The sequence below is a fragment of the Oreochromis niloticus genome, linkage group LG4 (genome assembly GCF_001858045.2).
Source record: "Oreochromis niloticus isolate F11D_XX linkage group LG4, O_niloticus_UMD_NMBU, whole genome shotgun sequence".
In the NCBI taxonomy this organism is placed as follows: domain Eukaryota; kingdom Metazoa; phylum Chordata; class Actinopteri; order Cichliformes; family Cichlidae; genus Oreochromis; species Oreochromis niloticus.
The window spans coordinates 32,246,077-32,383,192 of NC_031969.2; the positions used below are offsets into that span (position 1 = coordinate 32,246,077).

The 137,116-nt window shown below is 42.1% G+C and overlaps 8 protein-coding genes, 1 long non-coding RNA gene and 1 other non-coding gene across 18 annotated transcripts; 7 read left to right on the forward strand and 3 right to left on the reverse strand.

The window, feature by feature from the left end:
• The first annotated feature begins 1,766 nt into the window (after positions 1 to 1,766).
• LOC100702436 (pentraxin fusion protein) lies at positions 1,767 to 6,283 on the forward strand. Of its 3 annotated transcripts, XM_019357609.2 has the most exons (6): positions 1,770 to 1,899; positions 2,134 to 2,722; positions 4,102 to 4,186; positions 4,301 to 4,367; positions 4,880 to 5,087; positions 5,296 to 6,283. In XM_019357609.2, the coding sequence occupies exons 4-6, from the start codon at positions 4,316 to 4,318 to the stop codon at positions 5,699 to 5,701; spliced, it is 666 nt and encodes a 221-aa protein (XP_019213154.1). In that variant the 5' UTR covers positions 1,770 to 1,899; positions 2,134 to 2,722; positions 4,102 to 4,186; positions 4,301 to 4,315; the 3' UTR covers positions 5,702 to 6,283. The 3 variants fall into 3 exon arrangements, with proteins under 3 accessions (XP_013125272.1, XP_013125273.1, XP_019213154.1); XM_013269818.3 differs by having other exon boundaries at positions 1,767 to 2,608; XM_013269819.3 differs by having other exon boundaries at positions 1,767 to 2,245.
• A 3,671-nt stretch (positions 6,284 to 9,954) lies between these two features.
• LOC100702166 (pentraxin fusion protein-like) lies at positions 9,955 to 12,116 on the forward strand. Of its 2 annotated transcripts, none has more exons than XM_019357608.2 (4): positions 9,955 to 9,982; positions 10,087 to 10,162; positions 10,495 to 10,702; positions 11,633 to 12,116. In XM_019357608.2, the coding sequence occupies exons 2-4, from the start codon at positions 10,120 to 10,122 to the stop codon at positions 12,087 to 12,089; spliced, it is 708 nt and encodes a 235-aa protein (XP_019213153.1). In that variant the 5' UTR covers positions 9,955 to 9,982; positions 10,087 to 10,119; the 3' UTR covers positions 12,090 to 12,116. The 2 variants fall into 2 exon arrangements, with proteins under 2 accessions (XP_019213153.1, XP_003442532.1); XM_003442484.5 differs by having other exon boundaries at positions 10,105 to 10,162; positions 11,633 to 12,113.
• Positions 12,117 to 13,164: 1,048 nt separating this feature from the next.
• Positions 13,165 to 13,236, reverse strand: trnat-cgu (transfer RNA threonine (anticodon CGU)). Its single transcript has one exon. It is a non-coding gene; the product is annotated as a tRNA-Thr (tRNA).
• A 388-nt stretch (positions 13,237 to 13,624) lies between these two features.
• On the forward strand, positions 13,625 to 24,330 carry LOC106098019 (uncharacterized). The gene is made up of 2 exons (XR_001224116.3): positions 13,625 to 13,797; positions 21,452 to 24,330. It is a non-coding gene; the product is annotated as an uncharacterized LOC106098019 (long non-coding RNA).
• Positions 24,331 to 26,741: 2,411 nt separating this feature from the next.
• On the forward strand, positions 26,742 to 43,961 carry LOC100701898 (polycomb protein suz12-B). The gene is made up of 16 exons (XM_003442483.5): positions 26,742 to 27,484; positions 28,276 to 28,322; positions 28,423 to 28,487; positions 33,283 to 33,351; positions 33,677 to 33,726; positions 33,813 to 33,898; positions 33,991 to 34,237; positions 35,084 to 35,186; positions 35,320 to 35,425; positions 35,514 to 35,688; positions 35,898 to 35,986; positions 36,936 to 37,079; positions 37,423 to 37,580; positions 37,678 to 37,876; positions 38,933 to 39,012; positions 39,131 to 43,961. The coding sequence occupies exons 1-16, from the start codon at positions 27,322 to 27,324 to the stop codon at positions 39,549 to 39,551; spliced, it is 2,202 nt and encodes a 733-aa protein (XP_003442531.3). The 5' UTR covers positions 26,742 to 27,321; the 3' UTR covers positions 39,552 to 43,961.
• Positions 43,962 to 44,538: 577 nt separating this feature from the next.
• Positions 44,539 to 63,336, reverse strand: crlf3 (cytokine receptor-like factor 3). Of its 2 annotated transcripts, none has more exons than XM_005469084.4 (9): positions 63,189 to 63,336; positions 54,845 to 54,973; positions 51,203 to 51,410; positions 50,982 to 51,069; positions 50,711 to 50,888; positions 49,770 to 49,998; positions 48,670 to 48,808; positions 48,436 to 48,548; positions 44,539 to 47,159 (listed from the first exon to the last, which is right to left on the reverse strand). In XM_005469084.4, exons 2-9 carry the CDS (start codon positions 54,959 to 54,961, stop codon positions 46,894 to 46,896), a joined length of 1,338 nt encoding a protein of 445 aa, XP_005469141.1. In that variant the 5' UTR covers positions 54,962 to 54,973; positions 63,189 to 63,336; the 3' UTR covers positions 44,539 to 46,893. The 2 variants fall into 2 exon arrangements, with proteins under 2 accessions (XP_005469141.1, XP_019213152.1); XM_019357607.2 differs by having other exon boundaries at positions 54,845 to 54,970; positions 63,189 to 63,315.
• A 1,252-nt stretch (positions 63,337 to 64,588) lies between these two features.
• mpv17l (MPV17 mitochondrial membrane protein like) lies at positions 64,589 to 72,433 on the forward strand. The gene is made up of 5 exons (XM_019357606.2): positions 64,589 to 65,441; positions 65,877 to 65,947; positions 67,157 to 67,186; positions 67,425 to 67,685; positions 71,179 to 72,433. Exons 1-4 carry the CDS (start codon positions 65,135 to 65,137, stop codon positions 67,638 to 67,640), a joined length of 624 nt encoding a protein of 207 aa, XP_019213151.1. The 5' UTR covers positions 64,589 to 65,134; the 3' UTR covers positions 67,641 to 67,685; positions 71,179 to 72,433.
• Positions 72,434 to 75,379: 2,946 nt separating this feature from the next.
• LOC100701353 (nuclear distribution protein nudE homolog 1) lies at positions 75,380 to 89,309 on the forward strand. Its single transcript, XM_019357605.2, has 9 exons — positions 75,380 to 75,606; positions 76,264 to 76,387; positions 78,693 to 78,846; positions 81,561 to 81,709; positions 82,882 to 83,018; positions 83,107 to 83,382; positions 84,515 to 84,600; positions 84,938 to 85,083; positions 85,683 to 89,309. The coding sequence occupies exons 2-9, from the start codon at positions 76,302 to 76,304 to the stop codon at positions 85,729 to 85,731; spliced, it is 1,083 nt and encodes a 360-aa protein (XP_019213150.1). The 5' UTR covers positions 75,380 to 75,606; positions 76,264 to 76,301; the 3' UTR covers positions 85,732 to 89,309.
• Positions 88,360 to 119,620, reverse strand: LOC100701079 (myosin-11). Of its 5 annotated transcripts, none has more exons than XM_013269822.3 (44): positions 119,523 to 119,620; positions 116,917 to 117,223; positions 116,352 to 116,522; positions 114,674 to 114,830; positions 112,157 to 112,184; positions 110,894 to 110,993; positions 110,687 to 110,713; positions 110,322 to 110,348; positions 110,095 to 110,187; positions 109,940 to 110,003; positions 109,760 to 109,858; positions 108,499 to 108,642; positions 108,080 to 108,175; positions 107,869 to 107,987; positions 107,634 to 107,786; positions 106,320 to 106,493; positions 105,503 to 105,676; positions 105,039 to 105,153; positions 104,771 to 104,964; positions 104,560 to 104,681; positions 103,071 to 103,140; positions 102,803 to 102,963; positions 102,206 to 102,314; positions 101,929 to 102,060; positions 101,639 to 101,845; positions 101,083 to 101,220; positions 100,867 to 100,990; positions 100,290 to 100,461; positions 99,637 to 99,849; positions 99,015 to 99,159; positions 98,650 to 98,856; positions 97,646 to 97,750; positions 97,417 to 97,569; positions 97,052 to 97,300; positions 96,635 to 96,847; positions 96,333 to 96,545; positions 95,698 to 95,859; positions 95,350 to 95,478; positions 94,906 to 94,994; positions 94,367 to 94,490; positions 94,015 to 94,223; positions 93,814 to 93,922; positions 93,557 to 93,729; positions 88,360 to 91,826 (listed from the first exon to the last, which is right to left on the reverse strand). In XM_013269822.3, exons 2-44 carry the CDS (start codon positions 117,073 to 117,075, stop codon positions 91,598 to 91,600), a joined length of 6,051 nt encoding a protein of 2,016 aa, XP_013125276.1. In that variant the 5' UTR covers positions 117,076 to 117,223; positions 119,523 to 119,620; the 3' UTR covers positions 88,360 to 91,597. The 5 variants fall into 5 exon arrangements, with proteins under 5 accessions (XP_013125276.1, XP_019213148.1, XP_013125275.1 ...); XM_019357603.2 differs by having other exon boundaries at positions 110,322 to 110,345; positions 116,917 to 117,226; XM_013269821.3 differs by having other exon boundaries at positions 116,917 to 117,226.
• A 4,088-nt stretch (positions 119,621 to 123,708) lies between these two features.
• On the forward strand, positions 123,709 to 124,362 carry hoatz (HOATZ cilia and flagella associated protein). The gene is given in 2 exon segments (XM_003442479.5): positions 123,709 to 124,059; positions 124,062 to 124,362. Coding segments are annotated over 2 exon segments (465 nt in total). The 5' UTR covers positions 123,709 to 123,815; the 3' UTR covers positions 124,283 to 124,362.
• The last annotated feature ends 12,754 nt before the right edge of the window (positions 124,363 to 137,116 follow it).

A 137,116-nucleotide genomic window follows, 5' to 3' on the forward strand; every position in this document is an offset into this window, starting at 1 on the left:
TTACTTCTCTAAAAAAGTAACTCAGTTACTTCAAGTTACTTGTTACTTTCAAAGTAACTAGTTACTAGGGAAAGTAACTTTGGTTTTACTCAGAATTCTCTTGTTAATGTGTTGCTTCCGTAACTGGATACCCAGCCACACTGCCAGTCTTCTAGCTTGCTTACTTGCCACAAGTGCACTGTGCCACCTACCAATAGAAAGGAAAAAATAATGTGCACATTTCCACGAGAGAAATCCCACGCCTGGACCGTCGTTGACCGCCGCCATGATTCTAGCCTGCTTTTTACATCCAACACAAAAACTGCAGTCGTGGTGCTTTTGATTGTACTCAGAACTTGGAAATTCTGCCTTCTGAATAGGAAGATGTAGGTAACACCAGACTGCAGATGAGCTGCATCCAGGGCTGGACTGGGACAAAACAATCGTCCCGGGCATTTTGACTAGAGACCGGCCCACCATTATAGGAAAAATCATAAAGCCTTTGAATGAAAATAAACACTGTTGTGACAGTGATGTACACTGTTCTGATGGTATATATGTATCAATCTATCAATCGTTTGTTGTAAGACTCAGATAATTATTTTTTTAAAAGCGAGACATTTTAAATGAGAATAATAAAGAAAACTATTTCCTTGTGCCCCCCTTTCCCTGTTAATGCCCTACCTGGCCCCCTGGCAACACTTTGCTAGACCCGCCCCTGCACAGTTACCAGCTGTCAGCTACTTAGAAAAGGATCCTGGTGTTATTTGTCTCTCAGAAACAGTTCATAACTTCAACTCATTCATGTCACCTAAAAGGTAAACCTGTTTCTCCATCACCTGTTCAGCTCTGATGATTCAGTAAGGACATCTCCTGGTTTCATCTGCATGTTTCCCTCTCACCAGATAACCAAACCGATATCATGACCAGCAGCTTTACAGCTGTGGCTCCAGCAAACATCAGCTGATACTAGAAATTAATATTAAATAAATTCTAACAACAGCTGATCAAGCTTAAACGTGCTGCTGTTGTTTAACGCGACCTCCGCTGGTTTCCTCTTTCTGGCGCAAAGTGGGCGATAAACAAACAAGAGAGAAAAGCCGATCAGCTGATCATTGATCAGTTTCGTGATTGAAGTAGAAACAGGAGAGAATGAGAGAAGAAGAGGCAGCTGTGCAGCGTAAACACAGCATAACTCCAGCTTTGTGTCTTTTTCATTGTAGCTGAAGTCCGGGACAAACTGTGTTCCTTTTCACCTCAGTACGAAACGCGTAATATTTTCTCTGAATACCAGACGATTCTGTTTTTTACGGGACGGTTGGCAACTCTAATAATTAACCGTATGAACAAAATAAAGTTCAACATCAGTAACATAGCACCCACCCAGCTGTATAGAAACTCCGTCATGCTAGCTAGCACGCAGTACGAAAATGTCAGCATACCGAAAATAAACTCCACCTAAACTTGGTTTATATCTGACTCAGATAGACTGCAGGTCATAACTTCTTACCTGAAGTTCAGTTCACCTGACACGCGGACCGGCGGCCGCTTCGGGTCTCTCCTCTTGCCTCCCTTTTCCTTCATCCACCTGCTGGCTTCCACCACTTGCTAATGTTATTGAATCTGTGGAAGCTCCGCGATATCCACCACACGAAGTAACGAGTAACGAGCCTATCTAAATCCCAGTAACGAGTAACGCGTTCCTGGTTTTGGCATAATAACTAGTTACCGTGCTCGTTACCACAATAATAACGTAGTTACTGTAACGCGTTACTTAATAACGCGTTAGTCCCAACACTGTTCAGAAGTGTCAACACTTTGCCAAGGGCTGGAAGAAACTGTCACCCTCAGGTGAGAGGAAATTGCTGAGGATGTTTACGAACAAGACAGAACCCATCAAAGCTCAAGACCTTTCCCCAGGTTCATTCTGAAGTCAAGCTTTATGAATTGATTTATGGACAACAATGGAGTCTCTGATTACCTGCTCCGTTTATTTGGATAAGTAAACCTGAGATATTTTCTGTTTGAAGAATAAATGATGATGCAAAAGAATGCATCTGACAGGTTTATTTTAACAACATTCGATGAATTAAGCACTTTATTCACTCAGTGTTGGGAATGTCTAGTTTTCCTGTGTTTATTTAATCCACGCAGATACAGCAGAGGATGGAGCCTCTTTGCTCTTCGGTTCTGACTGTTTGCATGTGGCGGGAGCTGTAGCCATGGTTACTGGAAAGGGTGGAGACTGAGCTACACCAGGCTTAAAGTTAGTCACAATGAGAATCACCTCGTTGTGATGTTAGTTGAGCTCTGCCAGGCAATTCAGCTAACAAGCTAGTGCTAGCCTAACACTAGCTAACATATAGCTTGTGGAAAGGCTCTCTACTTCCTGTTAGCCCAATAACACAAACACTACTCGTTAACTAAAACCAGGCAACTGTTGGAACAGCTCGCACCGGAAAACTCTTCTTCAATGACGTACTCCTTCAAGGAATGCCTGAGAACTGAACTGCTGCTGGTGGCACCCACGCACAGCAAAAAGTGGTTAAAAAATCAGTGACAGAATCCTTCTAGGTTCTTTTTTGTATGAAGAGCACAACATACAAGATAGAAAAAGATATCACATGAAGTAAGCAAACAAGAAACCTATAGACAAAACAGAGCTGCATAAAAACCTACATTCTTGCATTGTAATTCCTCTTACTACGGTTTCAAGTTAACCAGATTTATCAGACTCTTCCAGGTCAGTGTATAGTTTTTACTAATACTTTTGGTTTTGTGCCACAACTTGACATATTTGTTCAAAACAGCATAACGTTGAATGAAAATGGCATTTTCTTCATTTTTGTGATGAAGAATTGGTTAAAATCTGTTACATGTTTTATTTGTGTTGTATTGTGAAATTATTTATTTTGAAATTTCACACTTATCTTTCTTGCACATATTAATTCTGATTTAATCGATGTTTGTCTTGGATTATAAATCCATCATCTTAGTTAGATTAATGTTGTAACTGTTATTTGCAAATATTTGCAAATGCCTTTACCTATGGGTGTAATGGCATCCTGTCTGATTTAAGATGACCGATGACCTGAAGCAACGTCATTAGTTGTGTTTTGCGATGTGAAGTTTTTTTTATTAGTGTGCTCAAATATGAAGATTTATGGCACAATTTTTCTTTTCATATTAGCCAGTACTGTTTAAAGTATTTGGTATATTTAAGGTATACTTTCACAGTATCATCAATATATGTGTCCAAATTTTGGACAGTCATTTTTTTAGGAAAATTGATCCGAAAATGTTCTCAAAAATGCTGATTTGAGATAAAATGAAATAACTGTAAAAAACCCAAGACCCTATATATATTATAATATAATACAATGGAACTAAACGCCAATCATTTCGGTGAAATAATCTAAAAATATATCTGGCAAAATTCAAATCAGCAGCAGCGTCTCTTTCACAGAAACAATGGTCTGGTTACTTCTCTAAAATAGACACCTTTCAACCAGACCATTGTTTCTGTCAAAGAGACGGCGCTGCTCATTTGAAAAAGTCAAATGAGAAACTATTTACAGAAACGATTTACATGAGAAACATTTGAATTGGAAAAAAAAACACAACAGAAACAATCCAAACAGCAGCGGTGTCTTTTCTTCAGAAAACATAGAAAACAAACATTGTTTCACTACAACAGATGGCTTTCAAACATTTTTGAGGTGCGCTGATAAAAATAAGTCTCTCAGGTCTTAAGGTTATAAATCATCTTAATTTACACAAAATGCCTTTCTGTCATTTGAAATAAATGCTTAAGAAATGAAACACCCATATGTAAAGGTATGATGCAAATAACAGTTACCACATTAATCTAAGATGTTATGTAAAATCATTCATAATCCAAGAGAAACACTGATCAAATCAAAATGTAATATGTACAAGAAAGAAAAGCAAAGTCATCAGTGAACTCATGATGTGATGCTAAAAATCTTTTAAAAAAATCACAATAAATAATCCACAGAAGTGTTTGTATTTGTTAAGGCTTTGTGTAATTTTAGCATCTTCTTCTTCTACCAAAACCAATGAAAACCATCCATCAATGACAGCCTGTTATTTGCATCGCAGGACTCTGAAATGGGGAGGATTTTTGGTACTCAGGTTATAAAACCGCCCAGCTGACTGTCTGCAGTAGGACCTTTGGAGCATCACAGTACGTATACAGCTTCATTTTACTTTGTAACTTTACATAACTTAAAAAAAAATTCCCACTGATATTCTGTGTATAAAATAAAATCATGTAACATCTGAGTCTCATTTTCTGCAGGTTTGTGGAGACAAAATGAGACCTCTGATTGGCCTTTTCCTCATCGCCGTCTCCATGGCATTGGCTGGTAACTGTTTCTCTGTTCTTTTGTCCATCTCTGTGCAAGTTTTTAATTATGTCATTATTTACTTTTTATTGTTTATCTCATTTTCTATTTTTCTTTTTATGGTTTTCTTGTCTTGATTAAATCCTTTTATCTGTCATTCATCCTCTCAGTGGCTCAGATGTCAATACTTTTCATTTTTAAAGACTCATTAAATTTGTGTGATGTCAGTTAAAACACAGAACTAACAAGAACAAACATATTTTTGTACATAAACAGTGGACATAAAGAGGTGCCTCTGAGCTCTCGTGGGAATGTTAAAGACATGTAGTTTATGGCAGCCGAGTGTTTTGAACCTTTCAAAGGTTACAGGCCAAACCAACTTTATTTATAAAGTGCTCTAAGAACAGCAAGTTCTGACCAAAGTGCATAACATTATGGAGACAATAAAAATATGAATTAGTTAATACAATTTAATTACAATTAATTAGTTTACAATTTCATCAACACAAAAGAAAACTCTGTTTGCCTCTCAGGGAGTGTTCCCATTAAGACCCTGGTATTCTCCACTGCAACGAGCACCAGTTATGTTGAGATGATCCCTCAGAAGCCGCTGAACCTGACTGCGTTCACTCTGTGCATGCGGGTGGCCACGGAGCTCAGCGGCCAGCGAGAGATCATCCTCTTTGCATACCGGACTGGAAGCTACGATGAGCTGAATGTGTGGCGTGAACTGGATGGAAGGTAGGACATCTTAAAGTCAGCATCATCTACACTGTGAGCTTTACAAAAACAACATCACCCAAATCTGATCTTATTGGTCACCAATTATTATTGGTCCTGGTGTAAAATTGTTTTGACTCAAATGTAGTAAAATTATGATTTTTCATGAAACTGCCTGTGTGCTAAGACGTTTATGACTAAAGGACATATGGATGTTGTGTGTGTGCAGACTGTCCTTTTACCTGGCTGGAGGTGGTGTTTTATTTAAAGTCCCTGAGCTCGGAGCCCTGATTACCCACCTGTGTGTCACCTGGGATTCCACTTCAGGTTTAGCTGCCCTCTTCCTGGATGGAAAGAGGAGCTTATCCAAAATCTACAGGAAGGGTCACACTGTCAGCCCAGGAGGCAGGGTTATCCTGGGACAAGATCCAGATTCTTTCCTGGGTTCTTTTGATGAGCAGCAGAGTTTTGTTGGTGAGATCTCTGATGTGAACATGTGGGATGTTGTTCTGGCAGATAACGCGATCCAAGGCATGTTTGCAGGGAAGAGAGTAGCAAGAGGAAATGTTTTTGACTGGGAAAGCACAGAGCTGAGAACTAACGGGGACGTAGAGGTCGCCATTCGTGAGCTGTAGTTATAATGCTCACCCACAGAAAAACCCCCATTCTGCTGTATGAAATAATGGTTATTAATCAAACTGTGTATCAATATCACTAATGTTACTTTAAGTTTTTAAAACATATGTGCTGACATCACCTGTTTTTAATTATATATTAAATACTCAACACAGATGCATATTGTTCTAGGTTATTCTTATCACTTACTTGTACTTACTTTTAATCACACTGTCATAGTCCCATTGTTATATTATCAGAGTTTTTACAGCTTTTCTGTCAGTTATTTCCATGCAGTGAGTTTTATGAGTTTCCTTCCCCAGTCTCAGTCTAACGTTGCTGCATGTAGGTACGTGTCTAACCGCTGCATTTGTTATTTGTCTTCATTTTTACTACCCCTCCTGTCGCCTGTGTCTAGTTACCCTAATCACCCTTGTATGTATAAATTTGTGCCATCTTCCCCTCACACTTTCTGTTTTAACGTCTGTGATGATATCTTGTATGTTTTCTCTCCATGCACTTGTGGATTTGGTTTCATAAAACCTTTTACGTTTTCCTTTGTAGACTTGTGCCATCAGCTTATTAAAGATTGTCTTATTAAACCCTGCTGCCTCCTGTGTCTGCATTTCGATCCTCAGCTTTACACTCCATACAGTTTAAATAATATGCAGCTTGTGACATCAGCATATTTTATCATCAAGGGCTTAAAAAATTAACCAGACAACACAGTGTCACTGATAACACTGACTTCTTGGTCTTCAGGCTCATAAGTTGGTTCTGGTTCTTAAATGGTGTTTTTCTATAGTACTGGAGAACTCAAAGCACTCAGTGGCACACAGATGGTATAAAGGTGGTACGGCAGAAGAGTTTAGCTAATGTTTTGTACTACAGAACTGAAAAGAAGTATTTAGACTGTTTAGTTAATTAAAAGTTGTAATTGTACTGTAATTGTAATCGTATAAACATTACATTTGACAATGACTGAAACCAGCAGCACTGGCCAACAATGGGTTGTGAGGTAATTTTTTTCATTAATATGCAAATTGTCATGACCACTGATCAACAAACACTGATTAAAGATTTGATCGTTGGTCATTCCCCAGCTTTTTATAAGGTTGGGGAAACCTGCAGTCAGGTGAGACTGACGAAGTCACGTTTCTCCCACTGAAAACGCTCCGTCCAGAAAACACAGGGCTTAAATACACAGGCCGTAACGAGGGAGTGAGAAACAGGAGGGAAACACAGCTGGGACTAATTACACACAACGACGTGGGACAGACTGTCAAAGTAAAACAGGAAGCATAACACAGAAATGTAGAGTTGACACTGAGACAGAGACATGAACCATGGGACATGAAAAAGGAACCATAGGCCTGAACACCGGGAAGGCATAGAGACAGAAAACTACGTCTAAACATACATCACATGGAGAACAGAGTTCGAGCTTTACCAAGAACACAGAGGAGGCTCAGAAACCTAAAAACCAGGAACTATAAATGTAATACAAACAGAAAACCTTAATTCACAGAATAAAACTTGAACCAAAAACACAAACACTGGGTGACCCAGGACCGTGACATTTTTCATTATAAAGCTGAACCCCTCGATATAGTTTTTATTTTAGTGACAGAGCTCAAATATTTTCTTGCAGTTTGAAGTAAAATTTATATGATGTGATGAAATGGACTTACAGAAACATTTTAAGACAAGTATATCAAGTTGAACTATAGTAATGCTCTAGCAATATTATGACATTATTAAACAATGTAAAGTTAATATTACGTGTAGCTCTTTCAGTGTTTATAGTTATTAAATTATGTATTTATATGTAATAATATTATAATTCAATAACATTTCTGGATATTTTCTTTTTTATGGGTGGGATATTGTGTTATTACATGATAATAGTACTTTTCAGCAATTTTAAACCTGATTAATTTTATTGCAGCAGTGTTTGAATATATAATTATGTAATTTTGTTTTCACACATACCTTCTATTTAACATGAAAAAAACTTTAACTTACCACCTTGTAAAAGTACATCAGTTTTCACTATTGTAATTATGGGAAATTGCTGTATTTTTTATGTGATGGTAAATTTTACTGTATTTTTCTGGCACTACAACAGCTGGAATATAACAGGTTTTCTTGTTTTTTAAACATTTTTACAGAGTACCTTTGCAATGTTAATAACAGTAAATGAGACGCCTTCTGGAACAATGTCCTTTGGATAGAAAGTGGAGATGTTTGGCCATAATGCACAGCTAAACCCTCCTGGAACTGAAAGAGTGTGTACTTTCTTTTTCATTTTACACTATCATAAAGACCATAGCCTATGCATGTTTGTATGTTTCCCATCACCTCCTAGAAAAGTGTACCAATCTTGATTAAACTATGCAGAAACATTGCCTAGAGCACTGTGAGTGCCGACTTGTATACAGTGTATACAAACATCTTGTACAAATCCCACAATGGTATACATTTTTACTGTGTACTATGACAGTCTACTTGGTGCTTGATTGAATTGTCAAATGTAAAAATGTCTCAGTCAGAGTCAGAGACACTTTATTTATCTTAATTGCCCCTTGGGGATAAATAAAGTGTCTCTGACTCTGACTGAGACATTTTTACATTTGACAATTCAATCAAGCACCAAGTAGACTGTCATAGTTCAGAATTCTAAGGAGCTTGGAAAGAAAAGCGTCTGGACTTTTTTTAGGTTTCTTGAAGATGTTTCATCCGAGAAGCTTCTTCAGTTCTAAGAGTAATTGGTGGAGAGTTCCAGATTTTAAGCCCTATGGGAGTGTCCCCCAAGAGGGTCATGGACCTCATATTGATCCTCTACCTAATCACATGAGCTAAGGTGTGAAAATGAGTGTTGGTCACAATCAGAAAAAGTTTGAGTTGAACCCATTGTGAAACTCCCCCTATCATGGGATGTACTGAGATCAAATGGCCCAGGATGTGAGTGGGCGTTAAGGCGTCTGGGCAGGATCTCAAAACTGGATTATAGATGCCAGACAGTTGGTGTCGTAAGCCCCGCCCTCTGTTCAAAGATGGCCAGGTGCCATGTGTTTATGAAGTGACTCTTTGGTTTCTCCAGTGTAGAGGTCTGAGCATTCCTTGCTTCACTGCACAGCATACAGTACGTAGTTTAGTTTGTGTTTGGGAGTTTTGACTTTGGGTTTCTCTGATAAACATGAATTGATCAGAGAAACTCAGGATAGTCTTCTCAAAGCACGACATCCCAGCTTTTATTTAGAAACACAAGAATACAAACACTGATGATCAGGAGCAACAATCCCAAAACTAGTAAACTCAGAGAAACGTGGAACAAGGAAACACACAACCATGAGGGAAAACACCATAAACAAAAAAGTGTGGAGTTTTTACATAAATCCGAAGTTGAAACCAAAAGGACTTCGAGAACTCACAAAACACAGAATGAACCTAAAGATTTTTAGAACAAAAACCCAGAACTAAAGCCATGAAATATAACCAAAGAAACTTGAAAATAAGAAACTAAATACCAACAGTACAAAACCACCATTCAAACATAATCAAAAATTCTAAACTAGAGAAAACCTAAAAATCAGAAAAACTCGAAGCCCTCGATCCAGGGACCAAGGAATTATAAAGGTGTGTCAAAATGTATGGTACATTTTGACACACCTTTGCTATAATCATTATATGTGCTATGGTACATATAATGATTGTAGCATTGTATGCATATTTGTTTGTTCCATATCTCCCGCATGTAGACCGAGGGGTTTATTAGTATATAGTAATATAATTCATGGAACCAAATTTTAATCACGCTGCATCAAATGAGCATCAGTGTCTCATTTACAGGAAGAATTCAAATAAGAAACATTTGAATTGCAAAAAAATACAACAGAAACAATTCAAATGAGCAGCAGTTTCTCTTCTACAGAAACTATTGTCTGCTTTTCTCTTTGATAGAAATCTTTCAGCTGGACAATGATCAGAAGCTCATGCTCATTTGTAAAATTCAAATAACCATCAGTGTGTTGTGAACAAAGAATTCAAATCAGAATTTTAAAAAAAATATTTCCTTTGAAATAAATGGCTAATAAATAAAAGGCCCACAGGTAAAGGCATAGAACTTTGCGTAATTTTAGCAGCTTCTTCTACCAGGACCAATAAACACCAAAGCTTGAAATCAGTAAGGAAGTTTAGAGAGCTGCAGAGATGTTATTTGCATAGCAGGAATCTGAAATGGGCAGAGTTTTTTAAACCGCTCAGTCGTCTGTCTGCAGGAGGATCTTTGTAGCAGCTCAGTATGTATACAGCTTCCTTTTATTTTGTAACTTCATATGACTTTTTAATAATCAATGCTGTGTAAAAATTTAAGATTGTATTAACACATGAAAATATCTTGAAGGAGTCTGATTTCCTGCAGGTTTGTGGAGATAAAATGAGACTTCCGGTCATCCTTTTCCTCATCACAGCATTGGCCGGTAACTGTATATCTCTCCATGTTGTCCTCTTGTGCACATTTTGAGTTATTTCATTATTTATTTTCTGGTTTTCCGTGTTAACATAAAATACATTTATCTGGTATTCAGGCTTTCAGTGGGAGAAAACACAGTGTTTAAACACTGATTTCAGTAACCTTCACTTTAAGAATTCGTAACATTTGTGTGACACCTCTGTTTTTTCCCTGCCTGTCAACTTAGTTATACTATACTAATTATTTTTATACATAAAAACACAGTTTTGCCACAAAGTTGTTTTTTTTAACCATTTCAAAGTTTTAATAATGTTTTTTATTAATTTTTCTGCCTCTCAGGGAGTGTTCCCATCAAGACCTTGGTTTTCCCCACTGAGTCATGCACCAGTTATGTTGAGATGATCCCTCAGAAGCCGATGAACCTGACTGCGTTCACTCTGTGCATGCGGGTGGCCACGGAGCTCAGCGGCCAGCGAGAGATCATCCTCTTTGCATACCGGACTGGAAACTATGATGAGCTGAACGTGTGGCGTGAACTGGATGGAAGGTAGGACATCTTAAAGTCAGCATCACCTACACTGTGAGCTTTACAAAAAAAATAAATAAAACCAAATCTGAAAAAAGTTCCCACCCATATATTTCATGTACACTAACTTTATTCTGTTAATGGAGGCATGCTGGCATAGACTCCAGGCCTCCATGACCCTGATAATGTTCAGAGTAAGAGAATGGATTGGTTTCAACAGAATGTGTCAAAATGAAAATTACAGATGGATTTCTCCTGTACTTACAAATCTATGAGGGAAAAACAGCCCAAAATATGTGGTTTATTAAATATACTGAAGTCATTGTGGAGCACAGTCGGCTGATTCTGTGGGGGTTAGGTGGTTTTTACGGTGGCCCTGAGAGGCCAAACGGACTGCAACTTAAGAAAACACCAACAATAAGAAAAGTGCTGCAAAAGCACACAAAACACAACGGAAATAGGAAAAACAAAAACAGAAATAGGAATAAACAGATTTCCAAAAGCACAGGGGAAGTGTTTCTGAGAAGATAATAACCAGACGGACCAGTTGCAGGAACCAAAATATGCTAAGAATTGCGCTGGGAGACACTTAAAAGAAGTGGAGGATCTGTCGGTTTTATGAGGAAAGAAAATATGAGAGGTAAGTGTGTTAGCCTAACTGTTAGAATAAAGATCCGTCATCAGTATTATATGAATCATGAGCTTAAAACACACTTACCTCGCATGTTTTGGTTCCTGCAACTGGTCCAGAAACACTTCCCCTGTGCTTTTGGAAATCTGTTTTTTCCTATTTCCATTGTGTTCTGTGTGCTTTTGCAGCATTTTTCTTATTGCTGGTGTTTTGTTAAGTTGCAGTCTGTTTTGCCTCTCAGGGCCACCGTAGGGTTTTACATTAAGCTGCCTGCGTGCAGACTTATAATGCTTTAACATGCATATTGTTTGTGTGTGCAGGCTGTCCTTTTACATGGCTGGAAATCCTGTTTTATTTAAAGTCCCTGAGCTCAGAGCCCTGCAGACCCACCTGTGTGTCACCTGGGATTCCACTTCAGGTTTAGCTGCCCTCTTCTTGGATGGAAAGAGGAGCTTATCCAAAATCTACAGGAAGGGTCACACTGTCAGCCCAGGAGGCAGGGTTATCCTGGGACAAGATCCAGATATTTATCTGGGAGATTTTGATAAACATCAGAATTTTGTTGGTGAGATCTGTGATGTGAATATCTGGGACGTTGTTCTCCCAGATAGTGTGATACAAGGCATGTTTGCAGGGCAGAGAGAACCAAGAGGAAATGTTTTTGACTGGGAAAGCACAGAGCTGAGAATTAACGGGGACGTAGAGGTCGCCATTCGTGAGCTGTACACTCCTGTATGGGCTCAAAATGTGGTCATAAATATTGAAGCTGACGTGTGAGGACTCACAGTGTTTATGATGCTTTTCACACACGCTGGACCACAGTAGCGTTCACGCTTTGTTTTTTTCCTTGTGAATAGCATGGCCTTAAATGACTCTGTAGTTATTTATTTTTTACATGTATTGACACTTGTTACTTATGTTTTAATTAAAGTTTCTGTTGATTGATTTACTGATTGATATGTTTCCCTGATGGCCAATTAACATCAATCAGAGGACTCATTTTCATTTTACGTTGTGGGACAAACAGGGCCCAATTTGAACTTAAGTGGCCAGAACAGTGAAACTACATAATGAATGGGTAAAATTACAAAAAAGTGCAGTTGTTTCATTGCCCAAACTGTGTAATGTGTAATCATAAAATATTAATATATTAAATATATTAAAAGATCACAAAATGCTTTGTTTCACAAAAGGATGACAGAGTATGAAACAGAAACAGACAAAAGTTATGCGCTCCTTCACATTTTCCAAACCTGTCCTGTGGGCGGGAGTCTTTGCCAGTCCTGCAGGCTGTATGTTGGACATCCCACCCAGTAAGAACATACAATCCTTACCAAGCCAGTATTCATAGTGAATTCATATATTATATATAATTGCTTACATGCATATTTCCAGGAATTTTTTAACAGTAGGATAGGCAAAAAAGAAGAACGGGAAGTAGTCTTTTAAGTAAAAGTCTTTTACTCAAAGGTCCATGGATGAGTGTCCTCTGTTGGGTCGCGATCAAGTTAGACGTTAAAAAATATCGTATTGCTTTGCGTTGAATTGTTTTCATACAGTTTGAGTCATTGTCACTTTTTGGCTGAATCCGAGCAGAGTACATGTAAACCCTCTGTAATCTACTGTTCATATTGCTCCCTCTTGTGGTCTTCTGAAGCTTTATAAAACATGAAAAGTTGTGTCCACTTTCGAGCTGTGTTTATAGTTTATTTCTTTATAATTTCATTTTCGTGGGGGTTTTTTTTTTTTTTTTTTTTTGGTCTGATTTTCTTTTGTAATACTGTTCGACAACTTCAAGAATAGTATTTTGTTTCCACCCCCAAAAAACGCAGTCTATAATTCCCAGTTTAACAGGCACGGACGGGGTTCGAACCCGCGATCTTCGGTTTACGAGACCGACGCCTTACCACTTGGCCACCGCGCCTGGTAATATAAAATTCGCAGTGTCTGTCAATTTGAAGGTACGGCGTGAACGATGTGTGACGTAAATGCTGAGATTTCATTTGACTGTTTCGCCGACGGAGAAGAATCACGATTCCGAACTCCGTCCAAAATCTGTTTAATTTTGGCTTTGTCATCAACACACAAATGCACGTCATATTAAAAAGGCCAAGGACGGAAATTCTTTAAAACTGAGATAAAATATCCTGACAACATCATGTATGAAGCCGAATGTCCCAGTCGAAAGCATTCCTGATAAAGACATGTCTCAGGTTATGATTTATAGGCTACATTTTTGGGTCTGTGCGAAGTAAGAAAATTCTTTATGTTTCTGAATGGAGTTTGGCTTTCTTCACGACCTCACACACGCGATGGAAGGGTGTCTTCCCGGAAAACGCACCCGGAAGCAGATGAAGTGGCTCACGGCAGATGGGATTTCACACTTTCCTTTTTAACCGCTAACTGTAGAGTCAGCATGATGATGTGAAAGTCTCCTGTACATGTATGGGACGGAGGAAGGACTGTGTGATCCTCGAGTAATGCTGTGAGTAATGGCGCCTCTTTAAAAGAATCAAAGCTAGCTTTAGCTTGGTGGTAAAGCGATAGCTTGGTAGCTAGCAGGGGAGATGTTTGTGTGCAAGGTGCATTATTTTCAGTCTGCTGCATGTGCGCTCGTTGTGAGATTTTACTGACAGGGCCATTATCACCTCTTTGTAGCATTATTTATGTTTTGCATTATACATCAACGATTTATGGGTTCGGGGGGGGGGAGGGCATGGAACAACCTGGAAAAGTCATTGGATTACATGATTAATGTTTTGAAAAGAATATTAAAACCAGAAAATTTACTTTGTATTAGAGTTAGTTATCTAAATAAAATGGACAGAGGGAAATTTATATTTGTTAGATCACCAGACCCCAAATCTGTGTTTAAGGCACTATCCAATGAGCACTGACGCTTCAAATCAGCAAAATTCACTAAATTGACTTACTCTTTTATTCAGTGTGAGGTGAGACCTGTGACCGAGCCTAGAAAGTGTTTACAGAGTTTTCCCATAGACTTAGGCTACGTCCACACGTACCCGGGTATTTTTGAAAACGCAGATTTTTCTATGCGTTTGCACCTATCGTCCACACGTAAACGGCGTTTTCGGTCACTGAAAACGGAGATTTTTAAAAACGCCTGCCAGGGTGGATATTTTCGAAAACTCCGTTTTTGCATTTACGTGTGGACAAGAAAAACGGAGAAAACGCAGCGTCAAAGGTGTGCGCCTCTTTTGACGTCACACTGTGCGCCACGTTTTGTTTCGGTGAAATGAATTTCTACAATATTGTTACTGTTAATTGTACTCTCTACAGTGTTTAAATGCTTACATATACACACACAGTTACTGTCCCTCCACACATACCACTCGCTTCTGCTTCTATGCCCCATCTTTGTTTACTATTTCCTACCGAGGCTTCTAGACTTCTGATTGGCCAACATTTCTACACGGTTAGGAATATATCGCCACCTGTTGCTTTGGCATGTTCCTAGCAGCGTTTTCCTTCATTTCTGCGTTTACGTGTGGACGGGATTATTTTTTAAAACGAAAACGGAAAATCTCCGTTTTCAAAAATAACCGTGTACGTGTGGACGTAGCCTTACAAAGGACTGGGACTCTTTGTGCAACCAAAGGTGTCGCCCCCTGGTGTCGTTTAAAAAGAAGGTTTAACAGGTTTAATGCACTTCCACTGGCTTCACTTTTCAGACCTGGAAGCTACAACCATCTCCTACTCTGTCTGTGATGTAATATCTGACCTGAGCTCCAGGAGCACTGACTCACTGAATGTTTTAAATAATCATGTAAACCTGCTTCTAGACCGTGTGTAAAACATCAGAGCCTCTTTTCTTAGTATTTAGGGAATTATTGTGGCTCTAGCCAAATTCCTGTTGGTCATTTCACTCAGTTTTTAAAAAAAAAACTTTCTAAGGTAAGTTTTTTTTCATCAACAGCCTGGGACTTCTTTGGGTGCTGTGTCATGAATAAAAGCCTTTACTGCAGAGGTATTGTAAGCAGTAATGATAGAGGACATGGTTTTGTTTTCACCTGGAGAGTCTGTCTCTCTGTCTTATGGCAAATTATGGGGCTGCAGGAGGTTTTCAGACCTTTGGCATGAATTGCTAAATGTCGGTTTGACTGTTGACAGATTTGGTCAACACAACTGTGCGATTGGCAGTAGCCTTTATTTTGCAGGTGTGTAGTTGAACACACCTGTCGAAGTCAGTCAAAGGCGGGTGTGGTACTTAGGTAATCATGTAACAATAGTGGCTCATAGGTCAGAATGTCAGCATGTTAATGGTTGTCATGGTTGGTGTGTAGGGGCAGATCTAAGGGGTGGCATGGGGTGGTGTGTGCCACCCTAAAATAATCTCTTGCCTCAAGTTTTGCATATGAAGATGTTGCTTATTAAAATAAGATAGCATTAACACTTTGAGCATGGCTACAGTTAACATTGAATATAATTTCTAAAACAGAATATATTAGATAGTGTTATTCCCCCTCCAATATTAAAAAAATGGTTGTGCCCATAGCTTGGACCAGCTTTATTTCTTGTTGTCAGTAACAAACGATGATTGTGCCAGAGCACATTTTGAATCAACATCACTATGGCGTCATTTTTGTGCCACTATTCTGAGCGCACGTAAAAAAAATTTTAAAAAGTACAAGTGTTGCAATTTGAGGAGAATTTTATTTTGAGTGAAGAAAAGCTAAACAATCATATCTTTTTGTATAAGGACTGCATTGCTTCAGCCAAATCTGCATACTATTCTGGTTTAATCAGTTCTAGTGAAAGTAACTCCAGGTCTCTCTTTTCATTGTTTAGTAAAATTACAAGACCTCTGGACTCATTCCCCTCTCATATGGACTCTGCTGACTTTTGGAACTCTCTTATATCTTTTTTCACTCATAAAATCACTGATATCCACCAACAACTTAACACTGTAGGAACTTCTAACTGTGAAGTAGACTTTCTGTTTTCCTTACTGTGTTCCTCCCAGTCATTTTCAAGTTTTACTCTTCCCTCCATAGCTGATGTATCAAATCTTATTCAAAAATCAAAATCATCCACCTGTCAGCTCGACCCTCTTCCCACTGTGTTAGTTAAAGGTTGTCTTCCCTCATTGGCTTCTCTCATAACTAGTATTATCCACTCTTCCCTTAACACTGGAATTATTCCTCCATCCCTGAAAACTGCTTCTGTCACTCTAATTCTCAAAAAGCCTGGTGCAGATCCTAATAATTTTGATAAAATCTGCCCTATATCAAACCTCCCCTTTATTTCGAAAATCCTTGAGAAAGTTGTTGCCTCCCAGCTTCACTCACACCTCAATGACTATAATCTCTATGAACAATTTTAGTCTGGTTTTCGCCCCAGTTATAGTACAGAAACTGCTTTGTTAAGGATTACTAATGACCTTCTGATGGCAGCTGATTCTGGTCTTTTAACCATTCTCATCCTTCTGGATCTTGAAATAATGACGAGACCGGCTACAGGAAGGAGGTGGAACACTTAGAGGACTGCTGCAGGAAAAACAATCTCTGCTTAAATGAGAAAAAGACGAAGGAGATGATTGTGGACTTCAGGAGGGGAAGACACACACACACACACACACCCCTGCACGTCGGAGGACCTGCAGTCGAAGTTGTACCCAGCTACAAGTACCTGGGTATGTGTCTAGATAGCAACCTCACCTGGAAAAACAACACTTGCAGCCTGATCAGGAAGGCTCACCAGAGACTGTACTTCCTGAGGAGGTTGAGAGCTCAGTCCTCATCTCCTTTTACAGATGTGCTAGGGCTGCTCAATTAATCAAATTTTAATGTAAATTACGATCTGGGCTTTCAACGATCATCAAAAATGACTGAGCCAATTATTAGCACCTCCCTCGTGCTTTACTCTCGCGCTGCTCCGTGTGGCAAATCGAGCGCACCTCTCTGCGTTTCGAACACGCGTCACAACAATTAAGAGGACCCCAGGGAAGCTAAGCAGAAGTTATTTGGAGAGGAGAGGATAATGGCTGCTGAAGAAAGAATGCCGTTGGTTGAAAGGAGAGATAAAACGACTTCAGTGGTGTGGAAACATTACGGGTTCGCGCAGTCAGACGTGGATCAAGTAGACATAGTGTGTAAACTCAGCTACGGTGTCGTAGCTGCACCACAGAGCAACACTACAAATTTATTCAATCATTTGAAGACCGCTCACAAAGTGACATACGTTTGATGCAATTGTGTATTGTGTGGCTACACAGCTTGCCTTGATGTTTGGTTATTTGTATGCATAAATATTATGCAGTATTTTGAAGTTCACTAAGCATAGATGTTTACATTTTTCATTTATTTTTTATATTGCAAACATTTGCACTGTTATCAGTATTTGCACACTATTTTATATTATTTTTTGACAATCTTTAAAGCCATTATTCAATACATTGTTATTGTTAAATTAATATTGTCAAATAATCGAGATCTCAATTTCAGTGAAAATAATCATGATTATCATTTTTGCCATAATCGAGCAGCCCTAAGATGTGCGGTGGAGAGTGTTCTGTGCTCTGGCATCAATGTGTGGCACAGAAACTGCACTGTGGCAGAGAGGAAAGCTCTACAGAGGGTGGTGAAGGCTGCTCAGAGAGTGGTCGGAGGCAACTGTCACACACACATACACCTCCAGATGCAGGAAGAGGGCCACCTGTATCATGAAGGACTCCACTCACCCAGCTCTTTATCCCGCTCCCCTCAGGAGGCTGAGGAGCATTAAATGCAAAACAACCAGACTGAGAAACAGCTTCATTCCAGAAGCTGTGAGACTCCTCAATACATAAATGGACAGGAACTGCTATTGTAGCACCTTAATCACCACTGACACTGTCACTTTATCAATGCTGGCATCATGCCCTTTGCTGCTAAAAGTATTTATTTATACCCGTATTTATACCTGCACTCTATACCCATACTCCATACTGGTACTCAGGTTGTCGCACTTTACTTATTGCATTATTTATCGTATTTATTTTATTGCTTGTTATTCTGATTGTTTTTTTAAAAAAAACAAAAAAAAACCCCAACTATTATTAATTACTTTTAAAAAAAAAAAATTCTGTATCTTTATTATCTGTATTATTTTGTTTCTTTTCGCTCCGGGACCGTGTGTACATAATTTCGTTCCACCTCATGTTAACATGTGATGCGAATGACAATAAAGAGCCTTGAATCCTTGAATCCTTAGTGCGGCATTTGACACAATTTCTCATAATGTCCTCCTGAGCAGATTAGCATCCACTGGCATTAGTCATACCCCCCTTGCCTGGTTCACCTCATATCTCTCAGACCGCACTCAGTTTATCCAATTTAAATCACACTCTTCAAGTCTCTATCCTGTTTCTGCTGGTGTGCCCCAGGGTTCAGTATTAGGGCCTCTTTTATTGATTATCTACATGCTCCCTCTTGGACAAATATTCCGAAAATATAATATCAATTTTCATTGTTATTTCATTGTTGTTTCATTGCTGATGACACCCAGCTCTACATTTCCTCCAAACCTAATTCATCCCTTCCACCTCCCTCCCTCTCGAACTGTCTTATGGAGATCAGATCTTGGTTCTCCTCCAAGTTCTCAAACTTAACAGTAATAAAACAGAAGTTTTACTCGTTGGCACAGCCTCTACCATAACCAAATCTCACAGTTTCTCCATTAATATTGAAAATTCCCCATCCTTCCTTCCCCCCAGGTAAAGAGTTTGGGTGTCATACTTGACAGTACTCTCTCATTTCAGTCTCACATTAAATACATAACCCGGTCTGCATACTTTCACTTACGTAACATTAGCCGACTTCGTCCCTTCCTTACTCCCCATGCTGCTGTCATCCTTGTCCAGTCTTATTACTTGCCGGATTGATTATTAAAACTCCCTCTTATTTGGTCTCCTCAATAAGTCCCTCCATAAACTTCAACTTCTTCAGAATTCTGCAGCTCGGGTCATAACTCGTACTCCCTTAAGAGACCATATCACCCCAATTCTTTAACAGCTTCACTGGTTGCCCATAGAAACCAGGATAAACTTTAAAATCTTAGTTCTCATGTTTAAGTGCATCCATAACCTTGCCCCTCCTTATCTCTGTGATCTGCTTCATATCACCACAGTTTCCTGCTCTCTCAGATCTTCATCTGCCAATCATCTTGTTGTTCCTTCTGCTTGCCTTATCACTATGGGGCACAGAGCTTTCAGTCACTCTGCTCCTCGGCTCTGAAACTCACTTCCTTCAACCTTAAGAAATATAGATTCCCTTCCCTTATTTAAGTCACAATTCAAAACCTACTTGTTTAAACTGGCTTACTCGCTTTAATACAGATTTTACTGGCTGTCATCTTGTTGACTTGCTGTCAGCAATGAATTTTGTTCACTCAAATTTAGCTTTTCTTCGCTCCAAATTAATTTCTCCTAAAAATGCAACACTTGTACTGGCAAATTTTTTTTACGTGCGCTCAGAATAGTGGCACAAAAATAATGGCATATATCACAGGCACGTCAGATCTGATGAGTGATGATACACCTGCTGTCAGGCCTGCAGGGTTTAGGCCGGCGGTGTTGTCCTCTCGTCTCTGCCTAAGTTTTTAAAATTTACAATTTATATTTGCATTTCAAGTTATGGAAATCATTCAAGAAACATGTTTGTGGTTGTTACAGTAAAAACTATAACTTTTTCCTGCTCTATTTTTATGTTTTTGTGTGATTTCAGATCAGTTGTGTTAATGAAAAAAATAACTGTAAATTCAGACATTTCATGTGAGATTGTGCTGAAAATAATGATACCAAACAAGGCAAACAAACCAACGTTATACCCTGGAGCCCAGAGGCTTAACCCAATAAATAATGAAAAGTTAGGTTTAAATTTCATTATATTTCATTTTATATTTGTTGGGCTACATACTTAATCATAGCATAAATCTTTACATTACATTCTAATCAAAATGTTTAATCATCTGGGCTAAAGAAAATAATTAAGTTATAGACTATAGTTATATGTAACATACTGCATTTGATGATTATTATCTTATATAATGCATATTACTGAATATAACACCTGTTAGTGTGTACAAAAAACCCCAAACCAAAACAAAACAAAACCAATAAAAAACCCACCCCATTTGATTTCCATGCCACCCTAAGAAACTTAGCTCCGCCCCTGGTGGTGTGATCCCATGACAGAAGAGTTCGTTGACAGCCTGTTCTGATGTTCAGCTGAAACTGGTTTCATAATGGATTCACTCCAGGGGGCGCGATTTGTGTCAAAACCATATATTCCATCGCATCAGGTGAAAGAGCACAAAAATGCCTCAGATATACGATATGACGTATAATTTTTGCATGTAGAGGGAAAAGTGTTGCAATAAAGCGATTGAAATGTAGTTTTTCAAAATCAGAATAAAGGATGATTTGGACACAGTGTAACTACAGGAGGAAGCTTTGTCATAAAACGGTGCCTTCAGAAGATCTCAGAACGCAGGTTCAGTCATCAGAAGTCCAAAGTTTTGTGACCTGTTTAAACGTTAATCAACGTTTTTACAATAGAGACCTTTGAGACCATTTTTATTTGAATGCCGTTCTTTGACCCTTTTTTTATGAATTGCATAAAAAACATGAGACCAGTCACTACTGGGAATCATGGCCTGTTATTCCCAGTCAAGCTGCATGTTTTGATATAATTTCGTAGAGGTTCTCAAAGCTTCAGAATGAGTCATGCATCAAAATTCAGCATCGAAGAAGTCGTGTGCTTCAGTGCTTTGCATTGACCCACTTACATTTAAATCATCAAGTTAAAACTGTCTGAAACATGAATCTGTATTATTATCATTATTATTATTATTATTATCATTATTATCTAATATTTATTTAATGCAGAAATGTTTTATAATGTTAAATCTTATTATAATCTTATTATTTTATTTCTCCATGAGTCCATATTGATAACATAGTGTGCATTGTGTTTCAGCAGTGCTACATCCATCTTTTATACCATCAATGATATAAAACCAGGGCTTCGTGTACTAATATGTGTGATATTCTGATCAGAACAAACTGATATGGTGTTTTTGTTTTTTAAAAGTATTTCATCTTGTATCTGAATTATTTATGTGTCGTTCCCATGTTCCAGTCTTTAACAGAGTCTGATCTACAGCTGAGCCTCCGTCCTCCTGCTTAGCCATGCCGTTGGTGGTGGATGCTGTGTGGGCGCTGTGGAGCATCGCAGCCGGCGTCTACGACTACTTCCACACCAGTGCCATGGAGGAGAGGATCCACACACTGGAGAATGTCCTCTCCATCCACCAGTTTGTGATTGCAGGCCTGTCAGCAGGCCTCATTCTGCTCATGACCTACATACTGTTGAGAAAACACTAAAACCGTCCTCACCTGAAGGACAAGCACCCACTAGAGGTTCTTTGCCTGAAGGATGACATGTTTGGTGACAGTCAAGATGTCCCAGATGAAGTCGGGAGGACTGATGGGCTTCTAAGTCTGACCAACAAAGCTCCACCAGGACATGCTTTCTGAAACCTGGTGCACTTTGGGTAGTGGCTGCTTAGTTGGTTTGTCTGTTTGCTGCTTTGTTTAAATGTTAAATTGTCCTGCTAAAAGAAACATAACAGCTTCTCAAGGCGAATTTGCACTCTGTTTTCCTAAACATGAAGGACTTCGCTGTTTAGGAAAAACGCCTGAGATGGCGTCATGACCTCAAACACCTCCTCAGAGCGTAATGAAGGAGTTAAAATGAAGTTATTGTCGGTTTTATGATTGATTTTCTGAAAAGGGAAGAAGCCCAGAATGACTGTGATCACTGCTACATTTTTAACACCGTTGTTGAAAAATCACACCATAATTAACTCGATCGGTTCTTCTTTTGTGCTTCCAAATGAATCATGTTATTTGTTAAGACAAATAATCTGAGATGCATCCAAACTGCCTGTTAATCTTTACATCTTCTAGCTCCATCTTCATGACTTATAAATGGTGGCAATGTCTGAATGAGACACATGATGTTGCGGACTAATTAGGGGGTCCTTCTCATACCTGATTTGTCTGATTTCTCAGCCTGATCCGAGCCAGAATTACACGTGTGAGACCTCAGGTGCACCATGCAGTTTAGGAGATGGTGTCAGTGGTTTGTTCAGTGTCTCATGTCAGAATACTTTTTTGTAGATAATTTGACTGTTACAGGGAGTCTATGGTCAAAATCAGCCGCGGAAGGCACACAGGAAGAGAAGGAAACTAAGTCTTTTGCTATATAGTCACCAGTGAAGGGATTACCCATCGCTAATAATGTTGTGACAGTAAAGTGGACTTATTCTGCTTATGCAAAGTTACTCTAATTGAATAGCTTTGCATGATTCACAGCTCAACATACGCTCTGATCCAACCCTGAAGTTCATCTTCTGTCTGAAATGAGATGTTTTAGCCCCTCCCCTTTTAACCCAACTTTCTTTTCAGTCTCAGTCACACAAACCGGCCACCAACCACCTGGCAACCTCCAGACGTTGGGGAAAAATGTATATTTCCTGAATTCATTGGGTTACCTCAGGTTGATGGCTGTTGTCAGTTGAAATCAGTTGCAAAGAAACCCTGTCGAGATTGGTCACTAGCTGCAGACGAGGAAGACTAAAAGCACAACTTTTAGTTTGGAGGCAACGGCCTCTGTTACTGGTTTCTGTTTCATTATTTCACTAACCAAAGTAAATGTGGACAGAGGAACAGTAACGTCAGCCTGGGTTTTGACTTTCATTGACTTTATGCCATTTTTAATTTTTAAATTGATTCAGTGGGACAGAAATGCCAAAAATATGATGTCTGGGTCTGCTAAGCTTGATGGGAATGTGGTTGTACTAGAATCTACCCCATCTCTGAGACTGGTTCCAACATGCACAGTCACTTCACGGTATTTGCTGTAAAAGATTATAATCGGAGATTTTAAAAAATGCTCGTGGCAACTGTGGTTTGTAATTACCCTGATTCCACTAACACACCTGGACTTAGAGGATAAACTCAAAAAACGCTTCAGACGCTGGGAAATGAATTCATCCTGTATGTGGTTTATTTATTTTTCACACCAAAGGGAAATGATTGGTGTAGGATGGAGGTTAAAGTGTGTATTTAATGTGGAAAAGGGAGATTGTGTGTTTAATCTGTTTGTTTACATTTTTACTAATGTGTTCTAGTCTGTCTGTGTGTGTGTGTGTGTGTGTGTGTGTGTGTGTGTGTGTGTGTGTGTGTGTGATGATTTAACCGATTATTGGTGGCTCGCTCACTGCTGTACCTGCTCACACTCTGGGCTTCATTGTCAGTGTACTGTATACACTACTGTGTGTTCTACCCAGCCGAACCTCTGCCGCGTCTGCTATTAAAAGGGAATATGTTTGAATACTGATCAGAATTTAAGTCCAGACTTTGTTGTGTTTTATTCATAATTTGTGTTTTCTGATTGACGTTTTTTGTCTCTCTTCCTCTTTTCTTTTGTCCTCTCACCTCCCTGCTCCTTCAGCCTGGCTCTGTAAGAGTTCTTTTCCTGTTGAAAGGGAGCTCTTCCTCCCTGCCATTGCCAATTGTTTTGAGATAGGGGATCATCTCATGGTTGGGATTCTTTTTCTAATATTGTAAAGGATTTTTCCTGCTTTGGTAGTATGGGGTATTAGCCCTGTTGTCACGTGTTCTTCCGTCCTTGTACAACCACAGTGGAAGCACAGTTCACATTTCCAGCGATAAGTCAAATTAGGCCAGTGCGACTGGAACTTTTATGGAAAAACATTTGTAGGCAAAGTCAAGGAGATGATGTTGGAGATCGCATCTTTGCTTTTTTGTGGATGGCGTGGTCAACAAACGCTCCCTATACTGCCAAAGGTATTCACTCACGCATCCAAATGATTGAATTCAGGTGTTCCAATCACTTCCATGACCACAGGTGTATGAGATGAAGCACCTACGCATGCAGACTGTTTCTACAAACATTTGTGAAATAATGGGTCAGTCTCAGGAGCTCGTGAACCGTAGTAGGATGCCACCTGTGCAGGAACTCCAATCATGAAATTGTAAGTAGGTCACCTACTTTCTGTAGTCAGTTGCTACAGACCTCCAAACTTGATGTGGCCTTCAGATTAGCTCCATAAACAGTGTGTATAGTGCTTCATGGAATGGGTTTCCATTTATGAGCAGCTGCATCCAAGCCTTACATCACCAAGCGCAAAGTGTCAGATGCAGTGGTGCAAAGCACCCCGCCACTAGACTCTCGAACAGTGGAGTGTGAATCACACTTCTCCATCTAGCAATCTGATGGACGAGTCTGAGCTTGGTGGTTGCCAGGACAACAGTACATGTGTGACTGCATTGTACAAAGTGTAAAGTTTGGCGGAGGGGGGATTATGGTGGGGTTGTTTTCAGGAGCTGAGCTCGGCTCCTTAGTTCCAGTGAAAGGAACTCTTAATGCTTCAACATACCAAGACATTTTGGACAATTTCATGCTCCCAACTTTGTGGGAACAGTTTGGAGATGGCCGCTTTCTGTTCCAACATTACTGCGCACCAGTGCACAAAGCAAGATCCATAAAGACATGAATGAGTGAGTTTGGTGTGGAAGAACTTGACTGGCCTGCACAGACTCCTGACCTCAACCCAATGGAAGACCATTGGGATGAATTGGAGCAGAGACTGTAAGCCAGGCCTTCTTCTCCAACATCAGTGTCTGACTTCACAAATGTGCTTCTGGAAAAATGGTCACAAATTCTCAGATACACTCCTAAACACTGTGGGAAGCCTTGCCAGAAGGGTTGAAGCTGTTATAGCTGCACACTGCAACTGGTCTGTTGTGGTGAAGAAAGGGCAAATTTGTTGTTTCATGGGTTGATCTATGGCCTCAAGCTGTGGCTAGTGACCTAAAGAATAAGATCAACAACTTGGTGTCTTCCCCAAAGAGGAGAAGGCTCAGAGGGAGGTCTGGGGATCTTCTCTGCTTGGACTGGTGTCCCTCCAACCTGGATGAGGGGTAGAAGATGGGAGGATGGATTTTGTAGAGTCTGTACTTACATTATAAAGCTCCTGAGACGACTGCTCATCTGAGTTTTTATCATAGAAGTAAAAATAAAGTTAATTAAATTGATGATCCAGAGTTGTTGGGGTTTTTTTTCTAATTTTAATTTTCTTATGGGAAGCACAGAAGCAGTAATCTAATATATCTCTAAGAGGATCCAAAATCTTATAATTACCTTATAGAACATCATGACACAGAAAACACATTTGGAAAAATACAGCAGCATTTAATTTATAATATTGTGCAAGTAAAAATAAAAAAATGTATAAGCACAAGAGCTGCACTGAATTCCATGTCATGTCTTCTAAGTACTGAGTGTTCACAAGCTATTTTAGGCCTCATTACATTTTTGGGTCAGTGGTTCAGTCGTCTGCAGGCAATACAGCACTGCTTGCAAATGAAATGTTTGCCGTAAAAAGTCTCTCCAAACCGTACTCATAGCCCTCATCAATCAAAAAAAATTGTTTTTTTAATTAACCTTTAGTAAAGCAAACTTTTTTTCATTCAGGATAATATTCCAACATTTCTACATGTGGATATTGATGGGTGCTGATTCAAAGGGAAGCGATAATTATGCAGAGAATATTTTTCAATTTTCTACATTTATGTAATTTAGAATTTTTAAAACAAAAAAGTAAATCTCTTAAAAATAACAACGATACCATATATATTTAAAAACATGAATAGAGTTTTTAATCTATTTTGTCTGTGGTCAAATGTGATGATTTATTGGCTATAGATGCCAAAAACTAGATGACAATAATAATAATGATAATAATAATAATTAATAATAATTATTATTAATTATTAATAATAATAATTATTATTATTAATTATATATTATTATTAATATAATAGTATTATTATTAATTATTATTATTATTAATAATAATAATAATAATAATAATAATAATAATAATAATAATAATAATTATTATTATTATTATTATTATTATTTATTTTCACAGTTAGTGACTTGCGTTAATAATGTATGCATATTCAGACTTTCTGTCTCGCTACCCAACGCAACGGGCGGCAAAACGTGCCTTCTTCGGCTCTTCCACCAATCAGTCTCGCTGACGAGCGCGACGATTGGGCAGAGGTATTTAGAAGGTGGACTCTTTCAACACGAAGACGCAACGTATATCTGTGAAGTCGCTGAATTGAGGCCAGATAAAGGAAGTTTGCCTTCCAAATAAAAGCAGAACAATTGCGCGAGGTTTATTTAAAAAAAATTCTACTTCGTATAGTAAGATTTTCTATTTAAATCTATTTCTGATTGCAATTTTGGCACAATTACCGCGTGTAAACGGGTAAAAGATGCATTTGCCAATGTCATATATAAAGTAAAACTTTATTTAGGAAATTCAAACCGGATGTGTGAGTGCTGCTTTGCTGTGTTCCGGGGTCTATATCCCAACTTGGAAACAGGCGCTCGGCAAGAGCTACTGTGAATTTGGTGTTGTTGTGGCACCAAATCCTCCGAAAGACTATCGTTTATGTGATTTATGAGATGTCGCGTGACAGAAACGCGCGTGGTCGTCGTCGGTAAAGTCAGAGCGCTGGACAATGCTACCCGGTTAGTGCGAGGTGGTTGCTAGCTGGCTAAGGAAGTTAGCCAGTTAGCTAGCAATCCGCCTGCCGGAGGCTGTTCTCTTGTTTCGCGCATTTCAAGTCTGTTAACCGCCCTCAGCAACTGTTTAACCTGTTCCTCATCGAGAGCGTTAAGCCGGAGTTTCGCCAATCACAGATATAAAAGAGGAGAAACTTTACAAATCGTTGTGTAAAATGGGGAGTAGGCGGTGTTTCTCCTGAGCGGCTGATTTTCTGCCACTGCTGCTCTTTTGTTTTCACAAAGGAAGAGGAGCCGCATTTCTTTATCATTTTACACCACCTCGCATTTGGTGGTGGGAGAGTTTCTTTGATCTTTGTCTTCTTTTTTTCACTGTTGTAATGGCTCCTCACAAGCAGAGCCATCCGGTGGGTTTGGGGTCTGGAGGTAAACCCAATGGGTTGTACCACCACCAGCCGTCCTCCGCCTCGATGGCTGCAGCCAAGAAGCCCAACATGCAACTTATTCAAGCCGACCACGAGTTGTTCCTGCAGGCCTTCGAGAGTAAGTTACTGCTGTCATCGGGTTGCACGTAAAAAGTGTTAATTTAAGCTTATGGAAGCTTTCCCCCGGCCATGTGCATCCAGAGGTAGCAGGAGGAAGAGATCATTTTGCAACAGAAGAGATGACTTAATGCCGTACTTTTATTATTGTCTACAAACCGGTACTGTACACAGTAATTCTAATCAAGGCCTGTGTCCACCTACTCTTAACTGCATGTCCTGGAGGGTCATCACACTGACTGTTACATCCTGAGACTTGTGTCAGGGAGACCCAGACAAACCTAGTAATTAATATAGTCTCTTTGCTGTTGCTTTTTAACTTTCTCTTTCTGCAGGATTGTTATTAACTTATTTATAATTCATAGTTTTAAGTTGTCATAATTCAGTAAATGTCAAAAACTAAGCAGTGCCTTCAGATGTCTTTTTAACTTTGAACAGTCAGAGTAGCTGTGAAGTGGAAAAAATTCCTATTCTTGAAGGTTCAAGTGGCAAATGTTTGGGACTTTACTTGAAATGAAACTAAGTGACGATGCACTGATACTGATATTTAAAATGGATCCATAGCATGTGTTTTGAAAATGGTCTTATTTCCCCTTTTATGTCACAGCAAGTAAGAATGTTTTAAAGGTTTTTAGCTCCTAGTCACACCATATTTGGGTATTCAGTCAACTCAGAACTGATGTGGCAGATAAACTGAGGTAGTCGAAACAAAAATATCACTGGGTATGTTGGTGCAGTTCTGCTGAATAGTACATGAATTAATGTTCTGACATTTGGACTGTTTATTTGCAGAACCAACCCAAATCTACAGGTTTCTCCGCACAAGAAACTTGATTGCTGTAAGTTTTTAACTTGGTTAAACTTACCATTTCAGATAAGCTCTACATTTCATAAATTAACAATGTGTATTTAAAAAAACATTGTTTTTCTGCATTTCAGCCCATCTTTTTGCACAGGACACTCACTTACATGTCCCACAGAAACTCAAGGAATAACGTCAAAAGGTAAAAACTCAGACTGTTAACACGCTTTTTTACAATTTTTAGCTACAATTTTTGTTTTCCTTTAATGCACCTCAATATGATTCAAGTGTAGATCTTGTGTTTCTTCAGCTAAAATTGTACTTTCTTGTCACTTTCTCGGGTTTTCAAGTTTATTGAAAAAGTTTGACTCTTAGAAAGAAGGTCAGTTGTTATCATGAGTGAGAGCTAACTGACACGTGGAGGCCGCCTCGATCGGTTAAAGCTGAGATAGAAGGTTTTTTCAGTTGAGCTGCTTTGCATACAGACTCTGCAGGGGAAGAAAAAAAAAAAGATCCCGCTGATACACATGAGGCTGTCTGTGGTTCAGACGACACACCGAAGGATTGTATTGGATTACAAAGGGCATGTCACAACTTCTGTTATGTTGCAGGACATGCATTTTATTTTGCAGGCCTCAATAAGTGTTTAAAAATGGTGCAAGTGACAGCTGCAGCTGAGCTGCCTCTAAACATTTCTCTGGTTTAGTTTGTGGTACTTTATTTAGCTTTTTGTTAGAGGGCAGATAATAGTTATGGATTTGGTGTTAAAGAAAGGAGTATAGAGTTAAAGTTATTCAGCATTTAACCGAGTCATCTATTAACATGTGACAGGTAATAATGTTGTATAAAGCACTGTGAGTGCTCAGGTAGAGTAGAAAAGCAAAACCAATCCATTTACTATAATGTAATACTTTAAAAGTTATATCAAGTTAAGTCACGATTCAGCTGTTATTGTTGAATGTTTTGGGTTTTTTTTGTTTAATATGTTTGAGGTTTTAACAGTTAAATTGGGTTAAAAAAAGATGCTGTCGCTAGTTACTTGTGTTTTAAGCTCTACTATGAGGTTAAACAGATTGTTTTCTGCTGGTTTTTGGATTTTTGCTTCTTCTCTCTGTGTAATTTTCTCTTGTTGCTGTGGACTTGTTGGCCGTTAGAGTGTGTGTGTGTGTGTGTGTGTGTGTGTGTGTGTGTGTGTGTGTGTGTTCTTGATTTGAATGGGAGGTTTTGAACCAGGTGTCTTCTGCTGCTGCTGCTTAGCTCAGTTTCACTTTGCACTGCAGTGGTGCATGCTTCAGTCACATGAAACGCAGCTTGTGATTTGAAATGAAGAGACTCAGGAGCGGGGGCCACGCCACACTATTGACTGTTTTATTTAAAGCATTAATAACCAGAAGATAAGGAAGCAGGACACCAGCAGGGTTGTTAAATGATTGGTTTATCAGAAACTGAAGTTGATGTAACTCCTTCTACACAGAGGTGATCTTTGGGTCTGCGCCCAGCTGAGTTTGCAGTCTCTCTCTCTCCCTGCAGCAATAAAATGTTTGAGCAGGACACAGTTTCTCTTGTATGGCTTCTTGGAAAAGAAGGGGGTACACAGCCTGCCTTAAATGTGCAGGTCTCGGGTATTTTGGCTCATTTTGTGTGTTTAACCCTAAAGCTACCAGGCTGTTGTAGCTACTAAAACAATCGGGTGTAGTATCTGATACTGTAATTTTTAAGATGAGCATTAATGGAGCCATTTAAATATAAGTTTACTGTTTCCTTCATCTATGACAGCCATTCTGTCATTTCCTCAGGTCATTAATGATGTTTTGAGTCATTATCATAATAAGGATGTACAAAATTGTACACGTTCCTGTTTAGGTTATATTTATATTACTGTTACATATTTCCATGATTATAGAGAAAAATAAGATTCAAAGACTTACTAACAAACTAATCACATCTCTGCAAAGAGTCAGTATTTATAGTTTTGAGCCTGCTTCTTCATGACTTCTAAAATCGTTGGTAGCATGCTCAAGATCAGCATCTGGGGCAAATCTTATTATTGGTGATCCATTCTTGCCTCCAGAGCTCCAAGTTGATCACAGGTTTGTAACGGAGTATTGCTAAAAACTCAAACAATCACCAGCTTCTTCCAGCAATCCAGGAGGAGTTTGGTAACAAGCTGCGCATCAAATTAACATTTCAACAGATCTTAATCTAATCGAAAATCTATGGGAAGACTTTAAAAGTGATTGGACAAGCAGAAGCCCACAGTCTGATAAACTTGGAGCTCTGATAAGGCACGAATGAATCACCATCAATCAGGAAAGAAAGCACAAAGTTTCAGGGTTTATGTCCTGTATACAGTTAAGATGCCAAATAATGTTATAATTACCAGCAAGTTGGCATCAAATGAAAGCCTATAAAGTTTCAGAAAACATTTAGTGCACAGGTTTCTGGTGACCTTGCCTCACTAATGCATCAGTCACTGAAAAGTTATAAAGTAAATTTAAAAATCCATAGCAAGCCATATCAATATAAATGACTGGGCTCGTAAATTAAGTTGCTTGATCACTTGAAATTTCTTGTAAGCAGGAGCATTTCCATTAAAATAATAGCTTGAATGTTACAGTCCTGTAGCAGCAGTGTGGTGCTGGATGTTTGGCGGCGTATAGATGTTAATGGTTTTTGTAGTTCCCACTGCAGCGGTCATTAAAATGAATAAAGTGAGACTGCTTGGGCCTGAAGACAGCCTACAGATGTGAAGTTTGCCTAACAGCTGTTTTCAGTTACTTTGGCTCATTAGAGTACAGCTCAGGTTAAAGCTAGACAGGACTTTATTTATGTTAGCTCTCCAGAGTACATGCACTCCAAAACCCAAACGGTCTGCAGCCATTATGAGCTGGGGGACGTGCTTCTCTATTTAACTTTATTTAAGAACACATCAGGACTTGAATAAAATACTTTTAAGCAGCCACACAAACCAAAACATCAGAAATGTCGTATTCCTTCAGCTGATATTAAATGTCATACCTAATGCCTCTTATTGTGCTTTCACACCATTTAAGAGTTTTGTCAGCCACGTTGTTTAAAGTGCCTTTTCCCTCACTTCACTTACTCGAGTCTAAAAGCTCAAAGACAAAAAGTTTATTTCAGCTTTTAAAGATCACTGATGGCCTTTACCTTTCTTCTTCTTCTTTTTTTTTAAAGGGCACCTACTCGGCTCATTTTTTTCATTCTTGGACTGTTAGAACAGCTTTGCATGATTCACAGTTCAAAATAATCCTCCTTTATGTTACACTGAAGCTTGGTGCAGCTCCTCAGTGAATCTTCTGTCTAAAATAAGCTTCTTTTTTTTTTAGCTTGTTATTGACACCACACTATCTTTAAACCAAAAAAGCTCGCTTCTCACTTCCAACAGTTTTTTAAAATATATACATAAGGTATTAACAAGAAAACGGTTCAGAGTTTTAAATGAAGCATATTTCCGTTTGACAGTTGTTATTTAACAAAGGAAATACAATTATTCAACTAAGTTTCACCTCTTATTTTTTCCTCTGGCTGTCCGTGACCCGTCAGTGTGGGCTGCAGCACAGTTTTAGAACAACTCCTTTTTGTTTATGTCACAAAACGCTGGTTCGTATAAACAGAAATTTAATGGCAGAAACCTCAACAATCAGATGATCTCCTGTGAGCAACACTTGGAGAAGGTGGTGAGAAAGAACTCCATTTTGACAAGAACGAGACTCTGCCTCGCGTTCTACTTTTAGAAACTCCAGGAAACACATATAAGCCTGCACAGAGGTAAGTGCTGGTACTGTGTGGCCTTTGAGATAGGGCTGGGCGATATGAGGAAAACATAAAATCACAATATCTTTTTTGGCTATATCGCGATACACGATATAGATCATGATATATTTAAATAAACTCCAAAAACTGTTACTTTCGACCATATAGTCCCAATTTTTATTACTACTTTGAATACAAAACATCTGAATGAATTGAAACATTTTATTTTAACCATCAGAGGTTTTTCTCTAATGATGACACTGTCACAGTAAACCTGGTTGTGTGGTCAACACCAGACCTTTAACAAACAGAAGATCATAGCAACAAAAAAAAGTACATCAAGCAAGAATTCATGAGACAAAATAAAACAACGGAGTTTAAAAAGGTGCTCGTTTGTGCTTGTAACATGTACAAATTGTAAAATTAAAAAATATGATGACCTCAGATGACAAAAACAGAAGTCTAGACAGTGACTATAAAAACAACTGACCTAAAACAGTTACTGGTATCAAAGCTCATTTATTTAAAGTTGATGTTGACATGCGGTGTTTAAAACGGTCTGACTTTTGCATTGGATGACTTTTCAGCTGGTGGAATAAATTTGTGGTACTTCTACTTTTTGCAGCATGTTTTGCAAATTACCAGATTTTGTTTGACGGCATCCTTGTGAAATCCAAACAACAGCGAGTTTCATTCCCTCTCGTCTGAAACTTCTGCTGTCGCCATATTTTTTTCCCCATCTGGTAGTATATAAGCGCATGCTCAGCGCAGTGTGCTTGACAGAAAGTCACAGTGAATTACATCCGGACAGATTAATATTGTTTGGTAATTTATACTCGATGGTTACGATAAAGCCATTTTAACCATCATATGCGGAAAAACACATCACGTGTATTCGATATATCGCCCACCCCTACTTTGAGATGTGATCATTCAGGACTCTGAGTGCGAGGAGGAGGATTTTAAATGACAGAAGCTAATATTGGAGAGGTGTGATCTGTCTTTGTCATTAGCCCTTATAAGAAAAACAAGTCATTCAATCTGCCTGCAGCTGTGTAACCCCGGGTGTAGTGTGCCATAATCCAGATTACGTCCTTGTTCCAAGGACAAGAACCTGACCTTCCTCCAGAAACAAGACGTTTGCCACTGAGTTTCTGCATGTTTGGACTTTCAGTCGTCTGGTTGTACGATTGCTAATTGCTGCCATTTGTCTCCATGTACAGGAAAAATTACAAGGTTGACAATCTTCTGTTTAAAGTGGAAAAGATGAGAGGGGAGCAGGAGACTCACAGGTAACCGCTCAGTCCTGCGGGACTCTCTGCTTTCCATTCCAAGCTTCTAGAAAACATTTAGCTCACTTTTTGTTTATCAAGTGACAAAATATCAGTAAAAAGTTCACCAGCTACATGTGGAGCGATCCCGCCGAGGTGCATAGTCACTCCACACCTAAGAGCCCATTTTTAGTAGGTAAACAGTGCTGTAGCAAAAAGAGAGATTCTAAAGTTTGACATTTTTATGTTGCCTTCTCTGGCACTAGGACTCCCCCTTTTATAGCTGCAAACTTGACAATGTTTGGTTTTAAAAATATCTCAGTACTTTTTTTCCCCCCTCCTACAGCTTGGCCTCCAATCTTCAGCTCACCTTTACTGGCTTCTTCCATAAAGCTGGTACGTTTTATATCTGCACTTTGAGGTCAGTGGAAACGATAAAACTGTGTGACTAACAGGAAATCTTTTGTCTTGTTTGTTTGCAGGAAAACTCTCTCAGGACAGCGAGAACGAGCAGAACTCGGTGTCTCTGGAGGTGCTCCTGGTCAAAGTCTGCCACAAGAAGAGGAAGGTGTGTGTCATGAATTTCCTCTGCTGGTTTTCTACAGCGCGCAGGTGTAAATGAAACGCACATTAAGTTTCCTTTTCTTGCTTCCTGTGTAGGACGTGAGCTGTCCGGTGAAGCAGGTCCCCACAGGAAAGAAGCAGGTCCCTCTGAACCCAGACACGAGTGCCGGGGTCCAGGCCAAGCTGAGCTCCTACCCCTCCCTGCTGGTTCCCAGCAGCGAGTTTGAACCCAGCAACTCTCACATGGTCAAATCTTATTCGCTGCTCTTCAGAGTGTCACGACCCGGGCATCCACGAACACAGATCAACGGGCTGGCCAACGGCGAGATTCACCACAGCAGAGGTGGGCAGAGTGGGTTATTTGGTGGGTCTCATCTCTGCAGCTTTGCAAAAGCTTGACGGCCCAAGAAAAATCAAGAAAATTAGACTAGCAAAAAGCCATCTTGCTTTGTTTGTCATCCAATCGTGATCAAGTGCCTGGAGCAGAAAGGTTTTTCATCCCCTGTAATGAAAAAGAAAACATGAACTAAACTATTGGAGCAAATCACAATTTAGGCCATAAACTGTGTTAGTGAAAGGAAGCAGGATTTTACTTTGGTTTTAAACGCTGATGAAGTTAAAGCACCCCTAACATGAGTCGGTAACAGTTTTGCCAGTACTGGTGGGAAACTGTCACAGGAAGTTGTTAACCAGTTATCAGTGTCAGTAGGGCTTAAATCATCAGGGGACAGGGAAATGCGTCATTGTATGTTTTGGTAACACACATTGAGCCAACTTTGGACGGATCCAATCACAATAGCAGCGAGTAGAATTACGAGTCAAGTTTAAACCAACTTCTTAGATGTCAAAGAGTCCTCCATTTGGTTAACAATGTTAGATTTCTTATTGATCTGCAGTGGAAATGATCAGACGTTAGGCGATGAGACTGTATGTCAAGTCTTGATGTAGTTCAGTGATGTTTTGAGTTCGTTTATAGCGGGTCCTTAATTCACTCAGTTTTTAGTTGACCCAGTTTAACCTGCAGAAGATTATAATGGCTGCTCTTTGCACATTTTGCTTGTCTATATTTCTTCAGCTGTTTGAACTTAAAAATTAAACACAAAGTCACCCTCGTAGCTCCACATCCCTGCAGAAAAACGAGGGACAGTTTGGCGGAGCAGAGGTTCATGCCACCATGTGTCTTTTTCAGACTTTTCAGAAGAAGCCGTGAACAGGAAAAGGAGGAGCTCCGCTCTCAGGGAGGAGGGAGAAACCACATTTGTAGCTCAGATGACAGTCTTTGATAAAAACAGGTGAAAGACACACACACATACAGACATGCACACACACACACACAGTAGCACCTTTTGACACAGGAAAGAAAAGGTGTCGTTGCAGCGTTTGTGCAGCAACAGTGAGAAGACGTTGTCGTGTACTTGCGTGCAGGCGTCTGCAGTTATTGGACGGCGAGTACGAGGTGTCCATGCAAGAGATGGAGGAGTGTCCCGTCGGTAAGAAGAGGGCGACCTGGGAGACCATCCTAGATGGAAAGGTGTGTGTTTGTGTGCGTGAACCAAGTAACCCTCAGTTCACACAGCTGAGCTGTTTAGTGAAACCTCGTGTTTACTCTGTTTTTGCAGCGTTTGCCTCCGTTTGAGAGCTTCTCTCAGGGTCCAACGCTGCAGTTCACGCTGCGCTGGACCAGCGACTCCGCCGATCATTCCACCGCACCCGTGGCCAAACCGCTCGCCACCCGCAACTCCGAAACCAACCAGGACACCCGACCCAGCACCCTGAGAGCCACACACACACCAAGTGAGTGTAGCACTAATCATGTGTGCTGTGTTTCAGCACACGTGTCAGTCTCCAGAGTTTTATGTTGATTATATCCAGGATGATCTAATATTTAGATCAAATTATGACGTGCTAGTAACCTACATATGTCTGGCCCTTTTCCCAGTGTGGCCCTCAGTAAACTGACGTATAACATCAGCAGTGAAAGTGTTGCTGTTTTTCTTCTGCAGCTGTGAAAGAGTCGGTAAATACAGATGTGCAAACCAGAAGAGAACAAGTCTTATCTGAGCCTCGACAGAAACTACGAATCTTCTACCAGGTCAGTCCGTACCTGCTAACACTCCTGTTTCTCCCAGGTGTGTCCTGCCAGGTTCTCCCACAGGCTTCAGTCATTTCTGTGACCCTTAAATGTCATTTTTTACACACATCTGGAATTTTTCTATGATGGATGGATACTTTATTGATCCCACAAAGGATCGTGGTGCCTGTTGTTGCAGCAGCAGGTGGTGAGGGCTTTATACTGTGACAGTGCAAAAACGTACACATGTGATGTGTCAGCCTCAGTCAAAGGGTTTGCACAGCTGCTGTCTGTGCTGATGGATGAGACACACCTGATGGAGATCTGCTGTCTGTAGTTTCTTCACTGCTTCCCCCTGTGAAGAATCCAGTGAAAGAGAGACTGTCTGTTAGAGATGGTTGGAAAATGTTGGACACTCACAGATTCAAGCGTGAGTGATCTGTATGAACACAGGTGATAATTTACAAAACAAATTTTCAGCCCGTAGTAAAGTAATCGTGAAAAGGCAAATTGTTCGTGTTCGTTGACACAAATCGTAACATTTTTTTCTTTTAAATTTTGTCCAGCACGACTTTCTAATGCACGTCAACGGGAAGTATATTTTATGTCTGGGGCATGTATATCCTACCAGCTAATGTCAGTCTACACCTGACCACAGATACGGTAAAAGATGTGGTATTTTAGTGTTGTTGCATTAGCATTAGAATTGTAATCCCTTTTCTTGGGTGTTGGGAATCCCTGTGGTGAGTTTAGGTGAGATAAAATGACCCAAAAACCACCGATGAGGTGTGACAGTGAAACAAAGGAGTGCCGAGACCAAAGTGTCAGACACAGTAGGATTTATGAAGGCTGCTGCATGTCAATTCAGACCTCTGGAGAAGTAGCAACAGGATGTGAATTCCTTGTCAAAGATCAGCAAGTCTGTCGCTTCTCAGCAGCTGAGATCACACTCTGTTTCTTTCTTTCCTAGTTTCAATACAACAACAACACACGGCAGCAGACCGAGGCCAGGGATGACCTCCACTGTCCGTGGTGCACGCTGAACTGCAGGAAGCTGTACAGTCTCCTCAAACACCTCAAACTGTCCCACTCCCGCTTCATCTTCAACTACGTGGTGAGTCAGATGTACACCAGCTGTTTTCTGTTCATAAAAAGGAAATGCTCTCATGTTTTGCGGTGCCAGTTTGACTCGAGGTCTTTATGTGTCAAACAGTCGACACGCTGTTGGAGTCAACACGTGCATCGAGGAGCGTTTCATTTTTAAGTGCTATTACAATCTGATGAGGGTGCTCCACAAAGCTAAGAACAAATAAAATCAAAGATGCCAATCCTTTAAAAACATCGTACAATGTAAAACAGGGGGTATCATCAGTATTTATTATTTCAATTCAGCACTTAGATCTTTAACATACTGTTGAGCGTGTCCTTTAAATATGCGTCTCTCTGATCTTTGGCAGCCCCATCCCAAAGGAGCAAAGATCGAGGTCTCTATCAACGAGTGTTACGATGGGTCGTATGCAGGAAATCCTCAGGACATACACAGCCAGCCGGGCTTCGCCTTCAGCAGGAACGGCCCCGTGAAGAGAACCGCTGTCACCCACTTTCTGGTCTGCAGGTACCCCTCCGACCTTTCCTCTCACTTTATATTTATTTACATGCTGCCGAGGGTGACGGGAACTCCTGATCATCCTCTTCCTGTCCTCTCCTCTCAGACCCAAGAGGACAAAGCCGAGCCTGTCTGAGTTTCTGGAGTCTGAGGATGGCGATCGGGAGGCGCAGAGGACGTACATCAGTGGCCACAATCGCCTGTACTTCCACAGTGACAGCTGCCTGCCGCTGAGGCCCCAGGAGATGGAAGTGGACAGCGAGGACGAGAGGGACCCCGACTGGCTCAAAGAGAAGACTGTAAAGGTGAGCTCGAGCCAGATGAACAAACACAGGAATGCTCCTGAGGAGGAGGAAGAAGCCGGGTATAAGAACAGTAGAAAGCTTCATTGGATTGGTATTCGATATCAACACAGTTTGAGTTGGATTGGTGTGTCCCTGCAGATACTAGCTCTCAGTCTGGGATTGGAAATTTAATAGTTATGAAAGAAAAAATCCAGGATAACCTTTGTTATATATTGAAACATTTGCTTTCTCCTGCTTCTAAAAGGGGAACATTTGGACAGTAAAATATTTCGGGTTGTTGTTCAGACGAAACAGCCAGTTTTTGTTAAAGATGTCACCTTGGACTCGACTGTTTTCTCTGATCGTTCTCCGGCGTTAAAAACCTCTGAAGGATTCAAACCATTCAGCAGACGCTCAGGCTTCTCTCCTCCTGTGAACGGCTTTTGCTTCTCGTGACTGTGTTAACTATGCTAACTTTTCCAGATTGGTGTGAGGGTAACAGAAGTCAGCGTGGACGTTTCTGCCACTGGCCTGTTGATGTCAACATTAAAGCTCCCCATGACTTAACAACCTGTGACTTAAAGCAGGTTTTATAATGAACGATGAAAAAGATTTCAACACACACACACCGTTTACAGATGGTTGTTGTGTTCTTGCGTTTCTTTGGTTATTTTGGGGAGGTTTTCTTTTTCAAATCTCTGTGATGTTGGACTCTAACCTGCATAAACACTATAGACTGTATGTAAAAGATGGATGTAACCCCCAGGTTTGACAAATGAAGCCAATGCAGAGGTGTCTTAAATCTATATTCTTCTTTTAGCCAGCAGGGGGCGACTCCTCTTAAATCTGATTTGTATAGAAGTCTATGAGGAAAACGACCCTATTTTTCATTCGAGTTCTGACTTCAGTAAATGCTTTCCTGAAGAGTTTGTGGTCTCACCTGCTCATTTAAAGTCTTATTTAAAAATACCAGAAGATGTGACACTCACCTAAATCATATATTTGAGGCTTCAAAATCTACCTCCATCTTTTATATACAGTCCATGCTAAATGCTAACTAGTGCGCTCTGATTGCAGCAAATTGAGGACTTCATGGACGTGAACGAGGGGGAGAAGGAGATCATGAAGCTGTGGAATCTGCACGTCATGAAGCGTGGGTATGTACTCAGCAAAGCTTTTATCAAACGGCAGAAGTTTTTTGGTTTATTTCAGGGTTTATTTTGTTTGTTTGTTTTTTTTAAAACCTCACCTTATCCACTGGTGTCCTCCTCCCAGCTTCATCGCAGATAACCAGATGAACGAAGCGTGTCTGCTGTTTGCTGAACACCACGCTGCCGTCATCGTCAAACGCAACCTGTGTCGCAATTTCCTGCTCCACCTGATCAGCATGCATGACTTCAACCTGATCAGCACGCTGACCATCAACCAGGCCATGGCCCGGCTCCGCCTCGTCGAGAGCCAGGCCACCCAGAGAGACAAAGAGGAGGACGAGGAGGAGGAGGAGGACTGGGAGACGGCCGTGGAGTCCCAGCCGGAGCTGGATCCCGACCCTGATCCCGATCCAACAGAGTTTAAAACCTGCAGTGACGTGACCACCAACGGCTCCCCGGAGACTGGAAACCAGCTGGTGGAGGAGGGCGGCGAGAAGCCGCACACCAAGCAGAAATTGTCCGGCTTCGGCTCGGTTTTAAAGTGACTGCTCGGCTGGAGCGCCACAAAGATTCCCGAACAGAGCGGGAAGACTGAGGCCTGAGGCCGGAATCAGCAAACAGGTGTTAAACACACATGGGTTACTGCAGGGATTCTCAAAGGCAGGTTACACCAGGATCAAAATGAACTTCACATCCTCAAAGTCACACATTCAAATCGAAGAGACGCTTTATGGTTTCACAGTTCATCGACGCTGAGAATTTTGAATTATTTTTTTTAATTATTTTCACGTTTTTTCCATGTTGTTTGTCCTGTTTCTGTAAATGTTTGAGTGTTTAACTCTGAGGTGCTCCAGTTTTATTTCCAGCCTGACAGAGCTGTGGAGTGAGCACAAAACAGGTTCGGTCTTAGGGCTGGAGGTGCAGAAGTCGGTCGTACGTCTTCTGCAGATGTCGAGTTGCCTTCAAAAGAGGCGTCAACATTTCATGCAGCAGCTGCGAATTCAAACAGGAGGAGATGGTCCATCTGCTCGGGACTATTTTCAGCAGCGGAGTGATCCGTATTTGGTGCTCTCTTTGGTGCTACTTTGCCTCTCGAGACTTTTCGTCGGTGCTCTGAGTCATTTTGTGTTCACTCCATCGTTCAAACCTCATGTCAGTCTTCCTCAGAGTGAAGCATCAATCAGTGACCTTCCAGGCACCCTCAGCTCCACCAAAGGTTTTCTTTTAGCAGGGAGTGTGTGCACATGCTCAGTAGAGTCACGGTTAAGGCGTCTATTGGGTGTCAAGAGTGCCGGCGTACTGCAAAAGGAAGTTTGACCAGTTATTATCAAAAAAGGTCAGGGTTGAACCCGCTGAGTGTCAGGAGGTGACTGATCACGACTCGAGACGCCTGTTAGAGTCGTTGTTAACAGGTGTTTTTACCTGGAGACACCACAAAGTTCATATTAACTGTTAACGAGACCGATGCTCAAAGCTAAGATAGACTCTCTGCACTTGTGTCATTTATTAACGTTTAAACAAGAGTCTGAAAGTAGTCCCCCCCCCCCCCCCCCAAATATGTATTCCTGTTGAGCCCGCTCATCTGAAAATCATGTTCATAATAATTCTGTGAGTCAGAATATGAAGAAAATATATTTTTGCTCATACTGTGGAGCATTACCTTTCACTATCCGAGCTCAAGGGATCTCATAAGATCAGTGATGTTGTTTTCCGTGTGATTCAGCTGCTTGTTAACTCAAACAAAACGAGACAAAAGTCTCCGAGCTTTCTTTGATCGGGTTAATCAGGAAGTTAATCCTCAGGTTGGGTTAATTTTTGGCATCCAGTGATCATGAAAACAAGATAATCTGAATTAAATGGTTAGTTTTTGTTTTGTTTTTTCCCATTAGTTTTTGCTGCAACGCTCTCGCTTTGTATCGTTAAAGATAAAGTGAAGACATTTCCTTTGCACGCGTTTTTCTCGCTTTTGGTGTTTTTAGTTCAGCTCGAGCTGAGACGATGAAAACTGGCTCCTGCCAATGAGTTTTATCTGAGGGTTTATTGCGCGGTCTGCCTTCTGGCGACATAGACAGGACTGTTTGAACATGTGACTCTGCTGTACTCGTGGGCACACCTCCCCTACAGTTATGTTTTCCTTTAAACTACTGGTGCTAAATGTTTTTACTCCTCAGTGCATCTCCTTTCTTACAGCAGACCTCCACTGCCAGCTCTCCAACACCGAGAAGCATGTTTAGTTGTCTCTTTCTTTTTTAAAGCGACTCTGTTTTTCCTACAGTGCTGTTGTTTTTACCGTGCTCTCAGCCCAGGACAACAAAAAGGACTCGCTGTGCAGCAAAACTGGACAAAAAAAAGCTCCTCAGAGCTCAGAGAGGCTTGGAAAGGCCACGTTCCTACTGTTGTGATCTAAACAAAATGGATAACTATAGGATTAAACTGTTTATGCAGGTGCTGTTTCCAGTTTCTTTAAAATAAGAAATTGCTGCTTTATTTTGAAATTATTATAAACTGAATAGTTTAAGTTTTGGACTGATACAAGCTTGGCTGGTCTGTTTTGTCTTTTTTTTGTTTTTCTTTTATTTGATCAACAAAATTGTAAAGTAAAAAAAAAAAAAAGAAAAGAAGAAAAAGCCACTTATAAAACGAATGGTTCCACAGGGTTGTGATGTCGCTGTATAGTGTGGTGTTAATGCAATATAAATAATGTTGCTCCAACCAAAAAAAAAAAAGTTTTGATTAGGAGGAAAAAAACACCTGAAAGTCTAAAGATTGCTGGAGGAGGTGGGGGTGGATGGATGGATCAAATCCAGGCCTTTCACACAGGACATTTGAGTTTAGAGTCCACTGTGATGTGAAAAGTTGGACCAAGTGACACACTCGGGCAGAAAAACAAGTATGAAAAAGTGCAGTTCCTCTAGCGGCTCCTGCAGTGGATCAGTCTATGTTAAAATGTCCAACTTTAATTTGTTTAAATAAACATGTTTTCAGCCAGATATATAAAAGGTTTTTTTTTTTTTTTCTGGATAGTTTCTTTATTTAGAAAAACTGCACAGCTTGAAGTGGCCACTCCGACAAGTGCATCAAACCATCTGCTTTATATAGATGATGTCATCTCCTCGCTTTCACATTTTGGTTTTGAAACCTGCCTTTGTAACCAGGAGCGATCATATTTGGTTGTATTCATATTCAGAGGGTGCTGTGCTAAGTTTAGGCTAATGCTACGCAGCTTGGTTAGCACATTTCATATCGGTAAAGTTGAAACAGCACACAGACATGCATATCTGCTTATTGGTGCTAAGAAACTCTCTAAAACTGGATGATTTTTCTTTTGGATTTTTGTTTATAGACAGGTCCATGTTGACACAGGCAGCTGTAGATGTTAGCTCCTAGGGTGCACTGTATCCTTGCTAACCAAACTAGCTAGCATTAGCTGATAGCTTGGTACACCAGTTTTCATCCAGTCTTTTCAATTCTGGCTCCAAAAAACAACATGGTTGGAGACCAAAATGTGAAGTCCAGAATCCAGCAGGTGATTGCACGGTGACTTCGTCCATCTTTTATCTTTTTTTACTCCCACGAATCGGCAAAATTGTGACATCACAACAGTGTGACTGGTCCTGGAGCAACATTAAAATGATGAGGGGACACCAGCATGGCGGCACATGGTGTAGTAGCTGAACACGCCCACTACACCTGTTATATATAAATGTAAATATGACTGTAAAAAAAAACGATAGCTTTGTGATATGTATGTTTTTGAAACTTAAACACCATCAGTGACATTTTACTTGGTATTATTAGTTAAAGGACCAAAATGGGATTCATTTTCTGCAGATTTCTTTGCTCTTATGTGTCCTGCGTCATGTGACACCTGGATCCCTGCTGCCTTCATTACTTTGACAGTTAACCCCGGGGACATGCCGGGTAAAGATTAGACATGACAGACAAATCGCACCGGCAGCGTTTCAGTTTTCACAGGGAATTTTATTTTGAAAATTAAAACCGTGCTCCTGTATAGACTGTATATGAATGTTGGATGCATCTATTGTGGACCCTCTGTGTAGGTTTTTGGCGTTTTTTGCGAAACGACACGAGTAGTAAATCCTGGAGTTCTTCCATTCTCCTGAAAGAGGGTCTCAAAAACACTCGAGGGCACTGCCCCACATTTGTAAATGAAAATATTTCATCAACCCACCCACTAGTAACAGAGTCAGGCAGTCCGGGTGCTGATGTTTTACCCGTGCCATTGTAGCCTAAATGCAGTACGAGCCTCCAGATGTGGGCAGCTGTGAGTCCATGGAAGCATAACGTCAGACATGATCATTTGGATGTATTTAGAGCTGTCTTTTTTGTTTTGTTTTAAAAAGCTTTATGCCTGCTGGCGACTGATCCAGCCTGCTGAAATCTGCAGATCTGAAACCTTTTCTCCGTTCACAAGACCCAGCAGCGTTTTGCACAATACGGGAGGAGCCGTGTCGGCCAAACGAGACTTTTCTTTAACAATAATGTAAAACTAGCTCCAGTCACAATGGTTTTCTATTAAAATGGACAATTTTGTAATAATATTGGCATCCTGCTCCATTTCTTTCACCATCATTTCACTCACAGCTTGGTCACACTTGGCTCAAAATAGGACGACAGCAACTAAGGGTCGTCGTTTGGGATTGCACTGATTTTATTTGCTGTCTGAGGCCGATTGCAAGCACTTGCTGTGACCAGCTGATCGCCCAGAGGTGCAACATCCCAAACCTCTGGGTGACTTTTGATCACAAAGTGATTGCACATGGCTCTTCCCTCTCATGTTGATGGATTGAGAGCTCTGACGCTTGACTTTAAAGCTGTTGTTTGTTTTTTTGATAAAATCTTTTAAGGCTGTTGTGTCTGATCTGATTGGTACTCTACTTAGTTTATAGAGAAATGTTGATTTATATTTTCTATAAATTATATTATGGCTGGCGCATTCCCTGCATGATTATTTCCAATATAATACTGCTACAACTTTTTGCAAAGAGAAAAAAATCAAAGCAGTCTACACGCTGAGTTTTCAAATTATGAACGTTAACTGCTCACACAACTATTGTTGGTAACTACTTTTACTGCCCTCTCGTGTCTGCAGTGAGGAACTACAATACAAATGCAGGCAGTATACCAGCATTTCTAAAATACAACGACCAATAGAAGTGAAATAAACTGATCTCGTTGTCACAGTGAAGACTTCAAACACTGATCAACACTAAAACGCACACTGATGATCTTGATCATTGATATCTGCCAACTATAATACAGATCCTACATGTGACCTTAGTGACTCCCCACAGGTGAAACATCTTCATGAACAACACAAAATCATCCAGCTGTCATCGACTCGAGGCAGTGAAGATGCACAGATGTCTTTATAAAGGTTTAACAAACTGATGTTGTAGTTCCTGTTGTGACCACTGGGGGCAGCACAGATTAGAATACGTTCGCCCCTTAAAAAGGTAAATTAAACTTTAAAAATGTGCATTGATGCCATTAAAAAGCCAATAAGTCATATTTTCAAAACTGAGAATCACATGATGATCTTTATTGAACAAAATGTGAAGATACCAGCAGTGAACACACATGCAATACAAACGTTTGACCAGCAGGTGTCACTGATGTGACTTTGACACAAACAGCTGCTTCAGGTTTGTTTCCTCCATCTTCAGACAAAAAATAAAATAAAAGGAGGGTTTTGTTTTTGTTTTTTGAGGTTGCTGGTTTCAGGACTTTTGTACCTTAAACTGGAGCAAATCCAGAGTCCCACAGTTCTCTAAAAGCATGTAACACTGTGCTCAGTTCTGCAGAAAAACAGGAGAACATCTGTGAGCAACAAGCTGTCCTGGCCTGTCTTTGTATCAGCTGATAAGAGATTACGCCAGGCGGCTGAAATGTGTCCAGACGTGTAATAAAAGCAAGACAAGTGAGCAGTGGTAGCAGATAAATCCTATGACAGTGTGTGTGCAGAACACATATGTAAAAACAAAAAGCTACGCAGGAAAACTCGCAATGTTAAGACATCTGAAGACATTTTTAAACCACATCAGGCCCTCTGCTCCACCAGAGTGCATAAATGGGCATGAAAAAAAAAAAAATGGCAGGGCATGAAAACAGGAAACCATGGGGAAACTTCCTGTACATTACCACAGACTTAACTCCGTTTAGTTGACCGTTTTGTAAATGGCTGCCGGTTCGTTACTGAGAAAAATGATAACGGATCATTTGCCGTCCAACGCCCTCCTCCTGCTTTAAATACTGTCAGGAAGCTTAAAAGTAACCATGTAACTGAAAAAAATAAAAAACCAAAAACAGAATAAAAGACTAATTTCTTCAGCTCAGAGCGCCACCTGTCTGCAAGAAATCAGAGTCATCAGCTGTGAAATTGGGATGCATGATTCGGATTTCATTTTAAAGCCTCAGCGTCACATTTTGGAATTCTACATGTTGATCCGGGTCACACAGGAGACCGAGGTTAGAGTCAAGCATCAAGTCCAAAGTCCACATTGTGTTTAGACCAAGCACAAAGAGACAGAAGCTGCAGTTCCTCCAACGTCCACTAGTTGGGACCAAAAAAGAATCGGTCCCCATAGACTCGCATGTTAAAAATGTCCACCTTTACATTAGAAATAAACATGTTTACAGCCTGCTGTCTGTCAGTTTTTAAGCCTCAACAAAATCTAAATGAGTTCTAAAAAATGTTATGAAGGAAAAATTGTGCACTGAGACCAAAACAACTTCTGTATCAGGCTGTAAACATGTTTATTTCTCTTCTAAAGTTGGACATTTTTAACATGGGAGTCATTGGGAACTTTTGGAGACAACTAGTGGACATTGGTGAAACTGCAGCTCTTGGCACTTTTTTAGCCCTGATAATCATCACTTTTAGCCACTGTAGACGTCTGATTTCATGCAGGACTCTAACCGCAGGCTAACATGTAAAAGTCCTGAAATGGAGCGCTTCACCTCAGATTGGTCAGAGCCTTCTGAAAGAGCCATTTTTATTCAATGCCAACGTGTGTGTGGCTTGCTGTTTCCAAACACCCCGTGGAGGTTTATGGATGAAATCTGATTTGTCAGGACTTCTACTGGTTTTGGTTTTATCCTCCTCTATAACCCGTGAAGTCCAAGTAACCCTAACCTGTAACCCTGTGCTATGAAATTATGCGATTTTCTCAGAAGTCAAACACCAAAAACGACGCAGTCCTTTTAATCATGTCCAAACCTCAGGGTTAGGGGCTCGAGCTACTTCTCATTATCTCTGATGACTTAATAGTGCGTCCACATCAAACAAAGCCTTTGCAGAGAGTCATGGCTGCCACTCAGAAATGCAGGACGAGGTTTTTAAAAGTGAAGGGTAAACCATGTAACGTGATTCCAGCTATCAGGGTGAATGCTTTGGGGTTCTGAGTGGCTGCAAAGTGGTTCGCCCTCCATTTGGTGTGAACGCATGAGACCTCACTGGGCAAATGTGCAGATGGAGGACGGCTGAGCTCAATCAGAGTTACTCAGAAAGTGAGAGGACTGCAGGAGAGAGGACAGTTAGTCCTCAGAGTGAAACTCTGTCCACGGACTCGATTACAAACAGCAGAAACCGTCACCGCAGAACCGAGCGGAAGACACGAGCTGCTGTTTGTGATGAACATGCAGAAGGAAACGTCGGCAGATGCCGCCAGCTAAAAACTCGACTCCTCAGGAGCGCCGCTCCAGCAAGGAAACTCCAGAGGAGAAAGGCTTCTGTTTGAGTTTCCACCCGACAGACATGTGAGCGGCTTTTGGTGAAATTCTAAGAAGAAATTATTTTTTTGTGTGTTTGAGGTGAAAAAAGAGGAGCAGAAATGTTTGGACTGGGACGCCGGAGGAGCCGGCGTTTTAAAACACGAGCACCTTCCAGCCGGAGTGGACGAAGGAGCAGCCGAAGAAGAGGCAGTCCACCGGCTGGTCCACCAGCCAATCGAACACCACCTCGCGGTTCCCCGAGCCGATCGTCACCCTCAGCTTGAAGTTGCCGCCCTCGCTCGTGTTGTTGTTGCTGATGGGGAACAGGCTCACCACCTCCATGTCAAAGGTCACGGCGGAGCCGACAGTGACGGCGGGCAGCTGGTTGGTCATCTCTTTGCCGTTGACGAAAACGGCACCTGAGGAGAAAAAGTTTGAAAGAATTCAACATTTGTTATTTATCATAAAAAAGAATCAAAGCTGAACTTTGGTTAAATAAACGTCTGAAGTTTAATTTTCACGCATCTCGTTTAAATGCTTCCCACAGGAGGGATTTAAACACTTCAGGAGGTTTTTCCTGTTTCAGCTTCTGTGATTTTGCTTTAACTCTCTTGTCTCCTTGTCTCCTCGTGTCTGACGATGCTCTGCTCGTTGCTTCTGCATCAACACGTCAGCACCACAGAAATACTCGGAGCTGATTCGCCTGAAACTCGTATCTGGACTGTTTCTTCATCTTTGCAGCATCACCAGTTCTTCTTCTTCTTCGACATCTGGTGTTTTTTTTTTTAAAATTTAAACTGAAATTTTGGCTCATGTTTCCACCCTTTAGTGAGAGGCTTCAAACATTGCACATCCCATAACTGGGAATAAATTAAATTATGGACCATACTTACAATCCTGCCTGGAAATCTAATCCCTGTAATGGCTCCATCTCCCACCAGGAGGGAAACCATTGATCTAAAACATGACGTCCACACAGAAAGCCTCATAAAGAGAAACCTTTCAAAGTATCAGAGCATCAGAACTTGAAGGAAATGACTTTTCAGATCTGATCAACAGAAATTAGAGACTTCAATTTTTGGAATAATGGAATCTAAATCAGCAGCCTGCAGCCTGTTTTTATACTTCAATGAAGCTTAAAGTAAGAAAACAGCAGTGTGGTGGTTAGACCCTGTGGATCCCTCCATCTGATAGTGACGCCTCCCATTTTAAAGCCTCGACTTTAGACATCGTGTTTATATTTGTGTTTAAATGTATCTAAACCAGAACAATTTGCATTGGGCTCATCATTTATTTACAGTCTTTAAAAAGGACCCATTAGAAATTAATCCGCCACTGAAAATAGTGCATTTGTCAGGGACTATTTCCTCTTGTGTAACTCAGTTTTGTTTATATTTCACCGATTCACAGCTGCAGTTGCCTCAAGGTGCTTGGATTGTGAAGGTGCGACCCCCTTTGAGAAAGCACTTGACGACTGTGGGAAGGAAAAACTCCCCTTTAACAGGAAGAAACCTCCTGCTGGGGGTGAGTCAGTCAACATTTAAGTTCTGTCTGCCAAAAAACAAACATGAAGCTTTTCAAGGAGACTAACGAGTTTCAGGCTCGAGTCCTCAGCTGTGAGCCAGACTCTCCCTGGGATTTGTAGTCCTGTACAAGCTGAACATGGGGTTTTGAAGTCTATCTGAGGCAGCGTACCATTGGTGGAAATGCAGACAGCCTGGTCCCGCTGTAGTGACTCCTCCTCACTCTCACTGTCAATGCACACGCCCAGACTGTCCCTCCGATCCATCTGACCTGATGCAGAGATCCTGCACACACACATAAAAACACGCCGTTGGCATCTAACTGTGGATTTAGATATGATCTGCACGTGACGTCCAGGAGAGAAATGGAAAGATCTCCATCTTTAAAGCTTTGTTGTGGGCGTACTTGAACGTGAGCGTCTGGCCGCAGAAGTAGGTGGGGGCTTTGGAGTAGAGGACAGGGCAGCGCGATTGGGAGGAGTCATTGCGCAGAGCGATGTTCTTCCTGCTGCTCAGGATGTAGCCCTCGGTCCCTGAACGCCACTCTGGAAGATAAAACAAACACACGGCGTTCGTTAGCAGAGTATCAGACTAATCTGCTTCAGTTTAAACTTTTAGGTTTCTATATATTAACACGACTCCATACTGCAGTGGAGACAGAGACGGTCTCTGCTGATAGTACAGAAACACAGAGGTCGTGCTGATGTTTCCATTAAATTCTGTCTTCCTGTTAGAGGTGCACCAATTGGCTGGTGACTGCAGGAGAAGGCTGCAGCGAGTCCTGCGCACATAAATGCTTACAGGCCTGTGATGATGTCACGGTTACTGCAAACAATTACCAACATGACTGCATTCACAGCTCTGTTATTTCAGCTGCAACCCGGGAGGCGTTAAAGGGTCTGAGAGTTAGAAAGAGAATGAAAACTGGCAAATATTTTAGAGAAAGGTCACAAACACGAGGCAGAGGTCCTCGAAGGACGACAGAGTAATAATATTATTGCTATAAAATTGTCTGTAGCCAACAGGAGGTGAAATCTCTGTTTCTCACTGATGCTCGTCCCCGTGCGCAGAGCTAAGACAGATATTCCAGGACTGGTGATGTCATTTTCCAGAGAGCCGATTGGTCAGTCGGTGGTGGTTTTGTTCATTTGGATCTCAAACAGAATCCAGCACACCTTTGCAACCCTGAAAACTCGGGCTTAAACCCAGAGTTACATCGCTGAGCCCCAAATCTGGCTCACGCTCTGCGCCTCAGCTCAGCTCTGTCCGTGCTAACAGTTGCACGCCATCACCAGCGTGATCACAGAGTGACACAGACACGGAAAACGCACGAGCTGAAGTGAGGTCCCCTCTCCAAAAGCTCTGTTCAGTCACCTGTATTTTTAGTGCCTTAAGAGATGAAGGTCTTTGATTTGCTTCAGTAACTCAGACACGAGTGAACTTCACTTTGCTGCTACAGGGTTTCCCTCTCTCGGGGGCTCGGTCGGATGCGAAGTCTCCACCTACCATGCGGTGCCAGGGTGGTGTATCCCGTCTGCGGGATGCTCCAGGGGCTCCACTCGGTGCGACCCTCCCCGCGGGCGCAGACCCTGAACAGATAATCCGTGTGAGGGTCCAAGTGGAGAACCAGGAACTCCGATTCCCGCCCGATGTAGGCGTCCTCATACTGGCTCCCCCCGCTGCCGGAGCGCCGGTACTGCAGCCGATAATCTGCAGCCGCAAAGTCCTCGTCCACCTGAAGCACAAACAATAATGTCCAGTTTTAATTAAGGTGTAGAATAATGTACTTCCTCATTTCACCAAGTTTTACATTTTAACAACAAATGTCGATATTTGAGCTGCGATTCCTCGGCACAAACTTTCCTCACGAGCTGCAAACTTTAAAGGAACACGTGTGTTTCCACCAGAGACTAAATTAACTTCCTGATTTTATCCACACAAACAGACGTGCTCGAAGGATTTTGGTCCTGATTGGTGCTGACTTCACTGCAGAGGCTGACACTCAGGTTTAGTTTAAATGCTGTGAAAACTCAAACTTAAAGGACTTCTCTGAACTTCTGGTGTCATTAAGTTCAAAGAGCCCTTAAACACACTGGCAGTTTAACCTCCTCCATTACACTGACCTCAACTTTCACTCTTTGAGTCGATTAGTCTGGTTTTTGTCCGCAACATTTAAAGATCTCCAGTTCCTGGATTCAAGTCACACCACTACGAGCGCTTTACAGAGCGGGTGAGCAGCCTGCCTGGGAACTTTTATTTTGAAAGCTGACTGGATCTTCCTACCCACCTCTGTGTGGTGCGCTGGGACTTTAAACAACAGGCCCAGCATTATCTCAGATCGTGGGCTTGATACAGACTTTTGTTACGCTCTGCAAACTCCAATCAGCTTCCTGCTCAGTCTCTTCACCTGGAAAAGCACCGTGTGTGTCCCGTTTACCCCTGCTGACCTTACACCAGCGGACCAGGATGCTGCCGGGTCTCTCCTGCAGCTCCTCTATCTGGACGGGCGGGTGGGAGGAGACGGCGCCGTGGCGAGCCACCCGGTCCCTCAGCAGGCTCAGCAGGGAGTCATCGAACTGGGCTGAGACACACGGCACGTCCACCAACGCTGGAACCTCTGGCAGGCTGGAAAACACACACACAGCGATAAACAGCAGCTGATTAACTTTTTCCTCTCGACTTTAAACACCTGCAGCGAAACACCTTCGCCTGTCCCACCTGTCCAGCTGGATGTGCATGGCCTTCTTCGTAAAGCTGCCCAGTTTGTCCTCCTTTTCTCCAAGACCACATCGCAGAGCTGCTTCTCCTGCAGAGAATAAGCATGGATCATTTTTCTGGGCTGAATAATTGTGAAAACTGTGGCGGCTGTAAATCATCGTCTCTCCTTCCTGAAAATAATATTTTGCAGCTGTGTTCGTGGCAGCGTTTGTGCGACCCACCCTCTCTCAGCAGCTCGTCGGCCTGGCCCACGCCGTGCTCGATCAGGCTCTGACAGTCGTCCAGCGGCTTGATGCTGTCGGCCTCGATGGTGTCGACCTCGGTCAGGAGGTTAGCCAGCCGCTCCGCCAGCAGTCGAGTAGCCGCCGCCTGCAGCTCGGCGAAGTGCTTCCGGAGGGTCTCGCGGGCTTGACCCGAGCTGCCTCGAATCTGAGCCGCCAATCAAAGAGGAAGAAGATAAAAACAGGTGAGGATGTGACTCCGAGACCGAGAACGACATAACCGAGTGTTTCTGTCATCAGACGTCTCCTTGTTAGCCTTAATTCAGTTGTTTTTGCTCCTGACAAACAGAGTGAGCTCTGAAATAAACACGAAGGACTGTGTGAAGGGAAAATATAACATTTTAAGGGCAGTGCGAGAGATCGTCAGCACACTAATTGTAAAATAAGCTGAAAAATAACAACAATAATAATGCAAATTCAAAAGTACCAAATTCCAACCTGCCAGTGTCGTCTGAGCGCTCAGTTTTAAGAACATCAAGAAAAAAAAAGTTCATTTTAAATCTGGAAAGTTGGGTCAGGGTCGTGTTTCCCACTGCGAAGCATCTTCTCTTCTTCATCATCAGTCTGTAAACATCTGTGAGCTGAGCAGCTGCTGGACTGTCGGGAGACAAATGCCTGATAGAGGATTCTCACTGCTCAGCAGTCCTGGCTCTTCTTTGTCCTGTTGTGGGTTCGTGAAGCTCCAGATGATCTCATCCGGTGAAACATCGCACAGACGGTGATTTCTAGAAGTGTTTTTGAGCCTGTGCACTCATTTCCATCCCAGAATCGTGCCTGTTTTTAATACAGTGCGGCCTAAAGATCACGGGTACCTGATAAAGATTTTTGGCCTCGTCTCAGAGCCTTTTGATGAGATTATATTGAGATGTTCACAGTGAGGAACAGGTTGGTGAACTTCTGTCCATCTTTACGTCTGAGAAGCTCTCTTCATACCCGATGATGACCTGCTGCCCTTTAACCTGACTAGCTGTAAAAATCTTCCTCCAGCAGTTTAGTTGTAGAAACGTTTACTTTGCTGGTCTCCAGCTGCTACAGTGACCCACAGTTTTTTATGTTCTATGCTGAGATTCACAAATCATCACCTTCTGTATTTATTTACAGTACACACAGCGTCCCAGCTGTTGTGGGGTTGTACTTTAAGCGCTTATAAACCAGGAAACATTCAGAGTATAAAGGTAAAGTTCTGCAGGGCTTCATCACACGTACTACAGTTATTTTACATTGAAAAAACAGTCGTTGATTCTGGGTTTCGTTTGGGAGGAACCAATCAACAGTTACGCCGCAGTTAGTGCTATGATAGGTTACACCTCACACAGAGGCGGTGCGGAGCGGCTGCACACACAAGCAGCTCATCAGGAAGCTGACTTACTCGTCATCGGCGGAGGTCATGTTTCAGTTCCTCTTTGCAGAACACACAGAGTGTGATTTCACAATGAGTATACGGAGAGCGATGGCAGGAAACGGAAGGCTGATTGACAACTGCTGCACTGATAAAGCAGGGACGGTATGACAATGGAAAGCCGCTCTGCCAGAGTACACTCGGATCTTTGTGTGTGTGTGAGGACTTTTCCAGCAGAGGCATCATATCCTGACGATTATCAGCTCGACACAGATGAGCAATTATCAATATTTTGGGATTTGAAAAGTAAAATAAGACTAAAGATGTGATCCAAACACGAGGCAGGACAGAAATAGTTTTCCTCTTACAAGAAGAGAGATGCTGCAGTGATAGCATTGTCTCAGATCTCAAACACACACTTTGGTATCCCTTATTCGCTGTGTGTGTGTGTGTGTGTGTGTGTGTGTGTGTGTGTGTGTGTGTGTGTGTGTGTGTGTGTGATGTTTCCTGGACTATAATCTGGTGGGGAGCCATCTCCCTCTGTGGGAAATCAGGGGGTCATGGGAAAGAAAAGAAAGCACATCTCGATCCAGGACAACGTGCGATGGAACAGCTGAGGGAGGTGGAGGGAGTCTCAACTAACAAAACAAATACAACACACCCCACATCGAATTTTACTAACAAGTCTAATAAGTGTGCAGACTGTTGTCTGGATGAGGGAAACTGTACGTTTCTGTGGATCAGCTGGAGGGGCTCAGGTTTGCTTTGTGATATATTTATATGCTCTGGTTTGAGACCACACTGACTGAGTCAGCGTGGCGACTCTTGCAGGAGACAAAATGCTGATGGAAAGGCAGACAGGAATTCAAAGTAACCGGATCACAGACAGCGGCTAAAGCTGCTGGAAAGACACCGTTATCATCACCAGCAGCACCAGCAGCACCAGCAGCAACCCTCCGATAGAAATCATGTTAGAGAAAGATAAAAACTGGAAAACAAAGGCGGATTCATCAGCTGGAAGTTGCTTGTGGAGCAAAGGAATACACGATTATGTCCCAGGTCACCTACATATTACACCTACAGGAGCAGCTCAGCCACGCCATCAAGTCAGCAGAGCGTCTGCAACTTCTGCACATTTAGTTTGCAATAAAAGCACTTACACTTCCTTCCATCCATCCTCCTCTGCTTATCCTTATCTGCTTACCATTTACAGCTGATCATGGAATATACAGGGGGAGGAAATCTCCTTTTTAACTTCTTTATTAGTGTCTTTTAGCCACCTTATGTGTAAGTAAACTAACATGCTTAGGCTCAAAGGGGGGTGGGGTCAACTTAAAATATAACATATATCACTGTAGGTGATTATCAGCTGCACAGGGCTGGAGCCTGTCCTCGCCGTCACAGTGCGAGAGGCGGGGTACAGCTGAACGCGTCCAATCAGAAAGACGTGACACACTCTCACACCCACACCTACAGCCAATTAAGAATCACGAAATACCCAAACAAGCATTTCAGAGGAGAGTGTAAGAACACACAATCATCAACTACTGCCCCCTGGTGGTGGCGTTTTTAGGTATATTTTGTATTTAATGGCTGCCATCGTGTCCTGATTACTCGGCCTCTCTCATCCCTCAGCTTTCTGTCGCGCACTCTGTGGAAGGTGAGCTGGAGGCTGGTCAGCAGGAACCACCTTTCATTGGAAGATGGTCTTTATGGTAAAATAACCTCCCCCACCAACTCCATGCCTTCCCCTCAATTATCTATAGATACCCATTTTTATACCATGCATGTCTATCCAGACTGACTCACCTTTGGAGCCCCCTGTGGACATTAGAGGAACTGCAGTTACTGCTTGGTCTGAATAAAACAACAACAATCCCATATTTTATGTTCTTGGACCAAAATCTGTCTCGTTTCTCTCTCCTCTCCTTTTTTAATCTCTCCTCTAAGGCTCGCTGTCCGTCCACAGCGACAGGAAACAGCAGCATTGTTTACTGCGAGCAGCTGGAGGGGTAAAACTAGACAGCAGGGGGAAGGAAGAGATAGCAGAGAGGGAGGGGAGGGGGGAGAATTTATTCTCCCGGGATTCTTCTGAGTCAGGAGCGAACACAAATCACACCGCCTGGGCCTGGACGAGTCTTTCAGAGTGAGCGGGTGCAGTGAAACAGACAAAGAAAGCACTGAGGGAGTGAAGCGCATCGAGCCCCGAGCTTCACAACAGATCACAAATCAGGCTGCAGTACCTGTTTACGGGCCTGGTTGAGGCCATGCAGGCGCTGCTGGAGTTCGCTGCGGTAGTTCTGGGCCGCCTCGATGCTTTCCTTCGCCTCCTGCAGCAACACGTCCACCTCCACAGACATCCTCCCGGCCTGCTGTCACACACACGAGGGAGGGATATTTACTAAACACACCCAGAAGGCAGCATAACCTGAAACTAAACACTGAGAAAATGTATTTGCACAGATGACAGCGGCTGAAAAATGACTCCAGCAAACAGAATCAGGCCTCAGTAATCACGTTCTTTTTAAATCACAGACAAAACAGAAACACGTCGTCCCTGAGAGGCGCACGGTGTCCCTGATGCCCTGCTCCATCTTCTGTTTTACCTCGAATGTGACCATAATCTACAAAATGAACATCGTGTTGTATTCACAAAGCCTGCAAACTAAAGACTGAGACCATAACCTGGCTGTAAAGTGTTTCAGATTTCTCTACATTCAGACCACAGGAGTCGCCCCCTGCTGGCCATTAGAAAGGACACAGGCTTAAGGCACCTTCGCATCGAATTAACTGTTTATGGCACAAAGCGAGTGACTCAGAGTGACTGAGCGGACACCAGCGTGTCCTTTAGTTGGTCGTGACTCATCGATGCAGACATCACATTGGACAAACGACCCACGGCGTTCTTCAGGTGGACTCCAAGTGGATTGGATAAACTATGAATGCTAGCTAAACAGGAAAAACCTGAATCTCAGTGGCCACAGTGCTAACGCTTGTCACCGTGATCCAGCTCAGACAAAACGTTGGGTTTAGAAAAAGAACCGAAAAAAGGAACGATTCTGTCACCATTATGGTTTTTTTGTGATAAATGATTCCCGCCTTAAAGTGTTCAGTTCAGTTTTATTTATATCAGCAGCACTCGACTCAAGACACTTTATATTTAAGGTAAAGACTGTACAGCAATAACATTCCTGCCACATGACCCCAAAACACAATCAGCTCTCTGGAAAATGACACGTTCAGCCAAATTTAAATGGAAACTACATTAAAACTGGGTCAGTTTTCAAAATAAAAGTCCCCCAAGTAGATTAAATGCAGAACGACTTTGGAATCTGGTGTAAGTCTCTTTTACTCCAACTGTTACTCATATGGTTAATGTAAATAACACTATTCTGGTGTTTTTTTGCGCTTATTGCACACTTGGTGTAAATGTTTCCATCCACCCTCTTTTACTTTTTAAATTCAGGGCTGCAGGGGGCTGGAGCCCACCTCAGCTTCACGCTTCCTGTAATTAGTCTTTGTTGTTGCTTTGTTTATTAGTATGACGAGGCTCTTCAGCATGTTTTTGTCCTAACTGTTAAAGTATCGACACGAGCAACAAGCAGAATGAGGGCGACGCACGGGGCAGAAGCTGTAGTTTCACTGATCACTAATCACTGATCTGTTCAGTAATCATTGACTGAACACATAATTCCCCTCTGCAGAGACGCTGCTGTGGCTAGTAACCAATAACAGACTAACAGACTCCATCTTCTGCTAGAAAAACTACAAGTCAACCAAACGCGTTGAGCATTTTCAGTGACAGAGGATATGAGAAAACAAGTAAACCACTTCCTCTGCTACCAGCCAGCCGCAGTACCAGCCGCTTTACGACACAGCGAAAACAGAGGACTTCTGGTTTCATCACAGCGGCGTGGGACCACATTCTTCACGACCTTTACGTACAATGCTCAGTGTGGTCCACCAGCCTCACATAACTATGAAAATAAAACCCCACAATGATCATAAACACGCAGTTTAATGAGCCTCTTCCTGTGACCTTAACATTATTATCAAACATCAGTAAAATAATGCTTTGTTACTGATCTTGGCTTCATTTTAATGTCAAAAGCTGATAGCATGGAGTTGGTCTAGTTTTAAAACTGCAGCTCTGTCAGTCTTCACGTCTCTGCAGCGGGAACCAAATGACCTCTAAGACCACTTTTACAACAGCAGACACTCAGGTTTATCAGAGTAATCAACACTGCAGGGTCCCTGAGCTGTTTAGAGTCTTTTAAAGACATTTTTTAGCCCTCAAAATGATTTTTGGGGACCTCGTTTTTGTTTATCGTTTAAAGGAAGCTACGGTTTTAGCATTCACAGACTATTAAACCTAGAACATCTAAATAAAAACATTATTATGGTATTCTGGCTTTTATTTATTTTAACTTTATCCTCCCTAAAAATCCAGTTCCGTCGCTGCTAAACAGTTCACTTCACTTTGAGTTATTTAGTTTATTCATTGGACTCGAATTCACATGTGAATCATTTGATTTGATGCTTTCCTCGAAGTGTTCCCAAACCAGCAGAGATCGCTCCAGTGTCCTGGGTCCGCTCCAGAGCCTTCTCCCAGTTGGACATTCCTGAAACACCTCACCTAGGAGGGGCCCAGGAGGCATCTCAGCTGGCTCCTTTCGGTTTGGAGGAGCAGCTCCACTCTGATATGTCAGTGTAGGGTCTCAGTCATCCAGGTCATGGTAGTCTAAGGAGTTTGGAAAGAAAGCGACTGGACTCCTGTAAGTTTCGTGAAGATGTTTCACCTCTCATCAAATGACAAGATAAAGGAAAACCCCCACTAAGGTTTTCCTGGGACTCTCCACCTGGATTTGGTTTTAGAACTGGAGAAGCTTCTCGGATCAGAGGTGAAACATCTTCACAGAAATGAAAGAAATCCAGCCGCTTTCTTTCCAAGCTCCACAGCTCTGCTCTGATGTCTTCACCCTCTGTCTAAAGCAGAACCCAGATGTCTCATTTCTGCCTCTTTCATCTACGATCTTATTCCTTCAGTCCCTACCCATAGCTCGTGGCCACAGATGAGGAATGTAGATTGACAGTTAAACCGACAGCTTCACGCCCACTCTCAGTTCTTTCTTTTTCCCTGGATTTGTGGTTGCTATTCCATCTCCATGAAAATATTTCTAGAAGCACCAATCAGCTGCAGGAGCGTAGCTGAACTCTTATTGGATGGATCTGGACACTCAAAGCCCACGAACAGACAAGACATTAGTCACAGGAACATATCTAATCTTACCTGTACGATGTAAAGCATCACCTGAGTTCAATTATTCAAAGTACTCAGAGATAAGTGAACATGAGCAGTGTAATGTCAAAGTACTGTAAATGCATCTACTTTAATAATTATTTTAATGTAAGTTTGAAAAATTAATACCATAAAACAAATAACAAATTCAGCCACAAACCTCTGAGAGAAGCACCAACTTGAACTTGTCCTCACAAAGAGGATAAGAGCAGCATGGAAAATCTCCGTAGACAGAATGAAAGTGAAGGTAAGGTGAATTAGCACCAGCCTTCAACGTCTTCCTGTCAGAGGTGTCTGCTGACAGGTTACACGTTTAAAACCGATCCTTTATCTCATCGATTAATCTGTTTATTTCACAGGTTTCCCAGAAACTGTGGTGACACATTTAAATTATATTTTCTCTCAATGTTTACCCGACAAACATTCATACCTAATCCTTTAAACTCTTCTACTGAATCACTTTAATGTGATCTGATAGTTTCTGTGCTTGTTTTTAAAACCACATTTAAAGGTTTTTTTTAATTCTTTTTTATTTTGGGGTGAAAGTGAGATAACAAAATAAAAAAAAATATTAAAAATGACTCATTATATATAGTAAGAAATGATATATTTCAAGTCTTTTTTGCATGATAATTCCTCTGAGTACAGCTTTTACACCACTGCTTTGGTGCTAATATTTACCTGCATTTGGTGCTTGTTGAGTTAATTTAGGACCCTGGAAGGGGGTCTCTGAGTATAAATACTCCAGTTCTTAATCTATTTTGGTGAAGGCGGTGTTGGAAAAAATATCTTTTTGTTGACATAACACAATGAAATATATCACAAAAAGCTGGATTAAATGATCTTCATGCTACAGAATATCTGGTTTGGATCTTAATGTACCTTCCGATGCTTCGGCAACGTTCAGTGACGCGTTGGATCGCGAGTTTTGTCTCTATGTGAAGCAGGTGCGTTAAAGTCTGAGCCAAGTCCTTCTCAAAGCTGAAAGTAATGACACTACCTGCTGCGGTCGGCCACGCTTCCTTTAAAGCATCTAAAGAGGAAGTTACTAAAACGCATCATGCTCCCGCCACATACAGTATGCAAAGTGTCACATGTGGTCCACTGCTGCAGGTTATGTAGGAAAGGTATAATCTAAACAAGAAATCCAGCACAGCAAATATTTTTAAACCTTTAATCACCAGGACTCATTAGCAGGGTTAAAGTGAAACTTGGAGATAAGTCGAATAATTTATACTGTAAACTCCAGTGTGATTAAAAAAAGATTAAAATTAAAATTACTTCAATGGAGTTTTGCTACTGTGCAAAAGTCCTGAGCCACCACTTAGTGCTTTTTATATTTTACGAGGAAAATAAGAAAAAGGTGCAGCGATGTATCGAAACATGCAATCATACATAGAAACACAGTATGTAAGAGAAAACATTTACCAAATAAACCCTTTTGGTATTTTTCAGCACAGCCTGAACTCTGAGGCAGCTTTCTGTGATTTCTTTAAGTATCTGTTCTCCAGATTCTTGAAGGACATTCAAAGCTCTCTGGATGTTTCTGCTCTCTGTCAGGACGATCCCACGCTGCTTCAGTCATGCTGAGGTCCGGGCTCTGAGGAGGCCGATCCATGACTGATGATGTTTCATTGTGTGTTTTTCTATCCAGGTACGTTTTTACTGCATTGGCGGCGTTTTTGACTATCAGTCAGAGGATTTCCGGTACTGCATGGTGGAACAAAACGGGATCTGAAATCTGGGGAGCTCCAACACCACTTGCTGAAATGCATCTCCCAACAATTTCAGAGCCTCCACCGTGTTTTACAGACGGCTGCAGACTCTCACTGCTGTACCTCTGCTGACTTCGTCCATAAATGCTGGACATGATTAGAACGAGACATTTCAAATTCAGATTTGTCTGTAACACCTGTTTTGCTGATTTTCAGTCCAGTTCTTGTGTAATTTTCATACCTCAGCCTTTTCTTCCTGTTTCCCTTCTTTAAGAATGGCCCTTCCACTGAGACCATCTCTGATGAGGCTTCAGTGAGCAGCAGATGGATCAGCTGAAGCTGCAGATGCATCTCTCTTTGCTGTTTTCCTTTTTCTTGTTTCTTAATGACTTTCACATGCTGCTCATTTGCTGTAGATATTTTTAGGCCTGAAACTTCTTCTTTTGTCCTCCACTTGTTCAGTTTAAACATGTGTTTAAGGATACACTGCACATCATGCCAAAATATGCCAAGTTTTTGGCTAATAGCTCTTTGGGAATCACCTTGCTGCTGGAAAATGTTATTCCCATCAAACTTTTATCTTTAGCATTTTTAAAACATTCATCTAAAGAAATGAGAACAGACTGTGCTTTTGTGACAGATTGCTAGTAACGAAATGCAAAAAGATACAATTTAAAGTTGGATCTTTGCTGTGTAGACACAACACTGGTTCTCCCTTCAGCTGGGTACTGAATGGTTAATAGGTCAGTGTTTAAAATCAGTAAACCTGTGAAAATGGTCAGGTGCAAGGACTGGACTGAAAACGCAGCCAGTGAAAAACTTTGAAAGACCTTCAAAGAGCTGGAGAACTTTTGAAGAGCACTTCAAAAAACTATTACACTAAAAGATTTTTGCACAGTCCTGTGATACCCAATCACCTGAATCAAACTAAACAGGAAGTTTTTTGTTAGCTGATGCACAGATAGACAATGACACAGAGATCCAGTGTCATGCCTCCAAACAAAACCCCAGTATATATATTTATACACATGAATGCAAATAAGTATGCAGGCATGCAGTCACTTTGACATAAACAGCACCCACCGCTAACACTGCTCCTCGACTCTCACGCTCCTTTAACAGCCCAGATATTGTTTTACATCCTCCAAAAAGAGGGGTGCAGGCCCGCTCTCCCTCTGTCTCTGTAATCCTGTGGTTTATAATCCCTCTCTCTGAGCGCTCAGCCAGGTCGAGTTGGGTTTCCTCTCTGTTTAGATGACACGGGTGTGGCTAGAAACAAATGAACAGGAATTTCTCCTCCTAGTTTTTATTTATTCTCTAAAGAGTTCAGCCGTCTGTGTCTCTGGGATATTTAGGTCAACCTGCATGGAGCGATGACCCGCTGTCCTGCTTTCACAGCTGCCCCACACCGTTTACAGTCTCACAAATATGTGTGTGCTGCAGCAGGGCTCCTGTGACACTGTAACAGTCAAAAATCAATGCTTTTTAAGACCTCCGTGTAAAAAAATAAAGCCTAGAGTGTGACAAAAATAGGCCTTATTTTTCAGCTTTTATAAACAAGCTCTAACTACAAGTTGGGTGTGCAATTATCCAATCAACAAAGGCATGCTTCTCTTTGCCACACATGACAGTTGAGTGAATATCTTGTGAATTTTTGGACTATTAAGCTGTTTTACTGTCTAAGCACAACTACTTTAGCCACAAACGCAGGGTGTTTCTCACTTTTCCTCATTATTATACAAGATTTCCTCCACAGGGAATATTTCTGCCTTACCCACAACAACTTTTTGCACATTGTTGAGACATCCTAAAAGTGTGCATCTCTACTCATGCTCTACTTGTGCAATAGTCTTTGCTTCGATACACATCAGGGAGCAGGGCTGTAAACACTTATGTAATGCTGCTCTAGACAGAGAAAGAAAACACTGAATTTGTATCATGAAGGTTACAGTGTGTACTGTGTACTACATACTGTATACCCTGTAAGGCCATGTCTGATGACTGAAGAGAATCAACAGGAAATCAAGCTGGTGAGGCTGTTAATAGGTCATCTTTTCATGACCTTAGTTCAGATTTTAGCTTCATGCTAATCAAGCACAAGTTTCCAAGAAGAAACTAGAAGATGCAACCTTTCAAATGAAGTCTCATTTGGGTGAAAATTCAATAAAAATGGTTGGATGCTAAGAGGTTAAAACACCGTATGCCAACAATAAAAACAATAAAGCTGACACACTGCATGTCAGAGGGCACAAACATATCCTCTACATCAAAAGTGTTCTGAATATATATTACAATCAACCTCAGTTTTGCACTTAAATGCCCCAAAATGTGTGGATTTGAATGTAAAGTTGATAAAGCCCAGCTAGAATGTCCTTAAAGAGGCCTGAGGCAGCTCCTCTGAGCAAGCTGCACATGCAACAGGAAAGCTATGACAGGCACTCAAGTGCAAACCCACGCTATTATTATTATTAACAGCACAGGAGGCATCAGACATGTCTTGGCTCGCTTCTGTTACTTCCGTATTTTGCAGTTATTTTCTAGATTAACTCCCGCCCACCACCAACTGCAGGGGCTTCTCCAGTCTTTTTAAAAGTGCTCGAGAATGCATAAAATGTGTGACTGCATAGCTCACGCTGCGTGGTTTCTCGTGCTTTGGAGCTCCAACAGTTGAGTTAAGCCGAACTCTGCTGGAAAAACTCTCATTTTTAAGTTTGTGCTGTTGTCGGCAAACAATAATAAGTCATAACAAAACATTACATTGTTTTTTAGTATAAATAAGTTGTTTAAAAGAATTCGGCATGAAAACTATTGAAAAGTAATAACACTCTTGACTGAAAGTCTGACCTAAAGGACAGTACGTGCTGTTCGTGTAAGTGAAAGAGAACGGCGATAACGCGATAATGACAGAAGAATTTAAAATATAGAGCTGCTCTTGTCGTCTTTAAAAATTCAGGAATACATAAAATGTTTAATAAAGTAAGTCACGCCGCATAATTTCTCAAATTTTTGGTCCTGGGGTGTCTTTTAAAGTTGGGTTGAGCCGAGTTCCGTTAGAAAATCTCCTGTTTTCTAAGTTTACGCGAGTTGCAGCAAAAACGATCAATCATAGTAAAATATTATTTACTTTGACAAAATTTATGACGTGTTAAAAAAAATCGGCATGGAATATTTTTAGCAGGTAGCAACTTTTTCCATGAAAAGCCAAACTTAAAGGATGCTTCGTGGTGCTTGTCAGGCTGAATTTAAGAGGAGGATGAGAGTGTCCGACCAACTGCCGAGAAAGTTGTAAAGTATGAGGCGTAAATTGGTAATAAAGAGGTGATGAAGAGGGAGGATAAAGAGTAGATATACACGAGTTGGTGTTGAGACTAGTTTGTCGTCAACTTCTCAGAATAAGGTCGGAAAGCTGAGAAAAAGTTGGAGCTTGCTTGTTGTGGAAAAAAGACAATGAAATCGGAGCACGCTTGAGAGAACAAACACAACACACCCATTAATCACGACAACAAGACAACCGACACATCGACTAAATCAACAGCCCTTCTTCACATGTGGAGAAAAAGACCCCAGCCGTACCTGTTTTAGTGCTTTCTGGTGGCCATTTCTTCCCGAGAGTTATGAATCAGCTCGAAGCCGCCGCCACACCGATATGCCCAAGTTTTCGCTTAAGTCCAAAAATGACACTTCCGAGGCTTTAAGGGCAGCAGCCAATCACAGAGGAAGTCGCTTCGAGCGACAAGACAATCAACCAATAGGAGTAAGATATTCTCTCTTTTCCCCACCCTAATCAAACTAACCTTCTAATCGAAGTGGAACTGATGAAATAAGTTAGGCGGCTGACTGTGTATGGAATGCCCCTTAGGCCAAAACTAAACTGACTAAATACATCAATAAATAAACTGTATATTTTATAAACCGTTACGTATACAATTGAACCTTTTCCTACATTACAATTTCATATATATATTCCACATATAATTTATTTCATATACATATATAATATTGTGTATATTTTCTAATTTAGTACTTCACAAGCGACAAAAGGAAAACAGCCCCAGTGTGGAGAGATGTCTCCCTCTAGTGCTCTGTGATGGATATAGCATTTAGATCACAACCTCCCTTCATTCAAGTTTTCGTAATGTCTTTCCAGACAACTCCTGATTAAATTTCATTTAGATGCAGTATAAGGGAAAACCTTTGGCTCGTACTGTACATCCCTTTAAAAAAAGACTGAGGATAATCTACTCAAGGACCCTCAAAATGAGAGATCTACATTTTTCTCCATAGTATTTGAAGTCTTTACCTGGTTGTACACTCTGTAATTTTGTTAAATATTTGGCGAATAAAATGTTACATTTAATAGAATCAAATTAAATTAATTTGACTGATATACATTCAGTTTATGCCAAACACATTTTCCTTGATGATTAATTGTTTGAATAAATTAAGCTTAGATTTTATATATTTCATTTGCATATAATAAGATGAAGAACAGCCACGTACTGTCCTTCGTTTAATGTGTTTCTGCGTGTTTTTAATACCTTTGTTTATATCGACAAATAGTCTGCACTCAGCAGGTCTTATGAAGGGCTTATATATACAATAATGATAATGTTTTGCACCTACTCTGTGATCGACAATCAGTCCAGTGCTTCTGGGCCACTTAAAATATCCTTATATAAGTAATAGGTTATATTTCCTCTGCATTCTTGGCCTGATCTCTCTTGAAAAATACATTTTTAATGTGAGTGAGAGTTTTGCATTCATAAATAAAGGATATATAAAAGTCGCTTTGCCAAAAACTGATTGCAGCTTCAACCTCGTTTCTGACTGAAAATGGTTTGATACCATTCACGACAGATAGGTTTGTTATATTATACGTTGCACAGACGATAGCCCAACAAGTCATTTAAACCAGTTAAATATCGACAATCTATTTTTCCTTTTTGGTAAATTACCGTAAATCACTTTTTGGCACGTGCCTCAGCGCAGAGCTGCTGCTGCGTTGGGATCGGTGACGCAGTTGGACGGGATGTACACCTGAGCAGATTAGCGCTTGACCTGCAGGATTTGTTGCTGGAGACGCACCTGATTCACGGGAAGCAGAAAGAATGATCTGGATTTAAATTTACATTCCCGTGGTTCTTTTTCACACCCATCTCTGTAACTTTTAGATCATGATTTTTACGCAACTGAGGACGCAAAACTTTAAGAGAGAAGCTCTGTCGGAGTGACCAAAGGGGAGCCATGGCAGGTTTTATGCATTGCATTTTTCGGGGAGAGTTTTTTGGGCATTTCTCATCTGAGATCTGATGATGTGCGATATTCCTGCTGCCAGCGGAAACGTGTAATCCCTCCCAGATTACGGCGCACTGATGGATTGCGTCCTGTCGTCCAGTCGGCTGGCACTAGGGCCTAGCCAAACGAATCCAACCGGTATGCCTGCATCCTGACTGCTGAGGTGAAACCATTCAGGGCAGGTCATTCTGTAGGCACCTGCGTCCCCATCGGTGCCAAAGACGATGAGGAGAGCTGTACTCAAAGAAGCCGCCAAGCGATTCCCCTGGCTGGCTAATGTCACCTTGTACGGATGCTTATTCGCCGGCGGTGACCTAGTCCACCAACTCATCGCTCAGAAGGAGCACATAGACTGGAAACACACTCGCAATGTCGCCATCGTGGCAATCAGCTTCCAGGGAAACTTTAACTACTTCTGGCTACGCGCCCTGGAGAGGCGCTTCCCTGGAAAGTCCGCCGGGATGGTTTTCCGCAAACTGCTGCTGGACCAAAGCTTCGCGTCGCCTTTGGCCACCAGTGTCTTCTACACCGGTAAGATGGGCAGCTTTCATTTTACCCACGTTAAGGGCTACAGAACTGAGAGTTTGCTTCATGTTAAAGCAAAGCGCGTGAGTACGCCCCCCTTCAGTGCGCTTTTGTTTGAAGCCAGCAAATATGAGAGTTACTGATTATTTTTCCAACTATAAAAGTCAACCAGCCATCGGAGCCAGAGCGCAGACGCAGAATGACGCTGATAATGAGTGATAATTGGACAAACCATTACTATAAAATCTAAAGAGTGAATTCAGTTTGTGAATGAGACGCTAACATCTTAAATGAGTGTGAAGGTGAAGTGGCTTCCGTTCAAGGTTGTCTGTCAGTCAAATACTAAAGTGTTCAAGGTGAGGTCTTGTTCCATAGTTTTTAAATTTGTGCGTAAAGACGCACGTCCCAAGCTGTGCCTTAAACCTGCCCTCTGTTTCGCAGGGGTGAGCTTCTTGGAGGGAAAGGAGGACGTCTTTGAGGACTGGAGGGAGAAGTTCTTCAACACCTGGAAGGTGAGAAGCGCTTCAGCAGCTGCGCGAAGCGAAGGAAAGTCGCCTTTCCTTCACACACGGTAGCTTCTGCCGCTGCCAGCTCACAACCGGATTAACCTAGATTACGCCACCGGCACTTCTGCTTTTGCGCAGTGGGCTCGGCTCCCGGAGGAGAGCACGCGGGGTAATTCAGCCAGAGGATAAAAATGTCAGTGGGTTTCAGGACGTTCAGGAGCTGACGTCCTGCCAAGTGTGACTCATAGTGTCATGTTGCTGTGATTACAGTAAAACAGTTTCGGGTTACTTTATTTGTACCTGCAGTCGTGAGTCAGCCATCCTGACATGCAGACAATAGTTATGCATAATACAATATAGTGAAAAACAGTGACTAAACATACACACACACACACACACACACACACACACACACACACACTAAACAACAATCAACAACAACAAAACTGAGCACCATTAGAAATCCGTCCATCAGAGGGACAGCTCAGAGTTAGAGAGGCTGAGGTGGTCTGAGTATGTGCAGAGGAGGGAGGGTGGATATACTGGACAAAGTATGATGGAGCTGCCAGGCAGGAGGAGAAGAGGAAGACCTCAGGGGAGGTTCATGGATGTAGTGAAGGAGGAGATGCAGAGGGTCAGTGTGACAGAGGAGGATGCTGCTGCTGCACTTCTCCATCTGTTAACTTGTAACCCCACTTAAACCTAACTTCTCTTTCATGTAATGTTTTCAGCTTCAGTGCTGAGCTCTAACCATGTTTGGTGGCAATGCTTCACTGTTTTTCTGAGATTGGAGTGGCTCCCTTCTGTCTCTATCTTATTCAGATCTTTTCTGCTTTATCACCTTTGTGCAAATGATACTCTAAGGAGTATCATAATTTGCGCACACTAATTGAAGTGCAGCAGTGCGTTGCTGCTGACTCTCCATTTCAAGCTGTGTTAAGTGAGTGGATTGAAACTGCGAGTGAGATGTTTCCTCTTTTCTAACCTTAGAAGGATCGGCAGTGACCTGATAGAGATTAATGTTTAAAATAGTAAAGCAACAGATGTTGCTGCGTGCAGTTTGGCAGCTCTGCGTGCGACGTTTTAATGAACAGAAGTATCCCAATCACAGCACCTTCACCTCAGTTCTACACTCATCCCTGACCTCTCCCTGGGATCCTCTCAGGCGTGCATGCAGATGGAAAACTCTGATTCGTGTCTTGTTTTCTCTTTCAGACTGGACTCATGTACTGGCCATTCATGCAGGTAAGCCTGTTTTTCATTTTTATTTGTTTAAAGTCAGAAAAAATAAAAACCTCAGAGAAGTGGAGCTAAAAATCTGAGATTTTGCTGCTGTGCTGTCTGATATTATTTACTGGTAAATGTTGGTTTCTTTCACGTGAAGTGTGTAGATTCAGGATCACAGTGTGCACCCCACTGACAGGAAAACCTCTCAGAAGACCCTTTTCCATGATGGTGCTCTTCTCTGCTTCTACTTTTCTAGTTCCTCAACTTCGTCCTGATGCCGTTGTACATGCGGACTGCCTTCATGGGCTGCTGCGCCTTCCTCTGGGCCACTTTCCTGTGCTTCTCACGGCAGAACGGCGATGGCACGGCCGGCGTGGCTTTTGCGTTCGTCATGGACCCACGTAAAACTCTGGAGGAGATGCGTGAGGCCCGGCTGGCCCGGAAGAAGCAAAAGACCCAACGGGAAAACTAAAGTGAGGAGGAAGGAGTGGAAGAGGACGCCGCTTCAGTCATTCAGGTTGTTGAGCCGTGGAAGAAAGACAGAGAGCCCGTTTCCTCCACTTAAACCAGCACGATGAGAGCTGAGGAGCGAATGAAAGCAAAATCACTGAATACTCTCACTGTCTGTCACATACGCACACAAAGGTTTGACTGATGTGGATTTTGAAGGCCAGCTTTTAAATTAAGGGCATTGATTGACAGGCAGGAGTCTGTCAAGGAAGTTTATGAGTCCAGCGTGTTTTATTGATTCTTTTTTATGGCAATGAACATTTTTAGGAAGCGACCTGACTTTATTAAATTTATGAAGTTGTTTGCATACCAATTTAAAGGCTCTCACAGCTACAGGAGAATCTTCTAAAGCTACATAAAAAATGCAGTACTCCAGCTGGTACCCAGAACCTTTTAGTCAGTGTTGGTTAGATTAATCTGTTAACATCCACAAGGGTCAGCCTCAGGGTTCAGTTAACATCCGTCCTGTTTTCATGCATTTTTAATCCGTTTGAAGCAACCAAAGGTAAAGGTCCTGCAGTTCTGCTCACTTTTCTTCAAACCCTTTCCCTTATTATGCATCTTTATTTAAAGCAAAGGTAAATCATACGATTTAACTGTGCAAAAGGCACATAAGGCTTGTCCTTCATTTCTCGTTGCAAAGGTTCATTCGGCATGAAAACTTGTTATTATATTTACTTTGAGTACAGTGTGAGTCAAGGTCAAGGTCATTAAACTGGTTCCTGCTCAGGGAAGCATGAAGGCTCATTTAAAATCATTAGATCAGGTTTTTTAATGTGTAGCTGAGACTTTTTGGGGCTAAATGAGGCTGCTGGTTGTCACCATTCAACCTCAGGGAGCTTAGAAATACACCAAGAAGCTGTTGAGATGCACTATATTGCCAAAAGTATTTGCTCTTCTTCCTTCAAACGCATATAAACTTGAGTAAAATCCGTAGGGTTTAATATGATGTCAGCCCACCCTTTGGAGCTATAACAGCTTCAACCCTTCTGGGAAGGCTTCCCACAAGGTTTAGGAGTGTTTCCGGGTATTTTTGACCATTCATCCACAAGCACATTTGTGAGGTCAGACACTGATGTTGGATGAGAAGGCCTGGCTCACAGACTCACTCATTCATGTCTTTATGGACCTTGCTTTGTGCACTGGTGTGCAGTCATGTTGGAACAAGAAGGAGCCATCCCCAAAATGTTCCCACAACATTGGGAACATGGAAATGTCCAAAATGTCTTGGTATGAAGAATTCCTTCCATTGGAACTAAGAACCAAGCTCAGCCCCTGAAAACAACCCCACACCATAATCCCCCCTCCATCAGACTGTACACTTGGCACAATACAGTGAGAGAAGTACTGTTGTCCTGGCAACCACCAAACCCAGACTCGTCCATCAGATTGCCAGATGGAGAAGATTGATTCATCACTTCAGAGAACACGTCTCTGCTGCTCTAGATGCTTTACATCACTGCATCCGACCCTTTGCATTGCGCTTGGTGATGTAAGGCTTGGATGCAGCTGGTTGCCATGGAAACCCATTCTCTCGACACACTGTTCTTGAGTTGATCTAAACGCCACATGAAGTTTGGAGGTCTGCAGCGATCAACCTCTGCTCACTATGCACCTCTGCATCCACTGACCTCTGATTTTAGGTGGTCTACCTCTTTGTAGCTGAGTTGCTGTCTTTCTCACTCACTTCCACTTTTTTATAAAACCACTAACAGCTGACTGTGGAATATTTAGTAGCGAGGATATTTCACGCCTGGTCTTGTTGCACAGGTGGCATCCTATCACGGTACCACGGTGAAATTCACCGAGCTCCTGAGAGCAACCCATCCTCTCACTAATGCTTGTAGAAGCAGTCTGCATGCCTTGGTGCTTCACTGTACACGCCTGTGTCATGGAAGTGATGGAACGCCTGAATTCAATGATTTGGATGGGTGAGTGAACACTTTTGGCAACATAGTCTATTTTTGCTCTGGACCAAAGTGAAGCAAACAGTGATGAATCAGCACTAAAGCAGCTGCAGGGCTAAAGCTGAACAGCAGATGTTTGCAGCTGTGGTGACATCTCGACTTCAAACATCGCAGGTTTCACTTGAAATGAAAGAGGGACGTTTTATCTGACATATTGAGCCGTGGCTGCTGGTTCTTGATCTGATCTGAGCCTGCAGCACAGCGGAGCTCCTGAGACCAGTTTCAAGGGCTGATTTTTCTGCTTTACACCAGTCGTGCCTTTTTCTCGTTGACAACAAGTCTGCAGATGTGTTTGGCTGACTGGTGACTGCCATCAGTTACAATCAATACTACAAAAGATGTGTGTTGCTGTATATTTATGTGTGTATGTACAATTAAAAATGTAGTTGCGCTGGGATGCACTGACGTATCCACAGGATAATAACTCAGAAAGGTTCACTCTGCGGGGAGTGTGATTGTGCTCAGTAAATGTCAAAGTAATCAAACTTGAGAATTTAAAAGAATACCCGCTGATGCCACTAGATAACAGTAATATTAAAAATAAACATCTAGATCCTTTCAAATATACCTTGTCTAAAAAACAGAAGGAAACAAGGAAGTGTTCGCTCCGTGGGTCTGTCGAAGATTTAAACACACTGATACGTGTCCACATCATGAAGGATCGAGCAGGCAGGTGAGCAGTTAGACAGCAAAGATAGATGACTGTCAAGAACTTCCAAACTTTCTCTCATATGAAACAAGGCCAGCGATAAAATGTGTCTGTGAAACCATCTGAGGCCAGAAAAAAGCGGAGTTTTTCTTCATATTTTTCTGCCCAACAACATAAAGATGAAGATCTCCATCTACACTCGAACCACTCGAAGGTCATGAATTCAAGTGGCTGAGATGAGTTACTTGCATCAGGTGGCTTAAATGTGGTGAGGACCCTTTGAAAGGAGCCAGTCGAGATGGTTTGGGCACCTTTTGGCGGATTTTGGGACACACCTAACTGGGATGAGACCTTGGCCTAGACCTAGAACTTCTTGTAGAGATTATATAGCTCATCTGGTCTAAGAACGCCTGGTCTGGTTAGCCTGCTGCTACTTGGATCGGTGGGAGATAATAAATGGATGGATGGAACAAGTAGAATTACAGATGTTTCCTCCTTACTTCCTCCCTTCCTAAAGGGAGCCTAAACCTGAACCTAAACCTCACGTTTATGTGGAGAAGAAGCGACTGACCTGATGTCCTGTTTCCTGAGATGCGGTGTTATCAGAAAACATTGCACAGCTGTTTAAATAGACAAAAACCAGAAACATGGAAGCGACAGATCCTGTGGACACGTATCAATACAGATACCCAAGAAGAAGAGTTAGACCATTACTAGAAGGTTACTTTAATTTACTGAAGGGCTGGAGGGAACCCAGAGGGCTCATTATAAGTTATTAGAGCAGGACACGTATCAGTGCATCCCACTTTTGCTGTCTTTGGTAGTTTGAAATGTGAAGTTACGACATTTTAATCCTGTTCTGTTACTTGAACCATCCAATACAGGTGAGTGACAAATTCAAGGAAAAGTCAAGTGCTGAACCAAAATCTCCCACCTGTGGTCAGCTGGGTTGAGATCATGTGACTGTGAAGGCCAGAGCTAGTGATGAATGTCATCTTCATCCAAACACCCTGCCAGGCCCTAAAAAGCAGAGGGAAGTGTTTCTTCACAGGATGAAGCAGAAGGAGGCAGCGATCCTTCCCTCGCAGGTTTCCATCACTGTACTGGTTTTTCTTTAATTTGTCACTGTTCTGTATTTTGCCATCAGCCCAGAAACCTTACTGTGTTCACATCACTTACCTGAGTTACACGAGGTTAGATTTACAGATTCTGAAAGACTTTTGGTTTGGTGTTATCAGCTGAGATCATGTACCAAGTGAAAAACAGCCCTTCAGTGGATTAACCTAGAAATCCTGTTTTCCATGTTTAGAACATTAAACCTCAACGAATGTTCATTTATTTTGCAAAGTGGTTTATAAAATTATCACTGCGATCTTACAGTGACTAGTTTACAGCCAGCTACGATGACCTCGGCTGTTCTGTTGTTCCATCACTTTGATATTTTCAGAACGAGGCCGAGTCTTTGTGCGTCCTTTTGACACGTGTTCACAGAGTAAACCTGACACCAATAAACCGGTCAAACAGCTCTCTCCTGTTGTCTCGAGTGGATGGGATTATTGTCCCGATTCGAATGAGATGTGATGGGAAAATTGTGTCCCAGTTAAGCCGTGAACTGTGAGGCTGTTGGACTGTTGAGGCGTTCAACAGGTTCCCGGAGCAGATAAAGACCACAGTTAGCGGCACTCTCAGAGACGGGGTGGAGTAAATGTTGTTTCTACCCTCTTGAGACCCAGCCTGTTCATTTATGTCCTCTGTAATGGAAATTTCTTCTTGGTCTTTATCTTTCGAGTTATTTGAGCTACCCCACTAAGTACTGATGTGCTAAATAGAGGACATTGTGGCCTTTCCAATGATATTTCATGTGTTTGGATGATCTTGTTTAGCTCCAAAAAGGCAGGAAATCACAAAAAAAGTTAATCAGGAAGATCCTTTTTTCCTCAGTTCTCTCGTGGATATGCACCAATTCTTCTAGAATTTATTGTCCAATAAGAGGTTTGACTTTTTATATAAGTTAAATGAAAAATAGTTAATACATTCTGATTAATTTTTCTGTGTCTGTCTCAGAATCATCCTACAGTTAACTTTAATAATTTTCTGTATTATGGGTAATCCCTGTTTAAAAGTATAACTTTAAAGAGTTGTTTGTTCCTGTCCATTTATACTGCAGCACCCAGAGAAGGTGTTTCAGGCCAGTTTTTGCATAAAAGAATCACACAAACATAGGACGAACAATCTGATGCTCAAAGTCTTTTCTCAGCAATGCTCAAAAAAGAAAGCTCAAAAGATTAACTAAACATTTTAATTAATCTAAGTATTCTGTAAGATTTATGTTTATGTTATTGTTTGGCTAACCAGATCAAGCTACCTTGTAAAAATCGACAGACTGGCTTTAATCAATACCTTTAATACAAATTCATTGTCTTAAAAAATTTGCTAACCTTAAATTAGGATTGATGCGTTGTTTGTTTTTAGTGTGCATAACAGGATAAGTCACTTAATGTACCGGTAAACAAGAGTGGAAGAGCTAAACATTATTTTAGCTAAATTATAGTGAAGAAATTCATGCTGACGTTAGAAAGTGTCATTATGAATGGGCTGGATATTTACTTTATAGCATGCACACAATATTTACAATTCAGAGACAGGGTTCTCTCTTTTAGTCAAATTACCATTCACACTGCAGAGTTAACAGGAAAGCTGGATTTATTAACGTTACTGACAGAAGTCTGAAACGTGGTCGTCTAAACACATCATAGTGAAGTGAAAACTAAATCAAGGATCTGAGGTGAAAAATCAACAGCCCAGTGAGTCTTTGTTCTCACCATACAGGAAGTAGTCTTAATTAAAAACAGTAAAATACAAATTATTACCTTTAAATTAGTTTAGTCCACTATACTCCTCAGCACAGACAAGTAAACTCCAAAAACAAGTATGAATAAAGTTAAAGTTAAATTTTACCAACACACAGTACTGACATCAGTCTTTTAATAGGTTTTATTCTAAAAGCAAATAAAAATATTTCTTAAAACAGAGATGTATCACTTTAACCAGACTGCCACTAATGTCAGTGAAGGTCGCATGTTCATGTTTATAATCTGCTGTCAGTGTGTGGACTCAAAACATGCAGCACAGATATAAAGCAAGGGTACAGTGTGTGTGTGTGTGTGTGTGTGTGTGTGTGTGTTCCTGTCTAGCTATCTTTGTGAGGACCGAAATCTGCATTCTACTATACTTGTGAGAACCAGCAGTCACTTGTGAGGACACACAACCCGGTCCTCACATTTCTGAAGGCATTTAAAGGCATTTTTGAGGCTCAAAATGGGGTTTTAGTGTCAGGGTTACAATTAGGTTATGGTTAGGTTTAGGGTAAGGGTTAGGCATTCATTTTTAATGGTTAGGGTTAGGGTAAGAGGCTAGGGAAACCATTATGTCAATGAGGGTCCTCACTAAGATAGCTGAATGGGGTTCTAGTCTGTGTGTGTGTGTGTGTGTGTGTGTGTGTGTGTAAAAGCTTTATGCTCCAGTGATGTGTGGATGGATTAACCAGGATAAGATAGGCCTCCTTAATCCCTTTGCAAAAGGACCGAGGTGACCCAGTCATTCCAACCTCTGACCCCACCAACAGGAAGTGAAATTATTATCCAATCAGAGTGAAGGATGCTGCCAAGTGCCCTTCTTTTCTAACCCTGGGAAACATAAGCGACAGACTGTGAGTGGGCAGCTGCAGAGGACTTAAATTTAAGCACAGGTTTAGTAACTGATACAAAAAACACACAACGGTTAATATAAATAACCATTAATGACCTCATCTCAGTAAAAAAGTGATCACATGATAAAGCTTCTGTTGCCAGCCAGTGTTGGAAGGTGATTTTGGTTTTTATAAAATGGTTTTAAAAAAGCTGAAACTCACGTTTGGGCTGGCAGAAATAAAAGTAAGTTGAAGTAAGCAGACAACGAAATTGAATTTTTAATATGCTTCTTGATCTCTTTTTAAATCACACATCCACACAGTTTCAGCTTCATCGCACAGCTCCTCGTCTGGTTATGTGAAAACAACATGCGATTAATTTCCACTGAGAAACTCTGCGGTTTGTTTTGAGCAAGTACTTGGTGACAACACTGGTCGTGTGGTCTAACTGTGCACAGAGACAGGGATGCCTGCAGACAGATGAAGGGAGACAGAAGGTGCAAAGGCCGCTATGGAGGACCAGCACTGCCAAAATAATAAGGTCATAAATAAATGAATGGCTCAATTAAAAAAACAAACTAACATGCACATATACATTTGCAAAAAAGTATAAGAATGAACGAATCTTCCTTTAGCTGCTTGGCCTCTGTCTCACCTTGTTACTACCATCCTGTCCTGTCACACCAGCCCTTTGTTTTACAGATTCATGGGATGAGCTACATTTGTTACCTCACCAATATCCACGTCATTATTGGTAGTGACTGAAAGAATAAGAACCAAGATACCAGTAGTAGAAATGAGCGTAAAACTTAAGGTGCACTCCAAGAGAATACAAAAATAATTTAAGTGTCATCTTTTAACAATATGCAATACAAACACAGGACTGTCATGAGCAGGGGCCCTTTAAAGTAGAACGCACACACAAAATAAACAACAAGTAAATAAAAAAGCTTTCCTGAACTTTTTTGCAAAAATAATTTACCACCCTTTCAAAAAACAAACAAAATTTGATTTATCTAAATGTATCACTTTTCTTTATGGCTGACAGCTATTTATGAAACAAAAAAGTTTATTTATTTATTTGTATATATTTTTATTTTGTAATTAAAAATAATAACGGGCCTGTTAATTACTTTTACATGCCTATATTCTAAAACTTGTTTTTAATATTTGTTTTTTCAACACATTTCCAACAGCACTTGAAGGCAGCATCCCCTGGTAATCCATCAAAAACGTCTAGACTGTTAAGATCCCTTTTGGCAGATTCTCCCATTCTACACTGATATCATTACTGTGATTGGACAATAATTATAAACCCCGCCTGCCAGTTCTTGACTGACAGACAGTTCACCAATAGCAAGAGGCAACGAGGCTCTCTTGTAACTTCTGATTGGTGAATTGGTCTGGACAATATGAATGGCAAAATGTATTGTTCGACGTCTTCCCAAAGAGCAGCAACTTTGCGGTTCTCTAACTTAAGGCGAGTCCGTTAAATTCGTTTGTTTGGTCGATTTTGCTTGAAATTTCATCGTCAAAAGCGCCACGAGTTAAAGAAGACATGGAGAAGATTTAGAGAAGTGTTCAATCTGGTTAATTTGTCGTCGAACGGAGTCAACTGTTGAGCGTAAGTAGCTGAAGTCATATGTTAGTCTCAGCGGGGATTTAAATGGTTAAACTCCGTTAGCCCAACTAGCTGGCTAGCGGTGGCTTGTTTGCGGTCATCTAATTTTGTTGTATACGAGTTAAAAACCAATAAGACTCTAAAGGAATGTGTTACTAGTATTAAAAAAAAAAAAGATAAACTAAGTGCTAGGTTTTTATACAAGTCTTACGGTAACGCCTGCTCTTTAAGTTCCCTTTTTTTGGTCTCACTCACAGTGTGACCAGACTCCGTGTAAGTTTTTCATTTAAACTCGTTTAAATTACTTTATTTGCTTACAATATTTGTGGAAGTTGGAAATATTATTACGTTCTTGGACGCAACACGATATGCTCCTTAATTCGGCATGCAGTCAGGTGTTCGATAAACTGCACTTAAAACTGAATGTTCTCCAAGCACGCCGTTACACCACGGATAGCTGCGACTAACAAAATCTGAAAGTTCAGATTTATTTTGTATAAACACTGCTTCTTTTCGTGCCGGATTAATGCGAAAACTCACAAGAATCATCTCAAAAGTTTTCCTACATTGGGTCCTGTTTTTTCACAAGCCTGTGTAACAATTAAGATAAACTGGGTGCTTTCAAACAGTAGTTCAGCTCTTTATTGAAATTACCCACAGACTAGTGTTGGTGTGTAAGGGAAGAGCCTGCCCTGGAGATGGGGGACCGGGAGCCTCCAGTGTCTGGGTCCCTGGAGGAAGAGCTGGAGTACTGGAAGGAGCAGGCTGCCAAGCACCAACAGAGGTATGCCCCCTGGTGATCTTATAATTTTTTTAATTTATAAACCCTAATCTGTATAGAAATGGATGTGTATCTTAATCTAACGTGACCTTTCCCCCGATATTAAGTGTTTTATTCTGTTTTATTGTTTTGCTCCAGTAACACAGGAATTTCTCAAATTTTCCGATAAATAATGTTTTATCTTTTAGATGCACAAAATGCATGAGCCCTTAGTTAATTGTCTTTTTTGGTATTCAGTTTTTTTTTTTGAAAGGCTGTTTCAGTCTTAGTTGGGTACAGAAAACACAATCACACCTAAGTTTTTTTTCATCCCCTCCATGAATAAATCACACAGCGACACAAATTCAGAAAAGTGTTTCTCTTACAGGCCAGATTATAGGATATTTTGCCAGTAAGATCGTCAGTTTTGTCCACATCAGCAGAGAAAATTAACCTTCAGGGGCTCTGTGAAGCTTATTTTCTCCTTTCCAGTTTAGTTTATATGACTCTGATTCCAAAACATGTGCAAGGTGAATGCAACGACTGGAAAATCACTTAAACTCTATATTTAATTGAAAATAACAGAAAACCTCAAAAGATTTTATGGATGAGTAAAATCTGTGCTCAGTTTGAATTCACTGCTGGCGGCGTGTTTAAAAATAGTTGGGAGTGAGACATGTTTATCACTGCTTTGCATCACCTCTTCTTTTATCAGCGCTCGGAGTGTTTAGAAAACCAAGTGTTTCTCTGTTCTCAGTGGATATTGGATTTATGCACTTCCAGCTGTCGTAGGTTTTTGTTTCATAATGTGCCAAATGTTTTCAACAGGTGATGGTCAGGGGCCGCTAAAGCACGTTTAACATACCCGGCATATCTTTTCCTTCACTCGAACACCCACAGCCAGGCTGAGATAAATCAACCTGGGGTCTAACAGCGTAGCCGAGGCAGGGTTTGCAGCATCTGACCGATCAGAAACACGGAGAGGTCTGCTGGCAGCAGCAGGACATGTGTGAATGAGAGTTGGCTTTACAAGGTTTATTCAGTCTGGCTAGAAAACTGCTGCCATGTTCATAAAGTTTATTTTAAGCCCGGAAGGAAAGCTGACTAAAAGCATGACTGTACAAGTTAACAGTCTTCCCAGTATCTCACAGTATTTTTTTTTTATTGTTTCAGCTCCATCGCTAGGAGTGTTTAACACTCTGAGAGTAAAGAACGCAAAAGCAAAATTCAAATTTAGGTTATCAGTGAGTAAGAACGCTGTTTGAAGTTTACATGTTTAGGCTCATAGAACAATAAAATGGTTTTTAAATCGTACTTAATGGAACAAAAAGCAGCAGTGAAGTTGCTTCAGAGGATCTGTGTTTGTTACTGGTGCTCTTAAAAACTTCAGACTCTTACTATCTGTGTGCTGAGGCCCAGTTTGTCTTCAAGCAATGCTGATGCAAATTTCCAGAGACCTGATTGGCCAGTAGGAAGTGATTTCATACCTGTTGATTTGTGTTCTTGCTCCTGAGCAGGTTAGGTCTGGAGCTTAAGTTACCATGGTGATGAACCACATGTGTAATACTGCTAAACGTCCCTGGGTCCTAATGCTGCCTGCTAGTACGAGCTTTCAGACTGCAGGCGGGATGGTTTAGCACCCGGGCTGTTTTAATCTGGAGCTGTGTGTTGGAGTCTGAGCAACAGACAAATAAAAACAGGTTATGTCTTTCTCTACAGCCTGAGTTAGGGTTAGGGGCATATGTCGTTCAGCGTTAGTGGGGCCTTCACAGATGTTCATATTACCCATCTAATGTGCACCAGTGCTCCACCAGGCCATTGCTGATGCAGGTCTTCTTGCAGTTTACTGATAAGTAGGTTGTGTCTTTCCTTTGGCCTGAAGAATGATTTCAGACACACGTTGCTGTAATCAAATGAAAAGTGAGAACAGATTTGTCAAAGACTATAGATTTATTTGTAATTAGGGAGGTTTGCAAATGAAGGCCTTCTTCTTTTTCTTTTCATTTTACACAGCATCCAAACGTGCTTGTACAAAAGCTCGTCTGCAGACACACCTGGCAGAGAAACATTTAAAAATCTCTGGGTACACCCTCCCCCCCAGTTAAACAGCTTCCCATGCTGACTGTGGTTATGTTGGTCAAATTAAGTCCAGCTACATCTGGTTTAAATTGATCCAGATCTTTGTCTTAAACATCATCTTGGTCTGATTGTTTTCACTGGAAGAACCAAACTTACAACCCGAGCTGTATTCATTTATGAGTTGGGATTGATTTGCAGTGAAAATATCCAACGGTAACAAACATGCGGGTCATGTTCTGTGTGTTTTCAGTGCAGAGGAAGCTCAGGAGGAATTGCAGGAGTTCCAGCAGATGAGTCGGGACTACGAGGTGGAGCTGGAGACAGAGCTGAAGCAGTGTGAGGCACGAAACCGCGAGCTTCTGGCTGCCAACAACCGGCTGCGCATGGAACTGGAAAACTATAAGGTACGGGAGACGGCAGGAGTTCTCAGTATTCTGCATCTCAGCTCTCCAAGCAAACTCAACACTCTGAAAACTGAGACTCCACCAATGGAGAAATGAAACTTTCCAGCATTCGGCAGCAGAGAAGACCTCCAACGGAGCCCTAATTTTCAAGATACTCCCAGTGGTTCTCTAAAGCTACAGTCACAGTAGGGGAAACGGTGGTGGGAGACCACAGCATGACCAAAATTATTGCAACAGTGTGCAATGAACTTGAGCACAGGAACCAGGTCTGCGACCAGCTGCAGTCATTTACAATCTTTAAAGTGACTTTGGTGCATAACAGTAGCAATAAGACAGTCGGTCTGCTACCAGCGTGCAACTGAATGAGGTGATAAATCAGCAAAAAGTGCAAATCTGTTGGAGCCATGTACACTGAAATTCACATTAACAACTAGCCTACAGAGTCCTTTATGCCTGATTCAAAGTTCCTCCACAAATAGTGACGTAGTTGCTGCAGGATAATTTGCTTATTTTCCAGACATGCACATCAATTTTTAGTCAAAGTGAATATTTTAATGTGCTGAGCAAATGCAGCACTTCAAACACAGAAAAATAATGGGCATAGATTTCAAATATGAGAATCTTTGATGAAGCAAAATGAAGAGAAATCTCCACCTAATCAAATACCTGCACCACCTCACCTGGTTCATTTTGATGTGGAATACAGCAGCTTTACTCTGAGTCCCACTCCAATGAGTGAGCTGTCATGGCTATGAGAGTCAAGTTTCATAATTTAGAAAGAAAAAGCAGTGAAAACCACAAATGACAGTTGTGTTCAATTTCCGGTCTTTCCTCAGTTTTCTGTTTACTTTATTCACACAAAGTAAATGTTGAAAGGGTTATTGCACTGGTGACCAAACCTGTATTAGGCTTGGATATATTGCTAATTTTTCACAGTGTTTGATGTTTAAAAAGCATAAATTTTGTCTTTTAAGATCCTGCAGAAACTCTGAAAGGAGCATCTGTGATGCAAGGCTGTATCTAAACCTGAACTAAAGTGTTCAGCCGTCTTTGAATTTGCATTCAGCCAACTGACCATTGACGCAGCTTTGATGAGGATTTGCATATCGCTCAGCTGATAGCGAGTCGGGTTTTCTGGCTCCAGTTTGCCTGCAGTGAAGAGGAGCCACTGCTCAGCGTAAGCAGGGCACTCTTCGCTCTCACAGAGGATCGATTCAGGCCGGAGAGAGGCAGCTGACGCTTCCTGTCTGTGTCTGGAGGGGATGGCAGTACCTCCAGAAGATCCTTTACAAATCTCATTAGTTTGCCTCGCTGCTGTTCACAGAGCCGAGCGTGCACTGGCATTTTGAGGAGCTCGTTTAAAAAGCAAAAAGAGGACAATGGCACCGAGTTTGTTTATGGTGGGTGCTGTTCCCCCGGTGCCAGGCACAGTGAAAATGAGCTCATTGCATTGTGTTTTATGGTGAACTGTCCCCACACGCTGCATCTGCTGTTGCTCTCACTGCTCAGAGCCAACATCAACCCTGACACTTGCTTGTAATGATGATGGTGCCGTTTTGCCTCGTCATACAGAACACAGCAGCCTGACGCTGGATTCAGACTTCTGTGGAGCGTCTGTGCAGACGGCCCCGGCATTACCGCCTGTGTGAGCGGCATCGATGGGGACGGTGGTGTCACCAAAACGTTGGAAAGAGCAATACAGAATAATTTACTCATAGATGTTGTTTTTTTTTATATTAATAATCTAAATACGCAGCACGATTCATGACTAAAGCTTTGAAATAAATGGAGTAAATGCTGAACTCTGGCTGCTGTCTGTCGTTGACAAGAAATCTGAGAAAATTTTGACGTCCTGGAGGCGAACCCTGGCACCTCAGACCACGGTTCTTATTTTTGAGGTGATTAAAAAAACAAACAAAAACATTGAGGCTGTACGAAATAAGAGACAGAGTTCAGACGGTCTCGCAGCACAGAAAAGGCTTCATCTTGGAACGATTGTTGCTCTGCTAGATGAGAACTTGTTTTTTTTGGGTCTGACGAGGCCAAAATAACTCTGGTAAAGTTAACGAATCACCAGATTTTGAAGAACTGAGCTTAAACATGGTGGACACGAATGAATCTAACATTTGAGCCAAAACTTTCAACCTGGCATAAAACATTCGACTGAAGAAATGTGAACATGTGAAGTGTTTTTGCGAACTGCGTGTAACAAAGTGTCTGAAGATACAAATGAAATTTGGTTCTTTGCTAACTGGAGACACGACACTGACTCGTCGCTTTCGTTTGGAGCCTTTTATGCTTGAATGATTCGTAGGTGGCTGTGAAGCAGCTTGACAAATAAAATGTTCTGACAGAGATCAGGTCCAAAGGCTGGACTGAAAACTAGCGGGAGCTAAAAAGCTCCTAACGTTTGACATTTGTTTATAAAGGTTGAATATTATGCCTTCAGTCGTGGTTTCTTCATTTGTGAGGCATTTGAAAGGTTCTCCGGTGCACTGAATTTGATTCTTGAAACGGTTTGTTTTTACTAAAAGTTTATTCATTTATTTCTGCTTTTAAAGCTGAAATCAATCCTCTTGAATATTTGTTGAGGTTTAAGCTGAGTTCCTGAAGATCTGCTCCACTCCAGCCCCCAAGGTCTGTCTTTATTTTTCTTCTCATTCTCTCTCTGACTGTATTTTTTATTTTTCCTGTGTTTTCATCCCTCCTGCCAGGATAAGTATGAGACGCAGCACTCTGAGGCCTGTCGGCAGATCTCCAGCCTGGAGGGAGACCTGGCTGAGACCACGGCCGTCCGAGACCAGCTTCACAAATACATCAGAGAGCTGGAGCAGGCCAACGACGACCTGGAGAGGGCCAAGAGGTCAGGAGGAGCACAAGCATGGTTTTACTGAATTTTGAGAAATAAATGAAGAGATTAAGTTAAGTGGAGGTAAAAGAAAACTAGAAATTGTGCATCTGTCCAGCAAAACAGGGTCAAAACCAGCAGACGACAAATGTAAAGAAAAAAAACCAAACCAACAGCTCAAACACTGCAGGGCTCCAGGTTTAATGTTTATTAAATAAATGTTAAAAAATGACATTTTGAACGTACATGCTCTTAAATCAGATGATGATTGTGGTACCACCTTAAATCACAGCGCCCAATCAGTTGTTTGATGTTGTCCAATTAAAATATAAAAATGAGCCTTAAGATAATCAAACTTTTCAGAAAACAAAATATTGTGTTATCGGTGTCTTATCGGTGCATGTGTGAGTTCGGGTGGTTATGGCTTTAGGGAGGAAGCTGTTTTTGAGTCTGTGGGTTTTCATGCTGATGCACCTGCAGCGCTTCCCTGAGGGAAGCAGGCTGAACATGTTGAAACCAGGGTGGGAGCTGTCCTTGATGTTTGCTGCTCTGCTGAGGCAGCAGGAGGAATAAATGTTCCTCAGGGAGGGGAGAGGGCAGCCGATGATCTTTTGTGCTGCCTTGACTACACTCTGAAGCCTCACTATCCGCCTTGGTGCAGCTGCCGTACCATACCGTGATGCAGTAGGTTAGCAGGCTCTCAATGGACGAGCGGTAGAAGGTTAGCAGCAGGTTGGAGTTCAGCTTGTACTTCCTGAGGACCCTCAGGAAGTAAATCAGCAGCTATAAATAAGAAAACGATGATCAGTCCACATAAAATCAGCATTCAAATATGAAAGTGTCCTTTACCTCAGAGACATTTTATTTTATTTATTTTTTTAGACTTTAGGACACTTTTAGTACAATTTACCTTCATAAATGAATCCTTTCTTAGTAACAGGTGGATTTAGATTTTATTCAGTTTTTTCAGTTTTGATCCTTCATAACTTCAGAAGTTCAGGAGATCATGAAAAACACCTTTCATAGTTTCAACAGTAAAACTGCAGCGGCTCTGGTACCTGCTTATCTCCATGTCTGCTTTGCTGTCCTCTTCCTGGTCTCTGGTTATAGGGCAGACTTGCTGATTTTTCATGCAGTGACAATGTAAACGGTCTGTTTGATGACATTTCTGGTTCTGTGTCTTTCAGGGCGACCATCATGTCACTGGAGGACTTCGAGCAGAGGATGAATCATGTCATAGAGAGGAACGCCTTCCTCGAGAGCGAGCTGGACGAGAAGGAGAACCTGTTAGAGTCTGTCCAGAGACTGAAGGACGAAGCCAGAGGTGCAGCGCTGCGCGATCTTTTTCTTTGAAAGGTTTCGTTCGTCTTTGTTTTTGCTTATCTTCATCGTTTCTTTGCGTGTCTGCACAGACCTGAGGCAGGAGCTCGCCGTGCAGCAAAAACAGCAGGTACAGGAGAGGAAACCGTCCCTCAGCAGTGCAGCCAAAGACTCTTCTTCATCAGCGTCATCCTTCTCGGCTGGGCTGCCCACACCTCCTCTCACCCCGTCAGACAAAAGAACAGAAGACAAACCCGCGTCTTCGTCGTCTAACCAGCCCCTTCCCTCTGCCGCCACACCGTCCAGACCCCCGCCTCCACAGAGCCCTTCAGCACCCCGCAGCCCCCTGTCAGCAGAGGTCAGTCTATGTGTTGTGGTGGTGTTAACCTTTTTACCCTCCAGCTGTTTATGAAGTGTGACTTTCTCAAAATGTGCTTGAAACGCAACCTGAGCTCGTCTATAATCAGCCATATCTGAGCCACAGCGATTCCAAGAACATGCTTTATGCCTGATTCAAGAAAACTCTCCAAAAAGTTTCAGATCCCTACAGCTAAACTCTTTAGTCACACTAAAACGACTATAAAAGCTTCTGGCATCATAAAAAACAATGCTGTTCTTTTCTTGCTGCTAATTATGGAATTGCCCGTGATAAGCGCTCATACTCCTCGGCTGAAATCCAACCAAACTGCCCGTGTTTACTGCTGCTGGGAAAGGATCAGCGGCGATCCTGATTGGTTGGTGAGCTGAATGAGCTGCCCCGTGGTGCAAACTACACAGAAAATAGTGGGGGCTCATTTTGTAGTTAGCAACAGTATCCAGGAAGACGAGAAAATATCATGTTTTTTTTGTTTGTCTTTTCTGAACAAAACATCCAGTGGAATGGCTGGAGCAGTACTTTTAATATAGACAATCCCCTTTGGTGTTTATTTTCTGTGGATCCTGAAAGCTAAATGGGTAGAGCTCAGTAATGTTAATGTTCAGCTTTTATGACACAGATTGAGATGTGACCAGTTCCATCATCATTAAGGGAAAACTACACACCTCATCAAAAACCAGTAAAAGTGTGAAAACATGCAGACCCGCTTCATTTGTAAATACATTTGTAAGGGTCAGCTGTCCTGCGTGGGTTACCCTGATCCTGTGGAGCGGGTTTTGCAGCAGTAGTCTCAGTTCTGCAGCTTCAATTCAAGTCTATGTGGGTCCATGAGCCAAGTCTCCACCTGCTGCAGCTCTGTCGACAGGCGACCCGATCAGCCTCCCAGCAGAGAAACACGAGGCAGGAAAGGACAGAGCTGACTGGTCAGCAGTGGCTGAACTTTCACAATAAGAGTGTGACGATTGTCGATAAGTTTGAGTTGGCTACAGATGATGATCATTTTCTTGAATCTGATTTTCTGTGAATGTTTTCTTTAAATAACTGTTGTAACGAGTGTAAATCAGTCATCCTTGCTGCTCGTCTCTGTTTTCGTTATCACTGTGAGCTGCGTGTCTGTTTCTCAGGGGAAAGCCTGTCTGGGACCCCTCTCACCACGTCGGCAAGGATCTCTGCTTTGAACATTGTTGGAGAGCTGCTGAGGAAAGTCGGGGTAAGAAGCTCAGCTCATGTTTTTCATCATCTGACTTACTGTCATGTGATGCTGCAGGCAGTTTCTCCATTAAACATTACACAGACTACTTCTTCTTTGACTTTTGGGAAGAATAACAGCCAGTGATTTTTCTTTCTTTCTTTCACTGGTACAGAGTGAAGACAGTAACTTGGCATATTTTTTAGATAAACAATAGTAAGATGGGAGCAAAGCAAGAAAAGCCTTAAAAATTATACCCCAAGTACTCTAGAAGGTACTTGGTGTCACATGATAGGAACATGTGACATGGCCGATGGTTTGTGACCCTCATTACTTTCTTTTTTTCTTCTCCGTTCAGAGTCTGGAGTCCAGGCTGGCATCGTGTCGGGAATATGTTCAAGAGCAGACGGTGAATCGCAGAGCCCACGCTGGTGGACAGGGGGCAGCAGCGGGTCAGAGCAACTCCTCAGAGAGCCATCCAACCAACGGCCTCTACAACAAGGGGTGAGCTTCGTGTCCTGATCTGTGCAGCCATGAAAGGCAGCGTAAGACTCACTGTGACTGTGTGCAAAGTCAGAGGACTTTAGAAGGTAAAGACCCTCCAGTGTTGGAGAAATGAGCACGAGGATGTCAGACTAAACGAGAAAAAGAAATTGGACTAACAGACTTTTCTAAAACCAGGTAATAAGTTACATTTGAGAACCGTTTAATGGACAATGTCAGAAGCTCTCTGAACAAAGGCATTTGCAGCAGAGAAGGCCAAACCTCCCTTTCACCGACCTCATACGTATCCGGGGAACCTTCATATTACTGAGAGACGCCTAAAATTTGGGATGCGTGTGTTTGGTCATCTAAACTTTCCACTGTTGCTTTCCTCGCCGGTCAGCATCGAAAGCATTAGCGAGATGAACGACTGATTCTCTTGCTGTAACGTACGGTGCTGCAGTCCCGGGTTGTTCTGCAGGACAGATTTACTGATCTTTATTAAAGTCCGTCCCGTGAAGTCGAATTAGTCACTCTGTTGTCTCATCAGAGATGACACTGAAAAACATTCAGAGGTTGTGACTGTTTGCTGAGCTGCTGTGTACTTGTTGTGTTTCCAGGCTCGTTAAGAGGTTGGATTTAGGAGCTGGATCCAAGCTGCTGCTGTGAAAGTAAAAATGCTGCTCGGCCCGTCGTCTCCGTCCACCCCGGGTCTCCCGAACGTCACACAGGTATCGCCCTTGTCGCCTCTTCAGGACACAGACTACAGAAGCTCTGTGGACACGTTACTCCAGACACGTCGGGACTTCTTGTTTGTTCGTTAACAGGACTCTTTTCAGCACTCGCACTTGGCTTTGAACTAATCTACTGGACCCTCTTAGCTCCTTTTGTTTGGATCTTCTTGTTTTTCCCTCTCCCTCTAAAGTTTTGTTCAGATTCAACACAAAGCGAGCTTTAGAGGCGTCTGATGGCTGAACACTGGACGGGCACCTTTATGCACATACCGGGGAAAAACTGCCTTTAAACCTCCCGACAGTCAAAAAGCTTCCACCATCAGGATGGTCTCTGATTTCACACAGAGAGGAGATGATAAGCACACGTGGTGGCCTAGAAAAATGATATGTTTACACATTTTTACAGACTGAGCAGAGACTTTGACCCTACATTACTTAGGGCTGGGCAATGTGTCGATTTGGTAAATACGTCGATAATTTTCCAAAAATACACGGTTTACTTCTACACATAGTGTGAATAATGACTTGAAATTTAACGGTACATGTTAACTTAATGTTTGTAGTAGCAGGGAACTTGAGGAGAGGGAAATCGCTCCAGACTTCGTTAACAAAAACACATTTTTACTTCAGATCCAAACTGACTGCAGGGTTTCTGGCGCTGTGCTACAACCATGCCCGAAGCTGCTGGGATTAATGGCTTTTTCTAGCAAAACCTCCACATTTATTATAGTAACTAAAGCTAAACTAAGTGGCGGTCCAAGTCAACTACCAAAGGCCCATCTACCCCGGAGGTGTTTCCCAAACTTCCACGTTTATTAGAATATTAATAATAAAAACTATTGAACGACTAACTCTGCCAGTAACCAGGAAAAGCCTCCAGTAACATGAACTAATGATGAGCAGCTTCTGCTCTGGCAGGTAAACTTCCTGTTTTTGTGAATGGAGTCTGGTGGAGCGTAGCAGCTTCATGTTTTACCACAAAGAGCAACTGTGAAAAGTCTTCCAAGCAGAGCTTCCACTTAAACCCACAGTGACTGAACCTCAAACAAGCCGCGTTTATGTTCAACAGCAGAACGAAAGGTGGAAGCAGACGGTTGGTTAGCAGTCATGTGACCACTCAGGATGTAATGTGTATTAATTGTTTTGTCCATATTGCCCAGCTCTAACATGACTGAAGATTTTACTGCTGACTGAGGCAGCAAAGCTCAGAAGAAATAGTGTTGTTACCTTTGACCTTTTATAAGGAAGTCACACACAGCCCGGTCACGGAAAGGTGACGTGAGGGGATTAAAAAAACTCTTCTTTTTTTTTTTTGAAGGATCTTGTGACACCAGGTGACCATTTTTGGATGTATCTGTCAAAGGTGTCTAAATGTGTTTATAATGATTAATTGAATGTGAGAAGTTGGCTCCTCTGCAGCTTCATGTGGCTCTTTGGCCTCGTTCTCTGTGGTTCACTCTTTGCCTTCTGGTTCTCGGGCAGTTCTCCATGAATTTCAGTTTAGTTTGTCAAAGATGGCCGATGCTTTTCTCTCCCTGTGACTGAGCTGAGTGTCAGAGGAAGTCTGGAAAAGTACCACTGTAGAGGTTTAGGATGCTGACGTTTGTCCAGTTTTTTTGGTGTTTTCAGATGAATTGGTTTTCTGAGATGATCTGAAGTTTTTGCAGTCCTGATCACAATCCCAGTCACTGCTTGATCTTAATAGCTAAACTCAAACTAAAACCCAAACGTAAGATGAAATAAGTCGGTGTTGATGAGGTTCTGTGAAAGAAAAAACCTTTCAGTGCCTTAAATTTGGTAAATGTCCCCTTAAAATTTCCTTTTTTAACCCATCGACCTTTATAGCCCATAAACGTGATGAAGCTAGAAAAGATTACGGTGTTCAATCCACCTCAAACGGTTTTGATTGGCTTAATTATGGAGTTAAAGATCAGCTCAGGAGTTTGTCTGATTGTAGAGGAAGGAGTGTTTCCTCACAGATGAAGTTTATTTGTGGCTGTCTGTCCACACATGTGGCGTTCATAATTCTGTCATCTACAATTATTTCATGAAGACTAACCGATGGACATAATGAGCTGGTCCATCTCCACCCTCCTGGACTGTAACTGGTAGTTCTTGTTCTCAGTGTAGTGCAGCGTAAACCGGTTCTTCACCACTTTGCTGTTTTTAGCTGTCAGTCCGACTGCATGATGAAACTTTCTGACACTAAAGAATCGAAGAATCTTCATATGAAAATCAGCAGTTTATTTAACCGTGACGGCCAACGAGACGAGGAAGAGTCCAGACCATAGTTGGAATAAAGTTTCAGTAGCATGTTTTCAGAGTTTAACAGGAAGTCTTCCTTTTCTCCACATCCTCCAAGTTAAGCTGAGTAATGCCAGGAGGTGTCAGGAGAATCTCAGCTGATCGGCTGAAATATTTTTACCTCCATTCATGTCACCCAGCTCAAAATTTAGTCTCCTTCTTTGCATAAACTTTGATTCTTTTTTCTGTGAACGCACTAACTAATAACGCTCAGATGAAGAAGATGAACCCAATAAAACCGGTTTTATTTCTCTCTGTGGTGGAAACTTTAGGAAAGATTAGCCGTGGATATTCATCGTTCCCGGATGATGATTGCTAATGATTCTGGAGACTTCCCTTCAGACCAAAGTTTATACTTAAAATGTCTCACTTAAATCACCAGATCGACATGAAATTTACAGGTAACATTAATGCCTCTAACAGGGTGAGCCTTTATAACTTATTGTAAATTCCTGCATTAAAAAAAAATCTACTTATTAACCTTCCAAAATGAACCAAAGCTACTGACAGAATGTGAATAACTGCTATAAATTTATGCCCAAATTGTACCAGGATAGAGTGCAGCAGGTCTGGGAAACAGCCGCAACATCTGGTGAAACACTGCCCCCTGCTGGTGAAAGAGTGCAGACGGTAGTTACAAAAAGTACCTCTGACGACCCTCAGGATATTTCAGATGAGCTTTTATGCTTAGAAAACTGTTTGTTCCGTCCGTTTGATGTTATAGTTAACTTGTGTAGATGTTAGATGATTCTAATGGAGGTTTGTGAGATCTGTGTGGCAGGCAGGTAGTTTAGGCACTTTTTAGTCTGTGGAGACGTTTGTTAGATCCCTCTGCAGGGCTACTTCTCTTTCCAGGAGTGAAATCTGGAACATCTTCTGTTTCTGAGGAGATTCGAATACTTCAGTGAAGGCTACTTGTGTTTTATGTTAAAAAAAAGTATGTCGTAGTGTTATCTACTCACTGTAGGGTCACTAAAATGTAGGATGAGGATGTGTAGGTTGGGTTGCTCAAGTCTTGAGGCAGGACTTGTTATAAGTAGCTGCTCAGGGTGGGTGTAAAGCAACAGGCTCTGGTGTTTTTCTTTTGCCTTATGTGACTCTGTAAAATAAAGTGCTTGCATGCTCACATGAAGTGCTGAAGACCTGTTCTGGCCTTTGTTTTTTTACCTTCAGCACTGCTTCTGAAAAAGCAATAAAACTTGAAACGCATGGAAGGATTGTCCTTTTTCTTTTTTATTTATCGCAGGAAGTGCAAACAGAAAACATCTGTAAGGGTTTGGTTTCAGTTTAACATCATTTCTGTGGTTTACAGAGCACAGACTCCTGCTTCACCCTTCACCAAGTGTGGGGGACTCTGAGCCTTGGCGTTCGTATCTGTGAGATTTAAAACCAAATGCGTCAGGAATTAATGTGGAACCATTGGGATACATACAGATTTTCTCTAAATATTCCTGAAACCCTCAAAGAAGTCCAGAAAGGATCGCCTCGGTTTGTGCACTGAAGAGTTAGATATAATCTCCTGCATCCCAGCAAAGCCAGAAGGTTGTTTAGAAAAAAGAAAAGATCCACAGGTACTAATTTTACAGGAAAATCACACTGACAACACAAACTGAGGCGAGCAAGGCCGACTTCTTATATATGAGTTACTTAGCTTAATAACAGTCCACAAAACTTGCAGTTTATGTCACAAAAGCTGCAAACGCTCATCTAAAGTCTGCATCCTAAATTCCTCCTGTGTGTTAAAGCAGCGCAGACAGTTAAAGTGTGACAGCAGGATTGGAGCTGTTGTCTGAACCTCACTTTATTCAGTTTGACATTGTGAAGCCAGGATCCTCCCCACAGGTACGGGGATGGTTTTAAAAACTGTGCTTTTATCCACCTGTTGTACAGTTTAGAACACAGTTTACCGTAAATGAAAATGAAGGTATTCCAAAACTCTGCTAGGCTTGGTTTTTGGGTTTGTGCAGTTTCACTGTATCTGATTGGCTGAGTAGACCTTTATTAAAGGGTGATGCTGCCATCTGCTGGTTAGGAATGCCCCTAACAGCACTTTAAAGGAGAACTATTGAGCTAATTAATTTATCTTAAAGCTTCTTTGTTGGTCCAAAAACTGCCGCAGTGTTGCACTGTAGACACATCCTGCTTATGTCTGTCTCCACGTTATGATTCTTAGACTCCACCTGAGGAGCTTTGCATGATTCCTATCCCATTTGTCCACCTTTCTTCTGATTGGCTGCCCATCAGCAGGTGTGTGTGGCTTCTGTGCCTGAGATGAGCAAACTGTGATAAACAGTGTTTAGAGCAAAGCCGGAGCTCTGGGCTCACAGGGATTCATGTACATAATCATCTCATTATTAGAAGCCCTACATGAGCGTAGACTGCTGGAACAGTTCGAAGATTTAAATGTTTTCCACCAGTTAATTATTAATAATTCTTCTCCAGCACGTCTAATTCTCTCCCGTGGAGCTGCTGTCAGGAAAGGGATGAACAGGCTCAGATGCAAAGCTGCAGATATTTGTGGACCTCTGGCCCTGTGGTGTTCATGTTGTTTTAACTCCAGCATGTGGTGGGAGGTTTTTTGAAAATAAGATGCCAATTAAATTTTACCTATTCAGTGAAATTAATTTCTATATTTCTATAAATTAGAGCGGCAGTGGACTGGAGGGACTAATGGAGCTGCAGCTTTGGGGGGATAATAGGACCCAAAATCTTAAAGACTGAAACAAACTCATAAAAATCGGCTTTAGGAGTTTCTGGGTGAATTTAGGAACCTTACTGTGATGTTTTACATGTATTTGCAGGGGTAAAATGTCCTTACTTGGACATTTCACATAAAAACCTGAAACATCATTTAAAAGAAGCTGAAACCAAACAGGTGAATATTTCAAGCAGCAGAAAATGTTTTTTAAAATAATAATTGGAGATATGTGCATATTTATGGAACAACAGAAGAAGGGAAATTCATCCACAAAGAATCATAAATTAAATAAATTGGTCTCAAATCTCACAGATTATTTCCTGTAGTAACAGATTATTATGTATAAAATGTGAAAGCGTAGGCACAGAGGCTTTAAAATGTTCTCAGATGTGACAGAAAAACAACAAATTCTCACACTGAGGAGGTGAAAGTGGAACATTTTGGAGAGGTTTTGGTCATAAAATAACATTTTACTGACTTTTAGTGTCAGAAATAATTTAATAAATAAATAAATGATCAGAGTAACAGGTTGGTAGAATTGTATGGATGAAGTATTAAATACTTGCACTAATATTTGGGACATTAAATTGTAGCTTCAGGCTAATAAATGACATCATTTTTTTGTTTTGTTGGAGATAAATGTGGTCTGTCCACATGTTGTCTCTGTGTTTGGAATAACTTAAAAACAAAACTGTATTTAATTCAAACATAAATCCTTAGTATTGATTAAATATCCAGCTCCTCCTGTGACTCTAAGCTTGGTTGTTTCCTAAAACACTTTTTATCCGCTCCTGGCCGTCTACTCGTTGGGGGAGCAGGTGTAGACCTCAGCACGGGGCTCCAGAGGTGGGGTGCGGGCGGGTGAGGAAGGTGAGGGAGACTCTTCCTCGTGCAGCTCCACCGAGTTCTCTTTGATGTTGCTCCTCCGGTTGATGCTCCCTCCAAGCCCCAAGCTCCTCATGCTGCCGCTGCTCCGAGGAGTGGAGCTGCTGTACAACACCTCCCCGCCAGCACCGCCGCCGCCACGCCTGGGAACACCCGACACATCGGGAGGAAGAGGAGGGTCAGAAAGAGAGGAAAGACGGCAGAGGAAGAGGAAAAGGGCTTTCTGCAAAGCAAAATAATTAAGAGGTAGGGCCTGAAATCCTGAAGCAGGAGTAAACTGAAGGCAGAGCAGTGAGGAAGATGAGATTTAGGAGGGGGAAAAAAAAGCCCGCTGAGGAAGAGGAGAACATTCCCAGAAGGCTTTGAGGGCAGTTTGCAGATCAGAGGCGCCTGAAGACGAGCGTGAAACAAGAGCAGCGAGACATGAAAGGAGGAAAAGGAAATTTAAAATCACAAGTGAGCTCGTCCTTGACGCTCAGCCGCTACAAACACGAGAGCGTTTCATTACAGAGAATCGAGCAACAACAAAACACTTTGTGGAAACTGTCACTGCGGCTCATTTATGAAGGAAGTGTCCCGTTAAAGCTGAGCTCTGATTGGTTACTGAGAGGGAGCCGATGCTTCCAGCATGTCAGAGCGCAGCATTAACCAAAGATCCCCACCTTAACACCTGGAGGAGACACATCTGTTTGGGGCATCCAGTGTAGAAACTAGCCGGCATACCTGCTGTGGTGACTCGATCAATGGTTTTAGCACTTAAACCAGTTAAGTAGTTTTAATGTAGAGTTATTAACTTACCAAATCTAACCAACTAGTTTCCAGCATTTAATTTGGTCAAGTAACTTCTGGCATCTCCACCTAAACAGGAAGATTTTAACGACTACACCTAGACAGGTAGTTTTTCTGCTAGAGTAGCCTAATGCGTCCTAATTTGTCTGTTACGGACTCTCAGGAGGTTAAACAAGTTCTTTGGCCATCCAGCTTTTTTCTGATTGGCTGTCTATCTTAAAGACAAGGTTTAACCAGAAGGTAGGTGGGGCTTCTGTGCCGTGTGACCATATTAGCAAGATCCTCTCTGTGTGATGACATTCAGATTCAAGAGAGGACAAAACTGAAACTGAGGGATTACTGTTCATACACTGATCAGGCATAACGTTATGACCACACAGGTGAGAGGAGTAACACTGATTCTCTTCATCGCGCCAGCTGTTAGTGGGCGGGATATATCAGGGAGTAGGTGAACATGTCTCCTTTTTGCAGACCAGCAGACCAGAACATGGAGCCCTACCATCCACGTGGATGTTACGCGTACACCTACTGAAGCATCGTTGCAGACCATGTACAGCCTTTCATGGAAACTGTACTCCCTGATGGCTGTGGTCTCTTTCAGCAGGCTAAAGCTGCAGAAATGGTTCAGGAATGGTTTGAGGTGTTGACTTGGCCATTGAATTCCCCAGATCTCAATCTAATCGAGCGTCTGTGGGATGTGCTGGACAAAGACGTCTGATCCATGCTGGCCCTGCCTCCGAGCTTACAGGACTGATAGGATGTGTTGTTGGTGCAGGTACCACAGCACAGCCTCAGGGCTGTTTTGGCAGAAAAAGGGGACCAACACAATATCAAACAGGTGTTTATGATGTCACGCCTGATTGGTGTGTACTCATCTCACGATAAGAAATTGCGTCAATGCTTATTATGACCGCCCACTGTGGAACGGCAGATACGAGAGGAAACAATTTTTTTTTTAATCTTGTTTCAAACTTCAGAGCAGAAAAGGCGCTGAGGTGAACTTTGCTCACATTGTTCTAGTTTTGCTTCGCGGTGGGTCGACGTATTTATCAAACGTCTCTGTGCTCGGCGAGACCTTCGTTACCTGAGTTTGCTCCTGAGCGAAGCCACCTCTCTGTTCAGGGCGTCGTTGGACTCTGTCGCCTCATCCAGCTCCCTCTGCAGCTTCCTGCGGGCCGCCACCACGCGCTGCGCCTCCTCCTCCGCTTCCTCCAGCTGATGCTTCAGCTGCTTCACCCGCACGTTGCTCTTCTCCACCTGCAGGGGGCAGACACGGTTTTATTTACAGTTTGTAAATGACCCAAACTTCAAACTGTCGTTCATCCTTTGATCTTGCGTCACCTGATCTCTGTACTGCTGCGCCTGCTTCCTCTCGTCCTCCATCTGGATCGTTAAATCTTTCAGTTTCTTCTCTTTCTGGCGCAGATTCTTAGCGTTGGCCTGCCGCTCTCTGCACAACAAAGTGGCACAAAATCATCTCCTCAGTGCTCGTCCCATGTTGAGTTTGGGATCGACACTCCTCTTCCCACCGTGCACCCTCACCTGCTCTCCACCTCCAGCTGCTCCTCGGCCTCTCGGAGTTTGGCCTCCAGAGCAGTGATGGAGGACTTGAGTTTGGAGCGGCCCTGGTCCCCCAGCTCCTGCAGCTTGGCCTTCAGCTCTCGGTTCTGCCTCTCCAGCTGCTGCCTGGATCCCTCCCTGCTCTGAGCAGAAGACCTCTCTGTGGCCAGCTCCGCTCCGAGCTGATCCACCTGCAGGAAAATCAATTTCAGTGAGCCTCCAGTGGCCGTTAGAGGAACTGAACTTGAGAACCAGCTTCATTTGTCAGGCCTGAAGCTGCTGTTCTAAAATGTGCTGTAATTAAATGAGAGATGTGAGACGATCATGAACCTACCAGCTGCTGGCTCTTCCTCAGCCGGTCGTTGAGGCTCTCCATGTTGGCCTGCTCCTCCTCCAGCTCCTCCTCCAACTGGCTGATCTTAGTCTCCAGACGACGTTTTTCATCGGACAGCAGTGACCTGAGCGAGGACAGTCAAGACAGAGTTTGATTTCTCCATCAGAAGACTAGAGATATGAATTACTCAGATATTTAACTAAATCTAAAAACATGATTGGCGTACTTGCCGATTCCTGATTAATTCATTTACATTCAGATAAAATCTTAAAATCTCAATGACAGCTAGCTGGGACGACCTTTAGTGGATATTAATGATTCACAATGTAGGAACTCCAGCAACACTTAAGGGAAGATGAACAACTTTAATAATTGACCAACGCGTTTCGGCTTGTGGCCTTCATCAGGGTCATGCGTGGATATTAATGATCCCTAGATGACAAACTCCAGTGAATTTATTGATCTCATGGAAGTGAAGTTAAAGCTTGATGAGACTCATGTTCCTCATTTTAAATGCATCAATAATACAAGACACCTACTTTCCAGATGAGTTACTGGCCATTTCCTCGGACAGCTCGTCTCTCTCCGTCTCCGCCTGCTTACGAGCTCTCTCAGCAGCTGCCAACGCCTGGACAGATGGAGACAGCAGTGTAAGAAACAAAATGATTTCCAGAGGACAACCAGCGTAAGGCTGGTGAAGCCTGAAACCTTTATCGCTCCAAAAAGTGCTAAAAAACACTTGGAAGAAACTGATCCTGTGCACTGGTGTGACTAATCGCATAACGATAATGAGTATCTGTATTTGATTGATTCAACTTGCTATAAAAATCAGTTTTAGCTCTCCAGGCACTCCCTTTAAACCAGATTTCTTCTGAATGCCCCTCCTCAGGTGGCCATATTGGGTCGATCCACTTCTGTGTGATTTCATACAAACTAAAGACTAAAAACTGAACGTGCAGAGCAGGCAGCTCCTACGGCTTTACCTCATTCAGATGCATGATGTCGGCCTCCATGGCCTTGGACTTGCGCTCAGACTCTCTGGCTGAGGCAAGGACCTCCTTCTGGGCTGCACGGGAGTCCTCCAGCTCCCTCTGGAGATCCTTCACCTGGCCCTGTGAGGAGAGCAAAGAGGCTCATGCGGGGTTTTGAATTGGTTTCTAAATACTTCAGCTAGTTACCCAAACCTGCTCAGGCAAAATGTGAAAATACAACAAACTTGGTTATGTTTAGGACTTTTTAATAATTCTTTTAGCCGATGATTCGATATCAAACTCAGCTTCAGAAATGACAGAGTTCAGAGAAATAAGAAGTCAATAAAAGAGTTTGCTGACCTGGATTTTGCGGAGCTGTTTGAGCGCCTCGTCACGCCCCCTGCTGGTGGCCTCCAGCTGATCCTCCATGTCCTTCAGCTCCCCCTCCAGCTTCTTCTTCCCGGCTGAAGCCTGACTTCGCTGCTTCCTCTCCTCCTCCAGCTCCGACTCTAGCTCTCGGACCTGACGGACGCCGAGAGGAAAACATTAGCTGTCTGAAAACTCGCGCTGGGGCTTTTTTTTCCCCTAACATTTGCTTAGCAAATGTTCTCAGTAAGTGCACTGGACAGTTTTGTTCTTACTCTGTTACATCAATGATAGCAAATCAGAATCTTTCTAAACCACTACCTGCAGTCTGCATCCCACCAAGTCTATTTCTCCAGATAAGGAAACAGATTAACCTCTCAGTGTTCAGGAGAGAGAAGTCTGCACCACTAAAGCAAAAAGCAGGAGGACCTCAGACCAAAGAAACATCAGAGTTTGAGGAGGAAGCCAGTTCAGAGAAATCAAACTTCTTCTCCTTCTCAGCTATTTTCTTAATTCCAATCTTAAAGGACCTAAATTATGATGATAAATTCTAAAACTGAAGCGTGACGAGGTGCAAGTGTTTACAAAATGAGATGAAGTAAAAACCAGCGGTGGCGAGGTTTCCCGACCTGTTTGAGGAGCTGCTTCCTCTTCTCCTCTCCGAGCTCGTCGCGGGCCTGCAGCTCCCTCTCGTGCTGAGCTTTCAGAGCCTGACTGTTGACCTCCAGACGCAGCTTGGCATCCTCGGCCACCTGGAGCTCGTCCTCCAGCTCCTCCATCTGCGTCCTCATCTCCTCCACGATGGCCTCCAGACCGCGCTTCGCCTTCTCCAGGTCATGCACCTGAAATATAACCAGAAACACATCCACCTTCATTGGAAATACTGACCACAGATAATTGGAGTCACTCGTGTTCAGGTTCAGTGTTTTACATTCTTTCCCACGTCGTCCTTGGAGCTGATGAGATCTTCCATCTCGACTCGGAGCGCCTTCACCGTCTTCTCCGCCTCCTCCAGAGCCTCGTGGCTTTCTTCCAGCCCTCGGGTAAGAGCCAGCACCTTTGTCTCCTTGTCCCGCACCTCCGCCTCCGCTCGATCCCGCTCCTCTGCATACTTACAGGACACAGTGCGCTCCTCGGCCAGCATCTGATGCACGTTAGAGATCACAGATCATTGCAAGCCCCAAAAAGCACTGAGAGAAGCTTTTGTGATGGGTTTTAAACATCTGGTTCCTGGGACCGAATCTCTCTAAAAGCCCGTCTTTAACACGAGCGGAAACAAAACTGGAAAATCTGAAAAACTGAGAGCAGTGGGTGGGTAACTGAAGCAGTCATTGTGGAGCTGCCAGACCTGATCGAACTTCTTCTGCTTCTTCTCCAGGTTGGAGACGAGCTGCCGCTGGCTGTCCAGGTCCATGAGGACGTCCTCCAGCTCCTGCTGCAGCCGGCTTCGGCTCTTCTCCAGCTTGTCGTAGGCGGAGGCCTTCTCCTCGTACTCTGTGTTGGTCGCCTCCAGCTCACGCTGCAGACGCTTCTTCCCTTCCTCCAGCAGCTCCACCATCCCCGACATCTCGTCCAGCTTCTTCTTGTAGTCGGACAGCTGAGAAAATTCAGAAGAATGAGAACTTCAGTGTGAGAGAGGATGAACTGAAACACTAGGAAAAATCCCAGTTTGCCTTTGAAATGATTCCTTCAGAGACCCGGAGCAGAGCTGACCTGTATGTTGAGGCTGGACACCTGCCTCTCCACGGCCCGTTTGGCCTCGGTCTCCTCCTCCAGCTGCTCCATGAGGCTGTTCCTGTCGTCCTCCATCTGACGCAGACGCCCAGACAGATTCAGCTTCTGACGCGTCTCCTCTGACAGCAACTCCTGAAACAGGAGGAGGACTCTGTTTAGAAATCTGGCTTCATGCATCACAGCATTTAGCAGTCACGGTGCTCCTCACCTGTGCGTCGTGCAGCTGAGAGGACAGGCTGGAGACGTCTTTACTCAGCTTGATGTTCTTTCCCTCGGCCTCGTTCAGCAGACCCGTCACGCTGTCCAGCTCCAACTAACAGAGAAGAAGAGACGAGAACTGTAAACACAAATACTATCGTCAAGCACAGATTGTAACAAATACGTGTCTCTTTAAATCTGAGTGTGACTTTTCATGAAGATACCAATTCATTTGTTCTCTTTAAGTAGAAGAAGCAGAAAGTTTTAAAGTTAACCAAGAAAGCTTACAACTACTGCTGCCAACCTCTTTATCTCGGACTGGAGCTTTAGGTTTTGTTGAACCAGCTCACACAAACTAAACCTGGATATTTAAAACTCTGTTCACAGTACTGTCTTCCTGATGAGCGTTTATCGTTTATCCTTTACCTCCTTTAAACCCAGAGACATGTTGGTAACTCAGATTATAATTTATTTCTACCTCAAAATATTCTTTGACTTCTAAATATGTTTGTTTACAATGCTTCATCTTTGCTTTAATAACCAGTTTATAAATCAATAATTGTTGATTTGTGCATTTTAGATGTACTAGTTTCTCATTTATCTATAATTAGGATATAAAACTTTTCCAATTAGTTACTTAATCACATTTAAAGGGGAACTATTATGATTTAGGTAAATATTTGAATTATGTTTCAGGCAGTTTTTCTACTTTTATTTCAGTTTGCCACTGATTTCCTTATATGGTCATAAGAAACACCCAAAGTCACTCCTCGTAGGAGGCGGAGCTTCCCATTAATAGGTTCTGTTCATTGACTGCATTTGTTAAGTAAGGCAAACTGGTAGCTAATCAGAGGACAGACTCGGGGACTAGTACTCTCAGTCATTCAAAGCTAATTAAGCGAAATCTCAGAATAAAAATATGGAGATGAGTAGAAAAGAGCCAACTTGTAATTATAAATAGCCTACTGATATCTTCCTATCTGACACACTTATGTCATTGTTTGTATGGCTCACCGTCATCTTTGAGACTCGCTCTGACAGCTCGTTCTTCTGCCGCTCGCTCTCATTGAAGCGAGAATTTAGATCGTTCAACTGACCCTCCAACTTCTTCTTTTTGTGCTCAACGTCCTGTTTGGCGCTGGTGAGGGAACGCAGGTCAGCACTCAGGTCTGCCGACTCCTTCTCCAGACCTTGCTTGGCTTTCTCAAGACCGGCTCTTACCTGGACAGAAGGAATAGATGCTGAATGAGTGAAAATATCCATCTCACTGTTCTTTTAAGGACGTACCAGTCCGTTAGTTATGTGTACCTAATATTAAACAAATATACAGTACACCTGCACCTCGGATGAATGAAAGTGTCTCATTTTGGTGAACTGACCCGCTTGGCCTGCTCCAGCTGCTCATTCAGCTCCTCCACAGCCTGACTGTGTTTCTGTCTCAGTTCCTGGATTTGGGCCTCATGGCTCCGCCCCTCGTCCTCCATGGCTCTCTTCAACATGGCCACTTCCTGCTCACGTTTCGCCCTGCCGACCATAAACACAAAACATCCGGTAAGATGGTGCATGACCTAGAGGTCTGATTAAAACAGCAAACAAAGTTGCTTTTCTATGCTGATGATACTGTTATTTACTGCAATGTTTCAGATTTGTGTCCCATTAACTGTTATGGATGTTTAACTGATACCTGTGCACAAACACCTGCTCTGAAGCTCACTCTTATGTAACTGGAAAAAAATTAAACATTGTGTTTTTTAAAACTCCGGACCAATTTCTCTTCTCATCTTTTTGGGTAACTTTCTTTGGATTATCTAATTCCATGGATGAAGAATTGCTGTATATATGTTTTCGCAGACACAGATTAGGGCTAAAAGAAAAAATTTAATGAAAAACATTCGATTTGTGATTCATTAATTTTGTCCTACAGAATATGAATAACGGAAAAACGAGCTTGCTTATTAAATTATGTGGTTCATTTCGAGGATGTATATGGATGAAACAGACCGTAATTCCTGCTGGGCAGCAGTCGTGTCCAGACTGTCCTCCAGCTCAGTACGTAGAGCATTAAGCTCCTCCCCGAGGTCCCGTCGTGCTGCCTCAGCCTTCCCTCTCGCTGCCCTTTCAGCCTCCAAGTCTTCCTGCAGCTCTGAAAGCAAAGCCTCCAGCTCCCGAATGCGTTTCACCGCCGCCCCACGCTGACTGCTCTCCTCCTCCAGGCTGTGGACACAAAATTGTTGGAAAGGAAATCATGAAGGTTGGAGATATGTTACAGTTTTTATATGGTTTCATTCACACTGGTCAAATAGGAGAGAATTTAAACAACTCTGTATCTGCATCTTTTGGGTATGGTGTGCCACAGGGATCATTTTTGGGACCCATTTTATTTCCTTTATATGTGCTTGGCCACATAATTCATGATGTCTCTTTTCATGTTTATGCTAATAAAACACAAACACTTGCCCTTTAGATCATCTGACTTGGTACGATTAAGTTCTCTTAACAACTACACTCATAAAGTTCAAAACTGGATGCGCTGGTTCCCTCCTGGATCATATCAAGCCATGTTTGATGGCCTCGCTTCAGGCTTCAACCTGTCAGTACATCTTCATGTCATTGAGTTTCATAATGCATCGCCTGTTCATGTTGGTCCTGCTCACCGCGCCTGTGTGGCCTGCAGCTCCTCCTCCTTGGCAGCGAGCTGGGCCCGCAGCTCAGCTAACTGCGCCTGCAGGTCGGCATGCTGCTCATGCAGTTCAGCAAGCTCCGCCTCCACCTTCCTCTTCGCTTTTTCCACATCCTGGCGACTCTTCTCTTCCTTCTTCAGACGCACTGGACACAAAAAAACAAAAAACATTTCTTTAGATGTTACAGACTCGAGTTAGAGAATGTTACTCCACACTAATGCAGAAGAACAAAATACTTGATATTAGGGTGTGTCATGTTTTTAATCTTGAGATGAAATATGATATTAATACAATAAAGAGACATTTGCTCTCTATACTGACTGTAAGGTCAGTTATAACTCCTGAAAGAACTCCTTTAACTATTTCCAACTTTACACTGTAAGTTGTGATTTACTGTAACAGCTGAAATCTTTCCCTCGGTTTAAAGCTTTAAACATTTCCTCGGTCCAACATGTGATCGCTGCATTGTCTGCACTGTGCTGTAAAAGGAACATGCACCACAGATTTGTATTCAGCTCCTGAGCCAAACAAACAAAGACAAAGTGCTGACCTTCGAGGTCAGAGATCATGGACTCGTGCTTGGCCTTGAGTTTGGTTAGATTCTTAGACTTCTCCTCCTCCTCGGCCAGGTTGGAGCTCATGTCAGCCATCCTCTCCTCCAGCAGCTTTCGCTCCTAAAAACAGACGCATGTGAGCTTGTGCAGTGCAGCGTTTACGCTGAATGAAGCGCTCTCTGAGAGCAGAGCGTGAAGCTGCCTCTTCACACCTTCTGCAGCTTGTTGTTCTGGTCCTCCATCAGCAGAATGTCCTCCTCCAGCTTCTTCACCTTTCCCTCCACAGCTGCTTTCTCCAGCTGCAGCTTCTGCTTGGCGTCTTCTTCCTGTGCTATGTGGGCCTCCATCAGCTGCAGGAAGAGACGACGCAAAGTTAACGGACAGAAAATATAAGGATGCAGTCGGAAGACAAGCTTTCAGTGTAAGACCAGAATTATTATTCATCATTGAGCAAATTTATACCTGCAGTCTCTTCTTGTTTGGTGGACTTCTGTTCAGTCTTACATGATTTACACTCACTGCAGCATTAATCATGTAAGTTTGGGTAATAATAATCTTATTATAATCACCGTAGCGTATTATCTATACATGCCTGTACATACCCCGTCTCCTCCTTTTAACTCTCACCTTGTTGTTTGTAAACATGTTATAATGAAAGATATTATTTTAATTAACAACAAGATAAATTAACCATACGTGTCTGTGCCTGACATTGGCGATACAAAAAAGCGTCACAGGTCTTGATTTTGTAAAGATAACGAGACAAACCTGTAGCTGCTGCTCCATCTCCTTCTTCTCCTGCTGCAGGGCGTTACTGCGGTCCTCCTCTTCCTCCAGCCGGGCCTCCATCTCATGCAGCACCTCCTCCAGCTCCTGCTTCTTGGCCTCCAGTCGCACCCTCATCTCCTCTGCCTCAGCGCACAGCTCCGTCTCCGCCTGAAGCTTCAACTCCAGCTGCGCCCGCTCCTCCATCAGCTATAAACACCACAGCGGGATCATTTACTCAAAATGACTTAACACTCAGATAAAAGTCAGATAAAAACCTGAGTTTGTGTCACCTGGGTGTGCTTCTGGGTGATGTCCTTCAGTTCAGCCTCAGTTTTGGCAGCCACCTCTTTGGCGGTCTTCAGCTCCTCCTCTTTCTGACCCATCTCCTCCTCTTGTCTGGTCACCTGCAGCAGCGGCTTGACCTGAACCACAGACAGGATGAAGCAAAGTTTGTTCAATCTTTGACCTAAATAAAAATGTATTTGACAGACATTTAAGAACAAATATGGCCTCTGGTTGGATGGTGGTGTGAACATGACTGTTTGAATCTGTGTGTGCGTGTTTGACCTTAGTGAAAAGCCTCCACCACTGCCAGTTCTTGAGCTTGAGGTAGCAGGCGCAGTTCCTCTGGATGACCTTCATAGCGGTGAGCTGCTGCTGACGTTTGCTGAAAGCCCTGAAAACACATGAAGAAGAATCAGACCTGCAGAGATCACAGACTGTAAAGAAATGATGCATGACAGAAGACAAAGTGGAAGCAGCCTACACATGTATTCTTTCTAATGGCCAGCAGGGGGCATTGCCTTTCAAAGTCAATTGAATAGAAGTCTGTGGGATAATGACCTACTGCTCACTGGATTTATGACTTTAAACACTTTTTCCTGATGAGTTTATGATCTTAATCGCTAGTTTAGAGTCTTCTTTAATATGACATAAGGTTTCTTTAAAAAATTATGGTCCCATTTAGAGTCAAATGATAAAACTGGTCATGCTTTAGGCATGGAATCTTGGATTATTTAAACCAAACAAAGATTGTGGCAAAACGTCAAACTTGAAGCTTCCAACAGGACTTCTGTTATTTCCTGATGACCGCGTCTATCATGGGCCCCAAAAAGGCAACGAAAGGTAGAGTAAATGACTTCTGGGTCTTAATGCTCCTCCTACTTGCGGCCCAGGAAGCCTCTTGCTTGTGCCTGGAAGGCGATGATGACGACGGTCAGTTTGAGGTCTCGCTCCTCTTCCAGCTGAGCCAAAACTCCCGTCCTGAAGAACATTTTGCTTTGACCGATACGATACAAGTTAGGGTCCAGATCCAGGTGCTTTACCTGGAGACGAGGAGAGGAATGAACCCTGCTTCTTCCTTTTCACAGTAAATTAATATTTAAATGGCATAAATTTGTAAGCATTAAACTTTTTACTCCATCGAGCTCACCATTAAATTGCAGGCCTGTTTTCCATCCATGAAGCCTTTAGGGATGGCGGTGGCAGCCAGGATCTCATACCTGCAAACAGCACATTACCTGTGAGACCAAACATACTACTACATAAAGTACTCGTTCCTTAAATGGGTTATCAATTGAAGTATAATGTAAAGCGGTCAAAGAATTTTCTAAATTGGAAGATATAAGGTCCCAATTCACTCTAATCTCAAACACAATCTGCTTGAAACTTTATTCCTGCACCAAGCTTTATTCATTTCCTTTCTCATGGGTAAGGGGCAAACCCATTAAAATTTAGTTTAGGTGCAGATCACTTTCATATAACTGCAAAATATAGCAATAAGCTAGCAGTAAAGAAAAACAAAAAAAGATAAAGAAATAGTTTAAATCCTGTGTTTTAAACTCATCCAATTTATGACCTGAAGGAACTTTACTAAAAGAGAAAGAAGCATCCAACTTTAGTCTAGAGCAGGGGTGGGCAGTCTCAGTCCACGAGGGCCGGTGTCCCTGCAGGTTGTAGATCTCACCCTGGGTCAACACACCTGAATCACATGATTAGTTCGTTACCAGGTCTCTGGAGAACTTCAGGACATGTTGAGGAGCTAATTTAGCCATTTAAATCAGCTGTGTTGGTTCGAGGACACATCTAAAACCTGCAGGGACACCGGCCCTCGTGGACTGAGACTGCCCACCCCTGGTCTAGAGTGAGGAACAACCAACAAAACCTGATCAGAGGGCCTGAGACTGTGGGCAGATGTCCAGATGTCCAGATGTCCATGGACTTATTTGAATATTTAGAAGTAGCCATAGGTACATACAGGCAGATTTGGGTTTGTGAGATGTGTGTCTGCTATGGGCTCTCACTGCAGCTACATGAGTAGCTTTTTCATGCAGGAACACTTATGCTGACTTTTAAAATGCCAACTTTATACAGCAGCTAATAATATTCCACAGCTGAGTATTTTTAAGATATTTTAGTGTCACAAATGTGTTTCATTTGGTGTAACACACTAACATGACATACAGTAACAGTGGACTTATGCATGTGACTGAACTGAAACTACAAATACATTTAGAGCTGCACATAATTGACTTATTCTGTGTGTAGATTACCAAAGATATAATTAAGTAGACATTCATGGACCTTTGAGCCCAAATAGCTTTCACTGATTTATTAACACTTATTTACTACTTGGGGGAAGTTAATGAGTAATGCAAAAAAGGAACAAACAGAAGAATTTACATGACACTTAAGGCTCAAAGTTAAACGTTACAGTTGGAAGCATCTCCCATCAAACTTTTACAGAAATAAAAACATTTTGAAGAAACAATGTTTTAGGCTCAAGCGAGATACAGAATTGAACATCATCTGCATACAGTGGAAGCAAAAATCTTTAAAATCATTAGCATTCAAACTTAGTGTTATCATAAAGGAACTATGATACTGTTATCAGTATAAATGATCTCAGACAGCTCCCTCACCTCTGCCTGAACTCCTGGAACACAATCCGGTTTGGAAATCCCTGCCTGCAGATTCGAATCCCCTCCAACACTCCGTTACACCTCAGCTGCTCCAGCACCAGGTTGGAATCCATCTTTCCAGCCTGCACCACAGCAGAGAGCCAACAACTCCTCAGTGGATTAACAGCCTCTGTCTTTTATCTCGGGGTTAGAGTTAGCTATAATAACCTACCCGCTTCTCGTGGTTTGGAATGATGCAGCGGACAAAGTTGGGCTGGGTGTTGTGTAACGTGGTCATCAGTTTGCCCAAAGACTCTTTGTACAGCTGACCCACCGTGCGAAACATGCCCTTCTTGGATTTGGTGGAACTGGGCACTGAGCTCTCAGACATCTTGGTCATGGTCTCCAGACCTACAACTCGATCCACTGACATGAGAATAAAACAGGAAAGATTTTATCACCCTGCTTTATGTTATTGCTCTACTGTGATGACGACTCACCGTCTTTCCACAGATCCTGAATGAAGGCACTGGAGGAGTTGTTGAGCAGAGCTGTTACGTTGTCATTCAGAGGGTCCATGTTCTTTGTCAACCAGTTGGCTGCATTATAGTCAACCTGGAGTCATAATTTTTAAAATTAATCTCAAAATATTTAAATCACCGTGCCCAAAATCATAGAGTCCATTAGTTTCCACTCAGCATTTATCATACAGCTTACAAACATACACAGTACTTCCCTGGATCTAGACCATTGAATTAGTTGTTGTTGTTGTTGTTGTTGTTTGCAGAAAAATGTATGAGAGAAATTAAAATCATATCTTGGTCATCTACAGACAAAAGAGCAACAGAGCCTCCAAACAGACCCTCTCTGTTTCACTGTGGGTCATTTTTTCTTAAGTGTTTAAATATTTTTCACAAATGCAAAGTTTTACAGATGACTGTCCGCCTCGGGAAGCGGTCCTCACCTTTCCAGCGTAGTGCAGTACAGTGAACATCAGTTTGTCTTTGTGCTGTTTGGGTTTGGAGAATTTAACGTGACCGGTGTGGGTGTTCAGCAGCTTGTCCACGAAAGAAATATCAGTGGCTTTGGGGAACCAGCACTCCTCGTCCAGCAGGGCCAGGATACCCGGAGGGTTGTTCTGGAAGAGAGTGTCGGATCCAAGGCTCAGTTTAAGAGAATATTTTTACAAGCAGTTACTTTTTGATCAGTGTCGAGTTCAGGGACGTTTAAAAGTCATTCCTATACAGGCTTAACAGCCTTTATAGCAGGAGCAAAGAGAATGCAGTCCCTTCCTCAAAGACCTCGGAAAATTGACCTAAAATTATTAGTTTTTGATCTTTGGGAATAACATGGTGGAAAAATATTTTTAAGGGCATTTGAAACACATACTTTCTTGGTCCAAATCTTCTTTTATCATTTGACTGTTTTATCTGTCCAGAATAATCTTAATTAAATAATCTTATTAAATTTAAACCTGATTGATCTGTTAACAATCTTACAGAAAGATCTCTTTGCTCACTCTTCATTTGTTAAAGACCGTGATTGTTATCTTAATTTATCAAATTGCTTTTGGCCTGTTCATAAAATAAAGGCAAACTTTCAATTATCTTTCAATTAATCCTTTAGTGAGAGCTTACTTTGTGCATTAACTTAGATGCCACATTTTCTTTATTTGCATTTGTCAGCGTAGACGTTATTGTTATACATGTTAACTTGTGCAGGTATTTCAGAGGACACTTTTTAATTTAACTGAGAGTTGCTTGTGTGTGTAGCTGTCTGACCGGCCTCTCGATGAGCTCGATGCAGGGCTGCAGGTCGAGGCCGAAGTCGATGAAGTTCCACTCGATGCCCTCCCTCTTGTACTCCTCCTGCTCCAGGATGAACATGGTGTGGTTGAAGAGCTGCTGCAAACGTTCGTTGGTGTAGTTGATGCAGAGCTGCTCGAATGAGTTGTCCTGTGGGATCGAAATTCATGATTAAAAACTGACAGAAACACAATTAAACTTTCATACATCCATTTTCCCCACTTATCCAGGTCACAAGGGCTTCAGTCTAAGAAGAGACTCCCCCAGGTGCTTCTGGGGGCATTCCCAAGTAAACCGGCATAATCTCAGATGCCTGAACCAACTCAACTGTCTTCTTTCAATATGGAGGACGAGTTTCGAGTATGATGATGATGACAAAATGATCCTTTTTTTTTTTTTTTGCAAACTCCCTGTTGACTCCAGAAAGTTCTATCAACTACTCACCCTCAGCCCTCTCTTTTCTAGAACAGACCAGTAAGTCTGCACAAAGATCCAGGTAACTGTGGGAAAAAAGACTCCAATCCTCCACTTGAAACAAAAGCTCATTCCCAGCCAGTGTGGCCAATCCACCATTTACCAGTTAAGAACCAGAGATAGAAATGCTTGATCTCATTTTGGCCACTACAAAGGAGGCTGCTTGGAGCTTGATGAAGCCAGAAGAACCAGAGGCCACCAAACCCTCTGTCTTTCATTATGAAGAGGACATGTGACAGGGTGGAGCCCTGGTGAAGTCCAACACCAACCAGGAATGACTTATTGCCACAGTCAGACTCATTCGTCATTATAGTTGTGCACACACTAAAATGCCCATAGAACAGCCCAAGGGGACATGAGACTTCTCCAAGTCTATAAAACATGACTGAATTTCCTCGAGACAATTAAGAGCTTGACCGGCGTTCCACAGAACGAAAATCTCATTGTTTCTCCTTAGTCCTCCACCAGGAGTGGGCTCTCCACCCTTATCTGGCTAAGACCCACAGACAGATAGCGGTATTAACTCCACCACTTCTCAGCTGACTGAAAACCAGCTTAATGAAGCAGTGACTTCCAGCGCACATTACTCCTAAAAACTTATCAACAGGTCGTACAGAGACTGAGTTGCTCTCGGCAATGGACCTTGAGGGATGCAGTTGAATGCCTTTTCCCACATATCCTCAACAGGATAAAGAGCCGGTCCACTTTTCTGCAACTCAAAAAAAAATCTGGTTCTTGAATCTTTAGTCTGACTGACTCATAGGAATGACATGAAACAGTGAAATGTTTCCAAGTTGATTTTTAGGAATCAATTACCTCAAAAATCTCAAAGCCGGCGATGTCCAGGATGCCGAGGAAGGACGACGCCTGCCTCTTACTCTTGTCCAGGGTCTTGTTGACTCTAGCGAGGATCCAGCGAAACAGACGCTCGTACATGGCTTTAGCCAGAGCCTCGATCGCGAAATCAGCCTAGGAAGGGTGAGAGGACAGGAGATTGCAGGCTGCCGTCTTCTGCGTTTAATTAACGAGGTTTGGTTTGCTTCTCGTGTACCTGCTGCTTGGTCTGAGCCTTCTGCACCACCTCCCTGCCCACTTTAATCCTGGGCGTGAGGATGGCGCGGGTGAAGTCGGTCACGTTGATGCCCTGCAGGTGACACACCTTCTGTGCGGCTATGAGATGAGACGGAGAGGAGGTCAGAGAGGTGAAGATGCTGATTTACAGAACTGGTGACGGTGCTTTTTTGTTTTTTTTGTAAAGTTACCGGTGTTGTCGGGCATCGTCGCCTGCTCGCTGTTCCTCTCCTTCTCAAACTTGATGTTGCCCAGCTGGAGCACACTGGACACCACCTTCAACATGCCTGCAGACAGGAAAAGGAAGAGCAGGAGCATATGAAGATCAAACTGATTCAGATCAAATATATGTTCTTATGTTCCACTTATTCTATGATGAGTAGGGTACTTCTTTAACTAAAAAGGGGCGTCAGAAGCATGAACCTGGGTTGCCCCCACATTACATTTGGAGATGATTTCTCTCTACTTTCTTATAAAAATCCCCCCAAACCCCAACTTTTCCTCATTTAAAAAAATCTTAAAGTATAATTTCATTCCTTTTATTTTGTAGGTTTGAATAGGAAGTCCTGTAGAAATCGTTGGGAATCTTGTCGTTACGTGGTCTCTGTACCTAATCGCTCCTCCTCAGTGAAACCCATGATGTCCATGGCCTCCAGAGTTTCATCAAACATCTCGTTGTCCTCCTGCCCGGGGATCTCCACGTGACCCTCTATCAGGAAACGATAGCTGCTGAAGTCCTCCAGCAGCAGCTCCTCTACAAACACAGAGAGAGAAGACGTTACGCTGACTGAGACCCGTTTCCAGTTTCATCCGTGCAGTCGCTACAGGAGAAGCAGCCGGTTTCCAACATCATTCACATAATTTCATATCCATGCTGACATCAATAGGGCTGAAAATGAATCAAAAACTGCAGTTCCTCTAATGTCCTCTAGAGGCTCCAGCAGCTCCCCATAGACTCCCATGTTAAAAAGTCCATCTTTACAGCAGAAATAAACATGTTTACATCCTGATATAAAAACACTTTTGGCCCCTATGTATAGTTTCCTCTTTTATAACATCTCCAGGAGTATATATTTTGAAATAACTTATCCATCTGGGTTTTACTGAGGCTTAAAGTTTGGAGTGTGGCTGCTTTAATGGCCAACTGTGCTGACACAGGGTCCAGACATGGTTAAAACGGCGACATCACATCTCCCTGTCGTCATGCTATGATGGGTAAAAACTCCACAGTGGACAAAGATGGTAGTCCAGCTACAACATTTGATTGCTGATGATATTTTTGACTGAAGGAAATGAATGAAGGCACATTTCTTTTTGATTACAACAACATTTCACTAACAAATAACTTGGTTAGTAAGTGGTTGTGAACGACACACACTGTCCACCTACACAGATTCATTTATGTTCATCCACATGCAAACTCTGTCTCATTCATTGCATAGTAAACTCGAAACATAATGGGATGTTTTCACAGTCTAGTCTTTCAGAGATTACAAGTATCTGAATCATACAGTCTGTAGATCTACTCTGTGCTCCTGCTGCTTGTAGCTCCTGAAAAGCAGCACCGAACTTCACCCTTCAAAACACCAAAAGCTGATGGATGATGTCACGGTGGCCATCATTTATATACAGTCTGATTTGACTGAGACATGACTTTCGATTTAACAAAAACATCTGTTATGTTATGACTTAGTCTGTATAAGCTCAGATCTGCAGCATCTGTTTTGCAGCATGAGCTTAAAATTCATATTTACCAATAAATTATAGTTATTATTATGTTATGACAGCTTCCATCTGACCCCAGGATGGTTTAAAAATGTCAGCTTGTCCCTTTAAACGAAGGATTTTTTCCTGTGGTTTGAGCTGCTCACCTCTCATCTTGTCTTTGGCTCCGGCCACCATGTAGTAGAAGATGTGAAAGGCTCTCTCGGTGTGTGCCTGTCGAATACAGCGAGACTTCTCCAGCAGGTCTGACCAGGATTAAGAAGAATGACCCACTTATTTAATGCTTACATTAAAAAAAAGAAAAAATGTAACTCAAAGCAGGATACAGGTGTCGATATTCGCCCCGACGATGTAGCCGGTCACATCAAAGTTGAGTTTGATGAACTTTCCCTGCGAGCAGAGAGGAAGACAGCAGCTTTAACTTTGCATCACAGGTAGTTTTTCCATCTCTGTGTGTTGACGGAGTGAATGAAGTTCTTACAAATCGCGAGGAGTTGTCGTTCTTGATGGTTTTGGCGTTTCCGAAGGCCTCCAGGATTGGGTTCGCCTGCAGCAGCTGCTTTTCCAGCTCCCCCTGCAGCAAAAATGAGGTTAAACAGCTAAAACCATCTCTGCTTTTAAACACAGACCATGATGTAAGGCTAACAAAGCTTTTCTGTTACATTAATACTGCAGTAAAAACAAGTCTTTATGAGATTTTATACTCACGTAGGCCAAAGATCCTGCCTGCTGCTGCTGCAAGAAAAACACGCCGGTTAGAAATCATAAGAGATCGCTACTTTCCCACAAATATACTCGAAAAATATTTGTATTTTCCCCAAAATTGGCCTGAAATGCAGCAGAGGAGCAGCAGGGGTCAGAGGTCAAGCACTGATAAATCCTGACTAAACAAACCAAAGATGGTTCATGACTGGATTAAATGCAGCGGAGCGAAGAACAGATGAAATGTTCAGGTCAGTTACGGAGGATCGTGAGAAACATGGCGACTTTTCTTTGATTTTCTTTTTAAATCTTCAAAGATAAAGAATTAAAAGCCCCGCCCCCAGCAGCAAACAGCAGTAATCTGTCCTCACCTTGGCCACAGCGCCAGCGACTGAATCCTGTCGTACACAGCAGAGTTTTCACTTTAATATTTTAAAACACAGTTTTTTCAAACTTAAAGCTCATTCTGATTTCATAATGTCTGAATTTTCAGTCTGGATCCTGAAACCTGATTATTTGGCTGCTTTGGGCTTTATTTTCTTTAAAAGAGTCAGAAAGTTTGAGGCGTTGGTACTCACAGGGTTGATGGGGTTCTTGCCTTTGTGTGAGGAGGCGATGAGGGCGAGGTACTGAATCACCTTCTTGGTGTTTTCTGTCTTCCCGGCTCCAGACTCACCTCTGTGTGACACAGCAGAGACTGATTAACCTCCTAACATCCAGCTGCTAGTTTTAGTTTTAGCCTGCTAGTCAGCTGTAAGGCTTCCTTAAAGAGAACAGTTTTCAGCTGCAGTTTTTTTTAAATGATAAACTTGCATTAAGTAAGACAATATTTGAACACCAGCGATATTCCAATAAAGATTATAAAAGATTAATGATGAATATTCCCACCGGTCGTGTTATTATTTACATTTAAAATAAAAAAGTGCTTCTCTTTTAAAAGCAGGCACCATATGGACATATTTTTTGGAGTTAATGAAACTAAGCAGATTAATATCAGGCATGGTAAAATAAAAGTTCTCATTTTAATGTCTGTGAAGGTTCTTAGATTTCCAGGAAGCGTCCGGACTTCTTTAAGTTTCTTGAAGACTTTTCATCCAAGAAGCTTCTTCAGTTCTAAGAGCAACTGGTGGAGAGTCACAGACTTTAAGCCCTACGGGTGCGCTCCTAGAACTGGAGAAGCTTCTTGGATGAGAGCCGAAACATCTTCAAGAAATCTGAAGATGTCCACATGCTTTTCTTTCCAAGCTCCACAGACTCCCCATTTTTATGTTTTTACACTGTTTTACAGAAAAAGATCCCATTTTTGACCAGAACCACCCTCTCAGATGTAAATACCTGTTGTGTTCTTTGTCTTCTGTATTAATAAATAACATTTTGAAACTCATATTCTGATAATATTTTACCCTCAAAATTAAACCAGTAAACCAGAAGATAGTGAGAATATTAAACAGGACAAACGTCTCTGCATACAAGTCGTTTGATTTGTTTAAGCCTTTTTCTCAGTGCAAAGTGGACCTTTATGACATCCCTAATATGGCCACCTTGGGCACAGAAGCCCCGCCCACCTGCTGTTTAAACTTTGTTTGCGAGGGTCAGCCAATCAGGAGAAAAGAGAAGAAGCTTAAACAACTTGTTTCAGACAGAAGATCTGATCTGACAGCATCACTGAGGCCCAGTGTAAGAACAATTAAGCTTATTTTGAACTCTGAGTCATGCAAAACTGCTCTGGTTTAAACAGATGGAGCTGGAAATGAGCTTAACTGGTCCAGTTAAAGGTTTGGGTAACAAACTGGTGATATGTGTGTGATGGAAAAAGGTCAAGTGGTGTCTGTTTGACTCACGTGCAGAGAATAGACTGATCCTCGCGGTCTGTGGAGAGAGAGAGAGAGAGAGAGAGAGACATAATGTGACACTGAACTCGTCAAACTCCAAACACTCGGACACGAGAGCGAAAGAGATCTCGCTCAGTGGGAGATTAGCCTCCATCACTCATATCCTCTAAAAATAGCAGGTGGATGCAGGACTCTGTCGGTGTAATCTCGTCTCACTGCTCCATGTATGGCCATCCTGGAGCTCAGTGGAAAGTATGGCGCTGCTCTGAGGTCACCGGCGGACCAAACGGAGGCCAGACGGCACGCTCCGAGGCTTCAGTCGAGGCTGCTCGCCGCCATCGCTCACCTCTGAGAAGAGCTGCGATGTGACTGTTTGTGCCTGCTTCATGTTTTGTACAGCAGCGTCAGAAGCAGCAGGACTTATGGGACTTCATGTGTTTTCATATTTTTTAGGGGGACGGGGGCATCTGGGGATGTTCAATCTGAGGGGACAAGATGAGTCTTTGTGTATTCATCTGATACCAGCCTCATATGTCTTGAAAACTTGAACACTTACATGAAAAGTCATAAAACACATGATAAATGCATCATTTAGTGGACAGAGTATGTCATTAGAGAAAAGGGTGACCATGCAAAATGCTGTGAGAGGTCTGCCTGGGAATCAAACGTCCGACCTTGTGGTTTAAAAGCAAGCTACCAGCGTGGTGCGATTTAAAAGTGGGTTTGTGTGTTGGCTAATGATGCAGAAGTGGATGAGGAGGACTTATCCACTTATCCAACTCGGGGTCATGGGGGCGGGATGGAGCCTATCCCAGGTGCCACAGGGTAAAAGGTGTTGTACATCCCAGATGTGAAACCAACCACACACTCTCACATTTACACCCAATCAAAAGTCACGTCTCTGGACACAGAGAGGCCCACAGGCTCAAACCAGCTCGCTTCTGAATCTGACAAGTGTTTCAAAGAAAGGATGTTAGCATGATCCAGCTCCTCCGACTTCCCCAGTCCAGGTGAAGCCAAGTGAAAGCAGGTGGGCTTTTTCAGTGCTGCTGACTCCAGTGCTTCAGACTGGGGGTTCCAAACATGCAGAACCAGCCTGCCACAGGGTCCAATCCAACCCACACTGGAGGGTTGAAAGTGTGGAAATCCTACGACAGTCATGATTCTAAGGGTAACATTTTTACACAGGAGTGAAAACGCAAAGAAAGTGAAAAGTTCTTTGACGTGAAGGTTTTGTGCCTTTGCAGATGCTGTAAACTGAACGGTAACGGTAGGTTCATGAAGGTGGGAAAACTGAGACACATTGTTTCTCCCCAAAGGGAGGGAGTTTGTAACCGCTCCGTTTGTCTGCTTGTTAGCAGTCTAGATTTGATTGTCAAATTCTGTGTGATGGTAGAGACCAATAACAGCTCGAGTGGATTTAATTTAGGTGGAAATCTGGTCAAAGTCACACCAAACGTGAAAAATCAGTAATTATTTCACATCTTCTAACTTTACAACAATATACTGGAGCTTGGGGGGCTAAGCATTTGACCTTGACTTTCACTGTTAGCTCCCAAGGTCAAAGTTGACTTTGTAAAAAATTTCAAGAAATCTTATCAAGTAATATATCATATGAGAGGGCATGGAGCGAGCTCTATAACACACTGTTTATCAGCATGATGCACAGGTAAACAGGGGCAGTGCCCTCCATACATTTATCTGCAGGTCCCAGACTTTCTCACGCTCTTCTGGTCAGATGTCCAAACCAAATCATCTGATTCCTTTGCAAGTGCTGCTTACATCTTATATCTGTGATCTCATTCTTTTAGTCACTACACAGAGGTCCTGCTCACAGGTGAAGGCAAGAAGATGGATCCTCAGCTTTACTTCCAGTCTCAGCTCTCTCTTTGCTTGCAGTTTCCATGCCTCCTAAAGTCCCGTAGCACACCTGGGCTTGGCTCAAAATATGTGCTTCAGACTCACTGGTGCACCTGTTCAGGTCACCAGCAGTGAAACACGTGGCAGGTTTGAAGTGGCTCAGGTTAACGGTTGTTGGGACAGGTGGAGAGCAGTTGGATGGATAAAGATTTTTTTTGTTTTTGTCACAGAGCCTCTCAGGAGATCTGTATCTTTATATTTACTATAAAACTGCTGACATATGTGCTAAAATGTTGAAATATTCATAATTCAGCATCTTATTTACAATTTTTAAAGGTAATTTGGGTAAAAAGTTTTCTATGATGTGAAATATTATCATTTATTTCCCTGAGTGCATTTCCCACCTGTCGTTTACTTCTTGATGGTCTAACTTAGATCAGTCTGAACATATAAACTTGACTAAATTCTTTGATTTTCAGTCATCTGGGAACATCTTTGATATTTCCAGTGATGCTCATGGACTGCTTTGTTGGTTTGAGATAAAAAAGTATTTAAATACTTTCTGTATGAAACACAAAGTGTGTAGCTGCTTTTCTTGGACTCTTGATAAGAACAGTCGTGTGCGTTTTACCATGTGATCTGTTTTCTGTGCATGCAGACAGTTACCCTGCATCATGTTCCTGTAGGCGTTGTCCGTGATGGAGTAGATGTGCGGTGGAACCTCGTGGCGTTTCTTGCCCTTGTACATCTCGATGATCTTTTCAGAGTAGATGGGCAGCATCTTGTAGGGATTCACCACCACGCAGAAGAGGCCCGAGTACGTCTGTGGAGGGAAGAAACACTTTATCACCACATCAGCGCTGCCAGCTCATTCTGACGTCTGTTTTCTACTCGAGTTTTTAAAATGTTAAGATATCGCCCAGTAAACTGGTGCTTTTATATCTGATTACTCATGCACAGCAGGAACCTCATCTAGGAAGGTTATCTTATGCTGTACATGCAGATTTCTGGACTCTTGTAATAGTTCATGAACAGGTGTGTGCTCCTAATAATGGGAGTCATCGTCTTTGACAGATCACACTCCCAAAGTAAAAATTGTTGTTTCAGCTGTGGCTCAGTTTCAGGTGTTCTGCTTCTGCTTCCTTCTTTCAGCTCCTGTCTGATTGTTTGACTCCTCCCACCCTCTTAAGGGACTGGTCACACCTAGATGGGGTGCATTCAATATCAAAACAGTGTGAACTGCTGAACTGGTGCCTCGCTCTTTTCATGAACGAGCAGGTTTATTAACCTGTGAATATAAGAAATGTCACCTCGTTCACATGTTTAAAATGTCAAGACTATGAATTAATTTTCATTATAAACTGTTTCCTAACTGCTACTTGTTGCTGCTTCGTCTTTTATAACAATAAAGTTTTATTCAGTTTGTTTTACAGCAATTATAGACAAAATAATAAAGCAGAAAAATGTTCAGATTAATTATACTGATACATGGTAAGAATGAATGTAATCTGTGTAAATACCTGCACTGTTTTGTCTAATCTGATGGATTTAATGATTAAAACAAGATTATTTTGCCTAATCACAGATGTATGTCACACGCTTCCTTTCTAACCACAACATTATAGAGAAAACTTCACATTACTGCATTAATTCAAACTGCACAGGCCCTGCAGCTCGTTCTCTGAATAATCCAGCTTTAGGTTAAACAATAGCGGTGGATCGAGGTTAACGTCAGAGATGTTTTTGGCTGCTCTGAAGTCCTCTGCTCATATAAGGACTGGAGGAACTGGACCTCCTAACTCTCGGGGATCTGCATGGTGGTCTGTATTAGATGCATGAGCTCGGATTTTAATTTTTACATCAGCACCTTATTAGTCTTTGAAAGACTGACTAAAATAATACAAACATAAGCTGCTGATCCTTCCAGTACATCAGTCCTTAAACGAGGACTTTCCACCTGAACGTTAAGTCTCTTCAGCCTCTGAGTTTATAAGGGGCCCTCAGCCCTCCCGTCTCCTGCTGACTTTTGTCTTTACTGCAGTTTTCTTTACATAAAACCTTACAGCACATTCAGGTTACTAGTATTTTTTTATTGCTCAGAGAGTTCGTTTTAAACTGATGTGGAGATAAACACCTGATTCTTTCAATTTGTCTTCAACATATGGGAGCAGAGTTTTCACTTTAATGCTATAAACACAGACCTGTGTGTTTTTTATAGAACAAACTTCCATTTTAATGTAATTTAAACACAGTTTATAACAAAGAGATTTAAAATCATGGGTGTAAGTTTGACTTGAGCACCAGATAAATCAGGCGCCAGGTGATCAGTGAGTGTTTTTCTCACATAGATCAGGCTGGAGAAGTATCTCTCGCGCAGGTTGTGCAGGACGGAGGCTTCGTTGAGGAAGGTGAGGGCAGCCATGTCCTCCACCTTGCTGAATTTGGGCGGGTTCATCTTCTGGATGTCGTCTTTGCTCACCGTCACCTTCTGACCATTGGAGAGCTCCACCAGCACCTGCAGAGGAGCGGCAGGTATTCAGCACAAAAATTCAACCATCACATGACACTGACAAACCAAACAAACGTGTCGGTGTCCTGCACATCTGTGTGATTCAGAGGAAACAGGTTTAGCATCCAGAACCCCGTGAGAGAAAACTAAAAAAGACGATGAAGAGAAGAAAACTTCACAAGAAAATTTGAAATGTTGAAATTCTGCCAGAATCACTGTTACTCTCTTTATAAAGTAACAAAGTAACAAAGACAAACAGTTGGTGTAAATGTTTGTCTGCAAGCTGCTTTGCAACCCCACTCTGCCTCAGCTCCTTCCTTTCATGCTGTTTCTGACTTAATCAACATCATATTTTTGTTTCCTGATGGCTCCTGTGAATCATTCTTGTTTCCATGCATACCTGGTCACCCTTCTCCTCCTTGATGCTCGCCGGCTCGAAGCCCTCCCTCTCTGACGGCACCCACACCATCTTCTTGGCCGCCCAGTCGGCCTGGGCCACGCCGCTGTTGCGGAAGTCGTTTTCCAGGAAGAGGTACTTGTTGTCGTCGGTGTCGGCCATGTTGGCGGTCGGATCGGCCTGCGGGTCAGCAGCGGCGGGGTCGTAGCCTAACTCTGGTGGTTTGGAGGCGGTGGAGCTGACGTCTGAATCGTCGATCGGGACCGGCTCAGCCTCTGATGTGGCGATGTGAGTTGATTTGACCTCTGACCTGCTGACAAATCAAAAATGTGAATTAAAAAAAGACACTTTTTCTTTTTCTGCCTTTTTATATTCGCTGCAGTTTTGTTTTGCCTTATTGTACTCATAAAGCTGCCAGTTATCTATTTATTATGCTGCTACAGGTTCAGGCTGCTGGATGATTTCCCATGATGCACTGAGGACTTTTCACTCCCCACGTGTTTACATGTTTATATCTATTAACTTTTGTCTTTGCTCCCATAATTGTTTCTGTCTTTCTCTGTTCCTCTTCTCAGACCCCTCCGTGAGGCTGGTTCTGCTGGAAGTGTCTTCCTGTTAAAAAGGAGTTCTTCTAAGGGGTTGATCTAATTGCTGGAGTTTTCTCTGTAATATTACATGGTACTTACCTTACAGCACATGTTTCATATCATTGGCCTTTTGCAAATTTTATTCCATCCCTCACTTTGCTTACAGGATTGTACCTGTGCTCACCTGCATGCCAACAAGCTATCTAACGGATTACAGGAAAAAAGGAAAAGCTGATGCTGAAAACAGTTTCAGTAGAGTTCTGTGCATCCATTCACCCATAACTGAGATTGTCTTCAATCGAGCCCAAACTTGGTGTTACGACACTCTAAAGGAAAGCTTTTATCAGCATCCAGTTTCAGCCCAGAAGGTCAGACAGTTAGTACAAGGTTAGTACATGTAAATTACAACATTTATTTTATTTCCCTGAAACTTCCTACACACCCCCTGAGCTCATTATTTTTGTTTTTATATTAGGATGCTCTTGGTTTTATTACATCAGATGATGAGTAGCTGTCACATACAGGCTTGTGTGGAATCTTATAAAAATGTAATTAGAGTGAATTATTTTGCATATAGAGGCTAATATGGTGGTTTTGTTGAGCCCAGTGCATCCCACTAACAGCCCAGAGTCACAGCATAAAGCGCCAAGAACTGGTGCTCTATAAAGAAAAATGAGTTTCAAACTTCCAAATTTGAAAACAGCAGCTCACAACTTTTTTTTTAATCCATCTCCTGGTTGCTCAATAGTTTTCCACCTACCAGCCCCAGGACGCACAGCAGTGTCTGTGTTGCAGATAATTATATTTCCCACACAAGATTCACTGATTTTATGGATTCATATTTTATATTTTGGGAGTAAAAAAGACCAATTTTTAAAGAAAAAGACCTTGTTGGAGGTATTTTCTTCCATACGGACCACTGTTCAAGTCTTTGGGGTTTTATTTGTGCTTAATAACTATTTCATGCCTTTACTGAACATGACAAATGCATAACTTGTTCAGTTTTCTGGAGAAAAAAACTACGCCTACGCCTTCAGCACAACTTGATTTAAAGACCAAACTATTTCGTAGCACACTCTCAGACAGCATCAAGCAGAGGAGGACAAATAAAAGCATCTTTCTCCCAGATTTCTGAAACCTTTCAGGGACCTGTGCAGCACAGAAAGGCTCAGAGGTGATGAAGACATGCCAGCATCAATAAAACAGACTCATTAGCTCATTTTTCTGCCTCTCGCTTCCTCCTTCTGTGCCTCCAACTGCTGCCTTGCATCTCACAGCTCATTTACATCCACTTTCAGTGAACTGTCTCACAGATTACATCTAATAAATGCCATATTTCCCTGAAGTTTGCATACAGCTACTTACTCACTTATCCTCGTCTGTGCCTCTGCGTGCAGGTCACAAGGCTGCTTTGACCTCCCATTGAACAGCAGGCAATAAAACATGAAAAGCAGCACACAGATAACCCCGAGTATCAAACAAGTGAGCTGCCATGCTGGAATGCCCATGTTTGGCTAACCCTTTGCTCTTGGTAGCTTGGTAGCCCAAAGAGGGATGCTAGGGACTTAGCAGGCATACTGCCTTATAAGGTGCAGCTCATGTGTCCAGCCAAGCTTACCATTTACACCAAAATGGTGACATGTCAGGGGGAGCATCCATGTGTGGCTGCTGGCACACGGGCTAAGCAGAGCAGGTGAAATCAGCATCCAGCATCATTTCTGACACTTTTCACAGTTTAAACTGAGAACAGGTCCAGGTCAGGTTAATGATGAATAACAGATTCAGGGTAATGCAGAAGGCCGGTAGTTCTTAATTACACCTCATAAAATAAAACATTTCTCCCCAGTTTTATGAGTTTTTGTCTTGACAAAAAAAATAGCCACCTGTTAGAGATTCATCTACTGAACATTACACAATTCTGCAAGTTTAGATGCATCCACACAGGCTGTAACTCACTGAGCAAGGCAGCAGCTGTAGGTTGGCATCAAAACTGTGGGAGTAAAATTAAAGCACCGTACTCACTGTTCAGGGCTTCAGTCCTCAGTGCAGGATGCAGGCTGAGCTCCAGGGAAATGAGACTCTCATGTCAGGTAAATGAAGTGATGGTGATGATGAGGATGAAGATGATAATGATGTCCTTCCTCCTCCCCTGGCATTTAAATCAGCCGCGATACCTGGGGGTGGAGCCACTGGGCTCCTGCCTACCTCCTATCCAAAGTTAGCAGCAGGTCTTCATTCAGCCAATCAAACAAGGTTCAGTCAGTCTGCCTTCAAATTAAGAGCCCACAGTTGTTCTGGCTCAGCTTGATTACATGTATCTGCTAAAGTGATAACAAAATTGATTTGGTTATTAGACAGAGGTGCTGGAAAGTACCTACATTTCAGGATTTTTCAGCACTTCCTTGCATTGTGCCGACAACACACATGGAATTCATAAATTAAGCTGTTAAAACTAACAATATAGAAAGTATAGAAACTTGGCTTCACATTAGGATCCTGCACACATTACCAATAACTAATGTTATTAAATGATTAGAAGTCACTCAAACGCTGCTCTTCTACCTGGATTTTCTTGTATGTGACAGGCTCCTTTTACATTTGATTTGATTTGATATACCTTTATTAGTCCCACAAGAGGAAATTTCATAAGGCTGCCGACCTATTGCACGCAATGGCGGCGCCATCTTACCCTCCGACCATACATACTTTACACAAAAACATCACATGGGGAAGATAAGGAGAAAAAAAAAAACTCCTCCCAGACTGAGCTCCAACAGGGAGATCAGTTTGAGAACAGAAAAAAAACATGGACTGTATATAAAAGATGGACATGGCCTCTATGTCACTTTTGGACAGCCATAGGTGACCATATTTGGAGGAGAAGGTGGAGTGCTAAATTATCAGGTAACTCTACCTGATAGTTTAGTTTCTAGATAGGCCACGCCCCCAACAATGCAAACTTTAAACCTTCATGCAATTTAAACAGGTGAGTTATACAAACATTCCTCCTTGTATATCGGTTATGATAGAGACCAACATTGTTTTATTTCAGGCTGTAAACATCTTTATTCCTGCTGTAAAGTTTCAACACGTGAGTCTGCAGGGACTCAGGAGTCTCCAGTGGACATTAGAGGAACTGCAGGTTTTGTCTTCTTAAAAAAATCATGTTTTCATCCCACTGTATTTATCAGAAACTCCTAGATTAAGCTTTTATGAGAATCACAAATTTAAAAACATCTTATTAGATCAAACTGTATAAAAGTCCATAAAATATTTTAAACTGGCTCCACACCTGAAACCCATGCAGAAAAATCATGCAAATCACTCAGTTTTATTGACGTTTCAAACAGTGTCTCAAATTTAAATAGCAGATACATCTGGGCTAGTTTTAGCACTGATGGCTCAGTTACATGTCATGTAGTCCAGACAAGTGTCAAAGGTCACAAGGAGAGAATAACTACGGGTTACAGCAATCGTAGTGTGAGACAGACGTGCAGACATTAAAAAAACGAGTCTGCCATCTTTGTTCTTCAAACAAAACAACTGAAATAAAAAAATTTATTGTGTCCGATTCTGTTTCTCAATAATTCCATCATTTTACTTTCTTTGCTTTTTCTTTGCTCCATGAAAGTCCAACTTCAGTCATTGCCAGAGTATCTCAGCTCTTATTCATTTATTTAGATCATTTATTTTCATTACGATCATAGTTTAAGGAAATCCACTTTATGAAAAAGACAAATTCAGGATTTTTCCTGCATTTTTCCTCCTTCGGCAAGCCCTCCTTTTAATCAGTTTTATTAACTGAGATTTCATTTAATTAAGCTTAATTGACATTTTTGTTTATCAGATGGTCAGAAACATTAAGAATAGCTCAAAGACTGAAGACTGTTTCATGGATGAATCAAATCTGTTGAAGAAATGAACTGAATCATTTCTTCAACAGATTTGATTCATCCATGAGGCAGTCTCCAACATCGGCTGCAGACTCACCCACCCCCACTGCTGCTGTTCCACCTCTGACACCTCAGACACTTCACACCTCCTCTATTCACCCTGCTCACTCCTCCCCACCCCCAACAACAGCATCCAATACACACTCATCACAAGGCTCCAGCCTGTGTCTCTCAACCACCCAGGTTAGGAGGGAACTGAGGAGGATTAATGGCAAGAAGGCAGCGGGCCCAGATGGCATCAGCTCGAGGGTCGTCAGGTCCTGCGCGGACCAACTGTGTGGGGTGATGGAGCACCTCTTCAACCTGAGCCTGAGGCTGGGAAGAGTCCCACAGCTCTGGAAAACCTCCTGTGTTGTACCAGTGCCAAAGACTTCACGCCCCAAGGACCTCAACAGCTACAGGCCGGTGGCTCTGACATCCCACCTGATGAAGACCCTGGAGCGGCTGGTCCTGGCTCAGCTTCGGCGCCTTGTGAGCTCATCATTGGACCCACTTCAGTTTGCCTACCAGCCTGGCATTGGAGCGGATGATGCCGTCATTCACCTCCTACATCGTTCCCTCGCGCACCTGGAGACCGCTGGGAGCACTGTGAGGATCATGTTCTTTGATTTCTCCAGTGCCTTCAACACTATTCTTCCCACGGTCCTGAAGGACAAGCTGGAGAACTCTGGAGTGGACCATCACCTCACCACCTGGATTCTGGACTACCTCACCGACCGACCACAGTATGTGAGGACTCAGGGCTGTGTGTCGGACAGGGTCGTCTGCAGTACGGGGGCCCCACAGGGAACGGTTCTGGCTCCGTTCCTCTTCACCATCTACACTGCAGACTTCTCCCACAACTCCACCCAGTGCTTCCTGCAGAAGTTCTCTGATGACTCTGCAATAGTCGGCCTCATCACTGATGGGGACGACAAGGAGTACAGAGGACTGACTCAGGACTTTGTGGACTGGTGCCAGCTGAACTACCTCCAGATCAACGCCAGTAAAACCAAGGAGCTGGTGGTAGACTTCCACAGGCACAAACATCCTCCACTGCAACCACTGAACATCCAAGGTATGGACATTGAGGCTGTGGACAGCTACAGGTACCTTGGTGTTCATCTGAACAACAAACTGGACTGGACTCATAACTCAGACGCCCTCTACAGGAAAGGGCAGAGCAGGCTGTACCTGCTGCGGAGACTCAGGTCGTTTGGAGTGGAGGGCCCACTCCTGAAGACCTTCTATGACTCTGTGGTGGCCTCAGCCATCTTCTATGGTGTGGTCTGCTGGGGCGGCAGCATCTCTGCTGGGGACAGGAAGAGCCTGAACAGGCTGATCCGAAGGGCCAGCTCTGTTCTAGGATGCCCTCTGGACCCAGTGGAGGTGGTGAGTGACAGGAGAATGGTGGCTAAGCTGTCATCCCTGTTGGACAACATCTCCCACCCCATGCAGGAGACTGTGACAGCACTGAGCAGCTCCTTCAGTGGGAGACTGCGGCACCCACGGTGTGGGACGGAGAGATTTCACAGGTCTTTCCTCCCCACTGCTGTCAGACTCCACAACAAAGACTTCAACTGATCAAACACACACATCCACACATGTGCAATAACACTAATGTGCAATAATCTTTTCTGGCATCGTTGTATTTTTACTCAGTTGTATATAGCATTTGTATTCTATTTTTATCCTATTGTATATTTTATTCTATTTTATTTTACTGTATATAGTATTTTATTTTATTCTATTCTGTACAGTTGTGTACAGTATTTTATTCTTATTGTATTCTAATTTTGCTATATAACTTTTGCACTGTCCACTTCCTGCTGTGACAAAACAAATTTCCCACGTGTGGGACTAATAAAGGTTATCTTATCTTATCTTATCTTATCTTATCTTATCTTATCTTATCTTAAAGCAGTGTGTAAAAACATAATAATACTTTAGGCTACTGTATTTGATGAGGAAGGTTTATGTGCACAGTTAACTCTAAAGTCTGCAGCACAGACTGAAACAGTTTTGTGAATTTTACTCAATTACAGCTTAAATCTATGAGTTTAAGTGACGGGGCTGTCACTGTGTCACGATTTTCCCTTAAATGTAATTAAAAAAATATTTGGTGTTTAATGTCTGAATACCGGGTGTATGGTGACTCTTCTGAGGCTGAAATTTATCCGTGAAGTTCTTCTAAAATTTGGGACTGACAGACAACAGCGACTGAAATGATTACATTAATCTGCTTTTGCATTTAGTTTGAAAGGTTTACGCGAATCCTGCTGGTTTGCCGTAGTCTGTTTCCATGGTGACCACAGTAAACAAGAGCGCTGTTATCTGTTTAAATTAAAAGTTTCTCTGAGCTGTTTCTGGCCTGAAAGCTCAAATGTCGGTCCAGGCGGATCCCCCGGAGCAGGAGGAGGCTGATCTGCTCTTCATCGTGTTTGAAGGATCCTCCCCGGAGGATGTGTCCCACGCCAGGCAGCTGTGGAGCTCCCTGTCCCTGCTGCCGCCGCTAGAGTCCCGGCTAGTGTCGGCGGATATCCACCAGAGGCTGCCGGTGTCCCGGCCGCAGCGCAGCGGGAGCACCGCCGCCACAGGTCCCGCTCCGGAGCCGCAAAGAGTCCCCGATCCCGGCAGCGGCAGGAGGAGAGGCGGCGGTACGCGGCCATGGGCGACCAGAGGAAGGAGATCCTGGCTCTGCTGAGGAGGCAGAGGGAGCGGAGGATCCAGAAGGAGCTGCTCTCTGTGGCCTTCAAGCCCAAAGGAAAGGTCGGCAGAGAAAACGAAGGAAAAGAAAAGCCTGAGGAGGACTCTGAGGAGGACAGGGAGCTGGTCAGGCAGCTTCAGTAGGAGGAAACTGGGAGTGTAGAGAGGAGCAGGTGTGTTTGAGATATTTCTGACTGCAGGATTAAAGTGTTCAGACAACGAAACGTCTCTCACACACATTCCCTTAATCCATCAAAACCAGTTTATCCATATGACTGTTAGCGTCTTCAGTATGGGCACACTATGGGAAAAAACAGATATGTAAAGCAGTGAAAACAAGTATTATAAGGGGAGCCAAACAACTCTGGTGGCAACTAAATAATATTTTAAATACAGGAAGATTAAAATGTTTAATTTATGTTTAACTAGGAAAAATTAACCACATTACATTTATATGCAAAGAGAATGCCTTATAGGTCAAAAATGTTTTTGAGTACATAGTCACCAGCAGCCCATCTAAGTTTAGGGGGTGGGTGTTCAGTTAACATCCAGCCCTTTTTGAAGAATTCTGTAAGGGGGCAACATGTATGTTTTTTATCCACATAATTGTATAGATGTTTCCACCCATCTAGCCAGATTTTATTTAAAATCTCTTTATTGGAGAGGTAACAACCTCTGCTTTCTAAAAACATTCCTAAATGTCATGGACAAAAATAAAACCTATTTATTCTGCTGATGAGCTGGTGGGTCATAAGAAACTATATCTGCTAATGAGCTTCACACAGAGAACAGATGAGGCGTGTTTTGTAGTTTTAATCTGATTTTTTTATGTAAAATAAGAATAATCTGATTGTGTTTGGAGTGTTAGACTGATACTGGTGTCAAGCACAGCGTACACAGCAGTTTGCTTCAAAACAGCATTACATAATGTGAGGTGAAGCCTGTGTGGATATTCAAATTCCAAATGTCCAGTGGAGAAGGGCCGACCATAATAGGATAAGAAGAGTCCTGCTGACTGTTGACTTGAGCTAATTTGGTTAAAGTTTTCAAAGCACACAGAAGCCCATCGCCTACAAACGCTCTTTAACCTCTCAAACCCAGATTGGGAGAGTAAGTCACTCTTAAGTGAGTCTAAAATGATCCACCACTCAAAATCCAAGTATACGAGTATCAACAATGCCCTTCAGCACTGGCTGTAATAAGAACCTGTCATTAGTACCTTTCCTAATGATCATTTCTTTTATGGCATCGTTGAAACTTTAATATTGGATGTTTAGGAGATCCTAATGTGACCCAATCTAACCGTAACCTTTGACAGAAGTTCGGTAAGGGCTTTACTGCTTTATTACTTCTTCTTATGTCATATTATTGGATTGTCAGTCATCTGTGAAGTACTTTGAAGTTCACCAACCTGCTTGAAAGGTGCTTACAAGTATGATTTATTATTTCTCAAAGAGAGTTGCAGAACGTACCATTATGAACATCAACAGGCTTGGCACTGTATAATAACTCACACAGAGTTTATATCACGATATGTGAGGTTTCAAAAACACCTCTCCTCTTATAGTGTGGTGTAAGAGTGAGGCCTCAGAAGTAGCAGTCCCACTGGTTTCTCCATAGGGATTTGGATTCTGAGTAATAACACCGTGACCACCCAATCAGACCTACTTTGGGCTGCGACACTGTGAATGCTCCGACATCTTCCTCCTTTAGATTTGGACAGCCTTCATTTGGAGCACCTGAGAGTTTGTCCCGTTCAGCACCGGCCTTTCTGAGAGGGCAGTTGCGTCGGTAACTGCACTCAGATCTGTCTCTTGTCATCATCGTGGTCTGAAAACACTGTGATACTCAACTGGAGGTTCAAAATAGGACTTCTCCAAACCAGTGTTTGATGTCATAGTGGCTATGCCGATCTTTTACGTACACTCTATAACAGGGATGGGGGAACTCTGGGCCTCGCGGGTCCTGCAGGTTTTAGATGTGTCCTTGATCCATCACAGCTGATTCAAATGGCTAAATCACCTCCTCAACATGTCTTGTAGTTCTCCAGAGGCCTGGTAATGAACCAATCATTTGATTCAGTTGTGATGACCCAGGGTGAGATCTAAAACATGCAGGACACCGGCCCTCGAGGCCGGGAGTTCCCCACCCCTGCTCTGTAAGACTACCTTTTTGAAGCCTTTGTCATCATCATCTTGGTATTTGAATACAAGCTTAGAGCTGTTGAGTTATCAGCTCATGCTAGAAGTGGTTATCTCGGTGGATCTCAGTTTCCTGCCCGGTCTCATGACAAAACATGAAACAGTCGCGTAAAAGTAACGTGTGCATAAACTGACATGTTTTTCTTTGGTTTTTAACCTTCAGTATGCCTCGAGTCTGCAGCACGTCTGTTTTCAAACCACCTCAGAGCTTTAAAAAAACAAGGCAGCTGCTGCTGTAGGAGCTGTTTACGAGTTTGTAGCTGAATAATTAGAACAAGTTGAAAGTTTAAGTATTTATACATGTTTATGTGTTTTGATTAGGTTATTTTTATTTAGCTTGGTATTTAGTCTTATTTTTCTTTTGGTTTTTTAGTTGTTTTTGAGAAAGTAGAGAGGTGCAGGACCAGCATGCACTAAAGAATCCATTTTTTTTAGCAGTACAAAGGATAAAATAAACCATAAATTCCACTGATTTTATTTGACTTCTTTTTCCTGCATACATTATTTGCTCATCATGCATCAGTGTCCTTTTAAATGGTGGGTTTTAAGTTTGAATGTGACAAATAGCCACTACAGTTGTATTTTAATGCAAATCCTAATCTTTTTCTAACTGAACAGTGTTGGTGTCAAACATTGAATGAAAATTAAATAAATCTGTGAAAGAGAATCATAAACTGCAAAAGTAATACCACAGAAAGTGTAAAACTGTGCATCCGTGTGGGACTTACACTTATTCTTGTTTAAAATTCTTCCTACAGCTCAAATAATTGTTCTTCTTTAAAGTTTAAGGGAAATATTTGGAAGCTTGATTTATGCAATGGTTTCAAATGTGATCATTTCAGCAGCTGATGATTTAAAGATGATTTTAGAGGTGGTTGCAGTGACGACAATTCACCATAAGATGTCAGTAAAAGTTCATTTGTGGGAAATCTCCTGAGATGAAGCTGTTTATTTTCCACACTGCAATCCCTCCGATGGTTATTTGTTTGCTCAGACTACTTTCACCCAAATAATTTATCACGGCACCCTGCAGCTCCGAGGCTGTGCCGGTGGGTGATATCTCAGCTCGGCAGTCTCTCCTCTCTCAGGGCTGGAAAACAGATCGCTGCAATATCTGCCCGCCAGCTGTTGCCCGCTCTGTTTGCTGCATGCGCTTCATCACCGCTCTTATGAGACGCAGCTCTCTGAGGGAGTATTACGGTCAGTGGAAACTGATGTTCCTGATATTTACCTGGCATTTCACACAGAGCCAGGAGACTCTGGGAGCTGATCTGCTGAAGCCCGGTGTCGGCAACACGTTGCTGAAAATCCAACTTCTTCTCTTTCAGACTCGCTCAGGAGAAACTTCTTTAAAAATACATGAAGCTTTCATAAATTCTTAAATGCTGTAAACAGGATCTGTGGGCGAATCAAATGTTAAATTTTCTTTGTAAATATTTTCTGATGATCTGAATCAATGATGTTTTATTCCCTGATGTCATTTCCTTTCTTTAAACATATTTCCCATAAATACTTAATACTCACATATTAATTATTTAAAAGATACGACTCTTATTTCATATAATAAACCCCATTAAATGATGCAAATAAACGTTTGTTACTCCATCTCAGTGCTTTGTCCATCCATTTATTTTCTCTTATTTTCTCTTATCCTGACCTGCAAGCAAGAATTCCCAGACCTCCCTTTTCCCAGCCACCTTCTCCAGCTTATCCGAGGGAACACCGAGGAATTCCCAGGCCAGCTGAGAGATGTAATCTCTTTAGCATGTCCTGGGTCTGCCTCGGGGCCTCCTCCCAGTGGGACATGCCCAAAACTCCTCACGCAGGAGGCGCATCATTGTCAGATTCCTGAAACACCTCAACTGGATCCTTTCGAGGTGGAGGAGTAGCAGCTCTAGTTCCACTGCTCATGCTCTTGTTTTTTCAGTGTCTACCCAGAGCTCGTGACCATTTATGTTCAATATAGGTATTTTTGTATTTTTGTATTTTTGTTGTGCCTGAAATGAATAAATAAATGAAATGAATAGGTGAGGGCAGGGACGTAGATTGACCGATAATTTGACAGCTTAGCTTTTACGCTCAGCTCTCTCTCCAGCGCCCTGGCATAGAGAGGAGCCTGAGGAATGTAACCCCCTCCTGTAGTTGGAACACACCCTCTGGTCCCCTTTCTTAAAGATGGGAACACTACCCCAGTCTGCCAATCCAGAGGCACTGCCTCAGAACTCCACGTTGTAGAGGCGCGTCAACCAGGACGGCCCTACAACAACCAGAACCTTTAGGAACTCAGGGTGAACCCCAGCCTCGGTGATCTCACCCATCACTGAGGTAGTTCAACAACTTTCTGACCATGTCACCTTTTATATGAGTCTGGGGTTCCTGCTGAAGATTACAGTTTTTAAAACTGCTAAAAGAAAGTATTATATATGCTTACTGTTATATTGTGGTCTGTTTTTATTGGCAGATAAATTCTTGTAATGAAAAAACCATCACATCTAAATGGGAAAATGTCAATACTCATTACTAAATTTACTAAATTTAAAAGTATTGTATATATGGTGCAGTCAAAGTTTACATACATTCATCCTGGTGATGTAGTAGCTCATCCAGCTCATGAGCCCCACCCTGTCCTCCTTTAGTTGATCATTGTGTGCGGCTTTAAGTAAAATCTGGCCGACACAGTAGGAGAGGCAGGGATTCAGAAACAGCAAAACTACAAGCTGTTAAACCAAAACAAAGCTGAAAGATGCTAAAAATCTTCATCAAGTTCTTTGGCTTCTATTTCTTCACTGAGCATGTCCTCTCACTTGACATTTAGTCATTTGAGCCACTGCCAAAATGAAGTTATTGATCTATTGATCTTAAAATGTGACATATTTGCATATTTGGGAAGAAGTTCTCCTCAGACCTCCTCCACTGTTGATGCATGCTGCGCTCATGCAGCCTCCAAATGGTGACATAAACCTCTTGTTTGGCACTAAATGAGGTACAGCACAGCCTCAGTCCTTGGAGGATATCGTACATTAGATGCATATTTCTGTGCTGCCCCTGGGCCTAATGGGGCTTGATGACAGTAATGCTTCATCTCAAGGAGGAGCTGCATTTTTAAGTGCGTACAAACAAGCTGACTGTGTGACCTTCTCTGTTAATGACAGCGCAGCATTACATAAGAGCTTTTAAACGCTGCAGCTAGGTTGGATATACATCAGTGGGTGTTGTTTTCAGCCTATGTGGCATAAGTAATACAAATAAATTAGCTGCAGATGAGCTGAAAGTAGGTTATTTGTTTCCATTAGAAACAAGGAGGACTTATAATGAGACAATTTATTTTCAGTGAGGTTTACCCCAGTGATCGATGCCCTGTATTCTCATGAATTCATCTTGGCCTGGACACAGTCTCACTCTGGGATTTCCAGGGAGTGATCAATATCCTTCCTATTGACAGTGACCTTGTCTGTGAGGTCACCTGGTGGATCTGTGTTTGGACCTCGAGCTTTCACAGAAAACTGATTAGACTGCATATCTTCTTGGATTTCAGAGTTCAGTTCAGTCCAATTGCTCATCCCTTCCTGTGGCATGAGTCAGGAGACTGAAGTGTTCTCACTGTGGCAATAAACACTGTGAACAACTAGCTTCTTCAGACAGCTTCCTCCGTTTGAAATGAGATCAAACCACAACAGAGACAAAGGAGGAAACTGGCTTTCAAAGTTTTCATTCAGTGCTATTGTAACGCACTGTTACATAAAAAGCTAACCTTTCCCAAGCATGTACTGTGATTAGCTGCCCTGAGATTGAATGCTGTTGCATTCACTATCAGTTGTGGCCACTTTATGTTTAAGCGGTTGGTTAAAGTTATTTAACTGGATTAAATCTTGACTGGGCTGATGTAAAACACATTTAGCTGCAGAGCTTTAGTAACTTTTGAGCCACATCAGCAGTGTTTTACAGTCTGTCTCATCCATCTGAAGCTACAGTCGATCAAACATCCCTGAGCAGCGAAGCAGTTTAGTGCAGCTCTGAGACGAGTCAGGTGAATCCCAAAAGACATCTGAAAGTCAGAGAGCAGCCGGGTATCATGTTCTTTAAAAGTGGGACTATTTTACAAGCCTGCTACTTATCAACTGTAAAACATCCCACTGGCTGTGTAACCTTTATTGGAGAGGAGGCAGCTGTGTGTCACTTCATTTTCAGCTCAAACTCAGGGACGTGGCTTTCAAAGCCGGCGCTGCGTCGCTGTGATTTGTGTGGCTCTATAGTTTACTGACCGTGAGGTTTATTTATTTATTTTTTTATGTGTGCTCTGGTCTTGTATTACACAAACATGAACGTCATCAATGCTCTTCTCTAACAGAGCAAATGAAGCACTTCAGTGTCATTGTATGCAGGTCTGTTCTCACATCACACAACAGAAGCTTTGTGGCTATTCAGTACATCAGCTTATAATAATTAGATTTATTATTTAGAAAAATATTCTCCTCTGTCCACACCTGCTCATCAAACCACAGACAGCAGTAACAACAGCAAAACTAAAAACAGGACTCTACAAAGCATCAAGAGGTTACAAACGGGAGGCATGGAGGCTTACAACAACCTCATGACAACAGGCAAAGTGTATTTACTTTAATTTTTATGCCGATAAAAACAACAGAAAATTATTTCCTAAAGATAAAAGTAGCAATTTTTGACCATTAGGGGGCAGAAATGTCACTTTTACAGCCAGCAGATGTTGACATTTAAACGGCTTTTATTACAACATCCAGGAGATACAGAACAACACTGTAAGTCCAATATTGACCTTTCTTGGCAGTAAATATTGTTTTTCACCCATACATGGCAGGTTATAACGTCAAAGTAATCTGGTTTGATGTTATAATCGCCAATAGGTTCATACACCTCTGAAACTACTACACCTTGCATCATTGTGTAGACGTGACGTGCTGGATACAGGAATGATTTTGAAGATCTCTCATACATCTGTTAGGCCAAAATATCCAGCTGTATGTGTCAAATTATCTTTCAGGATGTTTTAAAGAACCGGATGGCAGCCAATTGTCTGTCTTGAAAAGCACAAAAAACTGAAGTTCTTCTCTGAATCTCGAAACCAATTCACCTTCAGTTCTTCCAGCTGTGAGACATCTGGTGGTAATTCTGATGAGGCATGTCAGCCATCTTGAAAAAAATTGTTTTTTATCACCTGTGCAATCTCACCTGTCTTAAATATCCTGAGTCTCAATTGTCATACATGTTTTTTTTTGTCACGCCTTGATTATTTTCATTTTTCATTCCTCTGCCTGATAAATCCTCCCTGGATCACTTACAAACAGTCTGCAGTGCTGTTGTGAGGTCCTCTCAAAGGTCCCACGTGACACTGGCGCTGTCTTAAACTCCTTAAGTTTAGGGCTCAGTTTCAGATTTTGGTGATCACTTTCAGAGTTCTTCATGGTCAATTTTTTCCTCTAAATTTCTACATTGATACAAAACAGTGGGGTCTCTGTGGTCAGCTGCTCGTTGAACCTCGGTACAGGTTAAAGACTATCACAGACGAGGCTTTTGAGGAACTCACTCTCGTTTCTGTATGAGAGTTTATTCACAGTGTCAGAGGCCAACAAAGTTACATTCACTTCAAAGATAGTTTCACTAACACTGGCTGACAGCAATCAGTGTCAGCTAACAGCAGCTAAAGGGGCTAACAGGAGCTAACAGAGGCGAAACAGTAGCACTTACATACTTAAAAGTTTAGCATAAGCTCAACAACTCACCTCAGCATTGCCGTCATCAGACAAAAGTGTGCAGCTTCACTGACTCATCGACTCGTATCAGAAAGTTTCACAGCCTCCTTCAGAGTGAATAAATGTAGGCGCTCACCCGGCATTGACGGTAGCCAGACTTCTTCAGTTTTAGTTGACACACATCTGTTTTATTCCTAATTTATTGCTAAATGTAAATTTTGTTAAAAAATATAGTCTGTATAAAAAAGTTTTTTTTACCTAAATCATGGTAAAAACATGCCAGTCGGCTGTGGTCATTATGGAGGACAGTCTATATGAAATCTACTGGCAGCTAGCAGTGAAACCTTTACACTCTGTTAGGTTAAGACCCACCTGTGCAGGCTCGCTTCAGTTTAGATTTATTTATTGCTGCATCTTGCAGCACTTTGGGACTTGTGTTTCTGAGTGTTTCCCTTCTTGTGTTTGCATTCTGTCCCCCCAGTCTCTGCTTTAATGCTTGTGTATATATATTTTGCCTCTTTCAGTTACTTCAGGTTTAATTTTGAAGGTTGTGTCCTCATGCTGCTTTCCATTTTTTTACTTCCTTCCCTTGTTCTTTACTGTCTGCTGTAATTATTATCTGCTTGAGTTCACCTGTGCCTGGTTATCCTTCTCCCTGGAGTATATTTAGCCCGTGTTTGCGGTGCAGAAACACTTTAATATTTAGATGAATTTCCCATGTGTCATTATATCTGAGTGGACAAAGCGGAAAGGAAATTCTTGCTGTGACATTAGTGAATAAATCACCTTCTTTCAGCGCTAGATTAATCTACTGAACACACACCAAAGAGACTGATTGCTACACACAAACACAAAAACACAGCACCAGCCATTCATTTTAATCACAGCTCCATTGTTGAAGTGACGGTTTGGAAATGAAGCGTTTGTCTCCTCCTTATTATTTTCTGCATGTCTCTGAGTGGTGAAGATGTCAGAAACAGGTGATTGCACTGATCAGTATTGATTACGCCACACTATTGATTATATAAGTACCTCCTGGTTTCACAGACCGCCTGTTCCAATAGGCACACCTTTTACTAACAGCTATGTTTGCTGCATTCATGCAATGTTTGGGTAAATGAGACTGAATGTTTTTCTGAGAGTAAAGCTGTGCAGAGTTTAAAAATCTTAATTAGCCAATTTAGTTAATTAGCTGAACCAAAGAACCATTTTAAGAAAATAGCTCAGCAGCAGCAGACTCCTACTGAGGAAGAAGAGGAGACACACAGCAGAACAGTAGTTTAATAACTTTCCTTTTATCCAGGAGGCAGATACTAAGCATCCACAAGACTCCAGCAAATAAAATGCTTCCAAGGTTTTAGACATTTTTAATAAAAAAGTGAGTAAATGTTTAAATATTTGGACTGTGTGTGGGTAGCTCCATAATTTTATCAGTGTGTCGGTGAGATTATATATCACTGGATGTTTTCCTCTCAGTAATAGTCGCTGGGCAGCCATGTTGTCAGCAGTTTATTAAATCTATTTTTTTTTTCAGATGATGCTGCTGTTTGAAATGGCCGATATCTCAAAATACATCATCCAATCATAAAGTCGGATCAGCAACTACGGGTGAAATAAACTTTTGTAAACTTTAGGTGAGCGACTGAAGCAGCTACCAATCAGAGTGAAGAATACCTTTGATTGACATATGAGCTGGTGTAAATACATCAAAGGGTCACCTAGGCAACCAGAGCCACAAATACCCACAAGCGACCAGCTTCAAAGTGACAGTTCCAGTCAACACGATGCATGTTAACCAGTTATTTATAGCTGAGCTGCACAGCAGGTATCTGTCCAAGTCTAAGGTACGTACTCAGTATTGACACCGTAGCATCAACAAAATAAGACCTCAGTCACAAAACCCCAGAGTCCAGTTTATGTCCATCTGTTTTGAGGGGAAAAGTGACCCATTAGTAAAATCCTTGTGATTGCTTTGGTTGCTAGCAGATTGTTAGAGTCCCCTGTTGTTTGACTAGAACGTGGATGTCAGCAAACTTTCACCAGCTGCTCTCTGAGTGCTAGAGAAACCAGAAACGCAGACAGTTTAGCCTTCATATTGAAGGTTTTTGTCTTTTGAAACTGCAGGTGACCGCAGCAATCATAGAGGTTATTGGTGCAGCACGGTCTTTATAACCACCCAATGATGTCACCCAGTGACAGCCAGAAACCACTCGCCAGCCACATTTTTCCCCACAACTTGTGATTCACTAGCTGGGCCAACGTCCTCATTTTAGGTTTGACAGTGTTGCTTAGTAGATAAAGGCAAATGGCTTGAACATGAATTGAGCTGTGAAGTAAAAGGACTGAAAAATGACATGAAAACGAGAACGACAAGCTTGTAGAAGGGGGGGGGGTGTCATATGTAGATAAGAACTGGAAGATGCGTGTTTGGAGGCGTGGTCCTGCTCCTGAAATTCAGATAATTTTTTTCCAATTGTTCACATCCAATAATAAGCAGAACAATGCTTGCATGACATCATGCTAACAATCTCTATACAGTATATACTGGTCAGTTCTTGTACAGCAGATCCAGCTGTGGTCAGATGTTTCCATCATGGCCATGAATATCAAGGTAATTTGGGAATTTTAAAGATTTCTTTGAATTCTTCTTTTCCAGGGTGAAGTGATTGTACAGCGTACATCTTTCATCTTTTTTCAGCTGCTTCCTTTAGAGGTCGCCGCAACAGATTATCTCCATCACGCCCTATCCCAGCATCCTCCTCTGCCACACCAACCTTCTCCATGTCCTCTTTCACCACATCCATGATTCTTCACTCTTTTCCTCCTGCCTGGCAGCTCCATATTCCGTGTTGATTTTCTGATATTAGTTCATGTTGTATTCAGTTTGTTCTGAGACCTGGGATTGAGCCCATAAAGTCAGAAGGTGTTTATTGAGGTCACAGAGAACCAGATCTGAGGGCCCTCCAACCGCGGACTTCTGCAGGACCAGAAGTCTCTTTCTGGTCTTCGGGAATTTCCCCACAGACATCATGACATCACGGTGGCTATGTCCATCTTCTCTATACAGTCTCTCGATTTTATCGGTGTATGTGATGTAAAAATCTGATGAAATGACTCAACCAAGACAAGAAAACTGAGAAAAATAAAAATAATCTGTTAGTCACCTGAACAGACGAGAACAGTCAGTAACAGTGTCGCGCTGCCTGAAGATGCCCAGTGTGTGTGTTATGTAAGCGCCTGGATTGGAAACAGCTGGGATTGTTTTGGCGGAGATTTTGGGGCCAACGTAATCCAAACAGAATGTCTAAAGCTGCCTGACTGAAAATGTCGGTTTGTGGAAGGTCGTGAGTCCTCTGTGCACTGATGTGTCTGATAAAAAAAAAAAGAGCATTGAATGTGTTTACTTAAATACACATTTAAGCTAACATGATATATTTTAATTAAATATTAAGTACACTGTATCATTTATGATATTGAATTTGTTTTAAATCAATGAATTTTATCTCCATGTTTAATACCCTGACTGACTAAAACATTAAAATCTGTATTTTAGACCTTCAGCTGTTATAAGTCCTTTAATATCTCTTTACACAGACTGTTCATGTGCACTCTAATGATTCATTCATGGGAGAAAATTAAATAATATGAGGCCAAATTTACTAATCCGAGTGCATGAAATCCCGAGTTCCAATTTTAAAAACTAATTAGCAGTATTACCTGAACTGTTTTGATTTGTTCCGCCACGCCGACCTGCATTTATGGATTTCTCTCCCGCCCACATCTCACAGACGTGTTGATTAGACTCGCTTTGATCCATAACATCTGATGTGATGAATGGACTCTGTGGAGCGTGATGGCCGGCAGACATGCAGAGAGGGAGTTAAATCAGGATAAATGGAGTCGCAGAGAGAGAGAGATTATTAACCTCCCAGTCAGACACACATCGAAGGAAACAGGTAAGGTCTCCACAGCCTTTTATCAGCACTTTTTATGTATGGTATGTGTACTATGGGTCAGTTACACTTATTAAAAATAGGACGCTAACTTCCTTTGAACTCTGAAAAATCCTGGCTGCTGATTGCACTGAGCAGTTGCACCAACTGATCTGGTGCGAGGCGACCTGTCTCAGTTGGGATCCGACTTGGACTGGTCTCCAGCAGCTTTTAGTGGTTTGCACATTGCTGTTTTTTACTGTAAACTGATGGGAGAGCAAGCTGCCTCCAGCTCAGCTTTTACTGCTCTGAGATCAGTTACGACCTGCATCCGTGCGAATGACTGAATCTAATATGTTTATCAACAGTCTACCTTTAATTTAGGGACATTATTCTACAGAAGAAACATTGTTACTTTTGATATTTTATGCACAATTTTCCAATATTACAGTTTTATGTGTACCGAGGTGTTTTCATCGTGTTTCCTTGCTTCTTTTACCCAGTAGATCTTTATCCATAAAGTGTTTCCTAGTGAAATTTAACATGTTAATATTCAACTGAGAATTTCTTTGGAAAAATAAATGTAATTAGTAAAAATAATAAAGTGCATTAATCCACAAGTAAAATAAAGCACCTTTTTTAAATCATGTGTATCGAAAAAAGATGACTGTCACTAAGTCATTCATTTGGATCAGATGGTGGAGGACTAAGTTATCAGCCTAAAGCCTGGGTTACATGTGCATTACTGCAGTAAAGTTGTGATCATGAGATTTTAACGTATGAATCTATGAAGACTGACTCAAAAAACTGCAGGTCTTCTTCACTGGCTTCTTTTGTCAGTCCTTAAAGCTGGTGGTTGATGGAGGCAATGAAATGAAAGAAAAGACTGGACTGAACCCTCAGCACTCAAGATTTTAGTTTAAACATCAGCTCCACATTCAGCATCATCAACAGGATGTGGCCTGAACACGACCTGTAAAAGTGCAACGTGTGGTATTTTAATCTGACTCAGGCCAAAAATAATCATAATCTCTGTTGCTTCCTGTCCTGAGGCCAACTTTTCTTGATTTCCCACAGTTTCTGTGTTTCTCTCTCTCTAAACTTTGCTGCATTTTTCTG

Coding starts and splice junctions, on each gene's coding strand:
- LOC100702436 (XM_013269818.3), top strand. CDS start 4,316: ATGAGACCTCTGATTGGCCTTTTCCTCATCGCCGTCTCCATGGCATTG. Junction 4,368..4,879: donor CGTCTCCATGGCATTGGCTG/GTAACTGTTTCT, acceptor TTTGCCTCTCAG/GGAGTGTTCCCATTAAGACC. Junction 5,088..5,295: donor TGGCGTGAACTGGATGGAAG/GTAGGACATCTT, acceptor GTGTGTGTGCAG/ACTGTCCTTTTACCTGGCTG.
- LOC100702166 (XM_019357608.2), top strand. CDS start 10,120: ATGAGACTTCCGGTCATCCTTTTCCTCATCACAGCATTGGCCG. Junction 10,163..10,494: donor CCTCATCACAGCATTGGCCG/GTAACTGTATAT, acceptor TCTGCCTCTCAG/GGAGTGTTCCCATCAAGACC. Junction 10,703..11,632: donor TGGCGTGAACTGGATGGAAG/GTAGGACATCTT, acceptor TTGTGTGTGCAG/GCTGTCCTTTTACATGGCTG.
- LOC100701898 (XM_003442483.5), top strand. CDS start 27,322: ATGGCTCCTCACAAGCAGAGCCATCCGGTGGGTTTGGGGTCTGGAGGT. Junction 28,323..28,422: donor GCACAAGAAACTTGATTGCT/GTAAGTTTTTAA, acceptor TCTGCATTTCAG/CCCATCTTTTTGCACAGGAC. Junction 34,238..35,083: donor CGAGATTCACCACAGCAGAG/GTGGGCAGAGTG, acceptor TGTCTTTTTCAG/ACTTTTCAGAAGAAGCCGTG.
- crlf3 (XM_005469084.4), bottom strand. CDS start 54,961: ATGTCTGTGGAGGTGGACGTGTTGCTGCAGGAGGCGAAGGAAAGCATC. Junction 48,809..49,769: donor CACCACCCTGGCACCGCATG/GTAGGTGGAGAC, acceptor TTTATCTTCCAG/AGTGGCGTTCAGGGACCGAG. Junction 47,160..48,435: donor TGTCTGCATTTCCACCAATG/GTACGCTGCCTC, acceptor TTTTCTCCTCAG/GTGCCGTTTTCGTCAACGGC.
- mpv17l (XM_019357606.2), top strand. CDS start 65,135: ATGAGGAGAGCTGTACTCAAAGAAGCCGCCAAGCGATTCCCCTGGCTG. Junction 65,442..65,876: donor CACCAGTGTCTTCTACACCG/GTAAGATGGGCA, acceptor TCTGTTTCGCAG/GGGTGAGCTTCTTGGAGGGA. Junction 67,187..67,424: donor TGTACTGGCCATTCATGCAG/GTAAGCCTGTTT, acceptor CTACTTTTCTAG/TTCCTCAACTTCGTCCTGAT.
- LOC100701353 (XM_019357605.2), top strand. CDS start 76,302: ATGGGGGACCGGGAGCCTCCAGTGTCTGGGTCCCTGGAGGAAGAGCTG. Junction 81,710..82,881: donor GACCTGGAGAGGGCCAAGAG/GTCAGGAGGAGC, acceptor TGTGTCTTTCAG/GGCGACCATCATGTCACTGG. Junction 85,084..85,682: donor AACGGCCTCTACAACAAGGG/GTGAGCTTCGTG, acceptor TTGTGTTTCCAG/GCTCGTTAAGAGGTTGGATT.
- LOC100701079 (XM_013269822.3), bottom strand. CDS start 117,075: ATGGCCGACACCGACGACAACAAGTACCTCTTCCTGGAAAACGACTTC. Junction 99,160..99,636: donor GCTGCCCAGCAGGAATTACG/GTCTGTTTCATC, acceptor TATGGTCGGCAG/GGCGAAACGTGAGCAGGAAG. Junction 95,860..96,332: donor GGAAGCAGCTCCTCAAACAG/GTCGGGAAACCT, acceptor GGCGTCCGTCAG/GTCCGAGAGCTAGAGTCGGA.